Source organism: Manacus candei, unplaced genomic scaffold, assembly GCF_025592945.1.
Source record: "Manacus candei isolate 608988 ecotype Guabito, Panama unplaced genomic scaffold, ASM2559294v1 h1tg000056l, whole genome shotgun sequence".
Classification (NCBI taxonomy): domain Eukaryota; kingdom Metazoa; phylum Chordata; class Aves; order Passeriformes; family Pipridae; genus Manacus; species Manacus candei.
The window spans coordinates 11,860,988-12,005,166 of record NW_026138104.1 but is presented as its reverse complement, the minus strand read 5'-3'; the positions used below and the strand labels follow the sequence as shown (position 1 = coordinate 12,005,166).

The window sequence follows — 144,179 nt, the reverse complement described above, 5'->3', positions numbered from 1 at the left end:
ATACACATGTGGACTTCTTACTGTAGAGTCTCACTTTTCTAAAATGCATAATACGTTTCACGTGTATTTACAGCCTCATTGAGTTGTATAGCAATATTATGGATGCATTTCCTACAGGGGGTGGTTTCACAGGTGTTTAAAAAGAATGCTCCTGAGTGCAACATTTTATACAGTAATCTCTAATTTAGCAGACAGATGTGAAAAAACACATGTAGCCAGGAAATTCCCTAATAACAATACAGGGGGATGGAAAAGAGTACACATATTACAACTAAGGCCAGTATTCATTTGTGCTCAAAATTAAAAACTATACTCAAGAAAATAAATGTACATCATTAATTAAATAAATTTTATGAGAGTTCAGCCCTTCCTCGTCTGTAAAAAATTAGCCTAAAGTAATATTATCATTACCAAGTTTTAGAATCGTCTGATGTAAAAAGTAATTTTAACTTGACCTTTTATTTTCTATTTATTGCTAGGAGCATGTGCTGTGCTGTTCACTAATGATGTCCCTGGACTGCCCCACTCAGAATTACCTCTGCTAACAGAAGTTTGCTGCTGCTGCTTCTGCAAAGAGTGGCATCTAGGATGGAACAAATCCTCCTGGGTCTCAAGTCCCCAGCTGTCCACTGGTTCCCCTTATGTGACTTGCAGTGGGCTGAGAAAAGATTAAACAGCAAAATAACCCACAGTGTTGGGAACAATGACCAGAAGTTCAAATTTCTTCTTTCCCATGGCCTGAGTGACTAACCAAGGTTAGTAGTCATTGCACACAAAGTCAATGCAATGCAAGGATGTAGGGTCGCTGGAAATTTCTCAAAACCCTAGGATATAATTGCTTATGTTACATATAAATCACAAATGAGGAAGCTCCAAATTGCCTGGAGATACGGAAAAGTGGTAAGTGTCAAGCCATTCCTGACAGATTCAGATATGTCAGTGCTAGAGAAAATGTTTCAGCTTCCCAGATTTTCTCAGATAAAACTACAGTCAAAACAGAAATGAAAACGCCTAGTTACCAAGATGACAGTAGAGTTATTTAGTCCCTAAAATTGTCTTCCTTTGAATTAAAAATGCTTTCTGAGAAAGAAAAAGTCCTAATATTTTTTCAGAATTTTTAATTTAAAAAAAAACAGCATTCAAAAATTATGATATTCTTTTATTATGGTTTTTCACTTGTTAATTTTTGTGTTTCATTAATTATGTGATACATAGCAGATTCTTAGTCTTTCACTATAATATACCATCTCTTAGAAACACACACTTTAATAGGCTACATACTCCTTCTGGCTTATACAACATGTCTAGTCAGCTCCTAAAGCAGATGAATGCAGGTTTGTGTACGACAGGTTTGAGGTAAAAAAAAGGGTGTTTGTGAAGGCCATCTTTAGCCTCAGGGGTCAACTTATGCAATATCTTCTGCTTTGAAATACCCTCTGCTGGAGCCTCTCTTCCTATCAAGCAGGGACAACTTCAGACCAAAAAAAGGGTTAGATTAGCCACACTGAACACCCCACTTCTAAACATGCGAGATTTTTTTACTAAGAGATTAAAGTGCAGGCACACTGTAAATTTGTCACACGCTCACAGACTGATATCTTCTTGCTGCCTCCAAACCCTTCTGCATCCTGTGCATTTCTCACTAAGATCCATGCAAGTATCTACAAAACCCATGCGTATCAATAAGTTCAGCCTGAATTCAAACCACAGCAAAACACAGCTTTCTCAAAGCCTACAGGAGCAGCAAACACTATAAATCTAAGGTTAATGACAGAAAATGCAATGCACAGTGCACAGATCCAATGAATGTTCTAAGAAATCATTCCCAGGTGTACCAGGTGGACAGACTCAGACCAGCTTCTTGTGATAGTGATAGAAGTGTTCCAGCATTCACACTGTGCTTACATATGCAAGCAATCCGTGGTGAGAGTTACATTTTCTGAACCATGAATATAAAATAGAGAAGCTTTCAGTGGAAAATATGTATGCTTTCATCAGTATTTTTCATTTAAATGTTCTTGCATGCTATTCAGCGCCATCATTTAGAACATAAATTCATGCTTTTCTTGGATCTTAGTTCATGAATGCTGCTCAGAAAGGGCTATGGATTCCACAAGAAGCATCAATCCAGAAATTGCTCCACATGAGGTAAACTCTGACCTTATGTCTGCCTCCTAGAGAAATTAAGCGAGTTTTATAACTATGAGAATCTCAAAATTATGGGTGATAAAGTCTGAAAGAAAGATGAATATTTAGGTTAGCAGATAACTCTCCAGAGTTATCCATCCATCCATACATACATCCACGCCCACTAGAAAGCAGCTTCAGATCAAATGAAGAGCAATAGATCTTACAAACACAAAAAAGCAAAGGGAATGAACTCAGTCTAAGCACCATTCAAAGCAATACACAAAATGAATCCTGGAAAGATGACAAGAATATCTATATGGACATAAACTATAACACACTCTGCCAGAAGTCTGACAGCTAAGGGTAGGAAGAAAAATATATGCAAGAGTTTAGACCACGTTTATGAAGTTCTAAAATATGAAAGATGTGAACTCTTTTGCTATATCACAGTTCCCTTATTTAAAATCCTGTAAGTCAGTATTAGCTGCAGTAAAATGGCTAAAAATTGTCTTATCTCATTCAACATCTGTTGGATTTTCGCATGATAAAGAGTATCTTCAGTCCATATATTATTTTAATATCTAGGTAAGCCACATTCTTAATTTTCTTTAGCATGTCACTAAAATCTAGAAGAGGGAAAATATAATTTTTAGACCTTTTTGAAAGCTCATGTGACTAGAAGTGTATCATGCTGACTTCTAATTTCTCTGAAGAGGATTAAGAAAACAGAAGATTTCCCAAAAATGCCCAGAGATACAAGACATGATCTGGCAGCCTTACTCAGAGGCCACCCATGGAGTGAAGGACTACTTAACACAAGTACAGTTCGTAGGTTCTGGATTTATGAAGCTAATGGAAAATTAGATCATTTTATTTGCATTTTGTAAAATGCAAAAGCAGTAAATAGTAGAAGGAAAGATGTAAAGAAACTGTCTGTTTGTTTGTTTCCCATTATTAGGTAGCACTGGGAGATGTTAATAATCTGTATTTTATTTTTTAAGAGTGTGTAGTACTAGGCTATGCAAGATATGACTTCTGGCTAAAGTTGGTAAACTTCCGAATTTCTACTATGTTCATTCTTGAAATCCAATTTTCAAGAGGATACCAAGTCCTTGGTGAAAACAGTCTTTTCTTATATACTTACCAATGGGTTAGAAGTAGACTGGGATCATATGGGAATAATCAATCACAGTTTACATTTAGGCCATTCAGCACATTTAGTACACACTTACACAAACAATGTATAAAAAGATATATACTATTAAAAACATTGTTTTGACACAACTCAAGAAAATACAGAGTCAAAGTATTCTAGGTCATTTGGACACATCTTTCTTCCATTAATTTTAATGGAAGAAATGCCTTGCAGTGATACAATTTCACAGAAGCCAGATGAACAGTATTGATTTACTTTTCCTAAGAGCAAGGGTGTAGATCTCCCAAAAAAGAATCAGTTTGTGAATCAAGATGATACTATGTCAGAAAAATTTAAAAGTACTCTTGTTTCTCAAAGACATATTGGTTAAAACCCAGAATTAAATACAGAATTATAGAATAAAAAATTTCAAAAAAACCTCGAAAGGCCACCTGCTGAAAATAGAGTCCACTGTAAGTAAATGTCTTCTAGAGGATTGAGTTATATTGGACAGCATACTAGTCCTATTTAACTACAGACAATTCTTAAAAAATTTAACAGGCCCAGGGCATTGATGATGTATTAGAAAATTCACCTGTTCAGAAAGGATTATTGTGAGCATGATGGGTTCAGCATCAGTGAAAGGATGCAAGAATAGTTGATGGTCACCTCCATGCCCCACTTGTCAGTCTTACATATGTGCTGTTTTGTGGACTGTGAAAATGTAAGGACATCCTATCCTGATATGTTGCAGATTTCTAAAATGTCTAATTTGTGGAACTGCTGTTTTATTGTTTCTTTTAGTATATTTTGTTCTTCCAGCAACAGTGGAGGGATAATCTTTCTGGAATATTGAGTCTGATTATACTGTGTAAGGCTGATATTTTTACCAAATAAAATGTAAATATAGAACTGTGTGAAGGCTAATCTGGAGACAAGAAGTATCATTTAATTGGCTTGTGCTGATAGCCTGGTATTTTTTATATTTAAATAAAACATCACAGCCCAATTGTGACTTCATGTCTTTAGTTAAGTGGAAAATAGCACATGCTTTAACAAACAGATTTTTTTTTTTTTACTTACAGATCTATGCAAGTAAGAATTTGCAGACAACACAGTAAGATATTCTGCCTGCTAATAATGAGTTGAAAAGCTTTGTAATCTGTAAAATAAGAAGGACAAAGAGCTAAAAAATAATACAAAACAAAACGAAAAACTGCAGGGTACCTCAGAAAGAGCTGCTCAATTTACAGTTGCAATCCTTTTATTTTCTTTTTCCCTCCTACACCAGAACTGTATGTTCTGGTGGTGTGCAATGATTGCCTTCTGTAGCGGCTAGAGCAATGTAACTCTCTTTCAGAGGACCTTTGTTTTCTTCTGCATTGTAAAGAAGACCCCTTTGCAGAAAAGGGCATTGAAAGGTGATGAATTTGGCATGGAAAAGGCATCACAGAGCAAAGCTGCAATATTGGGATACTGCTAGAACACTCATTAATGTCATCTCATTATAACTGCTTAAGATGCTCCATAGGCACCCAGCCTTGCAACCATTTCCTGGACTATTTGCTTTTAACACCTTGCTCCTTTCTGTGTGTACCTCCAGCACTCCCACTTTTTATCTCATCAACCATGAACTCATCACCTTTGCCTTCAACAGCCCACTCCTGCTAGCTCACAAGGGCTAGCAAAACATTGGCCACATCTTAAACTCACAAACATTTTCATGTTTAAAGTCCCTGACAGTGTCTGGGTAGCCAGTGCCCTGAGATCACAGCCACATATGCAGCTCCACATTGTCTTGTAGTTTCTTTGTGCTTCCTCTGGCTGCAATAGGCCTACCAGTTGTGTCTATCTCATACTTAAAAGTTGTGAGTTGTGTAATGAAGGATTTTCTTCCTTCTAAACCTTTTCAGAGTGTTCAGCTGGGTCAATGATCACTGCTCGTGCACTGCTAACATACATCCAAGGGGTAATAGTCAAATATTTGCTCTCAAAAAGATAACAAAAGTAATACTTTTTCCTACCCAGACAGAAGAATAATGGAAAGTTCTTAAGACAGTAAGACTTACTTTGAATATTTGCTAAAAGAGTTTAAAAACTGATAGGGCTGTAATTTATTTGCTAGCATTCCTCTGAATAAAAAATTACTGCATGTTATCAACATTTTGATTAAGCCAGTCAATTGCTGATTTGTTGGGTTGTCTAGCTTTTAATGGATTTATGTATGGAAATGCTTAAAAAATGCAAGAATATTTGCAGAAATACTGTCTATAAAGCCTTCAGTAAAACATGTCATCTATGAGAATGTGTAGTATACTCAGTGATTTATTGCTTTCCATTTAAATGACACTTGCTGAATTCTGAAGGACTTTCTCCTGACATATAGCATTTCTTTTTTGGTCCTTAAATACATGCACATTCACACACAAAACCACATTGAACAAGACAGATGTATTAACATTTGTTAGCAGGTCAAACCAAAACATTATCAAGGACACAGTGTTCTCTTTGACCTGCTAACACTTAAGCAAGCTGCAACAGCCCTGCATAATTCAGATTGTAATATGTTTTACTTAACCTTTGTTAACTAGCACATGAAGGAACAGCTTTTCTTTTTAGGGAGGACAAAACATGGTGTTTCAAAAGGGCTTATGTGAGTTGAGAGTACAGCTCTGTACACAGTTAAATCCTACATTTGACTGCTGAAAACATTCTTTCCCCTTTCCACCCAAATCCACATGGAAACAATAGAATAGGGGAAAAAATGGCTGAATTGAAAATACTTTGAATTTTTTTCCATACCAAAAGAGAAAGACATCTTCTCCCGTTTGCACATGATGTTCCCTTGTGGACAAAATAAAACATCTAAAGGCACATGTCAGGAAAGACCAAGGAAACAAAGGACTAGGTTCATAAATATGTTGCAAGATAAGCTTCACTAACCTAGTCATTGGAGCACATCCTGTTGTCTTCAAACTACAGTTGTTGCCTCTGCTTCTGGGATTTGAGGTCAGAGTGTTGTACACTACTCCAGGCTACTTCTCAAAGTATTTGGAGACACAGATATCAAAGATAACTGATACTACAACCTAGACTTAGCTCAAAGCACTCCAGCCTTATAGGCAAATTTTGATTTTCCAGTGTCAGTAAAATGTAGTATGCCAGGGAAGACATCAGAGAAGCAGTGAGATTTCTGGTAGAAGCCTCTGAACTGAAACACTGGGATTTTAGGAGGTAGATGGGAATGAGTGTCTAGGAGGAAATCCTAAAGTTTACAGGGGATCAGGAGCCATGGCCTTCCTGTCTTTCCACTTCTCATTGCTTCTCTATCATTTTCTTTCTACATGCGGTCAAACCATTAAACAGATAATCAAAAATCATTCCAGTGTGACTCAGAATTGTGAAATAGCCTGAGAAGCCACCATCTTCTGTTTGTTTTCTTTTCTTTTCCAGCAGTAATTTCCAGGAGGGCTACAGCACAATCTCACTTTGTGATGCAATCTGTCACTGGTTTGAAGGCAGGCGAAGTGAGGAAGGAGGAGGAGGTAAGAGTTGTAAAAAATTAAGAGATTTCTCAAGACCCTCCCCTGGAGGTCCTAGAAGATGTTAACATAAGGTAAGTGGCTAGGGTCAGTTCTGGAGGCGGATTAGAAAAAAAAAATAAATTTAGACTAATAAAAGCTGAGAGAGCTTCTGTAACTCATCATGTTCCTGTTTTTAAAAGTACCAATATGAAAGAGCCACTAAAATAAAGACCTTCAGTTTTCTGATTTAAATAAATAAATTAAAAAACACATCAGTACTAAAGGGATACCTGTTACATTGCCCAAAGCAGAATTTTTTTCTAAAATGAGTAAAGCCATTGGGGAATAAACCTTATTGTTCTATGTGTGAAAATTCAGGTTCACACTGGTCTTCAAACACTTTCCAACACAACTATTGTTTCCTTCCTCAGAGCATTCAGAACAATGGTGAGTGCCTGCAAGATGAAGGTTTCAATATCTGAAATACAGTCTCTGCTCACAGAGTAAACAGTTTTCTTAGCATCTACTATCTTTCCTTCCCAACTCCACAGGCTTACTGAGGAAATAATTGAAACAAAACTAAGCTAAACAAGGTAGACTTACAGAAGAAGACAGACCATCTAGAAATACAACTGTGGAGTAGTCTTTACAAGTAAAGGCTGCAATCACTCACAAATCTCTGATATTCATCACAGCCAGAATTTCCTCCCTTGGCTTTCAGCCCCTCTTCAATATACATGATGACTTGTCAAATAACAACAAATTACTTAATTTCTTGGTTAGAGCTCCTGTATCTGAATGTTCAAATGCCCTAAGTATCAGCTCAACCTCCACAGTACATTTGAATGGGAGCACAGTGGAAGTGGGAGAGTACTTTTCAAGTGCATAAAGTAGCATTTCTGCTTTTAAGATGTGCACTATGAAACACTGCTTTAATTCCTCAGCAAATCTACCCCAGGATAGACAGGCTGAGCTCAAGCACTCCAAGAATACTTTTAACAGTCCAATCCAAGTGCTTTAGTCCTGGCTTTCCTTGTTTCTCCTCTCTGTATGGGGAAGGAGCCAAAGTAGTGGGGGGCACATTTCCTATGCAGCTTTACCTGTCATGGGTTTGGCACCAACAGCTACAAAAACCCCACTCTGAACCTAAGGCTTTCCAGTATGGGTTGAAATTGCACACATCAATAACGTTTTCCCGTGAGAAGATATATAATGTTTTCCTTTGGGGCAGGAGATCTCTATTATTGTATTAAAGTTAGCCTGTTGCACAATTTTGATTACACTGTGTCTGTTTTAATCAACTGCTTCACTCTGTGATATTGCTTAAGGAAAAAAAAAAAGAAGGAATATAATTTTCTCCTCAAATCTGTCATCAAGAGCACCAGATACCCTCTTAATAAACTTTTGTTCAAAACACAAGTTTTGCCAATCTCAAAGGCTGTCATCTCTGAGGTACATCAAACTAATTAGTAATTTAGCAGGAGTAGAGGGAAAAAAGTTCACTTCAGGCACTTTAGTAGACAGAGACAAAGAACAAAGTTCCTTTATCTGTATTAATACTTAAAAAAATAAAATTAATGACCTGCAGTTAAAACAGTACCTGGAATGATTTTATGGAGTTAGTGCTTAATTTGAAAACATTCACAGACTAAAAGTATTTAATTAAACTAATTAGACACCAAATTGCTTCTCTTTGAATGGAAGGAAAACAATATTAATAAATAAGTAATCTTAATGTATGTACTATAGTAAAGACAGTATTAGACTCACCAGGATCCCAGACAGAGGCTCAAGCACAGCAGTATCTGCCTCCCACCACTGAAATGGTGATTCCCACTGGTATGTATCATGGCCAAATCTGTCTCCATCCCCACCCCAACTGCAGGCAGCCACAGCATTTACCCCAAAGTCTATTTCACTTTTCTGTTTCATTTGTTGCTGTCTTACTGATGGGAGTTCTGCTTATTTTCCCAGGGAAATTGGATGATCTTACTACAAGAATATTTGGTTTTCCAATGCACAACACAGATCCATGCCATTTCCAAAGCCAGGGTGGACAATCCCTTGTGTGGCCAAACAGAATCAATTATTTCAGGTATATTCAAGAGAAAAGAACAAAATCCTGTTTTTATATATATACCCATCTCCCAAATCAGCCCATGGCTAACAGCCCTGATTTGTGACAATTTGTGCCAAGTCAAAGCTGTATCAAACTAAGTACCTGTACCACAGCCCAGCAATCTACTGGTCCACCTCACTTGAATTCCTTGCCTCCCATAGCTTGGTTGCACTGGAAGAAGGGTATTTTCTGTAATAATATTTGTGTACAATTTTTTTAAATTGTTTTATATATACAACGATAAATTAAATATGTAAAATCAGTATCCAGCTAGTCACTATTGCCTATGATGTATTATAGCTACACGCATAAAGTCACAGAAATAAACATAGGAAGGCTTTTATATGTGATTAAAAAGAAGGGAAAAGTATTGCAAGAGTGATTAAATATATTTGATTGTCCTTTATTTTTTGTGTTTAGCCTTTCAAACTAGCAGTTTGCATGATGAGAACTTTCAAAACTTCTGCAAAATCCAAGGGAATTAGGAAATTATTCAGTGAACAGGTATAATTTGTCTGGGTTTTGGGTCTTTCTCAGTCTTTTGGTTGAACATCACTTCCTTGAATCACAACACAAGGTATTTTTTAATAAAATGAAGTATTGGTGTTTGGTGACAATGAAAAAATAGTATTATGGGTGCACCTTTGCATGGCTCAATCTTTCCTTCTTTTAACTATCAAAACCAAATATAAAACCATTGCACGGTTCCCCCAGTCATACACTACAGTTCACTATTTCACACACCATACAGTTTGTTATTTTTAGGGTGTTTTGTTCTCTTTGGGGTCGTAACCCTGCTATTATCTCTTGTAGGACCAAAAATGTCAATGGTAAATTGTATATGAATTCAATGAAAAGATCTCATTGGTTTTTAAAATTTATATGAGATTAATCTTACTTTTATATAAAGTAGATGACTGTGTACAGGTGTCCTTACCTGACAGATGACTGGTAGAATATTAGTAGTCAGAATGGTATTTTTACTCCTGAGAATGTTTTTTTACCACATAGAAACAGCATAAGGCATTCTAGTCCTAATTGTTTGAAGCGTAAATAGACAAAGCAAAATACAAAATGAACAGAAGAAAAATGCTGTTTTCAGTGTCAAACCTTCCCATGTATGCTGGAGCTGGGCACTCATCTGGCTCACAGAGCCCTGCAACACCTGTAATCCAGCTATAAGGGGTAATACCTGCATAAGGAGGAAGTACCTAGAGAGTTTTTGCAGAAGTATCTAAATTTCTAAATATGTTTTGTAAAACCTTAATATTAATTGACTTGCCTAAAAAGACACAGACACTTCTCAGAAGAAGAGGAGGTCCTCTGAGTCCCAGAAAAGTGGTTTAATTGCCTCAGCATTGTTCCTTATCAAGAGCTATAAGACTATAGAATAATTACATGATAACAGTGCTTAAAAGCTCATCATTTGGACCATGCAAAGTGAACTGATGAGCTGTAAACTGATGTTTGGAAAGGTGACCTGAATGGAAAGCAAATATTTTTTTCAGTCACTTATTCTCTGAGATGGAAAATTTGAATTCTAAACTACAGAAACCACTGGTAGTTATTATTTTTAAAATACCTTTAAAAAAGATGAATAAATGAGTTTTCTGCTGTCTGAGGATACTAGTACTAAAATGGGATGGCATAATTTAAAAACACTCAAGAAATAAGTAAAGTCACATCTTATTTCAGTTTCTTAATTTTACTTGTAAATTTTCACTAACTTGCCATAAGTAAACTGCTTACAGCATACTGTAATCATTTGCCAGTCACAGTCAGACAAGTGAGATTTCTGGGTAGGCCATTTGCTTTGGATTTGAATACAAATGACAGAATTATTTGGATATACCACAATTAAGTCTGTCCAGTTATGATGGCCATTTAATGAGCTTCAGAAAGGCAGAAAGGAGTTGGCTCTACCTGTCTAAGCAGGGTTTTAATATGCCATAAACCTAACATAATAAATAATTTAAGTGCTGAAATATAACAAAGCTAAGACTTTCCCACTGACTCCGTAATGTGGATTGTCACACATGGAGACAGCCATTAGAAATCCAACCAATAACAAAGTGAAAATGAGTAGATCACAATATTTGACTGCTAAATATTACAAATGTGCTGTCTCTCTTCATAGCAACACGTTATGGTTTGAGATAGTTGTAACCCGCACTTGACAGACATTTTTGTGGCTGTGCCTATGGGTCTGCTCTCCTGTGTCATGTTGCTAGAAGGCACAGCCCCGAGAAAGAGTGAGTGAATGAATGAAGGAAGACAGGGAGCATCTCACAGAGTTGTATCAGAAATCATACGCTGCCCTATTTTAAACAGAAAACCCAAATGATTTCTATCAGATGCTAAATTAACCCAGCGGGGATTTCTCACTGTTCCAAGCGGAAAACTGCTTTATTCGTAAATATAATTGGATATTTGAGAGATCGCCATGTTTCATATCATGAGTTGTAAATGTTGGCTGGTCCATAAAGGACTATCATGGTGTCTGCACGCCTTTACCAAGGCAATTATGCAGTTGATTAAGTTCAGCAATGCCCTGAAACCTAGCTTTAGGACAGATTCAAGGTCCTAAACCAACAGAAGTTGGCCTTTTCAGTGTCAAGCAGGAACCAAGTTGGCAGCACTGCCCTAGGAGCCTCCTCTGTCACTTATGACATGGAAATGATATTGAAATGGAAATACACAGAGGTGAGGGGGATAAGAGGACCAACCACCTTTAAGCAGGAAATGTGAAAATTACCCTTAGTTATGGTCCTCCAGGAATAAAGGGACGATATGATTTTTACATCTGTTAAATTTTCTAAGTACGTTTTTCTTTATGGTGACAAAAATACATAATTCAAAGACAAAACATTTTTCTACCACCATAAAAAGTTCACAAGTTATGAGGTAATTGCATTAGCACGCTGAGAAAAGAGAAGAGAATGCAAGAAATCCTGATTGGCGTTTCTCTGTTTAAAAGGAATTATTTTCCAATACCTGAGCATGCCCAGAGGAGCTAGTCTCTGAGCAGCTGTGAAACAGAACCTTTTTACTTCAGGGTTAGTGCAGGGAGCTCATTAGCACAGCCTCAACCCTCAGCTAAACAGCCTTGTTTGCATATTGAAGCAATAGAATGTGAAGGTGTTAAAAAGGAAGAATTGCAGCCGCTACTCCTGACTGACATGTCTATCTGGGCTCTTGTGTTTACAAGAGAATAACGAAGCTGCCCCAAAGCCCCTACTGGGCCTGATTATTATGCAGAGGCTTCTTAGATTATGTATAATTGATATCCATTTTCCCTCCAGCTAACCAATGGCAGCTCTCAGGAGTAATGCTCACTCTCCTGCATCTTACCAAGCAAGCAAACACTGGAAATTGCTATCTTTTGCTAAGCTTAATAATTTTTAAAGACCAAAAATTGACATTTACATTTTTCAGAAGCACAGATGACTGCATTGTTGGTGGAGGTTTCCTGCTAATAATAATCAAACAGTGGAGATACTGTATTTAAGGGTGTTGATGATCTGGGGCTATGTTTGTGTATCTTTTCTATATATTTATACACATACACATTCAATGGACTGTCTATATAATGTGTGTGTATGTCCCAGTTTTCTCATACACTAACAATATGGCAACAAAAAGCAAGGACAGGTTCTGAAAGATTATTTTCTGCCATTTTTAGTGAAAGATTTGCAAGGTGAGTTATGCAGGCAAGGACATTTCTTCAATTACATTTACCTGTCCCCTTTCTGTACTTACAATAGTTATCTTCATCCTTACAATTTAGGCCAAATGTCCGACTCCTAAATCTGACACAGGCATAAAATTGAGTAGCGCAGTGTTCACTTTTTGTTTCTCAGATAGTTCTCTGCTCTTCTAAGAGAAAATCCCATTGAAGTTTTTCCTCAAAACTACATTTAGCCTTTCAATTACAAAGCAGTTATGAGACAGGAGAGGTTTTTTTATTTCATTGGTCAATTTTTTGTTGTTTTTAGGGGCTTTTTTTGGTCTGTTTCAGAGCTTTTGAAAGGATGTTTGTGTGGGAGGAATGGGCACAATAATTTTTAAAGTTTTGCCAGCAAAGAGTTGATCTTGAAAATTAAATGCTAATAGCTTGCGATAAACATGCAAAGTCTGTATAACCCTCTCAATGTGCTGTACTTCAATCCTGACCTTCAGCCTTTTTGCTTTTTTTTCCTGGATATCTCTTCAGCACAAACTGTCAGTTGCATGGAGAATTTTTTATCCATACAAATAGTTTCCAGAATAAGGATGTGTCCAGTCCAATCATTTTCATGTCACCTTTCTCTCTAGAGGTGAAGACCAAGCTCACTAATCCTTTCTGCTACCTAGCCTTGGCAGAATTTTAATTTTAATCTGCTCTCTTAGGAAATGCATGAGAAAATGCAAGGAATATTAATACATGGGCTGAACTGGGTTGAATGTGAAAAGGTGAACGTTCTTCCACTCACTTATATACCTATTCAAAAGCATAGCCATTATGAGTGCACTAAACCCTCTCTCTGCACAGAGCAAGGCAAACCAGCAGAAAGGAGGATCATGAATTGATAGAACCTCTTATAATCACTTCTATAACTACCGAAAATCTACATACTTCTTCCATCCACCGAATAGCCTGAGTAAAACTAGATAAGAATAAGGAAGGAGAATACAACCTGATTTCTGTTCCAGTAACTTTTCAGAAACCAGGGAGTAGTCATGGAAAGCTGAACAGTTTGCAGCTGCCTTTACTTTAGCATACCCACCTTTATGTTATGGAAACATAAATAGACAGAAACCAGCCACAGCAAAAAAATTTCTGCCTAAAGAAAGGCAGAAATAGTCCCAACAGGCAGCCATACACATAATGATCTCCTGACCTGTATTTAACAAAAACTACACACTAGTTCTAAGAACAAGTGAAGTCAAATAATCGTTTCAGAGTTGCACCTTTGGCCAGTGGACCACAGGACTGCAGTCTGCACGACCACACAAAGATTTCAGGCCACATAATTACATTCCAAGCAGTATTAGTCCTGCTTTGACCATGTAGTCAGTTAAGTGATATATAGGTCTTCTTTTTTATAATATAAGCATCTGGTTTTTTACGTAAGCCTCTGCAAAGTGGCTCACTGCAGTTCTACAGAGAGCTTACTGGTCACATATGTCTGTCTCTCCACCTCCTTTCAGGTGCTAACTTTCATTAAAAGAAGTTTTAATTAAATATTAATTTATTACTTATTTATTACATAGTGCTTTTCCATGTCAAGAACTGCTGAGCTTGCCATACAGATACTATTTGATCTCTGGGAGGAAAGGATGTGTCCATGGATGGGAGGGGGCATGATCTATATTGAGGTGCAGGTCACGTTATGAAAGACTTAGGTCACATCCAGCATTTATGATGAATCTCAGGAGTGGCTCTATTAAAAGGCATTGTTTTGTTGTTCACACATTCAGTATTATTTTGAGATGCTCCTTGAAAGTATTTGTGGTATTTGGCCATCACCTGCCCTTGAAAATGAAACTATCAGGAAGAGTTTCACCTCTGTTTTTGCCTTCCCTCTCAAAAACCAAATCACAAGCCTTCTTTGATTTCCACCAGTGTCCAGTAGAGACCATTATACTTAGTTTTTCTTCAGAAATATAGAACCATCTCACTGCTTTGAGTTTGGGAGTCATCTTCAGCAGGTATCTCTCAGGAAACATGTCCGGCCCAGTTTGCCAGGTACTTGTAGAAGCTATCAACAGAGATAGGGGCTAACTTTAATAACACAAAATCTGGACTCATGGGAGTGTGATTCTTTTCCTTCTTTCTTCTGTTATATAAGTCTAAAATAAGGACATAAAAGCCATCCTTCTGAAGAGCAGATCCTGTTTCTCAGTATACTTTCCCTGAGGAGTCACCTAATGAATACTGAATGTTTTTCTTTTATAATATAAAATACTTTCCAAAGCCCATTTACCATCGTCACAGGAATAAAAATTGTGCTGACTATCTGAAAAAGATCATAATCAGTAAATATGCCATGTGATGGGCAGACTAGAGCTTTGGTCCAGTTCACTATATGATCCATCTACAGCAATTAAGAAATATTCAAGGTTTTGTCCAGGAAAGCATTTAAGTATTAAGTTATATATACAGACATACTGAGTTTAAAAGGTTGACTGAGAATCTCATAAGAGGTTTTTCTTTTTCTTTCCTTTCGTTTTTAGATTACACCAGATTTTCCTCACCCTGTGTTGGTAATTCTTTTTCCAGATCCAGGGGAAATCAAGGCACACGGCCATACATGAAAATCTATATTTTAAATCAGCTCTGCAACACATTTTTTATATTTATTATCTCTTTATCATTTTTCTTGGTAGTAACAGGGGTCTTTTGAGTCACGGCTTCTGTGCCACACTGATGGCACAAAGGAAGCCACAGCATGAAAAAGACTGCAGGACATGATTATAGCAAAGAATAATTGAAGTCCCAGGAACCTATAGTCCAGAATAAATTTTAGCCTGCCATTCAGTGTGTTCTGCATTCATTACTATTCAGTGGAAGTGCCATACACACAAACAATAAAAAGTTTACTCTTGGCACTAGAAATTCTCACCTGCAAGAAGGCAAAGCAGTCTAAAGTGGAGACAAAATAACTGTTGGAATGAATATTTAATGACTTCTTCAAGAGGTTAGCACAGGGAGAGAGGAGAACAAAGTTTACCATTCAGAGACTACTCTTGTATAAGGCCAGGGAAATTTGTTTTACAACTCCATTGAAATATAACATAATCTTCCTCTTTATTAGGTAGACCCTTGTTTTAATTTGTTGCTGCTCTCTAACACTGAGAAACACCTGAAACTTTCAGTATCCTAAAGAAATAGACTATATTTTTATATAAATACAGAAATAGTTCTAGTCTCTTTAGTAGCCACATTGTATCCTACTATAACAGAGGAACTTAACACAACGCATTTGCAAAAGTCAGTGCCCAGGAGCTACCTCAGCTCTTCATTTCCTCTATACCTTGCTGGGCTATAGCTAATAGCTAATATGTTGATCTGAATATCACTGATCTTAGTGCCTTGCAAAATGTTCTTTTGAATATAGGTTCCTAAAAATTGACATAATTTTTTGTACAGGTATCACAAAGACAGTATCACAAGGAAAAGAAATGGAGAGACATTAAAAGTACCACTAAAAGACAATCATCTCTCCCAGCACAAGCTAAAATTTCAAGTCCGAAGAATCTGATTATGTCCATAAAAACATAGGTCCAAAAGCTGCTAAAGAACAGTCCCTTATTTGTTTTTAAGCCTGTTAGTCTTTCTATCTTTTGTGTCTATCACTGAATTTCTCTTCATTTCCTGCCAGACAAGCTATATAGATAGAATGCCACAGAGACAAGAGAAAACTTCCCCAACCAGGTGCAACTCACTTGGGCTGCTTTGTTCCTCAGGAGTTCATTTTCAGGCAGCATCTCATTGTTTCAACGAATTAATCACCAAAACCCTGGTCTGGTAATGAAGTGCTGTGGATTTGCAAAAGCTCAAAAAGCATTATATTTATTACCTGAAAGAAAAATGAAGTGAGCGCTCAGTATGGGAAAATGAGCACAATGATGCTGTCAGAGGCCAGTCTTCCTCTGGAGCTGTTACTAGTAAAGCTAGCTAAGTCTCAAACTCTGTGGTTCATTTTTGACCTGCACCAAGTAGTCATCTCTATACTTGTACTTGAAATCTAGAACTCCATGGATCTTGGGTTGTTGTTTTCCACAGGTTTGGTGAAACAAACTATTCTCAAAGACTGGCATCAGTGTGATTTTTGTTAGTACTCATACAGGCTTAGATTCAAATACAGGCTACTCATTAGTCTATTTTCATCCTCCCTCTTTCCAAGCCTGTCATAACTATTACCATGTTCTGAAGGAACAATTGTGATGTTTATGTTATTATTCAAGTGGGTAAATTCATTACATTCTACTTTATCTCATAACATTTCTGCATTTTACCACCGTAAAATAAGACAGACAGGATTTTCAGGAGATAGGATGGGCAGATGTCTTTAGCTTTAAGCTATAACAAGAGAATGGAGAAAGCACTATAAATGTATAAATATGGCATTTCCTGAGTCCCACTGAAACACCCTGCAGAAACATTCAGCATATGTCTCCTCTGACACTTGAGGCTCAATCCAAGACTGCTATAACAGTCTCTTACTGCTACACTGAGACCTCCTCTGCTCAAGCTCCACAACTCTCTCGAGAGGAAGAGTCAGCAACTCTTCAGCAAAGCATTGTTGTTGGTCCAAGCTCTTACTCGTGGAGATGGATCAAGCATAAGAAATCATCCACCACCAAACAGACAGCTGAGTTTTTGCAGAATGGATACCTCGAGACTGAGACATGGCTTGGCTGCTTGAACAGTAGGTGCTGCCACAGGAGCTCAGTCATGACAATGTTGCTCTGAATATACTAAAGTTACTCTATTTCTTTCAACTGTGATTACTGCAGTTGAAGTAGAATCAGTGCCAAATAGGTTGTAATTCTGACACACAGCACTTGGGAGCTCAACAGCAAAAATGCATCCCCTGACCTTTTATTGGAAATTCATCTCCTATCACTAAGAAAGAGGAGAAAATAGTGTATGGTGAGGTTTCCTATTAAAGCATCACCAAGCCTGTCAAGTGCTGAACACGTATTGTGCTTAAACACATGCCAAGACAATCTTTGTCTCTCAGCATTTCCTAAATCAACACAGTTTCCTATAGGAAATTTCCTAAAGGAAATACATTTTACTTTCTTTCAGCACAGTAGAATTGCCTAGTTTGTTCATGGCCCTTTTCAGGACCATAATATGAGCCATTAAGCAAAACATATCCATTCAAGATTCCCTATTTAAAAATAATTTATAACAATATCAGAACCATATCTCTGTATGATTACAGAATATCATTTAATAAAATTTAGAGAGTGAGTAAGGAATATGTTTCATTTGGTTTACCTCACATTACAAATACCTGTAAATACACATACAAAGAAAGCATAAAACATAATTATTTTTTTTATGAACCATACTGTGGGGATTTATCTCATCCATTTAACAACACAGCCTCTGAAATTAAGTTAGTTCAAAAGAAAGTACACATGATCCTGTTGTAGGTGCTTAAGACAAGTGTAATGAAGCTAAAAGTTGGCTCAGTCTAGATGTCCAACATTAAGGTGCATGAAATTAGAGAAGATGAAGACTCACGGTAGTGCTGTGTGGCAGACCAAAGCAGCAAAGGATTTGGGCCAATGTTGAAGGACTTGGACCAGGTGTATGAACCATTTTTGTTACAAACTGCAGAAGAGATATAATTCTGCCTGTACTTCTTGGAGAATTAGGTTTTCTATCTACACTGAAAGCGGAGTGCAAGGGCAATTTGTAGGCATGCGGGGCAGCAGCAGATTTTCAGTAATAGATTGATTCCGTTCCCCAAACATGAGAACTTTTCTTAAACAAAAGTACTTCTGCACCTCACACCTTCATCCAAGCCTTACCATACTGACCTTCTCAGTATCTCTCATTTTGGTGATTAGGATTTATTCATGTGTATTACATCAGAAATGTATAAATTTTTGATAATAAGAAGGCTTAGCTGGACTTTCTCTAAGACTTTTAGATGCTGACATTGAAAGAAATAGCCATAATAATTAAAGAGGTAGGACAGTCACTTAAAACAAAACAACACAGTTGCCCACTTTTTACACTGACTCTCAGAAAATCTTATGTATTTTTAAAATAGAAGTTTCACCAGAAGAGCAATTGGAGTGGGAGGGGTGGTGGTGTGTTGGGGCCTAGGAAGCTCAAACAGTCTTCCAGAAATGAGGAATGTTGGCATGGGCAGTGATCTAGTTGTGAAACACTCACGCCACTCACTCAGTCACTCAGAACTAACAAGCAGTCTAAATAAAGAAATTAGCATAGAAAGTAAGGTCTCCCCTGAATTCAAGGTAACAAAACACCTTTATGTAGGCAACTAGCATTCCTTTTAACCATCAGTCATCAGTTCATTCATAGTTGCCATAGCAGAAAGCAACTGAAGTATTTCAAAGAGTGTCATTTCAGAATTGCTGCCAGAAATTAGAGATGAAGGCTTATCAGCACAGAAAACACAAATCTGGCATAGACCTCCTGTAAACCAACAGTAGCAAGGAAAGTGAGAGGCTGAAGTTCAAATGTTTTTTTTACGCCAATTCCACCCTGCTTTGATATTGTAGTTTCTAAGTTTGAATCACTGGAACACAGTAGCTAGTCTCTTGTCTTAGCCAATGTTTGTCTGGCATCTAGCAAAATGCAGCTTTGCCTGTGGTTATAGGAGTTATGATACAAATGAGTAAATATTAAATATAACCATTCATTAAGGGGATAATCTTTTCCTAAAGGTCTCTTATGAAATAATTCATTCTTTCAATAAACTTTTCTTTATCTGCTGGCTAAGGACTTCATTAAAAATACAAAACCTATGAGGAAGACTGAATAGTAATACTAATAAACAAATACTTCTGTGAATATCTTACTTATTAAAAAGAACAATTAACAACCAGCTCCAAAAGGAAGCTTCAGTCTACAAATAACGTGTTTGCAACACAAAAAATTAGAAACATCTTTTCCACATTAAAAGTCAGTTAGAGGAGATATGCTACCAGAGTTAGGACAGAAGCATGGCAAGCTGTGTAGGGGAAAATTATGTTCTGCCATGAGATTAATTTTTGTAATTAGAAGAAAAACAGATGAGTTTTCCTGCACACAAATTTCCCTTCAGAATGCAGTATTATTCTTTGTGGTTACATATCATATTGCATTATCACCTTTTGTTCTTCTCTGTTACTTCTGCAGAGCTTAAATATTTATCCAATTCACCATTCCAGTTCCATGGAATGACTGCCATCTACCATGTAAAAAATTCACTTTATAAAATATGCTTTGTTTCTAACAGCAAAACGTTTTTTTATACCTCTATTACAGTAGACATATCATGTCTTTTTCTTACTGCTGCCACTTAATGAACCCTTCCCAAAATTGTGCCATGCACTCTAAACCAACAGTGGGAAGCATTCTTGCATTAATAGCTTTGTTACCTAAATAATGGAAACAAGCACAGAATGTAAAAGAGGGCATGTTACAGATGGAGAACTGAGACACAGACCGATTTAGTCAAAAGTATTTTCCAAAGGCATACAATAAATCAGTGGTAGAAGGTTGGATTCCTTGTTCCCTATTCAGTCTCAAACTTTCCTTTCTTTTATTATTTCCTCTTCCACATGATATTACTTACCCACACACATGAGCAAGATAACTATCACAACTATTATGCTGTGCTATTATATAGCACTAAGGATGAATAAAAATGCAGGCTATGAAGTATATCAGTTTTATACTGTGCTTTTGAATGTCACAGATCTCCACCCATAACAGTTCTGCATCACTGTTTCCATAGTAACAAGATAACATGAGACACTTTGGTGTATGTTACTGTCTCTGAAAGAGTCCAACCTCAAGATGAGAATACCATATTGGACTTTGTAAATGAATTCTGATTTGTACCTTTCATGCAAAATATATCCCTGAATGATGTACCAACTTGAATAGTGAAGTTATTTAATTTGATGATGATACAAAGACATAGATTGAAAAGAAAACAGCTTTTAATGTGTGACAATGAGCTGAAAATGGTTTTCTTTTTAGATAACAGGAGCTACAAGGCAACAGATTCTCATGCCAAATTAAATAATGTTTATATTAAATTTACAGGAAGAAATTAAGTGATGGTAGTGATATATAAGGCCCAGTAAAAGACTGTAGAGAATTTTTTAATAGAGTAGTCCCCCAAATTACAGCTGACAGTTGAAGAAAAGGTGTTATATGAGCTCACTCATGGTACAGGTAAAATGGTAGCAAGTCAGGTGTCTGCACATCCCAGCAGTTGAGATCTGGGAGATGAGAGAAGTAAAAGAGCCCAACAAGAGGACATTAAATTACAGTGGAGCTGAAAAATATCAGCAGGTACTATGGACAAGGAGCTATTTTGTCTGATGTGGTCCAAAACTACTAGGAATATGTACATGGAGACTGTAGGATAGAAGAGAGAGGGAATGGTACTGCAAAGATAGGTAAGAAAAAAATTACATACAAGTTGTAGACAAATCATGCACATCCACCTCCAGTAACCATTTCTACCACTCCTAAAAATTTGACCTGATTGTGTGCAATACCAACCAAACTCTTCCCACTGCTGAGCTGCAGGGCCCACCACATAAGCTCACTTCCTTGTCTTATTTTTGGAATGTTCTTCAGGATATAAGTTGTTTCATAGAACAGTTTGAAGTGCAAAGCACATATAATGGGTTGTAAAACTTGGGGAATTTTCTGACTGGTTCCCTATGTGGCAGGAATGTGACTGAAATACTGTAGTCTTATAATTCAATTACTTTTTTCATATATTTTGGCTGTTTATATTTTTTGTCTACCTTTTGATGTCTAAGAGTTAAATTAATTCAAAACGTCTATGGAGTTGGAAGAGCCTCCCTCTGACTTGCAGAGATGTGCATGGCTGGGCTTGTATTCTCCTACCATATGTATCCCTTTTAATGGTTCAGACTTCAAGGGACTGACAACATCTCTTCATTTGATCAATAGCCTGAACCGTTGCTACGTGCTCTAGCATGTACAGTGGAAGGGGCCTGGCAGTGGTACCTTTCTCAGAAAAAGCATTAAGACAAAGTCGCTTCTTTCCCCAGCACTCCCATACCAGCTCTTTGTGTGGAATGTCACTAAATCCAGATGGCAGCTCCACACTGCCACGCTGGAGCAGCAGCAGCTCCACACTTATGAGGTCAACAGCCACCGGGGAGCACAAAGGGGGGCTTTCATCAGTCAGTCCATAACCAGGAGAGAATAAATTAAATTGCTTCCCCTAAAACACTGCCCAACACTCACTGCAAGGAAAGTCTTCAGGTAAATGGTCTTTTCTTCTCTCGAAACTTTGCTTCACATCATTTGTGAGAGGAACCTGGGGAAACTTTTGTAAAATCATGAGAGTTGGGGATAGACTTGTGTGAAAGTATGAAAGTGTAGCTCTATGGTCTAACGTGCAATAGTTTCCACATAAAATAATCTATTCTTCTATTCCTGTTCTGTTCAGGCTGGTGGGGACTCAAGTGGCTCTAATGAGACAAGGATGAGCGAAAGGCAGAAAGGTAGACTGTGAACTGAGTTTCAGCAATAATATTTCTCAGGGGCTGGTTATGCTCCTGAGTTTTAAAGACCACTCACTTATGAAGGACTATAACTGAAGCTGAGTATAAACATGTATCTGTATCTGAACAAAAGTGAGATTTTTCACCAAGACATGCAGTGATCTCACTCCTCTCCCAGTGAACTAGTCCTCTGACCTGCCCCATGAAAGCTTTTCTTTCTCCCTCACTGCCAGCTCTGAGCATCCTTTTCATCCAGAGGTCTCTTCCATATCAGATCACCTGCTCTGTAGCTGACTTTTGCTCTAGCACTGCTCAGTTTTCTAGGGAGTTCAGAAATGACCTTATGTTTTACAGAGCTCATTCAATCTTTCAAACACAGTAAGAAATTTTGGAACCTATTGTATATAGTACCTGTCCATAACACGGCACACCACTAAACCTCATGCCCTACCTGCAGATTTACAGCTGAAATGTATTTAACCTTCAATGCATGCAAGAGCAAGAAATAACTAGAACTTTGCCTCAAAACAGGGACAGAAGAAATGTGGATATCTGATGATAGAACAAAACTTTCAGTAGAAAAGTGACATAAGAAGTCTTTACAATAATGCTGATAAATAGATTGTTATAGGTGCTGGGAATTGCTATGGCACTCTTCACCCTTTTGCCTTGCAAAAGAACTTGCTAGAAGATAGCAATAGAATTCCAGACTCTAACCTTAAGCTTGATTTAATCCCGTAACAACAAACTATAATGATATTCTTTAAATGGAGAGTACTCAGATGTGCTGGGTGAGATAAGTAAAGCAAAAGCTTTGGAGACTATTTCACTCCTTCACAGGGAGAGTTTGAAGGGGATGCCTTTGTAGTTTGTTTTGTTTTAGTAAGGGTTTTTTTGACAGTCCTGATTTGCAAGCCAGCAAGTTTCACTGACTTCCTGCATTACATTGACCCTACCTCACTTGGTCCTCAGACAATTATTCTTCTGTTCATCACTTCTAAATGCTAGTTTTGGATCTCCTCCTTGTTGCACATCAGACCTTGCACTACTGCCCCAACTCCATGCTTCCTTATTACCTGTGTTTCACCACTTTCTTTTAGGGGACAGTCTAATTTTTATTTTCTTCCCAAATGTTTCAGCAGCAGGCAGGATAACATAAAGTAGGTTTCCTTTTTTTACTATTACAGTACACAAGATGTGCACAGCAAACTGGAACAAACCAACTGACTGTATCAGAGTCCCTGGTGTGGAACAAAATAATATATTTCTTTCATCATGATTCCCACTTGTGACCTCACATTGTTTATGAACTCTGGATGCAATGTTTCTACTGTTAGATGTCTGCGACGCAGTGGGGTGGGAAGGATACCAAAAGGTTTTCTTAATAATCAGCTAGAAGGAAACAGGCATATTAGGGTGAGATTCATTCAACAAATTTGAAGTGCTTGTTTTAGGCTGAGATGTGTAAAATTTTACTTTTAAGGTATTGAGTCTTTGGGGGTTTAGGGAGAGTGATTGGAACCACTACATTAACTTGATTTCTCCAAAGCAATCCAGCTTTGGAGATCAAAAGCAGAAAATATATGGCAGACATTTACTTCTAGAAGTCTTAAAAAATTGAGGGGTTAGTTCCTCCTCTTGATTATGGCAGGGTTATATTAATTGCCTAAATAGTTTAAGGCACAGTCCTCTGGAAGGAATGATGAAAAATACCATCAGTAAGTGAAGAATTCACTAGGGAACACATTAAGAGAATGAGAGAAATATTTTAGGACATATTTTAAACCCTGCCAGTTATGGAAAACAAAATGCTCATAACAGGGACTCTATAAGATACCTTAAGCTCCAGTGTTGTAGTACTCAGAAGTTATTGTTTACTCCCAAAATTCTCAACTTAAAATATTACATGTTGTAAATTTGTATGAATAAAAATGTACAATTGTACATCCAACAGTGACACTCTTTCAAGAACAGAAAAGCAAGACATTCTTTCCTATTTTTCCTGGCATACATAGGCTTCAGAACTGAGATTTCTAACATAGTATAGGAGCACAAAAATAGGGGAGTTTTATCCAACAAATTGCAGAATCTAGCAACAGGGAAAGACAAGAAATTTTTTGCCTTTTTTGCTTTGTTGCTAAGTTTTTCCTCTACATATTGGAAATGAACAGAGCAAAAGGAAAGGTAGGCTTGAATTCAGAAGAAATGAAGCTTTGATCTTAAAGAAGTTAAAAATCAGAGTGTAGAGAGTACACATATCACTAGGTCAGGGGAAGTGATGTCACACTCGTAATGAGCAACAACAATGCTTCTGAAAAAAACAACTTCAAAAAATGCCTCCTAGATATTACATCAAGGGGTATGTTTGCATGTTAACTGCCTCCAAGCCATCTTTTATATTAAACTACTTTACGTGCAAGACTTCCAGATCATTTACAGGGCAAGTGTTTAGGAAAGTAGGGGCTTTCCAAGCGCCTGAAAAGATTGTCTGACTGATTGTCTGTCTACAGGTTTCTCTTAAAGCTATTTTAAGTATATGATCCCATCCCAGCTATTTAACTCAGGAACCTGCCAATCACACACTGCCTAATTGAACCCTCGAATACTGTAGGATTGCAAGCCACAAAGCATATGAACAAAAATGTGAAGAAAGAGTTTTCTGCTGTGATTTCATTCTTCAAACCCAATTTGAAGAGGTCAAATTTCAGATTGCACAACCCCATTGAGACTCAGGGACTAAACTGGGACAATTGAAAAAAAAAAAAGCTTTTTTTTTTTTTCTACTTTTGAAAAGCAAGAGGAGGTCTTTAATACTAGTTAGTTGCTGGGGCTGATAGCAAGGTTTGAGGGTGGGAAAAGGACAATGCAAACTGAAAAAGGGAGACATAAGTCAGTTTTTGTACTGCTGAGCTAGTAAATGGGTGACTGACTGACTGTATGACATCCCCTTCAGAGTCACTTGCAATCCTGCTTTCTCGTCTGAATTTTTTTTTTCTTCAAAGAGAAAATATGGGAAAGCAAACAGAATAAGGAGCTAAATAAGGGCAAATACGTCTGGAATACATTTAACAAAGGGCTAGAAATAAACTGTGTATTTCACAATGGTTGGACTGTGGTTCTGAGCCAAAGTCCCCAGAGGTTAACTGAAAACCCCCTTGATTTCAACATGCTCTACGTCAGAACCTAAATCTCAGTGTTTTACAGAAGTAAGAGTGGCAATATCTATCTTGGCATGTATTAAACAAATTTAAACTACTATTTAATCAGCATATACTTGGATTTACATTGTCGCCATCTTTATTGATTGACTTCATAAACATGTGTGACCTCAGCTGGTGTAAAACCTTAGGACTCCACCAACTCCAGTAGAGCAGTGACAGTTTATGTCAGCAGAGAGATCTGAACTGTAAAGGAGAATGGACTTTACACAGCACATGGTCATCATGTTCTGAAATGGTATGAAGTATGACTGAGCAGGTTCGTAATATGAGCTGAAGAGCAGTTACTCTAAGGAAGAGAAAGCATCTGACTACATATGCTTATGCAGCAGGTGATTTGCAATCATGATCACCCCCAAATGTTGTCAGAGGTGTGCCTGGCAGCCTTTTTGATATTTAAGGGCTAAGTGAGTGTTAATTGTACTCACCTTATTTGCAGAACTTCCTCTATCTTGAGAGCATTAGTGACTGTCAGGCTGCACACTTTACATAGCTGTCTACTGGATGCTTTACTTTTAGTGACTTTTTGGGGGGTTTTGTTTGGTTTTTTTTTAACCTGAGGCGTTTCAGTCATGTAACTTCAGCAATCAATTTTGGCCCAAAGCAGCATAGGCCTCAGTCACAGAGAAGAAAGTATTTGCATGCAAGCTCACTATTAAAGCACCAGGGAGAAGAGTGAGTCCACAAAAGCTTAAGAAATCAAAATCAGAATTGAATCATCACAGAGTCAGCTAAATTATTGGCCCTGTAATTAGCCTTTTTGGAGGTCTCTTAATTGTTAATCCCTTTGCTCATTATAATTGCCTTACTGAATCCAAATAAATCAAATTTTTTTAAGAAATAATCATGTAATTCTAATGGCTACATAAAATAAAAAATACGGAAACTACTTTGTTTGAGGCCTAATTTAGATTAGGCTCTGTTGAAAAAAATTTGTCTTGGGAACAGTATTTTTTGCAGAATTTTTTTGCGAGAGCACTGAATTGGAAGGCTGGGAGAGGTTAATATTTCATTTACACAGTGTATGCAAAGCAGTTACATTTAAAAATTCACTAGATTGGGAGTATTCACTGCATATGGAGAGTGAGTCAGTGCCAAACAAGAACTGCATCCATGCCAGGAAAGAGAGCCAGGGGTTAGACATCTGTAAAGTGTTGGACAGGATGAAGACAAACATAAAACACTTTGGTTCTTTACACATCTAGGTGATTTTCTAGCCATTCATGTAGATCTAGTTTTCCAGACCAAAATCACTGTATGTAAAGATACACATTTTCATATTTTGCAATGCACAGAAACTTTATTTCATCCCATAAAGACTGACTTTAACCTGAACATATAACACTGAAATACCCAAGGTCTTATCTGACCCAGTCTGGGATTAAAAAAAAAAATGTCATCCAGGTGTCTGGGACTTCCAACACTAACAGGAATTACCTCATTATCCTACAGTACTAGCCTCATCAGATAAAGAAGAGTATGGGGGGGAAAGATGTGGAAACACGAGAAGGAGAACAGATGAAAGGAACTCGGGAGAAGAAAAAACATGTTGAGCCTTAATTGAGCTTGGAGAGGATGCAGGAGGAGTAAAACATAGTTGGCTGACTTATGATTTATTCTCTCTAGTGATCTGTGTTTGCAGTGGATTGAAACATGCTCTTGTTCCTAATATATATTTTATTCCTTGTTTATCAAGTGTGAAGTCAAGGATGAACAAGTTTAAGTTTGGGCAAAGCATGATGCTTCTTTATCAAGAAAGTAAATCTTATCAAGAATTACTTTGTAAAGCCCAGTGAGCATATTAACATTTTCCAAGTTGTTACACATCATTCTGTCTTTAGCCTCAGTTAGTTTAGTGTGTTATAATAAACATTTAAATGTATTAAACTTTATATAACCTCTTATATGCACAATATGCAATCTTGATGCCCAGTGCTTCACCAAGAAATCATCACTGAGCACAAGAAAAGAATTTGAGGTTAAATTTGGACAGAGAAAGAGAAAAAGAAGAGCAGAACCAAATATACAAATCAATGAAAATACAATCCTCTTTCTCCATTCACCTACAAAAGGAAGGAGAGATGACCAAGTTTGGAGAGGTAGCAGGAGAGAACCAACATAATAAACAGAGATCACTGGTAACATGTCTCCAAGGATTCATAAATATAACTGTTGAACCAGACTTTGTGCTTTGATTCCTATTTGTGGAATATTTTGTTAGCTTTAAGAGAATTTCTACAGATTCCATGTTTACATACATGTTTAAAATTCCATATTCATAGAATCATAGAATCAGCCCGGTTGGAAGGGATCTCTGAGATCATCAAGTCCAACCCTTGATCCAACACTGCCGTGGTTACTAGACCATGGCACTGAGTATCACATCCAGTCTCATCTTAAAAACCTCCAGGGACGGAGAATCCACCACTTCCCCGGGCAGTCCATTCTAATGCCTGATTACCCTCTCTGTAAAGAATTTCTTCCTAATATCTAATCTAAACCTCCCCTGGCACAGCTTAAGACCATGCCCTCTTGTGTTACTGATAGCTGCCTGGGAGAAGAGACCAACCCCCACCTGGCTACAACCTCCTTTCAGGGAGTTGTAGAGAGTGATGAGGTCTCCCCTGAGCCTCCTCTTCTCCAGGCTGAACAACCCCAGCTCCCTCAACCTCTCCTCACAGGACTTGTGCTCAAGTCCCTTCACCACCCTTGTTGTTCTTCTCTCGACCTGCTCCAGCACCTCAATATCCTTCCTGAACTGAGGGGCCCAGAACTGGACACAGCACTCCAGGTGTGGCCTCATCAGCACTGAGTACAGGGGAAGAATCACTTCCCTGGTCCTGCTGGCCACACTGTTCCTGATCCAGGCCAGGATGCCACTGGCCTTCTTGGCCACCTGGGCACGCTGCTGGCTCCCGTTCAGCTTCGTGTCAGTCCAAACTCCCAGGTCCCTTTCTGCCTGGCTGCTCTCCAGCCACTCTGTGCCCAGCCTGTAGCACTGCAGGAAGTTGTTGTGGCCAAAGTACACAACTCAGCACTGGGCCTTGTTGAACCTCATCCCACTGGAATCAGCTCAACTCTCCAGCCTGTCCAGGTCTCTCTGCAGAGCCCTCCTGCCTTCCAGCTGATCAACACTCCCCCCAACTTAGTGTCATCTGCAAATTTGCTAATGGTGGACTCAATCCCCTCATCTAAATTCATATGTACAGATACATATAATCTTTTCTACAAACTACTTTGTGGAGTTTTGAGGCTCAAGCAGGCTCCAGAACTATATATAAGTATTTAGAATACCATCACAATTAGCCCTGATAATAATGAAAGGAGTGTTTGAAACTAGCCCAATACACCAAAGTGTCCAGTTGCCCTTGGAAAGCAAGAGTGTAATAAAATGTCATCTTTGAAATACAGCTCTCTATCTCCTACATACAGCTGAAAAATTGCCACTTCAGCAATGAAACATGACAGCTGCTCAGAAGCATCCTGTGTCTCTACATGCTTTTCTCTTCACTTGGTTAGGATGCCCTCAGTAACTGTGCCCTTATGGAACTTTTAGTTATAGGTATTTTAGTTTGGGAGAATTGCATGACACATAGCTATCAAAGGATCCATTACTATAACACATATTTTTTCCCATGATCGCCAAATTCATAATTCTGTAGACAAAAAAAAAATCTGTTTCCTCTGGATGTATGTCTCAAAGTCCACATAGGTATTTAATGTCATTAACATGTTAGTGTCATTAACATTCCAGTTTTTTTAGTCCTTCTTCATGATTAAATTAGAAGGGAAAGAAAACCAAAAACAATTTATGGAATCAATAAGTAACCTATAGTGAACTTCAGGTAGTTGCAATATTTTCTTCTACTGTTTTAGTATTACTTTACAGTGAACCAAAAGTATATTAAAAGAGGAACCATCAGCATCCTTTTTATTTCTCATCCCAGATTATCAGCCCTCATGTCTTATTTTACTTTTTTAAATTGCAAGCACTTCTTGAGTTCTTATCCTTTGCTTTAGATATAGCAGCATCTGTACAACACCAGCTACCTTTGTCTGAAGGAAATGTGTGAAGTGTTCTAGGATACTGGTCTGGCCTGATCATGCATTCCTCAATGTTCCAATACCCAGGAAAGACACATAAAAAGATGTATAATCCATTTAATTATGGAAGTAGCACAAATTACTGAAGGACAATATAAAAGGATGGCACAAACCCATAGGAGAAATATTTCTATGGGCTCAGGAGCATACCTGCGACAGAATTTGAAAGGGAAATAATACATCACCAGAAAAGACTTTTAAGTGCTTTATTAACAAGAGAAAAAATTAAGATAATAGTTAACAACAAAATACAGTTAATTACTAGCAAGTGGGTTAAAGCATTGATTCTAAGACAGGATTTGGGGAGTGAACTTATATCTATTATTAGACTAATTAAGTAGTAAAAAAAAAAAGTCTTCAGGAACACAAACCCTGCTCCAGAGACAGATGTTTTTCTATTTTCCAGCTATATCAATTGGATTAATAAAAGAGAGTGTCTTTTTCCCACAGCATTTCCTTGCTTATACTCTTAGGCTATCATAGTTACAGCATTATCACTATGTCTGGAAAGTGTTCCGTGATCTTTTTGCTTTAGCCTTTGCTTAAAGATCAGTTTTAATGTCATAGTCAATCTCATTAAAATCATAAATAGAAGAGTGAAAATCGGGACAAAAAAGTGAAAGAATTATGTAGAATTCACATAGATAATATTGAAGTTTTCAAGTTGGCTAGGTTAAGTGTAATTCAGTGCTGAGAAAACAGAAAACAATATATAGCCACTAGCAATTATCTTTAGCAATTTCAGGAGTACAGATTCCAGAAGACTAGAAAGAGTAAATATTTACTTACTTTTAAAATGTCAAAAAGAAGAAGAGAACCTCACTTCAATTACCAGAAAAATATCAGAACAAATAATGAAAAGGTCTATTTTTAAGAATCTTGAATATAACCAGTATGCAAGAGACAAGATGAATTTCAATAAATAAATCATGTCAGAGCAAATTTATTTCTCTCTACAGTACATAAGATGCTTTAAGGACAGAGGAGAATAAATACTGTCATGCATTTGGATTCTGGTTTTTGACATCTCACAGGACATTCACATAGACAAGTAGATTTAAGATAGTTATTTGGGAAATCCCATTCACAGAATTAGTCATCAATAGTTATCAATGATTCATTTTCAAATGAGCAAGACACATCAGGTCAGGTTCTGTAAGAAGCTGTATGACATATTCATTAATGAACCGGTAGATGATTAAGATGCTCTTCGCATTTTAAAATACACTAAGCTAAAAAGACTTCAAATCCTTTGGAGTGCAGAATGTACACTTTAAATGATCTTGGTGAACAGCAGAAATCTGAATCCAGCTAAGCAATTAAATTAATTCACAGATACATGCACAAGTGAAATTACTTGAACAAATATAAAATGGAGAATGACTAACCAGACAAACAGTGTAGAAAAGAATGTGACAATTAGAATAGATCACAAACAAGCAATAAAATCATACAGTTGCATAAAAAGCAATCATGCTGGCTTAGAGGAAATTAGTACATTTTATGTTAAGCACACAAAATATTCCTTCCATTCTACTCAGAGCTGGTAATTCTTTACCTGGATCCCTGTGATCACTGCAGGTTATCACATGTCAGTATGAAACAATACATCGACCAGCTGGAGAAAGTCCCAAAAACAGAAATAAGAGTGAACTTAAGGGGGAAAAAAAAAGTTATCCTGCATAAGACTTTGCAAGAACTGAGCTTGCTTAATCCAGGAGGGGGAAGACTAGGAGAAGATTTGATAACAGTTCTCAAATTTTCAGGATTCTTCGTGACAGCAGATAATGAATTGTTTTCCACAATCTCTGAAAAATAGAAAACATTGCAATAAGGAAGAACTGGGTTAGAGGTGGCAGAAATAATTCAGTGTGAAAGGCCAACTAAGCAACGAGTAATAGACCTACAGAGATTTTTCCTGAGTGTTAGAAACTTTAAGGAGGAGCAAGCCAAACAGTGAGGACTGGTTTTCTGTATCGATCTTGTTTTGAAGCACACATTTGATTTAGTATATCTCATAAATATTGCACAAAAAGTATAATAATCAAACAGTATACAACTTTCTACACTTGCTCTATTGCATAGACTCTGGTGATAAATATATATCTCTATTAAGAGTGTTGTAATGTAAGATGAATACGAAAAATGAAAGCAAATTGAATGCCATAAACAAGGATTCAAAATTCTTTTAACTAGGCATCATTCTAGTGACTACTGCAGAGGAATGGAAAGGGAAAATACCCACACTTTTCACAGATTTTTTAGTCGACCACTACTTTCTGTCCAAATATTTCACTGATCCAAAGAAAATAGAGTTTAATTATTAATTACACACACAAAAAATGAATGCCTTTGTGAGCAGTCCATATTGCATTGGCTTCTAAGGTTACTGCATGCTCAACAATTTTCTGTTTTTTCATACTAAAATGTAAATAAAATAAAATCAATTTCTGCACCCTATAGCTCTGACATGGCTGTTATTTCAGAAATATCAATTTTTATCACTTTCTTTACCACTTTGAACTTTTCGGTAGATCATTAGTTACGTAATACTGTTGATGATATTTATATCATAAAAGCATGATTATCAACTAACCTATAGGTTGGATACATGTGTCAGCATACCACATGAAGGCAAATCCTTTAAGCAGTCTGGATGACACTCCTCTAAGTTACTCAGAGAGCTGAAATAATGAAAATTATATCTTGTCCCATTAAGAGGGAAGGTAGTCCCCATCCTCCCTGACATAACTATATCTAAATAGTGTCTACTTTGCTGTAGCCTCCAATTCTTTGTCGCTTCTTACCTTAATATTTCTGAGAGGAATAACATAGGAGTGTTTAATTAAGCCTGTGATGTCTTTATTTTCCAGGTCTTTATAGTGTCTTAATAGCAAACGTGCACTCTTAAACAGACCTCTCTATCTGGGTGGAAAAGTTATGCCAAGACCAAGAGAAATTCTGCACACCAAGGTAGGAAGGACCAAGTCCAAGAACAGTGAGAAGGCAAATGCTGAGCTTACCCTCGCTACTTAAAACTACGTCTGAAAGTCCTTCTCTTTCATAAAACACACTTCCTATTCTTAAAATAATGAGTAATAACAAAGAATAGCTGCTGTTAAAAGCAGCTAATGTTTCACCTGTCCCTGTTAATGTGCACTCATAAAACTCAAAAGTCATTCACACAACTTTACTCACAATGGGAAATATAGACTATAAAAAGTGTTCACAAGATCACACCTGTGAGTATGGATACTTGCACTTCGAAAAAAATCTATGTATCTAATAAATAATATTTTCTAATGAAAGTGAGCTACTAGGGACTCCTCATAAAATGTAGCACTATAAAAAAGACTATTTTGGAAAGTTAATCTACTTCATCAGCAGGATTCTCAGAAATCAATGTCATCAAAAATAATATTTGAGAGAGGTTTTAAAGTTATTTTTAAAAACAAGTATACATACTTTCTGATAGAAAAGAGAAAGCTTGTGGTGAGCTGTACAAAACCACAACTTATTGCTGCTCTGATCATTATTTCCTTTTCCCATTTACTGGACCACATACCAAAGCAGCTATGACAAGGTCCAGGAATAACTGTGTTGGAGCTTTAGAGCTGCCTCTAGGTCTGTCACATTGCTAGACTGCCCCTGTGTTGTTTGTCTTCCTCGTCCTCCAGAATTCCATTTCTTTCCTTTCAACATTTTTTCCTATAATTTGTCTGGTTTTTATCCATTCATGGGCAACTTTCCACTCAAACCCTGTATACATCCTGGACACACAAGGTGTATATAGCAGACCTTCAGGCTGCGAGTACAGATTTTGCTCAGGTGGGCAGATGAATTTAAGAAGCACATGCCTACTGGCATTGAAAATGCATACCTGAGACACATCCTGCACACAGTCTGAAGGCTTCACAAACACATACCTTAGACAAGTACCCCTTTTCTATTACAAACACAATGTCCTTTTTTTTCCTGACTAGATCCTGGTTCAATCTGGAAAACTCAAACTTGATCCCATATTTCATGTGCTCTGTTCAAGTCAGGAAATCTTAGTGTGCTGTCTGGAAACACCTTAAGGACAGAGTTGGATTTGGTTTGAATTTCGTATTCTGCCACTGAGATGAAAACGGAAGTCTCACTTTTTAGGTGGTACTTGTGTCTACACCACTCAGACAGAAAGCTTCTGAGAGCGTCCAGAATATCCTGCATGCCTGCACACCAAATATGTTTGAGTCACTCCCAGCATATATCACTGTACCTCCTACAGCTATCCACAGAGAAAATCCTGGGGCACTGGTTTTGTGGTGTGCAATAAGCCATCCATCACTCATCCTCCTATTTTACACACTATGTCGATGATATGAGCCTACTGTGCAACCCTACATAAGACACAGGGTCTGGGAAGCAGGGGCAGAAACAATGGTCACAGCCAGATGCAGGCGTCACAGTGTCAGGCCTCCCCACTATTTCCCAAGTGTTGACTTTGTCTGAACTTGTAAATAGAGGCTGTGCCTGTGCATGGAGTAAGGATAAGATGGCATAGAGGTGCTCATTGATGCAAGGGCCCCTTACTAGGCAAGCTGTGGAGATGCCACCACCACCAGCTCTGCCACCGAGGGTCTGCAAGCCGGAGGGTTGGTGCAGCCCTGTGTACAAGAGTCCCCAGAACAGCAGTGAAGCTGCCCTTGCACCTACAGGGCACAGCTCAGAGACACAGTCATGGGTGTAGCCTCCTCTCACAGCAGGTTCTCAGTGCCCCTCAGCAGGTGGACAGTCAGGACAGTTAGCCTTGATGACCCCTTCAACAGTGCCACAGGGCACTGGGCTCTGAGGTCCAGCTATCACACCAACTATCTCAATCACAATGTTTGTAAACCACTATTACAATATCCTGTACAAATAAGGGTTTGTCAACAAGAATAACTGCAAAGGTGCAGTCAGTGCTTGCATGGTATGCTGCAAGGACTGTATGCTGCAAGGGTGCCAGGCCTCTTTCTCCTGCTGTCCCTGCATAGTGCCCTGTCAAAATAGTCATTGCTGCCCCATGGGAGTATAGGTAGCATGTACCACAGGGGAGAAAGAAACCCAGATAAGCAGGGTGCAGGAAGGAGAAGGTCTAACCTGTCTTCCCACCTTCTTGGCCTCGGTTTTGATCCATGCATCAAAAAGTGATGTGACTGGTGATCCACAGAGATAAGGAATGAGCCTGCATTCTCCTTTATTTGGACACTGGACACATATCCAGCAGATGAAAGGGGAGGTATTACATCTTTACCAAGCTTCATCCAAGTAGCTTCACACCATCCATTGCCAACTTGAATTTCACGAACACAGACTTTCTCCAGTGATAAAGAAACATTTACACCATAAGTCCTTTAAGGTCCAATTTTTGCACTAAAAACAAACTTGTGTTTTTTAGGAATGACAGAAAATGCTATGCACATATTGATAGATTGAAAAATAACAAATTGTCTTTTCAAAAATATTAAAAATGCACATTACGAACCATTATGAAAATACACTAATATTGCACGGTACAGATCACATTCTTATCTCCAGAACATCCTGACCTGAATCTGTCCTTATTCAGCTTTTTCAGGAAGATGGAATAATCCCTTGGGACTTCACCAAGCACAAAGAGGCAAAGTGATGTGTCCACAGTAAGTAAAGCAGTGATTCAGAAACATCCTTCCTCAACCTATTACTTATCAAGCAATATTTCCTCACCTTATTAACAGGCTAAGAGATCATGAGAATCAATGAGATTAATTGTGCTTATAGATAAAATGTATATTGCAGGTTGTGTTTTGTTACATCTGGGGTTGAGGAGAAATCATACATTGCATCAAATGACTGTCAGTTCTGCTGCAAGCACATTTCTCACTGCTCAGCTATAAATAGTGCTCACAACAGATGTGAAAAGTATCACGCTCCATTCTGAGGTGGGAAATCGCTGAAGAAAACTGTTCTGGTAAACAAGCCCTTCCTGGATGGCTGTCTGAATAACTGGCAGTGAGCACAACTCCTGGATCGCTCTGCTGACAAAAACTCCCTCACTCCTCCCTGCTACTAAAGCAAGGCTGTGTGTCAGGGAAGGCTGAGGCCACTAATACAGAAACTGAGGAGTATTGGTGTCAGCCTTAGAAAATGCCCTTTTTTTGCCTGGCAAAACTGCTCTTTATAGCAAATCATCTCCTGGATATGGTCCGGGTGTTTAGTGCAGCTCACATCTCAGCTGTTGATACCACCATCTTATTGCCAGCCCTCACCACAGGCTCAACAGTGGCTCAGCCCCCATGGCAGACACACCAGATGTATTTTCCTGAGTTAGAGATTCCCAGGGACAACTTCACAGCATGTACGCAGCCTCTTTCAGTGCTGCTAAGAAAGACTTTTCTTGTGTCTCACTGGAGTCTTCTCTGCTACAGCTTAAGAACATTTTGCTCTCCTGTCCATCAAAAATATGGAAAACAAACTATCCTCATTTGCACCCTTCTTGGTTTGCTTTTGAACACCCTAGACAAGGTCACTATACCTGCTAACAATATTTTACATAGTTCAAAACTGTTAGGTGTTCATATATCATCCTGTTCCAGAAAGTACATGGGACGCAGCAGGGCTGCTGCATGTAATCATTTGATGGAAAATATGTTTAAGGTATTACACACCTCTGCTCTCTTCTGCGCTGTCATATAGGATCTCCAGTACCTTGATGGCACAGCATTTTCCAGGTCTATTTTCCTGCTTCACCAATCACATGCCCCACATCCCATGCAGCACCCCTGCCAGGGAGCCTGGGAATTCATTAAGCCGTATTTACATGAGCATAAAATAGGCTAGCTGCTCTGCTATTACTAAACATACCACTAAACTGATACTGTTCCCCTTGGCAGTTTGCACAAGTCATCCTTCAGAGGTACCCACTCCTTTCCACTGACCCTATGAGGAACACAGGCTCCTAAATTTTAGTGCGCCAAACTGTATCTGTCTGATATCTAAAGCAGACAGTGAGTCAATCTTGCATCAGCACCAACACAGGTGGTTATCTCAGCATAGCACTTTTGGTGTATGCAATATTTGAGTAAAATCATGCAACAGACCTCCCACAAGCATTCAGGTTGGTAAAACTTAATAGCTCAAATACTTCCAAAAGAAGCAGCCCAGTCCTGACTGAAATGAATTTTTTTCCAAATGTAAGTGAAAGTATGGAAAATATTTTGCAGTCTTCAGTCTGAAAATGAGGATAAGCATCTAAAGCAGAAGTCTTCATTCTGAATCACTGGTCATTATATATACCCTTTAGGTAGTTAATATTGAGCTTCACAGTATGGATAACATGTTGGAAACTTCTTTGTAGCTATCCAAAGAGATAGCTAGAGATATCCTAGTTACCACTGACATTTAGAATATGTTAATTGTTTTCCTTCTCCTTTACTTTTGACAGCTACGGCTTAAGAAAGGACTTTGATATAGCCCATGACATGCCTGAGGGTGTTTTTAAAAAGCACTTTGGGGGAAGAGGAAGAGAATGAATACAAGAAAATAAAGCCTGATCTAAATTAGTAATTTACATGTTCCCAGGTGTTTCCTTCTTGAGATCTCACATAGAGCAACTGCATCAGATCACCTGTAGTTTAAGGTTTTCAGTTTGTCACTAAATCTCTCCTCCTTTTCCATAAGCTTATCTCATGTCTTCCAGATTACTCTTGTTTTCACTTCACATCGTCTGCACAAACAAATGAGGCACTCCCTCCCCCGCAAACACAAACCCATGTGCACTCATGCTCCTCTCTTTGGTCTGCATAAGGTAGCTTGGCACCAAAAAGATATGTGATTAAGTTTTAACAAGTGTCAAAGCCAAGTGGCTCACAGACACTTACCTGGAGATCAGAATGAGGTTTAGGTGCTTTCTGAAATTCAAATTAGCAAGTGTCATTCTTCCTGCCTTCTACCACACTTCAGGGAATGTTTGATCTGCAGAGAGAGAATGAGACACAGAAAATGAGCAAGAGAGAAACCTCCAGGATCCAGGGGCTCAGACTTCCTACTCCCCCACACTGCCACTGTCTCTGGGAGCATGTGAATAATCACAGTTACTCTTGTTTACATGGCCCTACTGCAGGGCACTAATGTAATGTACTGTAGAACCAAATTCCTCATAAATATTTAGGTCAAGGATTTCAGCATAGAACAACAGTACAATTAACAATTCAAAATGCTGCCACTTGAAGTTATTTTTGATATCATCAGCTGGAAGTGAGCAGACATGCCTTTGTTAAGTTATGATGTAGTCTATCATTTCTAATACAGTATCAGTGCAAAAAAAAATCAGTTCCTAAGAGCATTGATCAGAAAATTCATAATCTTTTTTTGTTTGCTAAAGCACGCATTTTATAAAGACTCTCATGATCTCTTGTTACTGCCATGTTGCCCAGAAATAAAAGGGAAGGAAGGAGATCTAACATCTCATGACCTACATGGGTTCTTTATTTTTAAAAATGCTAAATTTAGGTAGTTTCTGTATCAGAAAAAAAATTAAATAAATCGGCATACACAAAATGTATTTTGTACATCAACTTAAATATAAATTTTACACTTCACATAGTGGTCCAAATTAATATATCAGTGTTTACCTACATCTACTCCTCATACCTCTTTACTATACTATTATACAAGTGCTTGAAAAAATATGACAACACCTACAAACATAAAAAGAGTTGCAATAGCAAATCACAGTGTATGAGCAATAGTGATCTCCTTTCTTTTTTAACTGAAAACTATTAAGTCCAGTGAACTGTAAGACCTGCATCCTTTGTTTACCCAAGTATCCCATTAAGCTGCAGCTGACATATTGAAAAGGAAAAGAAAGATAAAATGAAAAAGAAACCAAGTATGAAGAAAATAAGAACTGTCCAAGAAGCAGAGTTTTCCTCCTGCTTATGCTCAGTCATCAGCCTTCTATCTTGGCAGCTTCTGTGTTTGCCTGCTCAAATCTGAACAGTTCATCATCCAAACTTACACAGAGCCAGGGCCTGTTTTAACCACACTGCATACACTGACATTTTCTCCAGTTATACACATTTTAAATACTGAGTCCCTTCTGCCACAGGACAGAAATAAAATGACATCTAGTTATACTGAATCTTCTAGTTCTATATTGGCCTGTTGAACTTGGGATTAATCTTTTTCTGGATATTGATGTGATTTTGGGTATTGATATAAGCAGGATAAAAAATACATGGCACCAGGTGGGAAAATGCATGATCAAGGCACCATGAAATCTTTATCTTTTCTGTGTGTTTTTCCTGTTGTTCCAGGAAACTTTGATTTCAATCCATCATCAAATTAGACAAGAAGCTGCTACACTAAGTCCTCACAATGGAGGCAGTGGTGTGGTTATGCAGCAGGCACATGGCAGACAGCAGAGGAACCCATTCACAGTGACTCTTCCTGGTTGAAAGCTGGACTAAACACAGCCCTGTCAGACCATGCTCTTGACTGCGTCTAATTCTCAAGTGACCTCTTTTCCTACTCACAGAGAAGTGCAAGGCAAGGACAAAGGAGAAGTAATACCTTTGAAACCATATATGCCTTTCATTGTTAATAAGAACTCTTATACATATATAAAAGAGGTACAGTTGCTAAGTCTTATTAACAAAGAATCAGAAAACCACACCCCCCTGTGACTTGCTAATTATGTACCCATCCCTGTAAGCGTTCAAGGCCGGGTTGGATGGGGTTCTGAGCAACCTGGTCTAGTGAAAGGTGTCCCCCTACCCAAGGCCGGGGAGTTGGAACTGGATGATCTTTAAGGTCTGTTTCAATCCAAGCCATTCTATGATTCTATGGGCACAGGATGTGCTGTGTACCTTAAAATTTTTGCGATGGTCCTCTAACTTGTCTTTGAGTGCTGCTAATGTGGCTATTTTTTGAAGGCAGCAGTAAGATCTGAGTGTTTTCTGAAAATGCGAGAGGATTTAAAAGGATGAAGGGTCCGGATCTGAAGACATTCTTTTTATTTTATTTTTATTTTAGTTCTTTGACATACTCGACAATCTATTCTTTTAGACTGATGCAATCCGTTCAGAAAAGGTATCATAGCAGCAAGCTTGAACTGCAGTGCAAAAAAGCAACAAAGAAATTGCTGTGTTCACCTTGTCCTAAAGACTTTTTCCAAATATATATATATATATATATATATATACATACACACATACATAAATGCCTTTATTTATAGCTCTTTTGAACTATAGAAATGAAGAAAGAGAAAAGCATTGAATAATTCATCGAATTTTCTTCCTTTATCACTCAGGTCCAATTTTCCCACACGAACATATAAAACCAAGCTGAATTCTAACAAATTATTAATATTAAAGATGCAACTGTAGCATTTTATCCCAAAGAAAAGAAGTCTTGCTAGTCAGCATTGCTAGAGTTTCTGTGACCACTTGGAGACAGGCATCTAGATCTGAAGCAGCCATCCTTGTCTCTGTGCATAGTCAATGTAGATGACAGAGCCCAGGGACTGAGAGGTCTCATCCCAAGCAGAGAGGTAAAACAAACCACCTGAATACATTACAAAAGTATCTATTTCTCACACTAAAAATAAGGGGAGCCTGGATAACTACTTCAGGCATGTACCCCACAGATGTTTCAAGTCATGAGAGATTAAACATTCACTGTGTCCAGCCTCTGACAAACCAACCTACTCAATTTGAATTATGACTACGGAAACTGTGCCAGACAAATACATATCAATATTCAAAAATATTCTAAATATACTGCTACCTTAGGGTCACTGCAGGTAACTCCAGTTAAAATGTGCTCTCCAGGAATATTCAGCAAGATCCATTGCAAAGTTTATACGTCAATAAAACACTCTCCTGTAATAATAGAGCTTTGACTTGACTGTAGTGAAATTGAGCATTATGCAGAGAATACCCTTGCTATACTGTTTACTAATTTAGCTTTCAAGACTGTGTTTAGAGGGATGTTGAGAATTAACTAGCATGTTCTCTATTTGTGGATTATGTGGGTAATTCCCCAACCTGAAATACGAGTACATATATCTAAAAATAAAGCTCCATACGCAGTTTCCCAGTAGACAATTGCTTACTCATTTAAAATGTATGTTTACTTAAAATTTCGTTCTCTGGGATGGCTTTATGAAATATACATTTTATTTTAGCAGGGATTCCCAAAGGAGTCAGCTACCAGGCAGCCTTTTTCTAGCTCCTTCAGTACAAACTGTGTAAAGCAGGACATTAAATCTGCAATAACAGGCAACACTCAGAAATTGGAGTTTCAGCTGTGTTTATGCTGACAGTGCCTGAGGAGCACCTGGATCTGAACAATTCTGTTAGTACATTGGATAATTCATTCCCAGTAATTTGTTACCTGACATTAATTTCCTACAAAACCATGATATCTGAATGCACTCCACATAAAATCACTTTTCAGGAAAGTCAGAGGCTAAGAGGAAATAACTGAGTGAAATTTCCCTAGTTATGAATGTTTTCAGTATTTTTGCATCCCAAACCCCTGTAAGACCCTCCCACGGTAATTTTAGCTGCTTTTGTATTAGGCAACGAAGATATTAATTCTTCCAACTGGAAATCTACCTTAAATTCTGTCCCACATTTTGAAAGCATGAAGAGAGACTAAAAAAACAGACTTAAGAAGGTTAAAAAGTATGCAGTCACTCTATTGTATAAATTTTCTAACTACCAGCGAATTCATGCAAAAGACTTAATACTATACATCACATCCAACATGGTCACACAGATCATCTCCATTAGATAGAGTCTAATAGTACCTATATACCAACAAAAGGACTTGTTTATGAAGAAACATTTACTGCAGTTTTGAGTAAATATAATGCTCTATTGTATATTACAAATCCTTCAAAATCAATGTCACAAACAGTCAAAACAATAAAAGTACGTTACAAGGTTTTGGTTGAAATAAAGGACAGGGAAATAGTAGTATACTGTTTGGCAGGAGTCCTGAAGACATTTATATCAGGAGTCATTTAAAACTAAATCAAAAGGGATTCAGGTACCATTGGCTACAAGTAATACCAGCCAGGAGAACTAATCTCGATGAAATGACACTAAAAAAATCATTTTTTAATGCACTGTTTTCCATCAAAGCCTTTCACAGAATAAATGTCTTGAAAGAGTTTGACTGAACTGACAGACATATCTGAACGTCTCACTCAGCAAATATAAATCAAGATGAAACTATAGATGGTTTTATAGAGGAAAATAGAGGTAAACTCCAGAGACAGCTACGGTTTCTAGTAAGGAAACAAATATATTTAGTTACAAAAACAAACAGTTGTAAAATACAGGAGAGAAACTCTCCTCAGAGCTTTTATCCAGCAACTGATAGCAGAGGTGAGGAGTACTTGCTACAGGGAAAGTGGGTTACTCACAATATTATTAAATGTAGGATTGGGTTCTGCTCAGTCTTTCAGACCTGCCATATTTGCTGCATATCCACCTATATCAAAATGCATTGAAACTGCAGGATAAGAAAACCACATATTTTTAGGCTTTTCTAAGTTGAGCAGGGCTCATAACAAGTGAAATACGGAAATAAAAAGAAATTTTAGGGGGGTAGGTTAGAAATAGAATAGGAAAACAGATAAGAAAGAAAATGTTAAGCAAATTTATTTTTTTTAATCACAAACTCTAGCTCTTTGTAGCCTAAGTAAGGTATTTACAGAAACCCTACAGCTGAGGACAATTTGACATGTAAAGAGGAAATGAGCTGTTAGTTTTGAAAGAGAACATCAAAACCAAGAGGCAGTATAGTCCGTCATGAGAAAGTTACACAAGAATCATTTTACAGATTTGAAATGTTGAACACTACAACTCTTTTCCAAAGCAGATAGATAGACTTCTCTGTTTCCAGCCTCACCACATGTCATATTCCATTTCCTGCAGAGATAGAGTAATATCAGGTATACAACTTTAGGCTAAGAAAGGATACAATCCCTCAAGCTTCACCAGCAGGTGAGCAGACATTGTACCAGCCTTCCCCAAGGCAACAGCTATCAGCAGTCACATCTTTCCCCAGGAGAGCACACAGAAAAATCCATCTGTTTCCCAATCAGGGTATTCATCATGTCAGTAAAATGATACAGAAATTTTGTTAGCAAACTTGTTACCCTCTTGACTGAAAAAGGCTTTGCAAGACTGAACAGTTGTTTCATAAATATAGACAGTTATTGCTTACAATTGTAGCATCAGTGCCTAGGTCACTTAAATGAAAACATTTCTTTCCCCTTAGCTGCAACCAGCTCACTGTTGATTTCTCTACTGGGGCTGCAGATTGGCAGTACTGAGGTGACATGGTTATCTGAAAAAAAATAGACCCTGGCTCCTTGTCCTGGTTCCAGCTGGGATAGAGTTAATTTCCTTCCTAGCAGCTGGTACAGTGCTGTGGTTTTGGATTTAGAATGAGAAAAATGCTGATAACACAGCAGTGGTTTAGCTGTTGCTCACAGTGCTTACTCTGTCAAGAACTTTTCAATTTCCCATGCCCTGCCAGTGAGGAGATGAAGTAGAAGCCAAGAGGCAGTGTGGCCAGGACAGCAGATCTGAACTGGCTAAAGGTATATTCCATACCATAGAATGTCATGCTCAGTATATAAATGGGGAGGAGTTGGTTGAGAGGGGCTGATTGCTGCTCATGGACAGCCTGAGCATCAGTGGATGGTGAGGAATTATATTGTGTGCATCACTGGTCTCTCTTGAGTTTTATTTCTCTTTCTATTTTTGTTGTCTTGCTTTTCATTTTTATTGTTGTTGTCGTTACTATTATATCTTATTTAAATTATTAAACTGCTCTTAACCCACATGTTTTATCATTTTTCTGATTCTCCTCCCCATCCCAGAGGAGGCAATGGGGTGAAAATTGATCAGCTGTGTAGTACTTTATTGCCAGCTGGGGTTAAACCACGACACTTCTTTTTCCCTTTTTCCCTTCCTTGGCATTTATTTCCACCTCCACACCAGGCTGCACAAGTGCTAACACCGCTTGTTTTCCCAAAGTATCAACTCTGTCATCCAATTTACCAAGCCACCTCAGCAGGTCAGGGGTGCAGAGTTAATGTGGTCAGCAGGAGGGAAGGGGAGGCAGCCAGGACAGGGTTACTCCAGCATCTGTGAGGGCTCAGATGCCCCACACACGACAGCTGATCCCCATAACACCTCAGGTCGGTTTGATGACACTGTCCCATAAGAGGCCTAAATAATTAGAGACCTGAGATTTACAGTTACATATGCTAATTGCTTTGTAAAAAATCAGGTAACAAAAGCTGCTACAGCAATTCATTTATAAGTTTATTAGATGTATGACTAAAATTTCAATGAAAGGGTAGACCATGGGAAAACTCTTAAAAGAACTATGCTTTACTAAATAAATACGTCCACATCTAGTGTAACGATGTATCTACTGTTTATCAGAACTGCTATGGTCTATCATGTTGTCTCTTATAGTAAAAGAAATAATGATAATCATCTACCATAATAGAATTCCTGCTTATTTTAATAGATGTATAAACACTTTAGTTCAATTCGTCCATTAAATCACTAAAAAAAAAAAGCTTCTGTTAAGTTTCAACCCTATTAAGCTTTGCTGGATTGCTGTACTCTTCATTACTGTTGTCTCTCAAAATACCACCTTCACTTCAGCTGTAAATAGCCCAGGAAAATAGTTCAAACCTTAAAGGGAAACTTCCAAAGAAAAGATATTTTTTCCCTCATAACTGAGACCTTTCCCAAGGGAACAGTCCACTTTTGGATGTGTTAGTGCTTCATGTTTGTAGGAATGGAAAAAAAGTATATAGAAATAATGGGTTGGCTGAGTTTATTATGAAAGGATTGCTCCTATTAGGAGATTCAGGGCAAATAAGAGTCACGATAAAACAAAGTTATGGCAGAAAGCTTGGAGAATTTGTACTAGTTTCAATATCTTTGCTTCCATCTTCTAAATTGCCAATTGTCAAATGTCATTACTGCTCAGGCTGTTAGCTGCTCATTTGATTACAGCATAGCCCCCTCTCTGGAGTATGGCTCTCTCCATGTGTAAAATCATAAAATGTACTTGTGCAGGTGCAAAACTTGGGAAAGCATGAAGATGATAATTAAAGATATTTTGTTGTCTTTTTAATACATAGATACGTCTACAACAAAACACAGAAATACTAAGCTGTTTACATCTATTTGTCCTCAAAGGATTTGCAACTGCATGTACTTCAATAGTTGCCAAGAGTTCTTGCACAGTTTTAATACTTATTTATGATGAAGCATACCAAAGGAACCACAAGTCATTTAAGAAAATGAAATAGGGAAACTTTTGAGGTTTTAGTAGAAAAACAGACTGGAGTGCAAGTAGTCTAATGTAAATGAATAGATGGCTTCAATGAAAATGAAAGAGAAGAAAACTCCCTCCTGGGGTTCATTATGCCTCTTGAGCTGTTGGTAGTAAAGTTAATTTTTAAATGCTTTGAGGTGATTAAGAACTCAGGCATCACTCTAAATGTAAATAAGTCCTGTTTCATTTCCTTGCAGTTAACTGATTGCAGCAGTCACCAGCTACTTAGCTTGCTGATGTATTTGAGATCTGTAGTCTAGTTCATAATTAACCCTCTTCATATGAAGTGAAAATGTTACCAAGCCTGGTGCTAAACATATATAACCAGGATGTGACATACTCACGAGAGAAAGACAACATTTATATTTGTAAATCATGAGGGCAGTATTTGAAGCAAAAGTATCACAGAATAGAAATCTACATAGAAATGAAAATTTTGTTTCCATTCACACTGGATGCAGCTTTAAAACAAAACCAAAATATATGCAGTTTAGACACTTCAGCATAAATAGATGAACTATTTATAGTAAAATTTGGAAAACCATTAAAGTTGGACCTCTTTCTCCCCATCAGGTCGAGTCAACAGAAAATTTCAACATTCTGTATATGAATATCACATACAAATTAAAAATCTCAGATGATAATTCATTCTGTTTACACATATATACAAGCAATTAGGAATTAATACCAATAATCTGTTCAAGGCAGTGACTGGGACCTCCAAAATATGTATTGTCATTCCAAATCTCTCTCAAGATTGTTTCAGGGCTAGGCAAATGTTTCAAAAGTGACTAATGTTGTGCACCAGTTTGTAATTACCTAACCCAGGACATGCTAAACCATAAGCAGTTAAAATAGATCTACTGGATACTGAAATACTGAGGTAACAACACTCACCTCTGAAAATTCTAGCCTTAAAGTTGCCTAAACTTGCAAGAGGAAACCTACATCTCTCTCCCTCTCTCTTAGCAGACTAAGGTTAAATTCTTTCACAGTTCTGAAATATTTTAGTAAAGGCTCTTCACATCTTTCCTACTTCAACCTTGATTGTTCTTGTGATATAAGCTAAAAAAAGCAGTCCAATAAGTGCTGAATTCAGGACTTTTGCACTCCCAGACTTACAAACTAAATGATAGGACAGTTAAACTTTTATTTTCTCATACATGTCATTGTGTCAGGGATTCCCCATATCACATCAGGTAAATGGAGATTGAGATTTGGTCCAAAGATCAGCTTTTTCAGTCACCCATATGCTCAAGGATAACATCCTCCCTGTGAAGAATCCCAAAAGTACCTTGGTACTGCCCCAGTCTTTGTTGTGGTGGGAAAAGGTGCAGTTTCTCAAGACATTAGGTTTAAGCCATTCAGAGATTTGTGAGTCTACACTTGTATTTCCAGCTCCTTCAAGGAACCAACAGGCAGCTACTGCTACAGAGAAAATCTGTGGGTCCTGCACACCTATAACCGGTCCTAACTAAGAGGGATCTTCATATTGCAGCTATTTCAAGCTGATTTAAGGTGATATTCCATATATACTTCACTACCATGGTAGTATAGTCAGATTGGATATTATGAAAAAGTTCTTCACTAAGTGATTGAGCTCTGGAACAAATTTCCCAGAAAAGTGGTCATGGCCCTATGGCCCCCACAACACTCTTAGACATATGGCCTAACTTTTTAGTTTGCCCTGTGTGGAGTCAGGACTTGAACATGACAATCCTCATGGGTTCCTTCCAAGTTATGATATTCTATGATTCTCTATGGAGTAAAGATACAGGCTTTATTAGTACAATACAGGTATCCAAGTACTCCAAAGTCCAGGAACCTTCAGTACAAGTCCTAGCCCCAAACTCTTGTAGTAAAACATTTTTCTCACCTGCTGTCAGGTTTCTTTATGATCCACAAAGGTATCTGACACTTGTCCAAGCATACTATAAATACTGAAATATTTCAAGGCAAACAGAGACCTACAGAGATGTCCATTTTCACATCTACCTGCAAAGTCAGTCATTTCACATGGTTAGTCAAACCAAATTTAAACATTCTTTTTTTTTAACTCAATTCCTTTTATTTACTTGAATACCAGAAGAATTGTTGGAGGAAAATGTACACAAAATAGACATGATATTTTCACAGTCCCCTTCTAAACCAAAAAGCCAGAAATATCTCACAGCTGTTAGGTACACCTCTGCCTTGCACAGAATGAGAGACTGTGCATGGCCGTGGCAGATCAGAAGGAACAAAGAAGGAAAGTAAGATTCATCAGCAAATAAACTAATGAGAAACTGATCATTTCCAAATGAATAACAAAATGTTAAAGTCATTTTAAATAAACTCCACAAAAATGCAGTTGTTCTTTTCCCAGCACTGATATTTAATCCCAAGTAGCTAAAGTGGAAGAAAGAAATGTCCTAAACTGATCAGGATAAAGACTTCCTAAAACTGTTGGTAGTGTGAGCTTAACTCAGCACTGCCCCAGCTAGAACCCTATTTCTGCTCCAAGATTGTCACAAATTTATTAGTAAATTTGATGAAGTAAAATTTACTCCAACCATTTTGGAAAGAAGGTCTTTTCTGTGAATTTTACTCCAAATTTCCATTTTCCCACTGATAAGTTTTAACACTATTTTCAAATTAAATATACTATTACAATCTTACCTGACAAACACCTTGAATACAACTTAACAGCTGGATTTCTAATGTTTTTTCTTCAAGAAATGACAGCACAATACAGTCATATCTGGCTAATAAGTAATCTTAGCTTTTACGAAAGTTACCAGAAGAGTTTCTTTTCTCCCCTGCTCTTCTTCAACTTCTAAATCAAATTACAGCAAATATTACTCATGTCTCACTTTCTATACTTCACACTTGTAGTTGGAAGAAGATAGGGAGGTGAGAGAGGTTGATCTAGTCATTTATTAATGTCAGGGAGCTTCAGGCTAGAGCTATTCAGTGGGGGAGAAACGTTGTTGCTCTCAGTAAATTGAGGCAGGTCACGTCAGTCTTGCAAACAAAAATTCTCCAGTTGTTCACATTTGCTAAATAAAGGTTCTCTGGCCAGCTGCCTGCTGACAGCCACAGAACAACAGCAGCAAGAAACATTGCACATCTCTCAGGCACCCGCAGGGAAAGCAATGGTGCCCCATATGAAGCTTCACAGAATTTCCAAGCAGTAAACAAGAAGACACAGAGAAATTACTAGAAGGCACATTTGAAACAGGTACTTGATTGTTTGTAAGGAGGAGCTGGCTGCAACATCTCCAGCAGGCAATGTCTTTTCCTTTTCATTTTTTTCCATATTCTAAATATGGGTGACTTCAAAATTTATTTTTTAAATTATGCCAAGTTTGGAAGTTAGGCTTGAATATTCCTGCACATGGATATGTGCATCCAGTGATTACGAAGATGTGAGTTAATCTGTGATTATAACTGGAAATTAATCTTTTGAAAATAACTCTCAAAGCAAGGTAATAGCTGCCATACAGTACACTTCAATATTCATTTTTGCAAGCAGAGCAGCTATCTACTTCTAAGTTTGAACTTTAACCATCACTTCAGAATTCTACATCAATGTCCTTATTTGAATCACAGACACATTATTAAAAGGAGGACAGTCTATCGAAGGCCAGAGCCACAGCAAGCCCACAAAAACACCAATTAATAAATGTGGATTTAGAAAGGTACTTTCTGTTATATTCTGCTTACCAAGGATCTGATTCAAACTTTCAGCAACTGTAGCACCCCATAAGAAGGTATGCAGGCAAAGAGGAGGTAATTTTGTTCCTTTTGTGCTGAATCTTTCACTGTGCTTCACTTTTTTGTGCTAAATGAGGACAGATTCTTTGCATGGATGTTTCCCACCCCTCAACTCTCGTCCTGACACCATGGGACACCCATTCCCACAGAGGACAGGTCACCTTCACTGGCCTCCTCCATAGGATCATAGAATCATAGAATGGTTTGGGTTGGAAGGGACCTTAAAGGTCATCTAGTTCCAACCCCCTGCAGGGACACCTTTCACTAGACCAGGTTCCCTCCCTCTGGGGCTGCTCAGTCACAGGCAGAAAGGAAGCTAAAAGTCTTCTCAGCTCACTGACTGGCCATGGAAAAGTATCAGAAATCCTGGTAGGCACTAAATGCAAAGAGTCATCCCAAAAAACATGTTTATTTTAAGCCTTCATATTTTTTAAGTAATCTTGTTGTCTTTCGAAGAGGTGAAAAAGATATCTAACCAGTTTCGAATGTTTGCAAATGGCAACCAGTATGAAGTGTATAAAACCACAGTAAGTGCTTGGTGGTAGTTGAGAGGTTCTTTCCCAATACTTTGGTATGGATTACAGTTTTCTTCATTGTACCACTGCATTAGTGCAACCTTTCCCATGCCTTACCTGTCTGGGATAACAAGAAGTGCTTTTTCAGAGGAGTATTGCAGACACTAATATTGAATTGTTTACAGCATCACAAACCACAAGTGTAACATCCCATTAGCAGAGCAGGAGCATACAGCCTTGATTCAGTGTCCAAATTTATTTTCTCCAAGTGAGACTCTGGAGGATACTCAGCCTCAGCAGCCCTCAAGTGCAGAGGATTAGTGGATGCTCAGCACCTCTTAAAGTATGAGCAAGACTGAGCAGGTCCAGCCCACGCTGACTGCCCGGGTAAAGATTTTCTCATCTTATCCTCAAAGCTGTTCAAACCCTGATCCTAACAGAGGTCTTAGAGGGCTTTTTAATTTTCATACTTCTCAAACTCAATTTAATTTAGTCATCCCTCTCAAATCAAGCCAAAGACTTAGAGGGATTTGAGGAGAAATACAATCTTTTTTCATTAAAAGCAGGGTCTTATCACAGATCTTTGTGATTTGTATTGTCGTGGCAATAGGGGAGATCGTGTAACTGGGAGTGTTTATTTTCTATGAGTAATTAAGGTTGAGAGATATGATTGTAATTCTACGTGCTTACTTGCAAAACTATGTACTCACTTATACCTGGGCTGGGCTTGGTCCCTCTGGCACCAGTTGCCAAAGTTATTTGTGTGTGCATATATCAAGGGCTTTGAGAGGTCAAAGAAAGACCATTCAAACGAGACTTAAAAAACCTTGTCAGTGTAAACAAACTTCTTATCAATTTGAGAAAAATTCTGATTTTTACAACACTCTGCTCTTTTCCCATCAAATCCACAAAAATATAGCACAGAAAGTTTGTCATTGCATTTGAAGTGATCTCCTCTTTAATTTAGAAAGAGGAGATCAAAAAAAGAGATGCCTTCTTTTAACTTTAGGGAATTTTTTCTCATGTTAAATAATTATTCACCCAAATTCATATCTTCTTTTATACTTGATCATGTTGGTCCCCCAGATCCAAACGCCCAAACAATTCAAAATTGGACTGGAATCAATTCTTACTATTCGAGGTTATGGGCATACTTGTTTCCACAGGTTAAGGTAATGCTCCACTTCTAGCCACTGACAAAATACTACACCCGGTTTTAATATCTCCCGAGTAAAAAACAAACTAACAAACAAAACACCACCACCAGCCAAAAAAAACCCACCACCAATCAACTTACAGGACAGAGAGAAGGTTGCCTGGACAAGGCTGTGACTTGTCAGGTAAGGACAGCCACAACTGCTGATTACAAAAATGCAGTTTTCTGTTTTGACCAGGGACAAGCCCCTCCAGTAAAACATGATGCCAATTAGCATTTATTATAGATGAAAAAGGCTGGTTCCTAACCTTCTGTGATACTAGAAAGAACCGAGGACACTCCAGTTAATTGTATGATATACAGGTACTCAGTTAATCATAAAGCACAAACAGCCTCCTCAGATAATCACCCAAGAACTGCTAATTATGAAAAGAATAGATTATACTGAAAAATAACCCATATTTTAAAACTTTTCTCCTGGGCAAGGAGATTTCTTCTCTTTTCTTACACTGATGTTTATTACATTCAGTCTTTGTTCAAGGGATTTTCTTCCACCAGCTTGCTGTTCTCGGCTACATCTAATCTTTCACACCTGTTCAGACTTATTAAACTTAAAAATCCTGCATATTCATACCTCAATTAATTTCACTGCTTGTAACCAAAATCATTTAACTAGGGAAAATTTATACTTCTTAAAATATGATACAAACAGGCCCATATCTTTCCCAGTCAGTGGCCAGTTCCTGCTTATCCAAGTTCTCCCACTCTCAATAACTTCTAACCAAAGACCAGAGAGATGAAACTGATACCAATGAAATTTCTGGTGACAAGAAACATGGCAATCTGAAGCATTTTTAGCCCTAGTGCATTCCTTCGGACAGAGGACCTATACTAGTGAATTAAGATGAATTAGTACTGAATTATATAGACAACATATACATAGACATATGTATATAGACAACAGGTCAGCAAAGGCATATAGTGCTTTTGGAAAAGTCCATAAAAGAGTGTGGCGAAATAAAAACCTGAAGAAACGCACAAAGATCAGTGTTTACAGAGCCATAGTGCTGTCTACTCTCCTATATGGATCCGAATCATGGGTCATCTACCGCCACCACCTGCGACTCCCAGAATGCTTCCATCAACACTGTCTCCATACAATTCTAAACATCCACTGGTCAGATTATGTGACCAATACATCTGTTCTAGAACAAGCAGCAGTCACAAGTATAGAGGCCATGTTGCTGAGAACACAGCTGCGATGGGCAGGGCACGTCTCCAGGATGAAGGACCACCACCTCCCTAAGATCTTGCTTTATGGTGAACTTGGCACTGGCTGCCGCATGAGAGGAGCCCTGAAGAAAAGATACAAGGACTCTGTGAAACAACATCTCAGCCTTGGTCATATTGATCAACACAACTGGTCTACTCCAGCCTCCAATCGGGAGGTCTGGAGACACACCATCTATAACGTTGCTGCTTCCTTTGAGAACGCCCACAGGATCACTCTCGAGGAGAAAAGACAACACAGAAAGAATCATGCCTTGCCGATACCATCTAAGGAGTCTTTCTGCTGCGCCTTTTGCAACCGGACTTGTCTATCTCATATTGGCCTTTTTAGCCACCAACGCGCTTGTAGCAAATGTGGGTAGAGCCCTTCCCAAATCTTCGTTCCCAAAGCCTAGCCATGATGATGGAGTACTGAATTATATACTACTGCTGAATTAATGTCATGAGTTCATCAGAGTCATTTAACATCATCTTCAATATAAGAAGAGTACTTAATCCTGATCAGCTGCAACTGTCCTCAAGCTCAAATACCAGTATTGTCTTATGGCACCAGAAGTGCCCACAGAATCTAAAAAACTTACACTATATCTTGCAATGTTTAACGAGAAATGCTACATCTACATCAGCATTGTTTGCCAGATTCTACAATGGCATCTCACAAAATATTGAATATAGCTAAAAAAATGAAATGCTATGTTCAAGATATCTTATGGCTGAAGATTAATTAAAACCTCTGGATAAAGATGATGGCCAAAACTGCTACTCCCCTTGCACTTTGGGACTTCCACCACAAGGGTACATTTTTAAGGCTACACAAGACTACAAGACAAAACTCTCACAAGCCTACCTCCTAACAACCTTGTTTTTCACACAGTTATCAATATATGTGTACATGTGTAGGGATGCTCATATACTCAAAAAAAAATTTTAAAATACTTTATTGCATCTTAACCACTTTTAGAAAAAAATTAGTCCAGATGTAGCAGGTGTTCCTTATGTTGGTTAAAGTGGCTGTGGAAGCCAGCATGCTGTGTGGTATAAAAAAAACACAGGATGCAAAGACTAAATGGAAATGAGATTATCAGGGTCTGTCTCTAGAGACAAAGTGATTATTCCGTCCAAATGATTATTCAAAAAGAGCAGTCTCTGACAGGGGGGGAAAAAGATAGAATGAGGGTCATAGGGGGAAAGTGTGCATTGTTCAAATATTGATAAACAAGCTGCACAGAAGGGGGTAGAGCCTGAGGTTCCAGTCATAGCAGTGGAATTGCCTATTTACCGGATGATGGGAATTACCGAGGTGAAAATCTACTGGGAATGGACAGGGCATAAGAATGCAGAAAGACAAACTGACCCATGTGGAAATCTTAGGAACCCCCTGACAGGGATGGAGCAGTAACCGCCATCTCCAGAATAACAGGCAGTAGGAATGGAACAGCACTGATCAGCCAGAATCCCTTTTCATCAATCAAATTAAGGTTTAATATTGCAGTGGGAGGCAGAGGGGCAGGAAGGGATGTGGGTAAAATAAAAGGAGATTACATAAGAATTGCTCTTTACTTCTTAAAATTACAAAGTTGGGGTTCTGTTCCTATTAGTGTCCTATGTTTTCCAGCACGCTGTTACCTGCAACTGCTGGTGTGTAATTATGTGTTTCACAAAATGGTGCAGTTACAGGAAGCCATGACTAAATGCTCCTACTAAATAAGCCTCTTGTGTATTAGTCACTATTTTCATGCAGGAAAAATGGAGTTTGGCTCTTCCCTCATGTTTACACCCATTTTCAATTGGTCTCATCTCACTGCCTCTATATGTGATCTGCCATTGCAAGTGGAAGAAGACTCTGATCTGCTGTTTCAATTAACTTTTCAAGATACATATTTTCCTCCAAATATTAACGATATGCAGAACTTAAAAAATTACAAAGTGATGTTTATACTGGTGTATTTCAAAAGAATGAATGATTTAACTAATATAAGCATAAGAATAAACTTCCACTGTGTAGCAAAGGAATGCAGGAGTATGAGGGAATTTTCACATACATATTTTAATGTACATAGCAATACAGGTGTGCATTCTTATGACCACAGAGAAGAAAGAGAAAAAAAAAAAAGTTATATAAAATACTTTTCCTCCCTTCGCAGCCCAATCCAAATCCAATAAAGAGAATAAGAGGGGATGGGTGGAGACCCTTATTCAAATACTTTAGGATTCATACTTTTTTTTTTTAATATGGTTGACTCTTACTGTAGAGTTGCCATAAAACTTGTCAGTTGCATATATACTAGCTATAAAAAGTTCCCCTTAATAGTGACTTCATTAATTTTATTTGGAGGAATTTTGCTGACCTCACCTTTAGATGAGATGGAACAGGTAGAAGGGAATGGTGCGTACAGAAGACAGGCAGTTGTGTTATTTTGTGTTTGCACAGCACAGTGGAGTTATTACTGCTTTGCAAAATGGCAGCAACCTACAGGTAAAATGATAGCAGATCTGCATCATCAGATTGCATATTTCCATTGGAGGAGACAGTGGAAGTACTACTTAGCAATTATCTTTCACATATTAAAGATATAGAATGGTAAGGCTGACTTGGAAAAAAACTTAATTCCACGGGACTTTTTATGACAGTAGGGCAAACTCAACTGTCATTATGACACTGCAGTACTAGGATATTTCTAGAAACTTATGTTAATCAGTTGTGTCAGTAAAGGAGGAAAGCTATGTAAAGAACTATTAACTAAATCACCTGATATATTCACAACTGATACTCTTCCCAAATGAAGCTTCGAGCTGACCATCACCTCTTACAGATAGTCATGACATAACTCTGGGTGCCCTCTCTTTTCATAGGGATACAATTGTTTTCAGTGCTCCTCCTCTCCTAGCATTACTGGGATTTCACTTTATGCCATTTAGAATAAATGGAGCTCATTAATGTAATATTTTGTGCTGTGACTTCAGATTAAAGATGCACCCAGAAAAACACTATAGCTTAAACAGAAAGATAAGTAGAACTAGGAAAATAACACTCCCTCCTGACTGCTCTCTATTCCTCTCTAAGGTAGTGATTCTGAGAAAAAAGTTATCTGTTTGAATAAATGAATAGAGGGACAGTTGGCCTTCTGTGCATATAAGTTGGCTAGCTGAGCAAGAAATGTTTCAAAGACCTTGAGTGCAAGTCTTTGTTTATTGAGAATAAGCAATCAATCAGCCAGAGCATACAACAAGACCTTGTTCAAACAATGGATAATAATGAGTGCCTCAGTCACACAGCTTAGACTGGGCAAGTAAGCCTGACATTACCAGCAAAAAAGGCAAAGTCAACAGCATAAAAGTCACAGAATGTGACAGTTCAGGGAGGTCTCAAGCACAGGAATGTTAACACACGTTCAAATGGATAGAGGGCTTTCTTGAGATTTTTCTTAAACAAAACATTTATTATTTAAAGCTATCAAAACTTGCCTTGAAAACCAGATTAAATAAATTCCTCACATGTGAAATCTCTATGACTAAAGACCAACTTCTGTTAAATTAATTTTCATGAGATTTATAGTATCAAGATTATTTTTTCTTCCTGTATGTATTTGTATATGTTTTACAGATTTCATTTACAGCAATAGCCCCTGTTTATAAGCCTCACATGAAAGCAGGCCAAATGTGAACAGCAGCACAGAAAAGAAACAGTCCACATCATTAAGAAAAAATTAATGGAAAATCTAGTGCAAAACAAGAACTAATTATTCTGTGAAAAACATGCATCTCTTTCTGTTTCTCTTTCCAGCAATTTCTCAACTACATCCTTCTGTATTACAAATGAAATTATAAGTACTCTCAAATTTTGCAGCCAGTAGATCCTGACAGTCTTCTGATTACCTGGTGATGGATGAACTTGCATTATTTACACAGGAATGGGGTGGCAGGGGGAGAGAGGGAGAGGGGTGTCTGGAGAGAGACGAGAGACCAGATATGTAGAATGATTTCACATTCTTGGGTTAATGAACAGTAACAAGATGAGAAGTTCATTTGCAGCCTGCAAAATATACTTCAAAACAGAGCTTGGGTCAACAAAAAATTTATGGGTCTGCTTTACTTGCTGCTAACTGAAAATCCTATCACATGCAGTCTTCATTCTACCACATTTTCCGTGAAGAGAGTGAAAATCTTCAGATTAGCCAAGCTATTTGTGTGAGAGAGCTTACAAGACCATGAGATCATGTCAGCTGTGGTATAAAACATCGATTGATAACACAGGCTGTTTCTGTGAACCATTTCTGCACTGCATCCCAACAGCCCTTTCCTCAAACCTTTAGCTGCTCATGTAAGTTGATTTTCCTTGAGCCCTTGCAGAACTTTTCCCGTTCAAAATTTTTCTGTTATGTGGCTGCTTAAACTCATGCATTTATCTTATTTTTATATATATTAAAAAAAAAAAAGACTCAACGAAGAACAGCCAATGGAAATTTTTTCAAGATAATCTAGTATATCTTTTGGTTTTGATAAACTGAGCATTCCTGCAGCTACACAAACAGAGGGCATTACATCTCCATAAATAAGTATCAGTCTTATCTCATTTGTTTCTACATGCGCAGGAGAGACAAATGCTGGAAATGGAAGTCTGAGGTATATTTCACAGTGGACAGAACCAGGATGCACTTCCTTCTCCTGTACTGCATTTGGACAACAGCCCTCCAAGTCCTCAGCCTCTGTTGTAGCTATGAAACATTCATTTTCCACAGGTAGAAAGGAACTAAATTACACACTGATCACTGTACTCAACTGCTCCTTCTGCCAACAGGGAAAACACTGTGCTGAATTTTAAATGAAGTGAATTTGGTAGATATTCAGAGTGTGAACTGTATGACGCCTTGTGCACCCCAGGGGCTGCAGAAAGGCAACAGGTTTTCAGTTGCTTGAGATTTCAGTGGGTGAATGGCAAAACCAATAAAAAAATATGTGTATCATTAGGCTTAAATGGGAATGGGAATGTCCCTCATGGCAGTGCAAACTGGGGACAGACTGCCTGGCTCGTAGCTCTGCAAGAGGGGCCTGGGCAGGGGGTCAGGGTAATAGCGAACAGTGCTGCCTTAGCAGAAGAGCATAGCCAGAAAGACAAGGGGAAAACTGCTTCTACTCAGCACTTATGAGGCTGCATCTGTGTCCAGTTTGGGGCTTACCACTACATGAGATATATTTTCAACCTGGAAAGATTCCAGAAAAAGGCCATTTAGCTGGGGGCTGGAGGAGATTAAATCCAAGGAGAGGCTGATGGAACATGTTTGTTCAGCCTGGAGAAGGGTATGGGGGAATCTGATTGCAGCAGCCTTCTGCTACAGAAAAGGGAGTTTACACAAGGGTGGAACCAAAGTCTTCTCTGGAATGCTCAGCAAAAGGTAATAGTCACAACAAATTGCAGCAACACAATCTAATTTGACATAACAGGGAAAAAATCAGACTGAGAGTGATTAAGGACTGAAAGAGGTTGTCCAGGGAAATGGTGAATTATCTATCTTGGGAGATTTTTGAAATGTGACTGGACAAGGTCCTGAGTAACCTGATTTAAAGTTGCAGTTATTCCTTCTTTGGGTTAGATTATAGGACCTCTGGAGGCTTACTCCAACCTGTGTCTTTGGCCCAAACTCATCCTTACGGGCACGGCCATCTCAAAAGTTTGGAGATGGTCTGTGGTACCTCTGTCATGTCAAATCAAAGCACAAGAGATTGTTGCTTTCAGGAGACCAGGTGCAGCAGCAGCACTTTTGGAGGATCAGTTGGACTAGTGCCCTTTTATATATCCACTCTGCTGCAGCAGTTGAAGAGCATCGAAGATTATTGGAGTTTGTGTAGAGCACAGAAGAGTCTGTTATGCACAGGGGAGAATAGAGTCAGCACAGCAGTTTGGCCAGGAGACCTGCATTCTTTTATCCTGCCCTGTTGTCACCAGCTTCACTTGATAAACTCACTGGATCTCTCTAGGAAGCCCCAATGAGACAGTTTTCTCATTTACTCAGAGACCAGTCCACTGAGGTCCAAATCCTTTGGACAGCTTAATAAGATAAATATTTATTAATCTGAGTTACTATAATGGCAAAAGTGTTTACTGTCTGGGAGAATTGCTTCCCTCTGGTCTCCTCCCTGAAATTTTCTACAGCTGGAAGTTGCTCTTTCCTTCACATTGCCTGACTGCCCTCTGAACTCCCCCTCACCTCTCTCCATCCTTCCTGTGCAACTGGCATCAGACTCCAATCTCAGTTCCACTTTCCACTCTGCTACTACTTCACCCACTCTCTTCTCAGCACAGCCAGCCTGGGAGAACACTCACCTGCCATTTTTATGGATTTCGCATGTCTCTCTCATTCCTGTAATTCCTGCTACCACTTTGTGCATTGTTTTGCTCTGTGTGTTTGGATGGTGTGTCAGTCCAGGTGTTTGAATGCTCATGGGAGTGGGTGTAGTGAATAAAATTTATAGATTGCAGTAGTGGAAACTTCATAACAGCACCAAATATCTAGGGTTAGGTGAGTGTAAACTGTGCAGGAATTCACAGGACCGGGCAAGAATCCATGGGGGAGCAAAAGTAGGGAGATATATTTGTATTTCCAAACAAGTCATCCTTCCTTTGACTCTGATCCCTTGCAGTCCCTCCCCTGATTCACAGCAGCACCAAACTGCCGTGGTGAACCTTGTCTTGCAGCAGAATGAAGAAAACTCTCCCTGTCTGCAGCAGGACACACACAGAAACAGAAGGGATTTCTCATCATCCCCAAATTTTATGCTCCTCTCACACACTATCAAACATTACTGTTTTTTTAGGATTATATATTTTAAAGAAAAAGAAATAAACTATAGCTGATTACCCAACACCAGATTTTTGAATTGTCTTTTTACTAACCAGAATTTAAATCAAGCAGTTCTGTAAGAGCCCAGATTAATGCCTGGTGTTTTAGACTACCACAGCTGTGACTGGTATTGGGTATTTTGGTAGGCATGGGTTGCAGACAAAGCTTTCTGCTTCATGGAGATATTCAGAAATTTTCTCTTTTGATCTTGCCATAATACCTACACACACAGAGGATAAATACCTAAGCCTCATCTTAGGAAATCTGGTTAAACAAATGAAAGCAAAGAGATGGAGCAGAGAGGTATATTTACCAGTCAAACAGATTTTTTTTTTTGGTTGGGTTTTTTTCCTTTTTAATGAACACATTTAGATGCTTCTGGGTAGCAGGACATTTTCAACACCCATACATTTATTCATTTTTTTCTACCAATGTCCAGCATATGTAGGTAGCTACCAAAGCTCAGGCATTTCCTCTTGCAATCCCAGGTTTCCAGGGAATATAGCAATATATAAATGCATAAATTTAAACTGCTTTATAAATCCCATTAATGTAATCAGTTGTAGTTTGCACCTATCAGTCTGTCAGTTGTTACAATTAGAGCAACTTTTGAACAATAAACCTCTAAAAACATCCATCTTGTAGGTTTGAAATAAATAAAATAGTATGTTAACAAACTCCAGGAAAAAAAAAATCATGCTCCTAGCTCCTACACATGTTGACAGTTGCATTTTTAGGTTATATATAATAGACAGCAATCTTTGTTTGGAAGCCAACACACACTTTCCCAGTGAACTGCAGGATACATATAAATAATCAGGGCTGGAAAAAGGTCATCTCACGGCTAGAACTGGGGTTAGCAACAGCACCTTTCAAACCAACTGTTCAGAAAGCCTTAAGCAAAGCAAATCAAGCTAAGTGTAACATAACTGACTGTGCTGAAAGCTGAAAAAACTTAATCATAGGGATGAGCCAACCTTGAACCTTAATGCTCAACAAATTTTATTAAGAATTGACAAGTAACGAGAGAAGTTACACAGCTAAGCTGTAGCTCAAGGGAATAAGTGTGCAAAAACAAGACAAGGTGCATTTAATAAGGCCCAAGGACCACCAGCTGAGCTCGTGACAATCTATCAGTAACAGTTTGGTCCCAAGGTCTCCTTATTACTGCAGCAGGGTACATATGAATGGTATATATTGACTTGCAATAAGAGATTCCAGGAAATGTTCCCTTTTAACTTTTGCAAAATAAAATTTAGTTAGCAGCAAAAACCAACATAATATATTTTCAAACTGTGTCTGTTTCCCATCAGAAAAACAAAATAGATTTCATCAAGACCTACTTGTCCAAAGGTTCAATTTTCGTAACTGAAAATTGAGTTCTTTTTCATTTCAATGCCCTTGGGTACTGTCTTGTGGTCGTGTCATGATCTCATTTGCTTTGTTAGGCCAGAATCCCCAGACAAATTTACCTGTACTTCCACTTTATGCCTAGGGACTCCTATACTGCAAGCAAGAGAGCCTCTGCCTGAAAGTGGGAATTGTCTCCTAGAAGACACAAGTATTTTCATAAAGAATAATGTGCTCAGAGCAGCCCACAAGTTGTGCCCAGAGTATATAGATATAGCATGCTAAGAGTTGCTGCTTGGCAGGAGGAAAGGTGGCAGAGGAGAAAGCAGGATATTCAGAGGTGTTATACACTTTGCCACTGAATTGCTGTATGCTTTAAACACAGCTTCACAACCCTAATTAGGAAGCTAAACCTCGTGATTTCCTGATAGATTCTTAAATATCTTAGAAAAACCCTCAGGGAGAACTGTAAAAGGCAGGAACTCCACAACTGGACTGTAACTAAACACAATGAGTTTTGAATCTCACTCCAATCTGTCCACAAAGTCTGCTTTCTGTCTGAAATTTCTTCTGTATATCCAATTGGAAGGAAACATATTGGCTTGTTTTCTTTTTTTTTCTTTTCTCCCAAAAGTTTCCTGTAAGCCAGATAACACATCTTGCTCTGAGTTATGAAGGCATTTTAAATTAATACTGCATACTTAATCTTGTCTTAACATGCCTTTTGATTGGTTTGTTTGTTTGGGGTTTTCTTTTCGTTTGGTCTGGGAGCTACATTTGATGGGATGCAGCAGTTGTGCAATCCTACTGATTAACTGATGTTTGCTGTTAAAAGAATGCCATGAAACTTAGTTAACTGAAGTTTGTAAAAACTTTTACAGAATCTTAAAGGAAGCCTTAAAGGTAAGAAATAGTTATTAGAAAACAATGGAAGGACATCTGATGAAATGATATATAACAAAACTACAAAACAGAGGGTCTATGCAAATCATATCTAGATGAACACCCACTTGTAGCTCCTTTAGCAGAATAGAGGTGTTGAGTACCATGTGCTGGAGCCTGGTCTCATTTACCTGAACTGCAGTGATGCAGTGATGAGTTACTCCTGATTTACACAAACAAGAACAGAATCAAGCCAGGCAAGAGCCCGAGGGGTACGCTTAGAATGAAAAGGAAGGAGCTCCACATTAGGCAAACCCACCAGACCAGGAGATTCCTAGTTTGAACTACTTTTTATATGACAATTGCCAGTCCTCTGGTAAAACTGCCACCCATGTACGAAATCTTACAATCATGAAGAAGAACATTTCTCTTCCACTAAGGTACATAAAGTCAGTGTTTGGGAAGGGACAATGTCTTGTCATGGTCAGAAAAAATGATCTGGTAAAAACAATTCCTCCTTCCTCACTTATTTCCTGTATACCCTAACCAAATCTGTTTATTTTACTGACAGAGGGCATTTTTATTAGTTACCTGTAAGCTGGATGTTCTTTTGAGATAAATCTGAAGCACAATGTGAACTTTCTCTTACATCCCCAGCAACTATCCTGGTGAAGTTTCACTTGCAGCCCACACAGCAGTTGCAGGAGTTGTGATGGAATTACAGCACAGCTGGGTGTGAAGAGCATGATTGCACTTAAAGGTGCAGTTGCAGCTCTTGAATAAAAATTCAATATGCACATGTCTGATGGAAAGGTCATTCAGAAACAGAAGTATTCTGGCAACACTTTCTAGGGTAACTTCAACATATATTCAATGTCATGCAGGATAGTAGCTATTGAGAAGCTGTGAGGAGCAGCAAGTCCAAATGGGAAAGGTTTGCAAATAGGCTTACAGCCCACACAGGTTCAGCTAGTTCCTGAACTGTTGTTTGACACTGATCTCATCTCAGCATTTAATCTTCAATTTTCAAGTGAGTATTCACTTAGTTCTTATCACATGTAGCAACTACCTGGTTCTCATTACAACATTGCATAGAAAGAACAAGTCCCCATAAAATAAACCTCACCTTACACTCCAATACTCCATTTTGGGCTGACTACATTGCACACTACTAACATATCCACAATGACTTGACCCAACAGAGTACCAGAAATCTGGGGGAAAGCCAACTATTAAAGACAGATCTGCAAAGATCTGTCTAAGTATCCATATTTAAGGGCCATTATTCTTTTTCAAAGACCAACAAAAAAATTGAGGCTATGTCAGATGCCTGACAACTGTTATATAAGACAATCTAATACTGCCCTTGGTGATACATTTGTTCCCTTGATAGCTGTATGTGGCAGAGAAAAGTATTTACTAATTCTGTCTATTGCACATGAAACTAATTTGGGTTCCTCTGCCAGAAAAGTAACCAGCTTGAACAAGGGCGAACCAGAAGCAGGGAGTCACTACTTGCCATAATTTTATTTTCTCTAAGATAAATGGAAATAGTTTTTCTTTTATTTCTCTTTTTTTTTTTTAATTTTCTAATGCATTAAATTAAGTTGTGGTGTATTAGACACTCACCTAAAACCCCCTGAAAGAGAGATGGATTAATCAACACACAAGCAGTCTCATAGCTAAGCAGGATGTCTAAAAATAGGATCTCCAGATTATTTCCCTTGGGTTTCAATGTAAGGCTTCCAATTCTTTCAGCTTTTGAGTATTCTTGTTTCTTTTTTCCTAAAACTTCCCCAGTTTGTTCACTGTACTGTGAACACAACTGAATATAATGTTCTTGAAATGAAATTGCAAATGCCAGCTATAGGATATATTCTTCTTGCTTACATGAAGACCATGTTAGTCCTGTTTGCCAAGGAATTATCCTGGGAGTTAATATCCAGCTTATCCATCAGCCAGAATCTCACTTAGTTGTAGTCAGAGTGACTGTTTCTGGGACAATCTCTCCTCTAGTACCTTTGGTTTCTATTCTTTCTTCCAAGATAAAGTTGTCTGTTTCCAATTATTTGAGATCTCTCTGTATCATTTCTGTTCCTTACTTGGAATTTCCCCAGTACTTGAGCTATCTGCAAACTTTATCTGTGATAATTGAATTTTTTTTCTTTCAGAATATATGAAAAAAAATGAACAGAATGGAGCAGGAATTAATCCCTGCAGGGGCCCAATATAAGCATCTTTGTGTGCTAAGGCTTTCTCACTTACATTTATAATTTGAAACATAGTATTCAAGCACAATAATTTTGTACCTTTTACCTTTCTTCATCAAAATGTCATTGGTTATTAAGCAACACTCATTTCATAAATCTATCAATCAAAATTTTAATCCTATTGAAAACAAAAACTATTTTGAGAGGATTTCCAGGCTGCCAATCCATGTTGGCTACATTAATTGCATTATTTCCCCTGTTTATTTCTTAACTGATGCACTTTAACAAATTCATCTGTTATTGAATTCAGGCATTAAGTAACCTAGATTTCTACACACTGAGAAATGGTACCTAAATGTAATTTTAAAACATTTTAAGTGCTTTGAAACTTTCCTGGTAGCCTAAAACATATCACTGTTTATTACTGGAAAACCTCATCAGCCTCATCTTTTTAAAATCTCAGCTTTATATAATGAGTTCATAAAAAAAACGATTCAGTACTTACTTTCCCTCAACATCTTCCAAATTACTAATGAAAAGTACTTCTAATTGTGAGATTGCTTTTTCATCAATAAGGAGAAATATAATTTTTATCTCCTGTGCCACTTTTCTGTCATTGGTAACTGTACCATCTCACCTAGTAACAGACTAATAGAATTCTTCAGGATTCTTTTTGTTATATAAGTGAAAAACTTTCTTACAGTTCTAAATGTGCCAGCCACTGATTTTTCCTTTTCTGATTTTTGCCTTCGTCTTCCATTTTCTATAATTAAATATATATTCTGTATGCATTTATATCCACTTCTTTAGTAAGTATAGCTACTTTCATGTTTTTCTCTATACCATGTAAGGGGGTTTTTTAAGATAAAATCTTTCTAAACTGTATTGGGGGCTCTCATAAAATTTTCTTAAATCCCTCAGTTCCCTTCTTCAATAGCCAACTAGTGGCCATTTTTACACATGACAAATATGCATAGGTGCTTGTCACAGTGTATATGTTTCTACTTATTTAACATGCACATCTAAATACAGTAGTAAAATTCTATTCTTTTCTCAAACAATAAATGCATCTATCTCAATCACATCAACTTTTAAAAACACATTGATGAGATGTCATCATTCCCTTTTTAATTTTTAAATATTAACATAATATTTATTTATGGTGATTACAATAAGTCTTTGGCTTGGAGATGATAGTTTCATAGGGTTTTTTAATATCCAAATATTTTACTTTTATATTATGGTATTTTCAACACATCGCTCACACTAAAGTCTTCCAGAATACACAATGTACTTTCCTTTATTAAAAATACTCTTTAGGGACTGTACTTTTGTCCTTTTGTGGCTATCACAGTAGGAGAGAACTAAATTCTATGCCATGTTTTTCTGTTTTAAGACCTTGATTAGCAAACACCTAAGAGCGCTAGCTTTAAATTGTCTGTCATGTGAAGACTCCTTTTCCTTTGACATACAACACTAATCCTTGGGGAATTTTGCTTCACTGGTCCTTCCTTGGTTTTAATAAATAAATTTTAACTCTCTCATGCTTATTTCCATCTTGTGTGTCCAATGAGATGGAAACATCTGAAGCCTGTTGGTTCTTCTCACCACAGAAGGTGAGACAACATTGCCCAAATGCCTCTCCTGCTTGTTCAGTGTATTTCTGCTCATCACCCTCTATTTCCTACTATGTACAATGGTACCCCCTTCTCCTGCCTGGGGTGATTAATAGATAACTACTTTCTTCCTGAGTTTCACTTTCTTTGGTTGCTCAGCAGCCAGATCCCTTCTTCATAGTGCTGGAGAACTGCTGCCAGTCATAGTAAGCTCATCAAGAAATGTTAACCTTCGCTGATATGCCACATTACCTTACTTAGCCTTTCATTTACTTTTCCTGCTCTTTATCTGCTAGACCCATACTGCTGTATTTGAACTGAAGGTGGCAGCCAAAAAGGGACAGATTCGTATCTTTCTCCCTTCTAATTTGCCACAGTCTTCATACTTTCCATCTTTTGCTCTTTGTGGAGTTCTCTTTTCATGAAGACAATTTTTATCAGCCCAATTCAAAGAAGGCCAGACACCTTCCTTACATATCTTGCTTACTATTCACAACAATCTTTCCTTGTATCTAAGATGTCATATAGCTTGGCTCTGATTACACTTGCATAGCTGTAAATATATTTTCCTAAATGGAGTTGTTCCTGACATGAGCGGTAGGCCCTGTAATTTTGTAGCATAGCAACTCACTTTAGCTAAAATAGGGGTTTATTATGATTTTGTAACAGGAAGATGCTTTCATTCTGACCTAGATAAGAATCTCTTTCTCCTCCCTCCTTAAGACAACTATGAAAATGAGACTGTAAATCTCCTATGGAGAAGCTACTTGGACAAATCAATAATTTATGTTATGATTTTGAGAGACTTTCACCTTGAGGAAGTGCCAGCCCTATCGTTATTCTGTAGATCTTGTTTGAAAATGTTTTCCATTACTAATCGAGAGAACCTTTTTTTTTTTCTTATTATTTATACAAGGCTCCTTTGATTTTCAGTGTGTGACACTTCAGAATGAAAATGGTGTCTGCATTAATTAAAAAAGCAGATGAGAACTCTTACTTTCCTTCCCCCTCACTTAAAATCCAAGTAAAATGCTGGCAGGCAACACTCAGCACGTAGTGCTCTACTTCCAGCCATGAACCCCTTTTATAGATTTCTGTCATTTTAGCTGCTTCTGGCTAAAATCACTGGTTACAACAGTGACTTGGAAAGAAAAATGAGCAGTTAAGAGCAAAACGGGGGGTAGGTACACATGGCAATTAAATAAGCCTTCTGCAAATCTCAGGCAGAGAGCATGTCAGTCATACAGTTCCTAAAGGAGACCCTGGCAGTGCCAGGTTCATGCTGAGGCCTTTGGGGGAAAAAAAACATACAAGTTTATGCCCATGCACCTTTCATTTGACCTCCACAGCTTACTCAAGTGCAGACTGCCCTGTCAACAGCTCACTTCCCCAGACCCTCCCCATTGTTTCAAGAAAACTTCATTATGACTTGTAGCAGCATGTTCTAAAGCTGGCTTGGTTTATCCACAGGATCTCTTAGAGATTGGATAATTAATGGTCACCCTATTCTTACCCACTGCACCGTAAGTCAAAACCACTCACACAAAGTGAGGTAGCATGGCTGGGTCTGCCCACACAAAGGACAGACACAAGAGCTCCTGGAATGGCACAACAAACAGCACGGCCAGGGCCAGTCTCTTCACATAAGTTTCACATTTCCACCTCGACCACTGCAGGCAGCTGTGACATTTCTGAACCATATCTAGAGGCAGCAGATGACCTTCAGGCCTTCTGGAAGTTGCAGGACTTGTGTCTGTCTGCTGTATGCCAAGTAAATTAATTCCCTTTACTTCTTTATAGCAAACCAAACCTGAGATGTGACAAAGGGCTAAGAAATCTGGCAGAATAGGAATTACGGGAAAAAAAGAAATTTAAAAAAATCTTTGGTCTAGGATTTTCAGTGTTAGCACCAACTTCTACCTCCAATGGGTTTAAACTTTGTTTAAAATGAAGCACCACCCTGCAAAATTTTTACAGATTTCTGGAACGAAATTACTTCCTTTGTGCAAACATTCGACTATCACTCCAAACACTCTTTCTCACAACTCACTGCTATCACTGTGAAAAAAAAAATTCTGAGCTATATTATGCTGGAAATATTCATCTATTTTGGTTCACAATATGTAAAAAAATAAGCCCATATAGTATTGAAAGTAAAAAAAAGAAAAGAAAAAAAAAAACAACTCACCAAAAAAAACCCAAAAATTAAACTTTCCCAAACTTTTCAAGTTTTGATAGTCTTTCTATTGTAGTCTTACATTACTAACATAACATCAAGCAGGGCACAAATCTAAAACAAACTCCAGAAACATAACTTTGCATCAAAATAGAATGCACGGTTTTATTCAAATATTTTCTTTTTCACACACAATTAAAAACAATGTAGGCAATGAATGAATTGATAGGATGGCAACGAAGTTCATGGTCCCTGTACAATTTAAGATTATTCAACCCTTAACCTCAAGGTGAAAAATAATAACTGTTGGGTTTTAAATAACATCAAAATTTGATCGAAACTCCCAGTACACATCAAGAATTACGCTGGGAAAGGAAACACTACAACCTCTAGATATACAGATGTACAGATGCCTAGATTCAGATGTACAGACTGGGAACTATAAAGCTCCAAGTCCCTCCTAACTCCTAGTCTCACTTATTTCCTCCCCATTTTTATATTAGAGTTTTTCTTTTTTCCTTACCTCTTTACCTTTTTCCTTACCTGTCCCTACAAAACAGCTCAAATATCCACAGCATTCATGGCAGCAACTCTGTGACTAAGACAAACTGATGAATATGTAACATGATCTTAAAAAATGCATGTGAAATATGCAAAGGCATCAACTTAATGAATACTTTCATTTTGTCCTTTTTGTTTGCATCGAAGGGTCAGTTTATCAAACAATGAGCATCAGAATAAATTACTTGTATTCTGAAACCCAGATAATTCATCTGGCTAAACAAGGAGAATTATTTGAAATTAAGCAAAGGACTGGAATTTGTCTACCATAGGGTGACACAGGATGCACTTTTTAAATATCAGGGCATCCAGGACATTTTCGTATGTCATCTGAGATCTTAAAAATGTGACATAAGAAGTAAGCTTCCATCTTAGCAGTCAGCAACCAGAAACTATCTAAGAATTTTCACTGCCTTTAGAAGACTGTTGTAACAATTATTCATGTTGATTTCTGGAACTGAAATGTGAACACTTTGCAAAATGTAAAACAAAAAAAATGTTATTTCACCTACTTGCCCTTTAAGGGTGACAGAGATGGGCTTTTATTTCTGCAGTGGTGCATGATGAGGTGTCCATACAGAAAACTAGGGGTACAGTAGAAATACTCACTCAGAAACCTCACAGACTGGTGTCTTTGGGTATTGCCTATGAAGTGTAACTTTAAAAAGACAGAAAAACGTGAAGGAATTACATATAATTCCAGTCAGTCTGGTAAGATGAGCAACAGCATGTAAGTTGGGTCGTTATCTCAAAACTTTGGCATTTATAAACACTAGGTTTCAGAAACAATACTCAGTGTAAAATCTGACATAACTTACATCTGTATGAAAGTGTTTAAATAATTTTGAACTGACACATTCCTAATAATTCCCAGCCATGTTTGTTTGGAAACAATTAAACAAAACTCGTTTAAAAAATAATCTGTTGATGCATTTTCTTCATCTCTTCCAACTAATAATTCAACTCCAGAAGTTTCACCACAGTTTTTATAATGTATGCTTTTTTTTTCACCTGGGTCATTTCTTACCCATGTGAAAGTTATATCTCACTTTTTGCCTTCAACAGTTTGAAAACTTTAGAGAAATCATTAATATTAAGAAGAATGCCAAAGACGATAGTTTTCTCATCTTGTCTTTGTTTCTCTTTTCCTCTGGGCCACATAAGGATGTTCAAGTCAGCAGAGACAGTGTTGCTCTTTAAAAAACTTGCTGATTTAATATTTAGTAGGTGATGGATTCCACCTCAACAATCAGACTCAGGAATAAAAATAGTCTGAATCCCACTCAGTGCCATCCACAAATCCATAGATAGAAACCCAAAGAATTGTACAGCACAACATTTCCTGCTCAGTAAGCTAGAGACAAGCTGCTGTGATTCCCTATATATACACATATATTCTGAGCTGATGCCTGTCAAACCAGCCTCTGGTTAAGTGGCAAGCATAATATAGCTTCCTTTCCCTAGAGGTAACTGTCCTCATTACTGAAGCGAATGAACCCCTAGGTGTATAATAGAATCTTCTTTAAAATATTCATCATATGACAGCTGATATTTCAGCCATATTTGGCTGGAATGCTACATTTTGGGAAATTTAGGACTCCATAATCAATTAACCTAGCATTTTGCTTGCCATCTAATTTTTTTTTTTATCATAAATCATTAAACATTTATGTTAGCATGTAAGTTGTTATTCTCCTATTCAGGACTGAGCAAGACAAGCAGACCAGGGTTTCTCTTACAGCAATATCCATTAAAACACCTGGACTAGCAAGGCTGAAACTTAACACTTTCCCTCAGCCAAAAAACACCAACTTCTCCAAGATGAGTCACATCATCCAGCGTGGTTCTGTTTCCTTCACACTTCAGAATCAACACTTCAGGCTGTGAAAAGCTCCCTCTGCCAGCAGCTCTCAGGAAGATGGTGGGCAGGCGGGGGGAATAACACCAGGGCCAGAATACTCCACCAGAAATCAGAACAAAGAATCTGTGTAGGGAGAGAAAGAGACAAATACAGCAGCAGGCTATTCAGCCCAAACATTTCCATTCTCAGACACCAAAAAATAGTTTTCTTTTTGCCTCTCTATTCTTACTTCTTTCTTAAAGCAAATACGGTATTTTTCCCTGCCTACTCTTCCTATTTTTTGACTACCTCTTCTTAATTACAGCCACAAACTTCTGTAGGTTCTATTCCACCTGCCCTTCCACTGTATCACCTCCCAGCACGAGTACCTGCTGCCTCTTCAATTTAACCTTCCACAACCCTTCCCTGCCCTGTTCCATGCACAGCATGTAAGGCAGGTCCACAAGTGAGCCCCACCAGTGCAGAGGGAGAACGTCAGCGACATGCAAGGCTGCACAGGAAGTTTACACTGCACTTGCCCAAACTTTGCAAGCCTTCCTGACACCAACACAGCATTCCAGCACACCAGCATCATTTCTGAGTGATTTCTCATGTGATTAGGGCTGTCCCTCCATTTCCACAGGATACTCAGACGCTGGTGGCAAAAAATCATTCTTACTCTCATCAGGGCTTGTTTGTCATCAGAACCCCTCTTTAATTTTAGTCATTTGCTTAGTTTTAGACTACTGATCTCATTATGCTAGTCTAATTAAAATTATTTGCTGACAAATATTGTCAGTAAAGTAACAGTTGGTTAAATTAACACTGGCTTAGCCTTAGCTTTTTTATCAGCTTAACTATGCAGCACTGATTGATGAGCATTTTAAAGCAGGAATTCCTTTCTTCAGGTCAAAGGCAGAGAAGGAAAAGCTGGAGATTTGAATGTGATACATCAACAAGTCTTACCAAAGAAAGTCAGACATAACTGTGCACAAGACAAACCAAACTCACCTCTCCACAACTTCCCTGCAAGCTCGGTCATAATAACAAAGATGCATTTGGCCCAACCTGTTAAAACAGCATGAGTGGAGCTTAATATCTTGGTCTAAAATTACTGTTATAAGCAGTATATCTTGTTGTCTGATACTTATTTACTTTTTTGGCATAAATTGAGTATTTCCAGACCACAATTATTCCCACAGACAAAACTTAATTGCAATATTCATCACCGTATATGTCTAAATGATAGGGATGCTGGAGTGTTTTACAGTGAAAACACATCCAATTTTAATGAAGTTCAAAAGAAGAAATGTTTATTTATGGATTAAAGTACACAAAGATCTGCTGCTCACACTTTCTGAAATACTGACAGCTTTTTTTTTTTTTTAAGAGAGAAAGAGAGAGAAGGAGTGCAAGGGAAGGAAAGACTTCACATCTTGTACATAGTTGTGGTGAGTGGATCAATGTTCCCAGCAGACACGCAGAGAGCTACTGGGTCTTTTGACACAAGTTGAGATTAGATGATATACAGCTGAAGTCTGAAGACAAAGTTGCCTCTAAGAGGTTGCCTCTGGTGAAAGGGTGGAGGTGTTGTGCTGATAGCCTATTACAGCTGCAGGGGGATGTCTTGACATGTCTTGAGAAAGACTGCATACTTCTCTGTTTGGGGCTCAGCTTTGCTACTGTTCAAATTAAGTGACATCTTTTTAACACTCCTAAAGTTCTGAAGAAAAAAATGAACAGCATCCTGTAAAAATTTATTTTCTATTTAATAGGTACTTAGGAGAAAAAAAAAGCATAACTAAATACCTAAAATTAGCCCTTCTACTGAAGACTTAAATTGAAAACAACTTTAAGAGAAGATGTGAAGGCTTCAGAGTGACATGTAAATATGATTTTCTATAACTTTCATAGAACTATGAAAAAAAATTAAATACAGAGAAAAATTCCATTCTTGGATAAAATTTCCAGAACTCTTTTCCCTACTTGAATTTGCAACCACTGCCTATTGAATGAGAGTTGCTGCTGGTGGTCTTCAGAATGATCCACTAGCTGACAGTCCACAGAAATATTACTAGGGGGAATACCAACCTCCCTGAAATACAGATTCAGCCTGCTTGGAGTCAGATGTTGGGAAAGAAACTAGAAAACTGTGGCTGTGCATAGCCTTGACAGTACTTCACTAAAACAACAAGAACCCAGGTTTGCACAGGCTCTAGAAAGTTAACTGGTGCAAGAAACCTTGATTGTTTTAAAATTAAAAAAAAAAAAAGATTTTCATGGATTCTCTCTTCAGGCCTTCAGACTGGCTGTTCAGGCAATTCAGTTTTGGGATCAGTGTAAATGGGAAAAGGAAAATATGACAGACAGGTAATCCTTACTGCTCTGAAAACCACTGCTAACACTGACATGCTGTCAAACCATCCAAAGACAAGAAAAGATACAATCTGTTCCCATTATTACAGTCTAAATCTTTATGGATTCAACAACAGGAAAACAGTAAGTCCAGAGTTCAGCCTCAGCTTACATTTCAGGGACAGAGAAAGAAAAAAAAATACAAATAACTTGTGCTAAGCCAGCTAACAGCATGCTGCTCCAATACTCTGCCTCAGGCCATGCAGCCTCAGCTGCACCATCTGCCCTGGAAAGACTCCAGGGAGGAAGGAGCAGCTGAGAGTGCAACAAGTCAAGAATCCAGTATAACCATGACTGTTCTGTGCTATGAGTTCACCTGAAACCTCACCTCCCTGGATCCTGTTCTCGGACACCTACTTTCTTAAATTGTTATTTTTCATGCGTCCTCCTCTATTCAGCTGCCTTAATTACTTGTTTCTCTATAAATGCTGGCTTCTTATGCCTTTCCACTGTGTAACCTTCTCCCTGAATTCACAAGAGACAGCATCCTGGGTAACAGACACAGCAAAATGCCATTTACAATGGAAGTATTAGGTACCAGGAATAAAACACAGGATGAGATTGCTTTTAAGAGCAGTAAAATCCCTTCCAAAATCTTGTGACATCAATTATCAGAAATAGAAATAAAATGTATTTCCTATTTTCAGCAGCAAAATTCCCATTGATTTTAACACTGCAGGATATGTCCCTGTGCACTGAAACAAATCATCTGTATATGAATGCAGTCAGGAAGAAGTGGCCTCCAGCAAAGCAATTTTTTATCTTTTGGTTCTGAGGAGTAACAGTAAAAAGGTCTGTCCCTTCAGTCTGTATCTGTGAAGTCACCCACAAAGAGATGTAACATTCTGGATCACACTCTTTTGTTTCCCCTTTCTTTGACATCTTACCATGCTTCCCATTTTGTTTATAAATTTCTCTTTTATTCTTGACATGCAAAAGTTAGTGACTTCATATGAGGCCATAATGCAATGGCTTGTCCTTTCTAAAGGTAGACAGTGTTAGCGAAGGAATAAAATCCAATAGTCTCCTAGAGGAAAGAAAAAGAAGGCAGTATGAATCATCTACAGACTTGATGTGAAAACTCCATTTTGGCTAGCAGATCAGAGATCAGACTGGGGATATTTAAGTCCAAGTCTACAAATTCAGCTGGAGAATGTGACTATTGTGCTGGCAGTGCAACAAGACACACTCCCTTTTGCAACTCTCATTCACAAGAGAAAAAGGACAAGGAAGAATGACTCGTGAGCTGCCCTGCCTCAACCTGGGCAGAGGAGCTGCAGCTGTCCCCTTGTTACACACTGTACTCCCTAAAACCCCTTCTACTGACTTCAGAGTCAGCAATTCCCACGGGGCATCTCCATATCAGACTAGAAGACGCTCCTGGCAGTGCAGAGACTCTTCTCCAAAAATCCCTCCACGCTCCTGCAGGTGTACACAGGTCTGTGTGACAGGGAAGGAACCCTCATACTGAGGGATGACTGTATGTCTGAAATATTTTGCTATTGTCTTCATTACACCAATATCAAATCTTAAATTGCCTTTAGCAGGAGCAGGGTAGGAACCTTGCATGGCATCACATGAGTTGCTGAATGGAAAATGCACATTACCTGGAAACTGCCTTCAAAACTCATTTTAAAGAGAGACTTTGGAAAAGTCTGACATTTTCATCTTTGCAGATGGATTAAAAAAGATAACTGCAAATAATTTAGAAAACTGCTTATGTTTTTTACATGCATTTACATTATTTTCTGCTTTTCAACACCGAAATCCTGATTTTTTCCACTGGCCTTACTGTTCTGCAGGCAAGCACTCTCTGCTGCTAACTCTTCATATTCCTGAGGTAAAGGCAAGACCTGTTCTTACTTGTTGAAAATTAGCATAGAGCAAAATTTAATTATCAGAAAAGTACACATTACATAGGCAACTGTAAAGAGTTCAGTGCTTAGGATTTTGGAGGAGGTTATTTCTATACTTCACTTACATGAAATGTTTTCTGAAATATTCACATGTATATTTGAATCCATTCTTGGGACCTGGATGTCCAGCAGATGGATTACAAAATCTGACTTGCAGCTCTTTTATTATCAGTGCTTTCTGCTGCCAAATCCATGTCCTCTGACATCTCTGATACAATCCCATCATCACTTCAAGGAATATGAAGTGATACCCAGCAGATTAACACAGGGTAGAGATGTTCAGACCTGTTCAAACACTACAGGAGAGGGAGCCAAATGTCCTAGGCCAGAGAAGAATGTAAGGACACATGAATTAGAAGGAATGAGCAAAATGTCCTCTTCACTCACTGCAGTGGGTCCATGTGTGTGTGGGCACATTGCTTCCCTTCATTCACAATCAGTTCACAGACTGAAGCCACCCTTACCTCCTTTCTGCTCCTGGAGAGGGACATGCAGCTACACATGACCTCAATGAACATCAAACATGCTGTGAGGTACAGAAGGGTATCTGTAGGGAAAAAAAAAAAAAGAGGAAGAAAAAAGCAGCATAAATGTACTGTCTCAGGACAGAACAGTTCAGAAGAGCAGTTAGAGGATGCAGATCCAGCCGTTTGCTGTCAGTTCTTACCCAGTGCAGTAAGACTTAACTTACTGCACTGGTCAGTAAGAACCAGGCAGGGAGACTTAATTTTATTCCTTAAAGGCAGAAGACTAGGAGACATTAGGAAAGACCACCAGTATGATTCTGTCCTTATCATAAATGGAGGGGCTTACCAGGCCACTGTTTTCCATAAACACATTTAGAAGTTTGGCACATTTTGCCAGCTGTGTGACCTATTTATATTCCATTGTATTTTTCACAAGGGCAAATGTGCAAAAAACAAACTTCTGCCAATCCGAAAAAAGGCAGTAAGACAGAGCTGTCCTGTGATACTACATGTACTCCTCAGAAAATCCTAGTAGGATGTTCAGAGGCTATAAGGAGGAGACCCATGCTCACAGCATGCTTGCATTCCTCTCCTGGGATCATACCAGAACACTGCAGACTGTGTCTATGATAAGACAGCTTTCCATGCACGGAAAAAACAATGCCAAGGAATCTTTTAAGATAACAGTCTCACCAACTGCAGTCAAGAGCTTGATGAAGACATCTTTCACAAATCAAGTGAAGACCTCTGGAAACAATCCAAAAGAGGATGTTGGGGAGCAAAATACTGCACTAATAAAAAATTGGGTTCCTATGTCCAAATTTTTTATTGCATTTTTGGTTATTTCCATCTGTAACAGCCAAGAAATATGAAGGTACCCTGCATAGAAAGTTATGATAGTTGCTTTACAGAGTGTATCTGAAACTCCCATTTCCCACACTTACATCCTTACCATTGAGATTCACAGTCCCAAATCCTTCCATTAAATTGCTGACCCAAATAATGCATTGCAGTGAGTACAAGCAGTGCAACAAAGTCTGTGCAAGTTTAGATGCAACTAAAAAAGTACATGTATTAGTATGTATCAGATGCTTTTTAACTTATCTAGTCATCTTAAATATACAGTATTAGTCAACTATCTATATTTAAAAAGCAATACTACCCACGATACAAATGGTAGCATCCAGATTATGACAGGCACTGAAATTTGTGATCCAGGTTTCCAGGTTCTTGCAGGTGCAGATCAATACAGTCAGCTAGACACAGCAATGTGGAATATGTCCTTGCCCATGGCAAGGGGGTTGGAACTAGATGGTCTTTTAGGTCCCTTCCAGTTCAGATCATTCTATGATTCTATCAGTAAACTTTCCCTTTCTCAGATGACCTTTTACATCTGTCTATTCCTTTAGGATCTCCTGCTTTTAAGGACCAATTTTATTCTACTTTAGGGACAAACTATTCTTTTCCCTAATGGGAATAATGTGTAGCAACTATTAGTCACCTTTTTAAGAGATGCCCATTCAAAGGCATTTTCCAGAGACTCACATTGATCGCATGAAAAAATATGTTCTGTAGGAAGCTCTGACATATTGCAAATGCACTGAATGCTTGACATTTTTATGATTATGCTAATATTGTGACATTTGATGTGCTTGTTTTTGAATAAACATAGTGCAATTAAGTTCTCTGAAAGAAAACCAAAAAGAAACAGATCAATCACTGAGAAGGCAGGAAGAATGAAAACTGCTTCTACCAGCTTTGGAAACAAATGCCTGCTAGTCAATGGCAAACACATTTGAACTAGATATTTCATGAGATTTGTCAGTTTTACTCTGAAAGAGCACTGATAGGGTGACTTTCAAGTCTTAGTACAAGCAGTGGCTTCACTTTTACCTGTTCCCTCTACCTTTGAAGTATATTAGCATTTGTCATAAAATGACTCCTTCCATCACTGAAAGAATTACAACTCTTAGACTACTATTACTTCCTCTTAGACTGTTTCAAACTGGACAACCCAGTTAGGTCATGGAACCTTGTTTTTAACTTCAGCCCCTTTTAAAGCATGTTGCATGCTTCAATTATATTCCAAATTAAAGTAGGAGAGAGATAAGGTTTATAAATGTCAATACAAATTATTTCATAATTCCTCTCCCTCAACTACAGACCAGATTAACAGGAAGAAACAGAGAACTGAAAGAGGCACGACTGGAAGAGTGTGGTGTTTGATGGCAGGAAGGTTGCATGGATCAGAGCTGTGGAGTCGAGAAGGAAGAGCAGCAGACACTGGAGGAGAACCAAAGGGGGAACCAACGGTATATTTTTGGTACAAAGCCAGAGAAGGTATACAAAATGGCTACAGCTTGATTACAGCAATGTTAGGAAGCAAGATCTATCTCCTCTGCCTATCTATCTCCTTGGAAGCCGTAGCTCTCTGAAAATACTGAAGTAACTTAGTAGCAACTTTGGAGGCAAATTAAAAGAACATTCATAACCTCAGGAACTGTAGACATTTAATCTCTTGTTAAAGACAAATACTGGTCAGATTGAGTTTAATAAATCTAGCTTGATGGATACTCATTATTGATGAAATCAAGAATCAGCTTAATTTCAAGAAATCCAATTCCTTACACAATACATAATCAAGGCAACAGTAGCAAACTTAGGAAAAGTTACCAAAAAAAGGGGGTGTTGATCAAAAAAATTGAACTCATGGTCAATTATTGGCAAATCCCAAGTTAAACTCTGCAAATAGAGTTATAAAGAGGGACAAGCTGGAAAACTGTAGAAGTTTCAGCTCTTTTCCCTGAGACAGTGCAAGGTAACAGATTTAAGTTAAAGAATTGGTCTGAAATTAAAGGGAAGAAATAAAAAAGGATATTCAACGTCAAAAGGAATGAACTGGCAAAACACAAACCCTAATAAAATAATCCTTTCAGTACACTCAGAGACTCCTACAGCTTTTCTGTTCCTAATAAGATGTGTACACCTAAACTTTATTAATGTTCTCCGTATTTGTCTTTTTTCAGACACATGCACTCTAGGATTAATAATGTAGAGACACTTGACCTACAAAAAGATCTCCTCATATAATTGGCATGGCAACAGATGCAACATATCTTTAATAGAAGTGACAATTAGTGGTACTGCTTCTGCCACCCCTTCAGTATGACATTAACCTTTACTGAATTACTTTCCTACAGCATAATAGTAAACCCAAAGCTTCCCAGATGAAACATCCTTCTCTTGGGATGTTTTAACTTGGAGACACCTCAATATCCCATAGATTTCATTCCTTGGTCTTAGTCTCTTAACAGACACTTTCTCCTTTCGCTGGCTGCAAAGTGTTTGAGCAAGTTGATTCATTAGCCAGTGGTGCTCAGAAGGGAAACAAATCTGGAGGGACACAGTGTTTCTTTCTACTCAACTAAGTGCTTCAAGCAGGTCTACCTCAACATATAAGCCCAACTAGCAGCACGCTGCTTGCCTGCAGGTATGCAGTTAAGACAGAAATATATCCCAAAAGCTTTTAGCTTTTTAAGGCAATTAGATTTTCAGTACCAACCAGTGCCTCAGCTATGTGACCAGCTAAGACTGAACCAGACCAAACACACTACAGCCTATTTAATCCAGCTGGGAACAGTGAATATTTTGTGGGGGTTTTATTTTACCATATTTTAATCCCACAGAGAGTATATGTCTATATCTGAGCTAGTTAATTTAAGCTTTTTTTTTTAAGCTAAAAAAGAAATACAAGTATTTAAAAATGACTCATCTGACCTATTTTTGCTGATCTACAATGAGATTGATCACACCTTAAATTTTGTCAAGTCAAATGACTCAGTCTCTTTCTGACTTGAAAAACAGAGCATAATTATTAGCTCAGAAATTTTGAACATACAATGCAACCTTCTACTGGCAACAGAGACAAAACACTGCAGGTTACTAGACTCAGTAGGTCCAAATTCTTCTTCCCCTAGCACTGCACTTACACTACTTACCCTACACTGAAGCTACTTCACTTTGTTTTTCAGCACTAAAGAGAACCTTTGGCTTTCTCCATCTTAGCTTCCTTTTATTAGTTTTGTAATGCAGAAAAGTAAAAAGATATTTTGTTTAAATATTTTCTTCAACCCTTATGAATCCAAATCAGAAGTGGAAGTTTGTCTAAGGCATTCACAGCTGAATATCTGGATGTTCTATGTTCTAACAGATACAGAAAAATCCAAATCTGAATCTTGGTTTGAATTCATTTTCCTAACCAAGCTCCACTAGTAGAAATAAACAGGATCTAATGTAGTAGAATATCAGACTTTAGACCCACCCTGAATGATGTAGGTTTTCTAAACCCTGTATTTTTTATACCCTAAGGTTTTTTAAAACCCATACTCACTATAATCAAATCTCATTACCATGTCCACAGCTTTAAATTAAGGTTTACTCAGAATTAAAACAGCTTCTGCCAATTAAATTATTTTAAAGTACAAGTTGAACTAAATAAGGAAAGCATTAAAAAATCAAAAAATAAGCTCACAGATATATATATCTAGATAGATATAGATACATAAACACATTTTTCTTTATCAAAGGGCATTGTGAAAACTAAGCAATAAAGTAGCCATGATTATTATAGCAAACTCAAAGAACTAAAATATAAAATAAGACCAATACTTTCCAAATTCTCCAAGCTTTTGGCTACCTCTACTTTTGCATTGCCAGATGCGAAAATCCAATTCCCTCATTTCAAAGTGCTGAATTCACTACCATGAAAACCAATGACAGCTGGGATTACCCAGCATCTCTGAATATCAGATCCAGAGCCCCACACCTTCTTCCAAATTTAGAAACTCCTTTTGGCAATATTTGCCAAAGTAGTTTCCTATTTTGCTATACAACTCCTTAAACTACACAAGTCAGTTCTTAGGCCAGAGAGATCAAACCTCAGTTCCACCAAACACTGAGGGAGTCCTGACACTAATCACAATGAGGTAAAAATTAGCCTCTGCAGAAATAAGTGGAGGGGGTGTATATGAAGTTATTCATTGCATTTCTTATAAGGACTGAGCCTTATCTTTGAGTCATTCTATAATAAATACCATATCATTGCTCAATTGTATGGAAATGGTGATTAGTGGTTCTGCAAATGTTTTGTTTGGGATTTGCATTTTCTCATCAAAGGATACTTCTCTGCCTTCATATGCTGTCAGCCTCTTTCTGATGAGACAGCTCAGCACAGAGATGCCTCAAATGTATCAGGAAGAGAAGAAAACATATTAAACCACAAAAACGTGCAAGCTAAACACAGAGACTCTGAGTTCAACCACAAGGGCTTGGAAATGAAGGGAGCTGTGGTAAAATATTTTGGGTTGACTAAATACCATGCCCCGAAATTTAAGCTACTTGCAGTTCTTAAAAAAGAAATTCCAGAGACTAAGGCAGAATGAATACCAGCAGGGAATTTTAGTTTCCACTCCCAATTTCTGGCTTCAAAACCTTTTTATTTTATTTTACAACTGAAATTTTAGGGGTTCTGTATAATTTAAGCAGGTGTCAAATACATGTGCTCTAGACTATCAGCCATGAGGAAGTGGTTGGTAATGGGGAAGGGATAATAGTGTGAAGCCACCATCCATGTCAGAGCTCCTAAGACAGCCCTGGTTTTTAATAGGTCTGTCCTACCATATCAGTATGGTCAAGGACCTCCAAACTCATTTGCCTCGTGAGGATCATTTTCAGCAGAATTTGCTGTACCCAAAACCAAAAGACAATTCTTTAGATTGTATTGATTTTGTTAAGAGGGATTTCCCACACATTTATTACTGGCTATCACCATAATACTATGATAAGAAATATCCATGTCTTTTATCCTTATAGAAATACAATAAACTCCTGCTGTCCCTTCAGCACACCTAAAACTGTAAATCTGCAATAACTCATCACATCCCTTGTATAAGCCTTTACTCAAACTACTTTAAATATGTTTTGCATAGCCAGTATGATCATAACAACAGTTTGAATTTAATGGACCTTAACTGCCATTAATTCCAAATGGATACTACTGAGAGTGAAATAGCTCTTACAGTTGAGGAAGCAGGTGTTCATATAGGACAGAAAGAGGACTGAGCCACAGACTCTGGTTATGGGATACTTCTGATGGGAAAAAGTTTGTTTAGAGCCCATTGCTTACCTAGGTATGCAGTAAAGTAACATAAACAGTATCCATTTGAAAAACGTTAGTTTGCCTTTGTAGAAGCCAAGGCTTCAGTTTTGTGATTTATGACGTATTAAAAACTTTGGAGAACCTAACAATTAAACAAGATTATTTATTGGTTTTTTTCTATAAAAGAATTGCTCTTGACTGATGTCTCTAGACAATGACATCCTACATAAAATATATAACATAAGTAATCATTGTGTTTCTTACAACATTCTTTAAAGACGGAGGACAAGTTAACAGAATGCTAAATTTTCTAATACTAGATCTAAGTCTGAAAACACCAGAAAGAGCATCATCTGGAACTAACTGAGATGTAAATTTACTGTTTTAGGATACCTGCCTATTAGGTGTGAGGTGAGCCCATTAACTCATTCCACTACACAAATCTGAAGTAATATCATCCTTAGCCAGACTAAAATTAGAAGCCCTGCAACCACATATTGCACATTCTTCTATTCTTCTGCTTAAGGTTTCTATTTCCAGTCAAGACATTGATTGTGTTTTATTTCACACAATCAATGAATGGCTGATCAAACAATACACTGTACTGATATAGCTTACATTCAATCTGTCACTGGATTCACTGCCCATGAAAGTCTGGAAAACAAATACAGCACACGTTCAGAACGACAGAATGGTCAAGGTTGGAAGGCACCCCTTGAGGTCATCCAATCCAACACCACTGCTCAAGCAGGATCACCTACAGACAGTTACCCAGCCCATGACTAGATAGCTTTTGAATATCTTCAAGAATAGACTCCTTCTGATCTCTGAGAACCCTGTGGCAGTGCTCAGTCACCCACACAGTGAAAAAGTGTTTCCTCATGTTCAGAGGGAAACTCCCATGCTTCAGATGGTGTCTATTGCTTCTTGTCTTGTTAGTGCACACCACTGAAGAGGCTGATTCCATTCTTCTTTGCACCTTCCCCTCATATATTTACTTATGTGGATAAGATTCTCTCCGAACCTTCTCTTTCCCAAGCTAAACAGTTCCAGCTCCATCAGCCTTTCCTCACAGGAGAGATGGTCAAGTCCCTTAATCATCTTTATGGACTTCACTGGACTCTCTCTAGTATGTCCATGTGTCTCTTGTGCTGGGGAGGCCAGAACTGGACACAGCACTTAAGGAATGGCCTTATCAGAGCTTAAGAAATGGGAGGGATCTTGACCTGCTGGAAACATTTCTCCTAATACAGCCCAGGATAAATTTAGCCCTTGCTGCAAGGGCACACTGTTGGCTCATGATCAACTTGGCATCCATCAGGACACTGGGTTGTTTTTTGCAAAGCTTCTTTACAACCAGTTAGCCCCCAGCATACAAACAGTGCATGGGGTTTTTCCTCTGCAAGAGCAGGGCCTGTCACTTCTCCTTGTTGAACTCTATACGGTTCTTACCATCCATTTCTTCAGCCTGTCCAGGTCCCTCTGGATGGCAGCACCACCCTTTAAGGTATCAGAAGATAATCTGGTGCCTGAAGTGTAAAACTTGGGACAGATTCCAGCATCTAGAATGACAAAGCCTCAGGACTGATATTCTGGTGAATTACCAGATCTTTCCTTCTTGGGGGAAGCAAGGGATTCCCAGGTTCACCAGGTACGCTGGCACAGTTCTGTGCTCACTCCAACAGCATAAGGGATACCTGCATCTTACAGATAACCTTTTAATTAGGCAAATTACATTCCTCTTTAAAATGCCATGCAGTGAAGCAAAAAAAGACTGTGTCTCACACAGACATGTTGACAGCAATTTCTGTTCTATAAAAACAAGCCTCATAAAGACAGATTCTTTCTCAATGGTACCAACAGTTTTTTAAGAGAAAACAACAACAAAAAAAATTGACTGAGGGGGAAAGAAAAGGTAGATTTATATGAAAAGCGAGGAGTTTTTTCTTGTGGAAAAAGACTAGTGTCACAAGGTTCAAATATTTTAAAATATTAAATTTATTGCCTGATTGAAATTCACTATAAAATGTTATTCAAGGGAACTGATTAAAACCCTTGCCAAGTAGTATTATAAAAAAAACCTTTTATTTTTGCTAGCAAAAACCCCATAGCTTAATACTACTATGAGGCTTACTCCAACTCTTTTTTACAGCTTTTCATTAAATTCCATTAACTTATGATCAAATCCTGAGTTATATTTAAATTTCTTGAATTCAGGAATGATTCCAACAGCACCAGATTAATGAGAGAATCAGGCCCTAAGAGTTGCTTTTATAAATAGTCACACCTTTACATAGTTACTTTTTCCTCATTTTTTAAACATTACTACATTTAAGTGGGAAGGCTCTTGCAGGCTGCATATTCCTCACTCAGCATCTGTGGAATGAGGCTGTAAAGCATGTATCTAATGAGGCTGTGATCAAAATCAAGTTTTCAAGTTTGCCTCACTATCACAGGCAAAGAGCTTTTGGACTACAGTGGTGTGAATGACTACAATACATCAATTTGCAAACAGGGCTCCAGAAATAGAAAGATAACCAAATACTCTAAGGGAAGTCAAACTTCGCAGTGCCCCAAAGAGAAGCTTTTATGATCTCTAGAGGAGACACTGTATTAAGGCAAATTGAATTAGTCCCAAATTTATTTAACAAGGTTGGATTGATATGATTCTTTTACAGTTTACTTCACAGCTGTTAATCATTAACCACATTTCAGATAATCATCGGATATTCATTTTACATGCAATAAGATTTTTATTGAAGTTAACATAATAGTACATCTAAAGAACTCTCTTGAAAATGTTCCCTTAGGAAAAAAAATTATCTGCAAAGTAAGGCCATGAATTGTGTGCCTCATGGGTTAGCCAACTTTGTAAATACATATGAAATGAACATACATAACACTATTCTAATGCCATACGTAGCCCCTACTTTAATATGCATAGTAAATACTTTGCCTGGGTTTTTTTTATGAATATCACTGATTTACCCATCCTGGAGAGGTCAAGAGAGGAATGAGAGAGATTGTAGACTACTGTTTTACAGCTATCTTGTTCTTTCCTGTTTTGAGAAAGAATTTTTTCTGGCTGGACTTTTTTTCTGCTCCCATAAGGTCCTCCTTTGACTTAAAGGAAACTCCTCCCAGAAAAATTACTTTGGCCCTAATCCTGAAAGCTGATCTGTGTCAATGGACATACACAACATCACACTGAACCCAGTGGAGCTCAATTTGAATGTGAAGGTTTTGTTGATTCAGTATGAAGAGAAAAGTAAAAGTCAGAGGTTTCCAGGTAAGGTCTGTATTTATATCTGCAGTGGTTAACCGGCTTGTGTTTAGTTTCAAGTTACACCAGCCTATTTTCCAAATGAAATGTAACAGAAATCCAATGAGAACAATAAAAATGTTTCATATACTAAAAGTTAATTTTCTGTACTAAAATTATGTTCATTTCAGTGACTTTCTGACAGTTTTTTTTTCTAAAAAGATTTCAAAATGAGCTTATGGAAATAGATTGTTTTGTAAGCCCTTTCTCTCTAAATCAGCCAATTCTGTTACACAAAAAGAAATACTCCCAGTTAGTTGTTTGCCTAAAAATTTATGCTCTTCTGGTAAATAACTTCATTGATCAGAACTGCAGTGAAGGTGAATTGCATGTACCTGCCCTGAGGTACCTTCACAAAATTCTACCCAAGTTTTAAAGTCTCCTTAAGCAGAAAACTAATGAACCTACAGCCACAAAACTCGGGTTTTTCAAAGACTTTAACAAGCCGCTTGTAATTTTTTCTGACTTACTGAATGAAAAGGAGTCAGGAGGAAAATTCCGATAAAACTGCGTGTAAGCCAAAGGTTTGTTTATGTTTGTATGGATTAGCATTCACACATTTCCTGTTACTAGACTTCCCATTAGTGATGTTTAACTTTAACCACATATCCTGGGTTAAGGAATAGCTCCTGAAGTCAATTTCCTGATTAGGCTACGAAAGGTCAAAGGTTAATTTTGCAGCCACATGGTTAAGCTACCAACAGCTACTGCATAGCCTTGTTTTAACATATAAAGTTACTGCAAATATTAGCTGAAGGAGGTGGCACACTCTGGTGATTACACAAAAGTGTTGGGAAAAAATAATCCCAGGAGTTTATTCACTCTAAGTGAAATTTACTCTCTCCAGGTGCGCACATAGAATACACATCAGTGGAGACATTTCTCAAATATGGTGAGGCCAATCTGGCAACCTCAAATGTGTACATCCTTTTGAACATGGCTGTGTGACCACTGCCAGTGTCAAGAAACTTCCCGCTGTATATCATCTTAAAGTCTTTCTTCATACACTTGCTACAGACCTTGAAGAAGAAACCAGGCTTAATATAAAGTAATACAAGACTACACAAACATAAACTTATCATATTCTCAAAAGCACAGTGATTTCTGCTTCTTTAGGGGGGAAAAAATCAGCAGATGGATGATGAATTTGCAAACAGCACTGCAGCAGATACTCTTTGTTATACCAAATCAGCAGGAATTAATTCATCATTATTTCTTCCATTTAAATACTAAAGTGAACAATCCTCCCCCCAAATACTTAAGATGAAAAATGAAATATCTGAAAGAGTTTGTGGAGCTTCTATCTGGAGACGTACTTTTGTCCAACAGTAAAATCAATGTTTTTTTAATAGTGAATAAGCAATAACGGTTTATTGACACATATCAATAGCAATGAAGAATTCTAGAGTTAGAGATAGTAATCCAGACTTGTTCACACTGCACAACATTGTCCTTCCCTGGTGAGTTCTCATCTACAAATTATTTCATTCTGATTCAGTTTTGGTAACTCCCTAGCATAGAATATGTCAAATATTCAATAGTCATATGAATTAAATCCCATGTATTAACATTCTAGTCTTCTTTCAGATCTGTGAAACAGGTGATGGGGAGATTTGACATTGGATTTAGTAAAGATAGTCTTGGTACTTAGTTAGCTCATTACAACTACTGTAGATTAAATAGAGGGCTCACAAGTAACTAAGTAACCTGGGTTACAAATCATGGTTTTACAAAGGAAACTTGGTTTGACTCTTACCCAGGGCCTAAAATTACTAATACAGCCACCGCTCTTTGGGTGGCTGTCTGACGTTATCATTTATATTTGCATCGCCGTGGCAGCATTTTACACTTGTTTTGCACAGGGAAGGCCTCTAGATAAGATGTAAGATAGTGGAGACAGTCATCAGTCTTTACTCAGGATTTCTCAGCTGCATGTGAACAATAAAAAAATCCACTTTTTTTGTAAAAACTAATGCATTTGAATATGTTTGGAAATAGAGAACATCTGTTTCTTACACTTAAATCTGGTTAAATTCCAGTCATGAGGAACTGGTTCAATTTTCACATTTAGGCTGTTTGCAAGACATAATTTTTGTGAATCATTCATAGTCATTCAGCCTTCACTGCTTATAAACAAAACAAATATAAGTGGATGCACATGAGCTGTTCTTCATTCACTCGTGGACTTAACATTTGGAATTCACTTTTCCAGCCATGTGACTGGTTCTACCAGTCAGACAGTACAACTTTTCTTCTCTGACTAGATTTCTTAAACTTTGTAAATAGCATAGCACTCGAAAAACATGTTCCACCATCCAATAAAAACAATGAAGATTACCTGAGAAATAACAACTTTGAACAGAAAGGACAGTCTAATGACTTTTGTTATATTTAAAGAAATTTAATTCATTCTTTTTCAGCTGAGGGATATTTCTGCCTGGCTAAAGGTATCCATTTCAGATTTTAAAATACTCTGTTTCTTTCCTAAATGCAATGGAGCAGGGGAGAGGGATTTCTCTTGTCACATTTACACCAACTCATCACTACAAAAGCAGTTTTCCTGCCTGCCCAGGAGCTGCCATGTTACTGACCTGTGCCTCCTTTTTCTCCACATTTCCCCTGATTTAGTTTAGCTTGATGGCTCTTTCTGGTCAGTAGCTTTGACACTTTACCAGCTGATTTTGCTTATCTAAAACATGAAGTTCTAGGACTGTTTACATTTTAAATTGTAAATACTTTGGTAGAACATATGATGACATTTCAGCAGCACAAGTTCCTGTGATGTAAATCCTCCTGTCCCAATAATTGATTACAAAAACTGCAGGTACAAATTCCCTGTATTCTCTGGTTGGAATATAGCAAGGTCTATGGCCAAGGAATCTCACTTGCTACAGTGCCTTTTCCCTCTTCTTTCTTCTTATTATTGGGAATGTCTGCTCTATGGCACCTTGAAAAATCACTGCATTTTTCAATCTTTTGTTTCCCTACTAATTTTAATACCTGCATAAACACATCCAGGAGGTACAGAATTACTGGGTAAATGACTCTGATAAAAACACAATTTTTGGCAGCCCAACTCAGTAATGTTCTGTGCCATGTGTCTAACAGGTATCCCACAAAAAGGATGTATTCTAATAGTTCCAAACCTGCAATCCAGCTTATATTCTGACCATAAAGTTTCTGGTTTCTGTCACTGCTCTTTTTTTGGTGGGGGAGAGTTGAATTACTAACACAAGTTCATTCATGTAGAAATATTTCACACCTCTCAACTCTATTTCTTTGAAATCCCAGACAAATGGCCACTGCTCATGAATGGTGGGACTCTCCATTAGGCAGTGAGCTAGATGCCTGTTTCTCTCCTGTGAGAAGAAATACTGCACACTTTCAACATTGATAGAAAAATTGCCAGTGCCCTCGCTTTAAATGACAGTAGAGAAACTAAAGTATATAATCAGATCCTGGGAGACTTGGGTAATATGTTCCCCTGAGATAAAAGGTGTTCATCTCCTATTTTCAAAGAAAGTGCCCTAACCACTAAATTAAAGCTTGATCAAAGTGCTCTAGTATGGCACTGCGCTGCATCACAGAGCAATACGTGAACATCCACCAAATGCACCTAGAACCTGAATTTGATTTTAGTTTCCTATTGGAAATGAAGGGAGAAATCTGGCCTGTGGTTAGACATCACTATTCAAGATTTCCTAAAATATACAGTAACTATATTCCTCATTAATTGCTGTCTACTTCTGTCAAGATAATACGACAGCAACTCCAATGAAGTTACAGCACTTACAGTAGTACAGCTGATAGCAAAACTTGGCTCGATATCCTCAAACATAAATGGATATTTTATCTGCTTAGTGCATGCTGTCTCTTTTATTGAAACCAAAACAGTGAGACAAAAGTCATCCTGAAGAGACCAAAAGAAACTTAAATATGTATTTTTTTCTAAGCATATGAATATTTTATGATCTATGGTTTCCATAGTGCTTATTTACTTTGTTTGTTCAACATTTTGAGTTGTCAAAATAGGCATTAGAAAGAGCAAAAACAGAAAAATGGAAAATAAGTCAGTAAGAAATGGATTTCTTACATTTTTCCTTGGGACACATGCAGACATAGACACTATCAACACATTGCAAATAATATACTAATTGTTCATTTGGCCCAAACTTAAACCAAGAATTCAACACTCTCAGAAAGTATTCAATATGTATTTTTAAAATTATTCCAGTCACACTAAAATATAGAAAAGTCTCAGTAAAAATAATCATAGAAGGAGAAGAGAAATCAGGTATATTTTGATAAGAAAATATTGTGTACTCAGTACAATATCTTTATCAGATTAGCAAGTTTCTTACTAATATCTACAAGGAGATATTTTCAAGTCACTTATTTGTGTGAACAGTTTCAGAAAATGTTAAATGTTATGAAGTGTTTCTTTAAAATCTGCATTATTAGTGTCATTTATCATTCATCTTCATTTGCACTTAGCATTTTGGTATTGGTCTTAAATGTATCAAAATTTGCTTCTACCTTTCAGGTGATGACAGGGTAGGACATTGCTAAGACGGGCTTGCTTGGGAGATGCACAATATTTTTGGCTGCGTATTTTCCAAACTCTATGTTGTCTTCCAGTGAAAAGCAAACAGAAATATTTAAATTACATAATTGCCTCCCTACACTCTACCTAAACTCTTCTTTCAGTCACACTCTCTTCTTTCAGTGAACCTTAACAAGGCAAACTGAAAGCTTCCTTTGTTATCCTGGTCTATGGCACCTGAATGGTGCCAAACAAAACTGAGTTAATTCAGAGCTCTTAGCAAAAGGATTTCTTTCTCTGACTCCAATACCAAATAGAGAAAAAAACAAGCCTTTTGCTTTTCTCTCAGTGTTAACTAAGAGCAGAGAAAACAAAAATATCATCTCCTTCATGTTATGATTTACATACACTCGCCTTCCTCCTTTTCTTATTTCTTCTGAGTCTCCATTTGATTTCTCATGGTTATTATTCATCTACATAAAGGCATTACCACTTATGGTATGAAGTGGTTTTACATGGAATCCTTGTAATGCAGCAACTCATAACCATAATCTAGGCTAAATGTGTTACCTAAATTGCTGTGGTTTCAAAATTTACAAAAAAAATGTATTTCCTAGAGCAATCTAACTTCTCCTTTTACTAAAACAACAAAGTAAACCCATTAGAAAGACTATGAGTTTGAGCAATTAATTACACACTTAATAATATTTTATAGTTTTCTAAATACTTTAAAGTCCTTTCCAAACATTATGATTCGGATCCTGCCACCACTCCTCATAGAGACTAGAAAAATAATTGGAACTACTCCAAAAGCAAATTACATTTAGGTTCTGGGAAAATTTGGGTTCTGATTCAATTTTTTTTTCAAATAATTTAGTGACATCATTTTGACCATATGCATTTGGAAATGGAAACACCACATTAAGCAATTTCATGTAACAAAATGAAAGAAAGATAAGATTTCTCTCGAAAAAAAAGCTTTGACTCTTAAGTATCTTACATAGCTGAAGTGTTCCAAAGGCACAGAAGGTGGCCAGCCACAAAATCATTATGGAAAGCCTCAGAACTGGATCCTACCTCACATTTATTTCTGTAAATCCTTCCCTTGTTATGCTACTGCACCTAAGAATGAATAAGTAACTATTGTTTAGAGTTTCACATTTATTACATAACTAATGCCCTAATCACATTGAGAAGTTACAGAAATTAAAAGAGTATGATCATAATTTCCAATCTTACACATTTTCAAGTGTACCACTGACATGACAAAGAATTCAGCAACTACTCAAATCACATGGTTTGCAAAGGCATTCTTTGTCAAAAAAAAATAATTAAAATTTAGGGTTAAAGCTAGAAAAAAAAAAGACAATGATAAATACTGGTTCTGTTATAGCTATTCTGTTGGAATTTTTAAAATATTAGGTAAATCTTCGTGATTTAAAGATGTTGATTCAGAGAGTATTAGCTATTTACCAAATACTTAATAAAGTCAGGTACAAATTAAAAAGCTCAATATGTATTCTCAGTTCTGCATAGAAATCCTCTGTTTGGCAGTTGGAACCACATCAAATCAAATTTTTACTAGGTTTGAAAAAAAACTGCATATATTCATGGTTTCCACCGGCTAGTCAAGAGCTTGAAATATTGGTCTTGACTATCCAGTCAAGACCAATTCTTTCCACAGGAAAGTAATTCTCAGAGGAAATTATTTGTCACACTGCTTCCAATCTAAAGATCTAAACACAGTCTTTCCTCTAGCCTTTGGCACAACCCATAATAATTGGACCATAGGAGAGAGCAACAAAAAAGTGGATCCACAAGATGCATGCCAAATATCACTACCAGCTCAATCATTCGCTTTCTCACCTTTCCTCCCCATCAGGAATAATCAGTAGCTGAAGTATTAAATGACATGTCACAGTCATTCACTGATGGAGGAGCAAGACAGAATGACATATTCTGCTGATCATTTATAGCTATTGGTTGTTATAGGGTATTAACTTGCAATACACAGTCTCGTTTGAATTTCAGATGAGCAGATGGCCAGATGGATTAGCCTGTAAAATTAATATTCCAAACCCATATACAGCAGGACTTTGTATGGGTACTGACTGCTTCAAAACCCATGAAGTCGGTTTAGTGGATTTTATTTTTCAGGCCTTGCTTATTATTTGCTCCACAAATACTGAAACCTGCCACAGCAAAAGGCAATTCTGGAATGCTTCAGTATTTTGGTGGCATGGCTTCCTTGAATACTTCTTTCACAGTGCCAGGAGCACTCATTTCCAGCGCACATCTGGTGAAAAGACCAAAATTTGTTTACCTTACCTCAAAATATTTGCATATGCCTACAAGGAGGTGTACAGTACATGGGAGCTGGAGATATTAGGTGCCTAATTATGGCAACAAGCAACACTGAAATTATTGCCAAAAAAACCTCTCTGTGCTTTTCAGGTCTCACCTGGAGGACTGTATGTGTACACACCTGGCAGATGTCGCTCCCAGTTCCCGAACTGACCAGAACACTAGCAAAGACCTGCTGAAACAGGAAGGAGCAACTCACTTGCTGGTGTTCATAGGGACAGAGGGTACAGTTAGCGACTGCAGCCCAGGAGAAGGCGACAAGTTCCAGCTATTAAAAACTGTGAATTTCTCAAGTCCCCTGGATCTTTCTGAAAAGCTCACCTCAATTGCAATTAGTCTGCCTTGGCCTCTGACCCACTGCAGATGAACATAATACAAGTCTTGAGGGAAACTGCTGTATTTTAGAGCCACCAACTTGATTACTATTGATTATCTACTTGCCTCAATGGTAATTTCCCTTTGTCAGTAGCACTTCTGCCTGACTGCTCCTTCTGGGACTTAGGTTTTCTGTTATTTTTCTCTTTTTTCCCCAGATTGGCTCCAAGAAATATATTTTGATTATGTTTTCGGTTAAGCAAGGAAGGTAATAGAAGGGAAGGGCTCAGCTCTAATCACAATAGGAACTTATTAAAGAAATCCCTCATTGTTCCAGGGGAACCAAGAAGGTAACTTTTCAAAATTAGATTGTCCATGAGGTAAGTTTTCCTTTTCTGCTTTGATGGGGAAAAGCATAACAATTTAAAATAAATAATATATGAGGCATTAGAATACTCCCATATAGTTCTAATCTAGATAGTTAACGTGAGGACTGAAAGGATTCCTACAGTTAAATTACTGTGTGGTTGCAAAACTCGAAGACTAAGTTTAGAGCTGACTCTCCAATACGATGATCCAGCTGAGTGGTTCAGTAACAATGATGTCGGGCCTCCAAGCGGCAGATGAGGCTTTTGTTTTATTTGTTTCACAGTAAATATCTGGGCTGTTGCTTAGCAGCCATACACAGAGACAGAGGCGTTTCCAGACAAAATAAACTACACTACAGCAGGTAAACCTTTCACAGCAATTACCAAATGGAAATGAGATCTGAACTGATCACTGCAAAGCAACCCAACACCTTTGTTTCCTGCAGATGTTTTAAGCACACAAACAGCAATTTGGGATTTCTTGATGCCCCTGTGATAAGGCATCATATATTAAAAAAAAATTAGTATACTGATTTTGAAAAATTATATGCTGAAAATCCTAGAAACAGAGACCAAAGTTTTCAAACTTCTGTCAGCTGTTAAATCCATATTTAAATAACACATTAAACAACTAGATTTTCTCTCAGAGACAAGGAGCATTTACAACCGTTGCTGAATTCCAGGGAATTTTCATATATCCTAGGAGCATTGCACTCATCCAGAACTGAAATACAAATAACAGAGCACCAGACTGAAAAGCTTTTTTGGATGTTTTAACAACTTGGTATTAATTCTGATAAGTCTTATTTCTACCTCTGCTGTCACAAAAGCCCCGATACCCTGAGTTCTCAGGCCAAAACTCGTGCATGTCACCTACCCCTGAGTGTTTCATTTCCACACAAAGTCTTCAGCTTTCACAGGACTCACCTCCTATACCAAAAAAAAAAAAAAGGAAATGCCAAAGCTGCTCTTGCATATCGCAGCTGTACAGCTCTAAGGCAGGTATTTCACTGAGAAAGCAGCACTTGGCCTCAGTGAGCAAACAGAAAGGGCCAAATTCTGCTCTCTCTCGTTACCCTGGGGCATTCCACAAGGAGGAATCTGCATGTGAATAACCTAGAGAAGAAATGTGTTTCCAGACACTTGAGCTTAAAGACTGAAAAAATGCTGTTGTGAATTCTGTCATCTTATATTTTCATTGACGGGGTTTTGGGGGAAGAGTTGTGTTGTAAGGTGCTTTTTTTTACTCTCAGGGTTGATCCACAGGGCATTGTCATTATGTTGCTGTCTCACCTTTCAGTTGATAGACAGACTTCCTGCTGGAGAAACATTATTATTTAACCGGATCCACTCATCCTGCCACTGATTTGTTTTACTTTTGTTCCTGGCAAAGAACAGCAACTCTAGGTAATGTTTCTTTTCTCATTTGAGCAAGTCCTTCAGACTACTTTAGTAAATTAACCCTATGTAGTTCACTTAGTAAACACAGGATCTCCAGAAAGGATTTAAAAAACTAAATTACTTTAGCATTTCCAGACAATCTTTGTTTTTCTTTCGTTTTGTCTGACACAAGCTTAAGAAAATACTCAGGAAGCAAACGTGAATGTTTAATTCCTCAACAAATGTTGTAAGCACAGCATGAGAGAATCAAAGCAAAAAGGAGGGGTTTTAATAAACAATAAAGACATGCCAACTCTGCTTCTGGACTAGAAGTATTATCAATGAATCCGCAATAGTCTGTTTTTTATTACATTAATCTTTTCCAGTTTGAGTTTCCCTTTAGCACTTGTAACCCCTCTGGAAATCCACGTCTTCAATTTGACCACAATCAAATTCTCATTCATTAAGTTTAGGCTGTATGTACATATATTTGTGTATAAATATTTATGATACATCCTGTACTGTACACCTCTGCTCAAAGAGAAGTAATAGACTTCCTAAAAACATTACTAAATAAATTTTTTTCATCTCAGTAACATTAGAATAGACAATTATAATAGTCTCTTACATTCATTTACAAATCTATTAAGAAAACATATTCAGCATAGCTGTGTTCAATGGAATATTCTCTCTCCCATCTTGTTAAAGTTTAGAAACTTCCATCAGATGGTAAAAAGGCTTTAAAATATTACATTGTATACGCCATTCATAAAACTTTCCTTGAGGATCCAATCCCAACTTATGTAGTAGATAAGGAAAATATTCCAGTTAACCTAAAAAAGATTTAGTCTGAACTGTAGAGCGACAGCTACTCACCACTAACTTCATACATATTTTCTTCTTTCTAACTAGAAAATTAGGATCATAATTTGCACAATGGTCTCTACAGGTTAAACAAAGGATTTCTCTTACTACTCACCTTCTTGTTTTCCCACTCTCCAAATGGTCCAAGAATCACCAAGACAACAGGACACCTTCCAAAGTCTTCACTAATGCAGACAGAAAAGAAAAAAAAAGAAAAAAAATCCCAAGGATTTGTGCCCAAATGCAGAGCATTGCAATAAGTAGCTATTAGACGTGTGGGCACAAAGGAAGAATCTGTATGTTCACAGGTTCAGGGACTTGCTTTATACGGGAAAAATGAGATGCCTCTGATCCTCAAAAGTTAGGCAGGCATATTTTCAGGCTCCTCAGTTAGGATTTAAACACATAAAGGGGGCAAGGGAGGATCACAAACGTACATCTAACCTACTTGCAGTCTGAAAATATACAAAGCGGCTTTAAACACCCAGTGCAAGTGAGAAGAACAGTTTTGCTCCAGAGCACAGAATTCTGCAAGCTAATTTGGGAGAGGACAACATTAACCTGCGCAGAGCTTTAAACTGAATTAACCCTTGCACAGAAATTAGCTCAGTTAAAGTCAGTTTAGGTACCTCAACAGTCATTCTCCTATAGTCCATCCACCCTGGAGAATACCCTAAAAGCAGAGGTAGCAGCAGAATACCCAGCAGAGGTAGCAGCAAGCACTCTGCATGGAACAGTTGCAAAATGGAGAGAAGATTTCTCAAGCAGGGTTAATATGTTAATGTCCAGCAGCATTAACAAAACCCATCAACTGCACAGAAAGCAAAGAGAAGTGCAAGCAGATGGAAGCAAAGACTGCAGAGGAACTGCCTGTAAGACCATCCTGCTCTGGAGGAGCCACACAGTGTGGGGCACACAGCTAGGTCTGACTAGGAAAAAAGGTCTTTCGTAGGAATTTTTGGGACCAATGAGGTAGTGTCACTGCTGCATCACCTTCTTCAAAGTGAAGATCCTTAATATATTGACCAAAGGTGCAAACAAAAACATTAAAAAATAATTCCTCTGAAGTCCCTTGTCATGTTAGCTGCCTGGGCTCCTCTTCTGCCCTGTATATACTGTCACAGATCTCAGGGGTTCAGCAAATTCCTTCCCCTTCCATACTACTGCAAACTGCTGAGCTGAGTTTGTTTGCAGTGACCAATCCAGAACTGAACATCAGCACTTTGGCAAGCCCGAGCCAAAAATGCAGAGTACTAAAACCAGCACAAGCTCCCAGCCAAAACTGGTGTATGGATAAAACTGCTTAGGAACTCCAACTTCATCATTAAATGTTATGTATATCCAAACAAATTCCAATAGTGTGACCTAGCATCTGTAAGTTCTCTCTGCACACAGCAGTGCATCCATATAGGTGTTTTTTCCCTCGTAAATAGTCTGCCTTGGTGGATTTAAAGCTGTGAATACTTGAAGTTAATAGCATTTGACTTCAATCCATAGGCAGTACAGGATCAATTTTCTAATTACATATATAAAAATCTGTTTCCCCACACCAGAAAAAAAAAAAGAATACAATCATGATAATGTACTGTCATTTATTTATAACAAAGTCAGAACACCTGAACAAGAGAGGTTTGCAGCAAGATTTTTTGTTAAGTATGAACCCCATTCCCTTCACTTTCAGTCTTCCTGCTGTAGTTACCAATTATTACACTTAAAGCCAAAGCTGCTCTGAAGGAGAACAAGAGCTGGAACTGCCAGAAGTGAGGCTGAGATATTCAGTTAATAATTTAGCAGCAGCTACTTATCAGGATATACAAGTTCACATTCCTCCTTTTCCCCACAGAAACATCTTCTTCATGAAGGAATTTCTCTGGGAGGTCACTGCTAGAGAAGAGAGTGAATAGCACTGTCTGCAAGAAAATGCCTATTTCAGGCTCCAAGAATTATTCTGGATAACTTGCACAGACTTCTTTAAATGAATGGTAATAACACTTCTTTAAGAATATTAAATCTTCTATGTAGAGCTCTTCTACCACATTGCAGCATTTAATCTGGTTTGAAAACTAGATTTTGCCCTCACGTAGGTCTAGTAAGAGAGCCATATAAAACATGCAAATTAAAAGAAAAAGGTATAATTATGCTCTTTGGTATCTAGATTTTAAGTTTAGATAGCAGAAGAATGAGAGTGAATGAAGTATATCCAAAACCTAATGCCAAATTTTGGGTTGCTGAAAAGAGTCTATTCTTATTTTGTTATAAAAGGTGCAATATTATTGTCTCTTAAATATTACTCATTTTTTTTCGGACTTCACAGCTGCCATTGCAGGTATGTAGTAACATTACTTCCATTTCTCCATAAAAGAGTCATCCAAATCAAACAATATTTCTACAGAGCATCACCAAATATGATATACTCATCAACTACGATATATAAATGGAAATTTTGAACTTCAGACTGTAAAAATATGCTGGAAAGTGTTAAAGGTGGTACAAATAAAAATCATCTGGAAAAAAAAACTTCTCTGCTTTGACTAATCTCCTTAGCCAAGCAAGACAAGTTTATCAAAGTAAGTTTTAGTGATCAACTCTCCAGATTAAAAATACATCTTTGTGTTAAACTTAAATGGTTGTATGTTCTTCTGTATAATTCTTTGCTATGTACAGGAGATAAATTTGAGGAAGTTTTATTTCACTGAGATCCAAATTCATCTCACTAACTGCAGGAATTTCTCTGGGGTGCCTAATTAGGAGCCACATCAACAAAGGTTGCCTATATAAGTCAATGCTGAGAGACAGCTTTAAAGGATAATTCAGTGTTGCTACTCTAAAATTGCCTCTTCTCATGCACTATAGAACAGGGCTCCTAATCTCAGCTGGGTATTACAATTAGTTGAAATTAATTCTGGCCCCATCCCTAGGGTTCCTTCAGTAAAAAAGTTTTCCTTTTTTCTTTCATTCTGAAAGAAAAAAAATTATTCACAAACCTAAGAAACACGTAGGACAGATGCTCCTGTCTTTCACTTGGCCCTGCAGGCTTCTGAAAATCTATGGAAAATACCATTCTCACTGGTGTTATGGCTTCACAAAGTCATAACCACTGCCACTGCCTTAGACTGCATTCAATGTTCCCAGTAGACATTTCTAGCTAGCTAGCTTGAACTTCAAATTCACCCCATTTCTAAGCTATTCCAGTCCCCAGAAAGGATCTTCAACAGTCTAAGGCAGAATAAAATGAACAATGACATGGCTCCCTACTGCAAACCTGCACTGTTTTTGAACACAGATGGAAAAAGTAAAACAGAGCCCAGAGTAACTCTCTGGATGCATGACCCAGGAATTGGTGCACCCTGGAGTCCTGAGGATACACAGCTCTCACAAATGTATTCTGCTCTGTAAGTAACCTGCTTGTGAATTTGATACAGAAAGAATAGACAGTCATGAAACGAAAACAAAACAAAAAAAATCAAATCCATGTATTTATATAACTTCTCAGGATAGACTTGACTTTACCACAATCAAAGGACACAAGCTCCATTCACTCAGCCAAGTTCAGTATTCTTTCAATAAACCAGGTTAAAAAAAATCCAGGTTAGTGACATGCCAGTAAAGTAAGGGTCATTTAGGAATGCTAAGTGAGAATATTCAGCTGTCTAGTGTTTGGAAGGGGGCAGGGGAGAGACAAACTATATTTCCCCACATTTACTTCCTTTAGAGATTTTTTTTTTCCAAAAAAGATGCCTTGCTAAGGAAAAAACCCAATGATTTTTCATCCTTTCATAGTGCTCTATATGCTATATGAAAAACTAAAGGGAAGAATTAAAGAGGTGGTTTGGTTTGGTTTGATTTGGTTTGGTTTTACAGTCAAAATTCATGTCTATGTACTCTGGAAAAGTTGCAGTGACTGAAGAATTTATGAAATTGTGATGTGAGAAAAAAAGAAACAGGAAAGAGTAAACCCTACAGAAATAGAGATTCCATTGTCTACTGTCCTTCAGCCAAGATTTTCAAGAATGACTAATGATTCTGGCTGTTACAACGCCTGAATTGCCTTTGTGGATATTCATTTCCAGAAAGTGCTGAGTATCTTTCCTCTGCAAATCAAGCCTCTTGAAACTCTGTGTAGCTGGGTAACCAAGAAGGAGGCATGGAAAACTTCCTTTAAATTTAGAACATTTTTTTTAAACACCCACTTAACTACAATGCTCAAAAAGACACTTGGAAAAAATGTCATTGTGAAGTGATTGGATTATCTGCTATATAATTACAGTGTTGCAATACATACCCCTGAGATATTCAAGCAGCTTGAGAGGAAAACTAGGGATGATAATGTATTATCCGAGACATGAAGAGTTTAAAAATAGGCAGAAATAATGCCTCCAGCCATTTTTTATTTGCTACACCAAGATGATACTTTTAAAGTACTTCGTACATTTACTAGAGATTGTGTTTACCACCTTAGTGATCAGCCATAATCTAAATTATCTCAAAAAAGTGGGTTTTGCAGAGATTTTTGGCCTTTTTTGCAAGTGTAGGCACTCTCCTGCAGTTATAGATATAATCATACATGAAGTCTGAGGAAACTGATAGATCTGATTTGCATTTAAGAGTTCATGTAACCACTTAAAAATTCAGCTATCCTAATATCTGAACATTTAGTGCAATCCACTGGAAAATACACCACAGCATATAGAATTATTATAGGCTGCAAGATACCATTATTTCCAAGTTCACCAGGAATTTACAAATTCCCAGCAAAATATAAGATGCAAGCAGCTGCACATAAGATTAAATCCCCTACCTCCAGCAGTTTTACAAAACTTTTGCATGATATATGTTCATTACACAAAGCTAAGTGCCCACCAATCAAACTGCTATGAATGCCCCAAAGTGGTTATCTCTTTAAGAAGATAAAGTGTGTTGTTTATATAACTTATTAAAAATTGCACCCTTGCATTCCTTTTTCAGATAAAAAGTGTGAGGGCACTGCTTTATCACTTTAAGCATGTGTTTCTTTGAACATATTTGTGCTTTAAAGTAAACACCAATGCTAGTTTTTACGACTACTAAAATCAAAACACATCTTTTCAAACTAATCTGTACAATGGTTGGGAAGAGCCTTTGATTCAGTACCGTAATTATAAACAGGCACTTAAGTCAGAAGTCCTAAAAGAGCATCAGTCATTTAAAATCAAATTAACAGTTTGATTAATCAAACACCAGACTGTCAAGTCAGATAACATACCTGATGGCTTTGTTCAGTTACCAAAGAGGGTTTCCCCTTTAAGCACCACAGATTTCATCAGCAAAACAAATTTTACTCAAGCAGAAAATTTTGGTTTCCTTCAAATGTGCTCTACAGTATTACTAGTAAAATTCTCATGACAAGCCAAATTCTGCTTCACTTTCATGTGGTCACATGGCAGGAATTGGGAGACTTTACAGATAGATTTCCTGTCTCTTTGAGGCCCACTTTTCAGGTAAAAAAGTGCAGTGTGAGCCAGGAGGATGTGCACTAATAGAATCAGATCATGTGAATGTGGTATACCAATGTGGTAGAAAACCAGTTAATTTACTTATTTCTGAAAGTTAGTGATTATTTACTAGAATGTATATGAGAAGCCAGTGCATAGCATAGGATACATTGCATGGATTTTCACACCTGAATTCTCTTTCCCTCCCTTAGAGTATTTTCTGATCCCACCATATGACACAGAATCTGAAGATCAGTCTTCTCTACAAAAATTTGGAAAGACCCTTCACATTAGAGACAATATAATTGCTGCCATTGTGTTAAAATATCAAAATGGAAAAGATCATGCTATGCTATTACAGCCCCAGAGTAACCAAATGAACAGACTGGAATATGTCATGCTAGAACAGACACACATCTGCAGAACCATTATGGAAAACACCAGCTCTGTGTTCCACAAAGCAGCGTATTCCTCTGTGCTACTGGGATCAATCAAACTTGAGAAATCGTGACTGAAGAATTGTCCTCTGAAGTGAAGTAACATTGATCCTCTGTAAGTATGGCATTGTATCTGGCAGGAGGTGTCTCCAGATGTGCTGTATTTGATTTATGAAGAAAAATTATGTTAGTCAATACAGAAAGAAGGCATGCACTTCGATTGACCAGAAAGGTCTCAAACAAAGAGAAAGGAAAAGCCATCTTTTGTCTGCAGCATACAAATGCTCCTGGTGTTGGATAATGCTCCAGAATCAGTTTTCAATCCCTCGGGTGTCACAAATAGTCTAAAAACAACTATGAAGGTAAAGCGAGCGAGTTTCTCTCTATATCAGTTCACCCACTATTATTAGACACTGAAAGATTGCACCTATGACAAGCACTCTGAATTGTGAAGCAGCATCAACAAGCAGATGTGTGCTTGTGGGGATAGGCCTGTTTTCAAAAGAATGGCTGCAAATGCATGTCCTTCACAGTGTCTGATCCCGAGCCCATTTCCAGCATGGTAAGGAAGGATAAAATGGAAGTATGCCAAGTATAGCAACATAAAACCTCTAAATTCGTAGCAGACAATTAAAATTAAGGGAAACAGGAACAAATTCCAGATTAAACAGCAGCAAAGGAAAAACTTGAAGAAACAAACCCCATCACCTCATACACCAAGGATCTTTCTGTCATGATTCAGTATGCTGCCTGCATAATATCTATGGATGTGTAACCAAAGAAAAATCAAAAATGCCTCTTGTAAATGGTGTTTTGAAAAAACTGATAATTTCTTGGCTTCATTCCACAACTGTTTTTGATACTCCCCTGTCTATGATTACAATTCAAACTTTAAATGCCTCTACGCTTCCAGCCTAAAATACATATTATTTGTTAGTTGTATTCTAAATGACAACTCTTTCAAGGTGTCTGCATATGGGGCCATTTTGGGGGCTGAAGAGTCTAATTCAGCTTCGTGCATTTTAATGTTTGGTGCTGCCCATTGATAAGCTCTACTGAATGTGAGAGACCTAAATATGAGCAGAAAGTAATTGGCCAGTGGGATATTCTTTCCACAATACAAGAAAAACTCCTAAAACTGTGCTTAAAAAAAAAAAAAGGCAAGGAGAAAACCTTAACCCACTGCTTAAGTGTGTTATGAGTGAAACAATGATCATGGGTTGTAGGAAATCTAAAGGCTTATGGTAAAAGCATTTCTCTTGCTTACATTGGCATAAAGACAAGAGGTTTCAAAGAAAACTTCTATGGGTTTTGCCAATTCATTACAGTATTTCTGCTAAAAAGAATTTCCAGCACAGGTCAAAATCCAGTGATATATGAACCACAATGTCTTCTGAGGTTTGGATCAAGTATGCCATGAAAATTATGGCTGCTTATCTAATCTCTGAAGCTTCCTTTCTTCCTTTTCCCTCCACAGTCTTGATCTCTCCCTCCACAGCCTCATCACTCATTACTACTCACACCAATCCTTCTCACTGTTTTTAAAATATCATGTGTAAATCCCACCAAAGCCTTTTTTTTCCTCTTCTAACCACAAATATTGGTCTGATAGCTGCTTCAGATACCAAATCTCAGGATCTCAGGAAAAGAGAAGTGCAACAGCAAGACTCGAATCCTGTATCTGGCGGACTGAGTTCTTTTTTCATATCCACAGATGTTTCCCCAGGATTGAATGAACTAGAATTCACCACCTCCATCCCACAGTCCCACTGCAAAGATATGCCCTAGAGCTTGTAGATACTGCATGCAAAACTTTGTCTATGCATTTGCACAGCTATATAGGTAATTTGGACTTTAAACTTTTTATTCAAACCCATTACAGCTGGAATCGGTACAGTTTGCTGTTTGTGTTCCTTAGGGTGAAGAAGTGAATTCTTTTTAAAGCAAATGCTTGATCTCTAAGCTAGATGGACCATCAGACACTGATGACTAATGACAGCTATGTATTGTTTCACCTTTAATCCTCATTGATGTTAATGGAGACACAGTCTTCAGACTGGGACACCTAACTGCAAGTAACCGGTTCCCTTCATGCTTGAATTATCTACTGATACTGATGCAAGAACATTTTAAACCAGAGAAAATTTGATCAGGTACTATTCTCTGGAAAAAAACAATTTTAACAAAATCCAAAGCTTCCATCAATTTTGATGAAATCTTACATGTGTCAGTTTCTAGTAAACAACTGCTGTTGTATTTTTTTAATTTCCATTTTATTTCTATTTCATCACTTCATTTATTTTACACCTTTGCCATAAAATACTGATACATAGCATGCTTCAATACTAACAGAGTTTCCATACCATGAAAAACATCAAGTTTTACTCCAAGTTAGAACAAAAAGACATTTTATCCTGAACAACAGAAAAATGCCATTCTTAATCAGCAATACAACACCTAATTTAGGAACCTAATTTTCATGGACTTAGATGAATATGAAAGTGCTCAAGATAGATATGAGTTTCACTTTCAGAAAAACTCAGAAACAGAAAATAATGATCAATGCTCCAGACTGAATTTTTAAATATTTGGATTCCTTATTTTTCTTATATAGTTTTATTAAAAACCAAACAAACACAAAGAAAGGAAGAAAATTCTTCCCAACAGTATAATCCCATCTACCAGCAGTGAGGAATCATTCTCTTTCACATCCTAATGGACATTTCACTCTGTCAATGACACCCTATCACCTTGGCAATCATACAGAAAATTTCAATATACAGGTAAAATAGGAATGAACTAACCCCTTTAACCTTAGCATTTTGGCCACATGAAGAGTCAGTCCAATGTATTTTGTTTTCTTATTCCAGAATGCCTTTCCATGCCGATACAATCTGCTGGAATAACATCAGACTGCATTGTGAAATAATAGTTTTGTTAATAAACTAACACATTTTGCTCTATAACAGAATCCCTCCATAGAAAACCATTCTGAAATAAGTGTAATAAAACACCTTATTTTCCTATACATTGGTCAGTCAATTTACCCAAATTCCAGAGAGAAGGTCACTTTTAACTGGTGTCCAGGCAAATTGTTGCCACACCAACACCTCCACAATCACTAACAACAGTAATACCTGACTCCATTTTTAGCCTCATATTTTGTCCAAAGTCTAAATTCATGTTAAAAAACCTATACCAAATCAAATCAAACAAAAAAGATAAATATTTATGACATTTCATAACTTTTCTAAATCACAGTGGCTTAAAGTATAAGAATCTGAAATGAACATCAGAAGGGAAAAGTTCAGAAAACTGAGTAAATTCATGTCCCTCATTTGCTGTAGACAAAGATTACACTCTTACAACATTCAGATAAAACTAATTCAGATTGAATTAGTTCAACCTCTTGCTCTCAAGTATCTGATCAATAGAACAGAGCTTTAAAATTATCAAAAAGAGACTTCTCCAGAAGGCCATCTCAGTTGAAATCTACTCTAAAACTTCATTTGTTTTAATCTGGCATATATAATATAGATATGTCATCTGGTATACTAATGTATATATTCCTCAGTATTCACAAGAATTTGTACGAGTCTGGACCATTTCCTTCATAAATCTTAGGGGTGTAATAAAGAGAAGCCTTTCACAGTATGTCACTGTGATTCTAATTCCATTAACAACTTTATTTTACCAGAAACTGTGGCCCTCCAGATATGGGTTCTTGAGACTGCAGGATTTTCTTTTCCCCTTTGGATTAGCTTTAAATACAGGCTCATACAACTGCACAGAATAATAGCACTCAAAGGAAAAAAAAGAGAAAAAAAAAACAAAACCAAAACCAACTGTTATAGAAGGAGTTGTAATCAGCAAAATTCCAGAAGAGAAAATGGGATCGATCTAATAGCTTTTTCATATTGGTACTTGCTGTATCTTTAGAACAAACATTTATGGAAATTAAATCAAGACTTTCTCAGACTTCCTGCTTCCTTTGCAACATTCTCCCCTTTTTCTGTGAACTACAGAATACATTTAGTTCCCTTTTCCCTTGCCACCTTCAGATCATGCTATCCAAAGAGCATTTGAAGGAGAACTGTACCTGATTCAGTCAGTCCATCAGACCAAAGGATCTGCACAGGATAAATAGCTCTTCCCACACCAGACAAACCATTCCATACTGTTCATTATATTTTTAATTATAGCTGGTATTTCTCAGAACTAATCAAAAGGACAGCTCAGTCATTGCTCAAGAAGTCACACCCTTGCAACATTGTTTTAAACATCTGAAAGGTCAATACCAATAAAAATATGTGCTCACAGTGAAGAGTTCCTTTATCTGACATCATCTGCCCAATGCATCTCAATTCTGTCCAAACACTATACAGTCTAAAACTAAACTCACTGCAATGTGAACACCCATTGGGGTCACATCTGGATTCACTTGGTTCCTCCCAGGCCGGTTTCCCTGACCATGGGCCTGAGGAAGGTAACTTGACAGTGTCAAATTCAGGCCTCTCTTCTTGTACACTCACCAAGAGACAATAATACAGGGCCAAGCCTGCTTTCCTGACAGCAGAGATTCAGAAAAGAGGGTGTATCATTTAAAAAAAAAGAATAAAAAATTTATTCCATTGCTATCAGAATTCTAACTTACACTTTACAGTCTTACATAAACGTCTATGATGTGGAAAGAGAAGGTGCATCTAATGTAGACTGTACATCCTCTCAGAAAAACTAGCTTCTACCACCTCAGCTGAAAGCATTGGAGACGTGAGCAATACAACAACATATAAAGACCCCAAATAAACTTGGGACTCCTTGTGTTAAGTGCTTCAACCACAAATGCCACAGGATATTGCTACAAAGAATGTACTATTAAAAACAAAAGCAAAACAAAACAAAACAAACAAACAAACAAAACCCAAAAACAAAACAAACATACTAGGAGAATGAGAAAATATGTTTATTTCCAGATTCTTACTGCAAAACTGAGCCACACACATAGCAGACTACACTGGAAGGGTATAGAGAGTTAAGTATAACACTCATCAAGGTATCTCATGTTGCTGAATCAGAAGGTCACAACTTCTTTTTTACTTCAAATCCTTTTAGAATATGTGAACATTTCCTTCTTCTGAGTAGGACTGTATATCCAGTGGATTTTCATATTTTTGGACAGCACAACATACCTTGAAATGACTCCAAACCTGAATAACAGTGTTTTAAAATTAACTCCAGTCACAGTTTCATTCATCCTCAGTGGTGATAGAGTCCTGGAAGGGGCTGAAGGTCAAAAATACCCCTATCACAAGAGTGGCCATGCTGGGTCAGACCAAAGGTCCACCTAGTTGGATATCCTGGCTCTGACAGCAGTCAGTAGCAGATGCCTAAGGAAAAGTATACAAGCAAGGCAAGCATGCTGTGATCCTTTCCCTACTTACACTTCCAGCATCCTGTGGTTTCAGTGCTTCCTAAGCCAGAGGTTCTGACAGCAGTTTTATATGCTGAATTACAGGATTCAAATCCCCAGCCCTTTATTTTGTGTAGCAAGGGTAGAAAGAAATGTTTTGCAGTTAATTAATGCATGTGTTAAGCAAGATCTGGTTTTTTAGCCTCAACACAATTTAAGTGTTCCTGCTGCAAAATTACATTTGTTTAGGCACATTTCCATGTCACACATCTAGACATGAATTCCATCAATCTTATTTCATTTGCTGTTTGAAGCTGCGAAGAATCCAGTTTGCCCATAAAGATGCCAAAAGCCTAGAAACTTATTACACACTGCTCACAGTGTGGATTCAGATACATTATCAGCATAAAAAGAAAAAGGCAAATTAGGCCACAGTAGGAGAACGCATTTTTAATATTACAGTCTGCAGCTTGCATCTCTAATTTAATGCTGCTGTTTCTCAAAGTTATGCTGCATCATTCTAGGTTGCTGAATTGAAGAGATGACAGTGAACTAAATTTTTACAAGCAACTGGGTAATGCAGATAGTCAGTGCACTTGATGACTTTCAGAGAAACCTTCAGGGCCAAAGTGAATGAGACATTTTCAAAGAATTCTTTAGGCCTTCATATTGATAGAAATGCAGTATGAATATGTTCAGTATACCAAATCTGGGGAAAAGGGAGATTCTAGTGCATTCTTCCAAAAGAACAGAAAGGAAAAACCCTCAGCACCTGTAAGCAAAATGCATATATCCTCTGTAAATGCTCAGCTGGTTACATACACACGCCACACACAAACATCACGTAAATTATCATCTCAAGAAATCATTACTTACTGAGAGGATTATCTGCACCATTATGGCTTCTCTCTGGAGCTGATAGTTATCTTCTACATCATATCTACTGTTTACTCCAGCTACGGCAGAAATATTGAAAGTAGATATCAAAGAATAGCAAAGAAATACAGACAGCAAAGAAAAGTAAGTTGCAGAACTTCTAGTTTCCTGATGCATCTTACCAAAATTATGGTCAGTTGGAGCAAGTACATTTTGCTGAATTTGGTTTAATTTAAAGATGGTGACTCTCCCAACTAAGAATTAGAAAACTGATATCGAAGTACCCTGGGGACCATGAAACTTTACATTATGTTGTTTTTATGAAGTTATAGATTCTTCTGTTTAGGAATTAAAAAATCAGACAGCTCATATATATGAAAATTTTGACCTTAGTCAGATGGAAGCAGGAAGGGAAAGACCAGCACCTGTTGCCTTCATCCTAAGTAGAAGTCTTTAATATTAGACAGGTTCAATTTCAACAGTTCCAGTACCCTGAGATTTTATAATACCATTCAGATGAGGTGGACTTATCAGTTTACCCACTAAAATTACTTCCGAAAGATAATGAGTACCCACCTTGAAAGTTTACTTTACTAATATTCAGAGGATGCACACACATGCACCACAAAACCAGTCACCAATGAACACTATGTCTGCTAGCTACCAAATGGCACGCAGAGTAGAAAATTATTCAGAATTGTAATTAATCTCGTGATTATTCAGCCAGCATTTCATTTAAGATGCTTACAGCAGGTTATTTTACATTGTCCAAAATAAGCAGCCTGCTACCATTAGATACTTCCTCCATGCAAACTAAAGAATTCACAGTACAAGAGCATTTCAAAAGAACTAAATAATAGTCAATTTTCATGTCAGCATATTGTTGTCAAAAATTGCGAAAAACCAGCTGTTCTTCAGGATGGGTATTCAACATGTTTAGGCCTCTTCAGCATTTCTTGCCTTGCTCTGGGGAACGAGCAGTTTGAGACCTTTTGGTCTCTATTATAATCCAAAGTATTGTGTTACTTGAGCAAACAAATTAAACACATCAATTAACTGGAAAGAAGGTGTCTGTGATTCTTGATATCCTGAAGTGGAATTAAGTTAGCACTGGAACTCATATAGCAAACATATTATTACTGTTGGATGTTTATTCAGCAACACTGCAGGGCCTCAGGCCCTTTAAATTAAATTCACATGGCCAGTTTTTAAATAGACAATCAATAGTGCATATGTCTGTAGTGTTTGAGATATGTATGGTTTGCTAGACTGAATCATTGGGTAAGCTTTTAATTACCTTTTTTATCATCATTTTTTCAAGAAAACATATAAGAAGATAAGAAGTGTTTAAAGATATCAGGACCATTTGTCAGCCTCAGGCTGATTAGAACGTAAATTTCACACTGTAACTAATAATTTTAAACTGCTATATTCAAGTCCTTCTAGAACTCTGGCAACAGCACTGTGAATCCTGGGATGTAATTCATCTTGTCCTGCTGATCTGTCATTTGCACTTCTGGGTCATATCTTGTTGCTGTACTGCTGGTCAAGGTGGGTTTAGGGAAAGGTTCTTTTCCAAATTTTTCATTTGATAGGTGGTACACTGTCACTCTGAGCCTCTAATGTAGGGTCTTCAATCATTTTTACCCTGTTGGTTGCTCTTTTAAATTTCTTTTCAAGAAGTTTTCTTGGGGTTTATGTGTTTGCCTTTTTTGAATTTAAATATTACTACAGTAGGGGATTTTTTTTCCTTCCACAGGACATAAACTTTGAATTGGTCCTGATCTCTTCAGCCTGGTAACACCTTGAACTGCACTCTGTGCCATGTTAAAGATTTATCCAGACTTCACTTCTCCTTTTTTCATTTTTGACTATCACTCATAGAGGAAAACTTTCTAGAAAATATCAATGACGGTACTTCTTAGTGGCAAAAATACAAGCCTGAACCGCTTCTGATGCATTAGAGAAATTCCTATGCCACTGAGTTAACCTCTGTGATTGTAAGATTGTCATAAACCACAAATCATAGGTTTCTGATTAATAAAGCTCATAAATATCTTTTATATTATGGGGTAATACTTTTTATGTAAGAAAAAATAAGATTGCTTAAACTGTTTGCTTATAATCATGATTTTACTGCATAACACTAAGATTTCCTCATTTTTTTATATAAAACAACCATAAAGTTATTCCATCTTGCTTATATTTTAAGTACATATTAAGGATAGTCAAGTAAAATGCAGTTTCACATTCCATTTCCAAGAAAGTCCACAATGGGTGGCCATTTTACAAGGTAGCATCTAGAATCTCAAGAAAACTAAACCAAAACAGACTGGCCTAAACCTGAAACTTTCGCTGCCACAGCTTTGTTAAAAGTAGGAAAGAATTATGGTAGACCCATAGAAATTCTGGAGTACCTGAAGTGGTATTGGTCCCCTTACCACCAAAAAAATCCCCTTTTTGCAAATTCAACAGTCAAAATAAGCTCTTGAAAAAATAGTTCTCATTTGCAGCTGTAACTATGGAATTTGTAGTCTTAATTATGGAAATTTGTAAGCATAACAGAACCAGTAAACCTTGCATGATAAATACAGCTTTAGCCACATTGATAAAATAGCAGTTAGCAGTACAGTGTTTCCCAGACACAAATAGAGCAAAGGCTAAAACTGGTTTAGCACCAGATCTGAGGCCCCATGTGCACAAGCACAAGTGTGACATAATCTATCAATCACATTGACTACTACTGTAAATTCATTTGGAGACATACTGGAAAGACTTATTTTAAAAATCAAAGACAGTTTCATTTTCCAAAATGCATGGTGTTTAAATTTAATTAAACATTAAATTTGCATTGTTTGGAACAGACCTACATTTGTTTGTCTAAATCTACAAAATAAACAAACTACAGCAGCCAATATGCTGTTTAGTTCATATTAAATCCTTCACCTTAGGATGTGTAATGGCATGTAGGATTGGATTAAAAATATTGATCATGTGTTTCTGTTAAACTGGTTATCAGTAAAAATTATCAGAGTTGATATTTAAAGGCTAGATTTTCAGGAAAATTCAGCATTCAACATTTAGACACCTAACTCAGCAGACAGACTTTCAAAAGACCTTTATCCCCTTTTTGGCACTGAAATATATTAATTAGATTTCCAAGGACTCAGTCCTACATGGTATCAGGCATTCTGCCTCTGCAGCGGTGAAGCACTTCAGCACATTTAATTTAAGCATGTAAATGGTTCCACAGCAGCCATGGGGCCATTTGCACATTTAAAAACCCTCACACAATCTTATCATATTGCTGGCTTAGGGCCAAAGTTTGCAGCAGCTCACAGGAGTGATCCCAAAAGTAGTGATGAGGCCTGGGCACATTTGAAAGCCTCCCATACATACTGAACCTTGATTAAATTAAAGAAAGTTGGTTTCCCATTTGTCTGAGAGTTTGCAAGCAGTTGTGTCCTTACTCATTTGCTCCTGTTTGGAGAAGGAAAGAATGTGTATGAAGTCCTGTTTTATTGAACAAAATGGGGGGAAAAAAATACCAAAGGTGAATATAATTATCTTGAAATGTAAGTCTGCCCTTCCATGAAGTACTGTATATCTAAACTCTGTGAGCATCTCCACGATCCCTTTTGCCATGTCTGCTTCTCTTTATTCATTTGCCTTTTTGTTCACTGATATCTCATCCATGGACACCTGTAAAACAGCTGAACGCCAAGCATTGCCTCTGCCATTTCATGTCCCATCAGTTTCAGTGCAATTTTGGCTTTTCCACAGTCTTGGACATTGGCTTCTTATTGTTTCTACCACCGCTGCATAAAGGCAGTGGTCACCATTCTTTTCATTTAGATCAAGTGAAAAGTGATTATTGCTGGTGAAGAGCAGCTGGGGTGATGCCACCTTTAATAAACACAAAATAAAATGCTGCACGGAAATTGGCCTAAGGGCTGTCATAGCATCAGTGTGAACCATCAGTCATAACTGGATCTGTGGTCACTCTACAGATTGGAGAAGGCAGCCACTACTGCCAACATGAGTTACCCACTCCAATGCTACATGACCAAACTCCTTCCCTCAGGTCTCCATGGCCATGGAAATTCTGTGACAATGGTACTGCTCCTGTACTGCTCACCCACGTGCATGAGCCACACGAGCCATACCATCTGGCTTTACAGTTCACATTAGCAGCACTGTAACAGCATTTGCAACTGCTTCAGTGGGACATTTCCTGTTGTTTCTAGGAAGCTGACAGCCTCCCAACTGCAGCTCCTCTCTAATATACAGTGAGCACTGGTCAGGGATGCCAAGATGATAGTGTCAGTTCCAGCACTACATCTGATGGCATCTTTCTGCTACCATGTGCAAAATTTCATGCAGCCTTTTATCCCTAGTCTGAGCTTTTACACACATACATACACAGTTGTTAAAATTGCCAGCATTCTTCAGCAAAAGGACATTAACTCCTATGAATTTATCACTTTTAGAGAAAGCTTTTTGGATAAAGGGAATTAAAACTGTTCTTCAAAATGACATACATTCTTATAATGTGTAGTAAACATCACACTAAAAGGCAGGGGGGAAGGAAAAAAAAAGAGCATTCCATGCAGCCAGCAGCTGTCAAGCATCAAAGATTTCATTTCAACATTATGTCAAAACCCATGATGCTTTAAGGTTCGTCAAAACATGAGTACATCTCCAAGGCAGATGTCTTGACTCTTGAGGCTGTTGAATGGTTGGATTATAGAAAACTTACCCCCCTAAAAAAAGAAAAAAAAATCACCCATGCATCTAAAATTTTTGAGCAAGAAAAAGCACCCATACAAATGCACCAATAACAGTTACCCTTACTTTTGGCTACATTTCTATTTTGTCATCTTCCAGCTCTCCTTAACTGCCAAGGCCCTTCTGATTCCATTTGCTCTCCAGCTCTAAGCAATTGTTATTGCTTTCTAGTGGCATTTTTTCTTACTTGTCTTCATGTAGGTATCATAGATTTTTGTATATGTTAAAATACACATGAATAGACCCTGCAAGAACATATCAGGCTAAGGATAAAAAAGAATTCATATAGCTAACAAAAAAAAAGTGTTTAAATTTGGTTCAAGCTAACATGTTACCCAGCATACTGCTTCACAGTATCTGTTACATACCTATGCTCTAAAACTAAACAGTGACAAAAATAATGTTCTCCAGAACTCATAGAGATTTGGTCCTGTGCAGGGCCAGGAGCTGGACTTCAATGATCCTTCTGCATGCCCTCCAACTCGGAATATTCTATGATCTACGATCTCAAATATGTGAATTCTTCGAGTGGCATTAACTTGGCCTCAACACCCCTTAAAATGGCTAAAAAAGACAGTAGCAGAAGTGTTAAAGATATAAAAGATGTATTAATTGCATAAAGATGTATAAAACCAGATCAGACTGGATTTACGAACCAAATTACAATAAAACATCTTATTAACCTCAAAATTCTAAGGGAAATATCCATTGACATGAACTGTAGCAGCAACAGACATCTAGACTCTCAGAATGCCTTTGACAATTTTTCACATGATGGATTAGTACATATGGTATTAAATATAAGTTGCCCTAAGGAAAATTTTGAGACTGGATAAAGAAAATTATAAGACTAAAAAATTGGTTTATAGACAGAAAGAAGAAGAGGAGAATTTAAAGTATCCATTCACCATAACATGACAAGAATTGTTTTGCATGGGATTTCTATCAGATAGCTATTCTTCATATTTTGATTAACAAGGTACAGATAAGAATTAAAAGTTAAATCTGTATATTGTAATCAGCATCAGAGATTAGGAAATGGTTAAAATTAGAAGAAATATTTCTATTTTTATTAAAATAGAAGCTCAAGGAGATATGGGAATTTTAAGTTCCATGTGTAGAACGATGCACACAGAAATGGTAAATCCTTAATTAAATACAGGTCAAATAAGAGGAAAACAGTGTAAAGGAGAATGTGATCTAATTAGGTATGGTCACAGTTTTTATATTGGTCTAACACAAGCAGAAATTTAAATGTATTTTGCTTTTCTCTGAAAGCTTCTTTTGTAAGAAAGAAATCCTCATGGAAATCCACAGTAGTTTCACCACTAATTTCAATGGGTCAGGATTTCACCTGAGGTGTCTGATATTATTGGCTCTACCTAAACAAAGAAAATGTCACATGGGTAAGTGGTGAGGTTAGCTGCAACAGGGAAGTTTTCCACCTGAGAGAAAACTGGAACAAGTGAAGAGGGGGTGGGTAAATTTACCCTGATGAATTTACCTGACTAACTTAAGGATTTACTTTCTATAAATTAACCACAGTCAGATGCATCAGATGCAAATGGGCCCGTCTGAAAATACTTAACAAATGGTTCCTATAAATGTACATTACACTCTAGGAAAGTTCAATCTCCTGCCATGCTTCTGTCTCACACCCACCTCTTCCCTTTGTGTGCAGAAACAAATGGCTATCACCTTCTGGATTGGTTCCAGAAGGTCAATAGATAATTTAGATGAGTCTCACAGTTTTTGTAATGAAGATGCTCTCTTCTTGAGCCTCAAAGATGAAAATACACAGAAAGTCATTGAATTATAACTATGACTAGGTTTTTTAATTGCACTGGTGCTACCACTGAAAGCCATACCCCAATTTACTGGGGAGGTGAGGAGCTTGGAGAGGGGTTGTCTTTGAAGGCTATCACTTTGAAGTATATCCTCTCAAAGGAAAAAAAAGGATTTCATACAAAAAGACAACAAATTTCCACAGAAGATACTTCCCCAGAAGGTAGTAGTTCACTGCTACCTTACACCATGCTATCCTCAGATGACTGTCACTCATTCTTCACACCAAATTAGACCATCATGTTTGAATCAGGTTTCCAGCTTACAAATTCTGTCAGATTTCAGTATGGAATGGAAAGACATTGCTACCTCAACTTCCAACACAGTCACAGTAGGAACAGAAGTTTCATGAGGTCACTCAGTCACCACAACTCACTATTCAGCAAATCTGTGGAAAACTGCAATCAACTTCAGGGTACTGCCTTTATCTTTTGCTTCTTTACTCTCATAAATCACCTTTCTTGATTTCCTTTTGTCTTCCTGTGTCTTAGGTTCTTTGCTCTGCATTTCCTTATCTATAAGAACACGTACTTTCATTCTCCTTACACGCACCCACTTGCCCCATTTGGGATGCCACATACCAGCTAAAAGTTTAGGTGGAACTGAAAGTTCATGGAATTTTGTAGTCCACACTAGGAGGAAATTGAAAGCAGGGCAGAAGTCACTGTTTCAGTGATATTCAAACTACACCGTAATATTTTTCCAGGAAACCTGGAAAATTTTGTTGTGTCCTAGAGGTTACAAAAGTACATCAATCAGAACACAACTTTGAACACCACCTTCTGTGCAGATAGAGGTCTTGGTGACCCTGGTCCTGATTCATCCTGCAGAACACCAGCATTTAACTGAGATGCTGAAATAAGTAGCCTTTCATCTCAGGAGCTTTCTGCTATCACAAAGAGACACAGATATACATTAGACATGCTGATTGGTTTCCCGTGTAATCCTGGTCCACAGGTGTCTAACTGCAGAGAGTGGAGTAAAGAGAATATCCTTAGCAGTGATACCTCAATCTAGTGGTAGAATTAGTTGTGACCAATCCTGGTTATAGCATTTTTGCTAAAACACCTACTAGCAAGCAATGTGACTTCAGGAAACTCTTAATTTCAACATTATTTACTCCCTTAGAGCCTGTTTATTCTTCAACTGGGATTAAAAAAGCGTATGAAATGTGTCTATTGTGAACAACTAGGCATAACCAAGAGTGTAGGGAGATATAATTGTAAAAACTATCTAGGCACATACAATTATTCAGAAAGAATTCTGTAATGGTTGTTTTTGACAAGCTCAATGTATAGTCAAGACCTCAGTCAAGATGGTTTGCCAGGTCAGGGTGACGTAAAGATGGACATGGTTTGTAACAGAGGAATCCTATATTGCAGACTATCAGTCTTGGCCAGTTGACTTGCTCTCTGGAGGTGTTCATCTATCATTAGGAGTTACTTACACTCTCATCTGGCATGCTTTGGCAAAATATATGACATAAGTCATGGTCATATCACTGTCACAATAGTCTAGAGTAATTTGGAACAGAAAAAAATTATAAATTAGTATCTTTAATTATTGAGACAAATTCGAAGTTAATTTATCCTTCATGGGATATTATACCTTCAACAGAAAAAGCAGTTCCTCCACATGTAATTCAACCTATATTTGACAGCCCACTCCAAAACTCATTTGGACTCAAAGAGAAAGAATGTGTGGTCATGGGAGGACGTTCCTTGACACTTCCACAATCTACACAGGACCTCTGAAAAAAGACAAAACTGGAAGTAGTTACAGAGGATCTATTAATAGATTTTGAACAAAGAAAGTCAGACAAAAATTGATTGAAAAACATTTGGAAGGGTAAGGATAAGATAGCATTGTGAACAGAGGAATAACTAAATTCCAGGAAGGAGCTGCAAAATTAAGCATTATTAGTTTATGTGAGTACAAAAATGGATAACATTTTTCAGTATGTTTGAGGAATATCCATCACTTCAGCATCCACAAAAAACATTTTGCCTTTTAGGACTCACTGGGGATTTTGGATTGGTCATGTTTCCTCTGCAGTACTAGCCTTAAACTTCTCTGGTGCTCTTTCATTCTTCACTACAAGGTCTATAGTCATCTATAACACAGCTGTCTCCTTCGAGAATACACGCAGGATCACTCTCGAGGAGAAAAGGCAACGCAGAAAGAACCGTGTCTTGCAGAATATGCCATCTAAGGAGTCTTTCTGCTGTGCCTTTTGCAATCAGATATGTCTGTCTCGTATTGGCCTCATAAGCCACCAGTGTGCCTGTAACAAATGTGGATAGAGCCTTCCCAAATCTTCATTAGCGAAGCCCAGCCATGGTACAAGGTCTGTCTGTGACATTCATTCTGCTTTGAGCACGGGTTTGAATGCCTAAAGTCCCTTCTAACCTAAATTATTCCATGATTCTAGAATGTTTTCAAGACTCACAATTCCACAAATGTATTAGGTTTGGAAGTTTATCTTACTGCCCCAGGAATTAAAAGCTCCTTGGCTCATGTTCTATACCAGGTTAATACAATGCACTGCACTACTGAAGCCAGTGTTCTCAATAAGGGACACTGGCCCTCATACATCCACTGCCCAAAAGCAACAACCAGGCCCGTAAGAATCATAACCATGGATGTGACAATAAAAACCCCTTGGTACACATGGAGTCCTATATAGGATGAAATTTCCTATCTGAAGGATCTATCCTGGGGACAGGTTTTGTAAACATTTTGTTTCTCAGTAAATGCCTTATGAGATGCTGCACTATTCTGTTTTGAGCAAAAAGGCTTCCAGATCACCTACTCTTCTCATGGAAAAATGGTTTTGAAGAGTTGTTGCATGAAAACAGCCACGCTCATTATGAAAGGTTAATCATAATCAAGCTCTGTACAGGTGTATAATGTTGATGCTCTTTTTCATTTTTAATCTCAGACACTATGCAAAATAGATTTATGCTAACAGAAATGAACCTCTTTTGCAAGAAAAAATAAAAGTAAAAATATTAAGAATATTTTCAAAAATATGTACATTTTATTTTTAATGCTAATCCCACTACATAACAGCTCTTTCAGTGTGTTCCTAGAATCATCCAGGTTAGGGAAAATTGCAATCCGTAGGATTTCAAAGACTACCTAAATCCTACAGCATAATTTCACTAATCCTACAACACCCCTGACAGATAAGCATCTTGTTGAGTCTTGCATATTCCACTGATACTGGTTACAAAACAGCCCTTGGCAGCTTTTGCTATTGCATAATTGCTCCTATGAGGACTGAGTTGACTTTGAAATTTGGCAAATATTTTATCCTTTTTTGGAGATTTGAGGAGTTCCAAAAATAAAATCTAAATTTGGGATCCATTTTTCCTATAACTGAAACTGATTCTTAACAGTCATGTAAAACCTAGGCTCCTTAGGTTGGTGCTTAATATTTTGAACACATGGAAGATTTTTGCTGTGAAGTCTATGTGTTCTGCCACTGTATCTTTATTTCTGAAAGCAGGCTAGTCTTTCCTCTTTTCTGTTCGAGTTCTCCCTTCATAGATTCTCCATATAAAAAGCAGATTCAGTGGCTGAACCTGCAACCTGTCAAAGAACTCAAAATTAGACAGGACAAACTTCGTTATTTCTAAAATAAGGTTATCCATTATTGTTGTTTTCTTGTTAAGCAGTAGGAATAATTGTGACAGTAAGCCACAGGTATCCTTTTGAATCCTCACAGACATAAGCATTTTTTGGTTGTTGTTGTTGTGGTGGGTTGACCCTGGTGGGTGTGGTGAGTGTTGTGGTGGGTTGACCCTGGCTGGATGTCAGGTGCCCATCAAAGCTGCTCTATCTCTGCCCTGGTCAGCTCCACAGGGGAAAGAAAGTATAACAAAAAGCTCATGGGTTGAGACAAGAAGAGGGAATATCACTCACCAATTGCCATTATGGGCAAAACAGTCTCAGCTTAGGGAAAAAATTATATTATTACCAATCAAATCAGGGAAGGATAACAAGAAATAAATCAAATCTTAAAATACCTTCCCCCACCACCACCACCCCTCCCTTCTTCTCAAGCTCATCTTTATGGGGCTGTGGTCAGTTCAGCATGTGTTCTCTGCCTTTCCTACCTCCCTGAGGGGAGGAGCCTTCACAATCTTCTCCTGCTCCAGTGTGGAGTCACTCCCACAGGAGACAGTCCTCCGTGAACAAGTCCTGCCAGGAGCCTGCTCCTAGAAGCTTCTCACAGAAGCCACCCCTAAACCTTGCCACCTTGTCACCAAATACATTTTCATATCTTTAGATTCCAGCATGCAGTAACAGCATCTACAACATTTTATTAGCCCAGTGCACACGATTCCATTTTCTACTAACAAAGCAATAAACACTCCTCAGACAAGAAAGGGACAGTGCCATCCACAGCAACTTTCATAACACTTGTACTCACTCAGATTAAATGACAGGGTACAATTGGTGAAGGATTTGAATTAATAACACTCTCAGGGGGCAGAAGAAGCTGCTGCCCCTAAGAACTTGTCTTCTTATGATGAAATATATTCCAGTTCTACGCATAATTTTAATAGGAGTTGTTTACTAGACTGCTGGAAACATTTGATTAGTGTTAAGAATGTTTTAATTACAAAGCTCATAGAAACTCTTTTTACCCCTCTGGAGTAGTAAAAATGCCCAACAAAGGCTTGGCTGCTATTTGTAATTTGCAGACTGTGAGTGAATAAATATTTCAAAGTGTTTTGTTGGTGAACTTTAGTGAGCATCATTATGACGGAGCAATGGGTAAAGATCCAAACAAAAAAGTCAGTTGCTCTGAGCCAGTACTTTTTTCTGCCCTTGAATACAGGGGAAAAAGCCACTACACATAGGAAAGAAAAAAATAAAATGTTTTACCTTCACGGTACACAACAGCCTTTGCTGATATTTAGATCTTTCTTCTGTGCCTCCTAATAAGCTGTCAATGTTTGCTCTAACACTTAGATCAGCTCTGCAAATATATGGTGAATTAGCAAGAAGAATTCAAGGACATTTATCACAATAAAGATCATATATACCCCCTCAAACTCTCAAATCTTTTTCAATGCATGACATTTGGAAACACAATTATTCAATGAAAAAATGTTAAAATTATGCCCTGTTCCATTCTAAAGAAAATCAACTGAAATTAAAGATATTATTTTTGTGATTTGGGATTTTTTTCCTCCCTCATTTGACCAAATCCTTGCTCCAGAAGCTTATTTGCTAAACTAAAAAGCAGCAGAGAGTTTACAAGCAGAAAACTATATTAATATTTAACTTGGACTCGAATTCCACGTGTTGGTGGAATCAATGCACAGTGACTAGAAAAGTTGGTACTGACAATATATCTACCTGTAATAATGTCTCCAAAAACTGCTGTAGTGATCAGGTGGTACATAGCAGTTAAAATCCCTGCTTTTCCAAGTTTAAGCCACTACTTCTGGTAGCTGACAAAAATGAAGCATTTCTGAGAAATGCTTTTTACATGTTTTTTATTACTCAGAAACATTTAGGAATTATTCTCCAATAATTTTCCTTTGACAAGGCTGCATTTTGCTTTGCTGCTTGACTACTTGATGCACAGCGATGCTGCTGTTCTATTGGTGAAAAATTTGTACAATAAAATGCCCAAATCAATGTCATTTTTTAAAGAGGGAAACTGAAGCAGAGGGAAAAGTAAAATGCTGGGGCATTTTTTAAAGACTCTTCCAGGTATTTGTCAAATTCCCCAAAGGTACTGGGACCAGCATATTTTTGCAAAATGCATTTTCTAAAAGCCTTCTCAGTCCTTGACTCAGTAGTAAAATGAAAAGGTGGGAGATAAGCATTACCTGAAACCTCACCAGGGTAACCCAGTTCTCTCTTCTATTGTCAGTCACCGTGACCAATTTCCAAGCCATGATACAAAGCTAAGTTTCATCCTGCTTTTTCATGAAAGTCAAATATGTCCCTGCTCTTAATGAAATCAATAAAGCTTTTATATTCGTAGCAAGAAAGAGAACTCTGTCCTACATCACCATGCTTCAACATACCTATCTATAAATAAACAGCTAGCAAGCTAAAGAATTCAATTAAGTTTTCATTTCTCTCAGTCAACTGCAGATCACAGAGGAAGCACCAATGACAGCAAAGACAGATGATGAAAACCTGATCAATTGCTATCACTTCAATTTAGATAAAAAGTCACTCACTTTTCAGCTCTGCTTGGTGCCAAGAAGAGATTAGATTAAAACTAAATCAAGAGGAAAATAAAAAATCTAAACAACAGCCACAGAAACGTTTTCTAGCTCTTGTAAATGTCCTCAGTTAATCCTATACGTTAAGTCAGGCTACCAGCAATGGCTAAAAGCAAATTCCAGAAAGTTATTTCTTTTAAAGTTATCAGTACAGTTGAGCCTTCAGAGAAAATGAGCACAAAAAGTTAAACTACCTGTTTGTTAAAGTTGTCTCCGTCTATACTAGACTTTGGACTACATTAAAGAACTTTCTAGAACATGATTGGAGCAAACATTACAAATTATTGTGTCTGCATTACCCACTATCATGTACTACCATGCTGTGTGTGATTTCAAGAAGTTCTGGTGTTATTCAATTCTTATGAAGTCACTGCAGAAATTTGCTAAGATCTGTCTATCACATGCTGATTTATTTCAGTTTTGGGAAAATATAGATAAAGCACTGAGATGCAGGATCACCAACTGATACTTTGTGTTGCAAAATGATTTTGCAAGTGGCTTCATATAGCAAAAAACAAAGAACATGAATTTATCTCATTGTTACAAACAGAACAGAACACAAGTAAAGGGAGAAGACATCTATTTCACCACCATGAGGCTGTCATCACATATAGGAATCTCTAAAAACAACAGAAGTAAAAAATCTTGATTTTATTTTAAAAGAAAATATATGCCTTATTTAAAAGCTGAGGAATTGCACTTAATTCATCCTACCAAATTCTGTGTATGGCAGCAGTTCAAATATGAATAGCATAGCTCAGCAGGCAGAATTAGCACCAGAGGAAACATTTTAACGAGAACAATATTAATCCTAGATTTTATCTTTCTTCTGTCAACATTTGTCGCTAGTACAAATCATGCAGTCACTCTAACACATTGTCTCGTGATGCCCAGCCCTGTGGCTGCAACACACATCAAGGGTGTCTACCACAGCCTTGGCCTCTCTCTGGAACCAAGTGTACTGCAAACACATGGCCATGCACCCCACAGGGAGACCCCCATAGAAATATATACATCTCATCACATATACATCAGAGAGTATATCCCTCTTACACAGCTGGGCTTACCAATCCCACCTTGGGATTTATCACACACCCCACACACTGACAGAGTTGCCCTAAGGAGTGCAGCAAGGAGGGGGTTGCAGGCACTTGGGACAGGTTATGTGTTGACACCCAGAGGCCCTTGGAGAGTACAGGGAGCACAGAGTGGATCACAGACTGTGCCAGCTATTCTGCTGGGCTGTACCAGGATTCTGTGGCCATCTCCATGTGATATGAATAATCCTTTGTCTTAAATTCTCATTTCTAGCTGTCAACAATCACCATAGTGCAAGATAAACAGTAACCAAAAAGGACCAAAAGTTTTAAAGTATCACAAAATATCGCTCTTCTTTGAGAAGAAGGTACCATGATGTGCCCAAATTACCCCATAAGGCCCCATGTCAGCTCAAAGCTGACAACACTAACGAAACTCTGAATCTGAAAAACTTGTATGCTTTTCTGCCTCTTGTGCTAAAATAAAACTGGTTTTCCTTCAAACTTTCTACAGAGCCACCATCTTGGTCAGCTATTTTTTTTTTTGAGAGCAGCTAAAAAGAGGCAGAGAGCAGCAAGAAACAAGCACCACACAACCAGTGAAAGTGCTGGCTGTGCACTAGGATATTTAGAGGGAAGAAAAATGACATGGAAAATTCACACTAGATAAAGCAAACAAAACAGTGGCATCCCAAAGATCCATCAGGCAGAAAGATATTACAAGGTTGAATGACAGACACCTTCACATTCCATGGAAGCCATACACTTTGCAAAAAACTCAGAAGTCCTACAGCTGACCTGAATATTGAGTCAGCCCACTTAGAATCCCTCTTCCCTACTCTATGCTGCCTGAGCCAGCTTTCACCAACCATTTGTCTCCCCAGTTCCATATAAACTTAATTAATTAATTAATACTAACATTGTTGACAAGTCTTCTCCCATGCGGACAATAAAGTCCAAATCTTAGTTCAGGACTGAGAAATTTCACACGAAAAGTAAAAGGCTTGATTGCACAATATCAGGGCTTACATCCCTCTCCACACAATCATTTCTACACAGAAGTTGTCTTGTCATGTTGATCATTGCACCAGCAAACAAGCAAACACAAGGAAACTGTAGAGGAAGTCCAACAAATTTTTGCAAGATATTGCTGGGAAGACATGACAGATATAAACACTTTTAAGTGTTTTTAGCAGGGAATATCTTCACACTCCCACAGTTTCACTTAACACAGCCAACATCATCTCAACACTTTCCAAAGCTGTGTGCCACTTGATGTACAACAGAAATCAGCTGTCTGACATGCAACACACTAGTGAAAAGGGATTGAAGTCAACCAGCTACATGCATGGACAAGTCTTAAATTTCACAACTGTACAGACACTTGCAAAAGCACTGTTTGGCTGTGAGGTTTTTGTTGTTGATGTTTTCCATAGTCTTGTACCCATTGTTAGTCAACTACAAGAACACGGAAATGGTACAATGAGTAGCATTTCTCCAATAAGGCAGGAAGAGGGGAAGTGTAGGTCCAGATGCATCAATTCCAAAAATTGCTGGCATTATGTTCCAAGATTTAACCACACTGCATAGTGCCATCACTACTAGAAAAACGTGAGGAAATTATGAAAATAGAAAAATCAAACCATACATCAATATAAATACTCATTTGGAAATAAAATAATAAATTGTTATTTTGGAAAAATACAGTAACCCTACCCTCAAAGAAAAACAGACATCTATCAGTTATATTTTCATTGTTTCCATTCCAGAGGAAGATCAGAGAATTATTACTGTAGCAAAAAATAGAAGGACCAATATTTTCCCTAAACAAAATTTAGTATTTTAGCTAACCCTATACCTGCAGCATCCCATCTTCAAACTACATTTTCCCCCTTTCCTCTTCCCTCCCCTCCCCAAACACATCGGAGGGATGAAACCTACCTGCAGACTTCACCATAACCAAGAGTTTCCATATTTATGAAGACCCAGAAGCTAATGTAATCTTATTGCTGAGATGACAGTTGTGCCTAAGCAGAGGAAACATGAGGCAAAAAAAGAGAGAAAAAGGATGAAACAAAACACCCGAAGTAGAAAGCCTAGCTCAATAATAGCTTTTTAGATCTTCTGGAAAGAACAAATGAAGACAGAATATAGGCTGACTAAGCCTCGTCTAAACTAAGGCTGCTCAGAGGATATGTTTTAGCAGACCTGTGACATCTTCACTTTTTACAGCAGTGAAGCAAAGGGCACATACATCACAGTGTGATTTTGCATTATGAGGAACATCTATCACATAAAACCAGTTTTGCTTGGTTGTGTGATTATATGTGGAATTCTGGGATTTGTTCCTCTTTGCTGTGAATTTACTGCTATATTATTTTTCAGAAACATTTCTTTTCCTAGATGCCCAGAGTCCACATTTGATTCATTAGTGTGGGGTTTCTGGTTTACCCACTAAGTTGATTTGAACAATTCATTTGTTAATATAGTGAAACACATGTTCACGATTACAAATTGTTTAACAAGTCTCAACAAACAAGTCCCTTGGTGGTCTTGAAGTTTCTCAAAAGCAGATGGATGAGGTACAATTTTATAGATTCTCTTTCCTATTTCTGCAAAGCTGCTAAGGTCGGAAATAGGCTTTAGTGCAAACAAGGGGCATTGTCAGACAATAAAGAGACAATTGCCTGTGTTAGCACAACAATTAATTTATTTGCAGAGAACCACTCAGCCTATTTGTTACCAGAAATGTGCTAATTATTCCTGCTAATTACATGCAAAACCTTCATTATCACCTATATGAGGAAGAGGACCCCTCAGGTTTCAGTGACAAATTAATTACTGTGTTTTCCTTCTGAATGTACTTCTTGACAGTCCCTGCTATCTAAAAAATAAATTGGCTAGCAGGAAGCTTGTCTCTCAGAGACATTCTGCAAACTAAAAGCAAACATACAAATATCACATCAAGTCACTACTGCTATTTTTTCAGTCAGGTATATTCTGAAGCTCTCAGAATTTCTATATTAATTTACAAGCTCTTAATCCTAATAAAATGTATCATGCACTGCTAAATTCCACTATGTAGCTGCTTTCAGAGCCCTTTACACATCTATAAAACAATGGATAAGATAGCAGGGATTAGGTTTTAAAAATACAGCAAATAATTCCAGTGATAAACTACACAGTCAGTAAAACGTTTATATCATTTCAGGGAATAAATATTATTTAAAATTCATAACTGAAGTGAAAAAGACAGCAAAGGGGCTCTGAATTACTCAGTCTTGCATTATCACCATTCTAATTCAACATACAGAACACTTGCCACCAAGTCTTTGGAATGCATATCAGGGTAAGTTTTATGCAGAAGGGTGAGGAAGAAGAGGCAGGCAGGACCAAAGTCTTGATTTGGAAGGTAGGAAACACGGCTGGTGAAGGAGTTGCAGCACAACAAATCTGGCATAGGAATGCATGGAGAGGCTGCAGTGAATGCTCAACACACAAGAAGATACATTGACTATTCCAAAAGAATTATTTAAATCTCTTAAATTTTGCTTAAAACCTGTTAGGTAAGTTTCAGCCATACCTGTATGACACCTTGCTGATTGCCTGCCTCTACTTTCAGTAACAGTTGCTCTAAAGTGCCATACCCACTGTTCATCCTGGTTATAGTTACTCCAAGCATCCTCAGTTTCTGTGTTTGGCATAGCAGAATATCAATACCTTAACAATGCAGAGTATCAGCAGCATCCATTAATAGCACATGAGCATCACCACACAATTCCTGAATGTGGACTTACAACCACAACTTTAGGAGCAGTTGCTACACAACATTGTACAAAACAACAGCTAATCCATGTCTAGATACAAATGGGGCAGTCTTGGCAATGTGGTAGGGATGGGATAGAGTAGCTCAGATAGGGCTACTAAAAGGCTAGAAATAGTTTTCTAATGAACCAGGTGATGATTAGCACATATACAAAGTCATATTTCAACAGCCACCTCACCTCACAAAAATAAAGCAAGAGTAGAGGAGTGGATTCAGACTCTGGATGTCTGTAAGACCCAGCCCTGCCTCTCCAGACCATCAGCACAGAAAGTGCCCCAGAGCACTGAACCTAGCCTTAGAGACTAACTCACCCATGACTCACTGGACCTATGCCCTTCCTTCACCATAATCAGGGTATCACTTGTCATACAGCCCATTCTATTACTTGAAATGTAAGATACTTATCTTCATATTTTACTTGTATGTGTAGCCCATTTCTCAAGAGATTTCTGTTTTATGTTTCAAGAGACTTAGCTAAGTACCTCCCATTCCTACTTGTTTCTAAGTAACTGTGTTGGTGCTTTCTGCAATGTTCTCCCTCAGAGGGAGGAAGCCCCCATAAATAACTATATGGCAATTTATTATTCTCCAAGTCTACCTTTATCCTCTCCTTTCACTTGAAGCCTTCAAAAACTTCAGTAACATATTGCTAATAATATCCTCAGCTTCCATACAGTGTACTACTGAATACAGTTTCCAACTGTGTATCTTGGTTTGTCTCTTGTGTCAGAGGGTAAGTTCTGCAGAACAAGACACACCTCTTTGGTGTATTCTTGTAGTTGGTATGTCTGAAACACTACTCGACGATAATTGTTAATAACAGAAATAGTATGTAGTAATAGTGGTATGAAGAGGAGGGAGCATAGTGCCAGTTTTCCAAACCAGAAATGCAGGAGATGATTCAATATTTGGAGGTCAATACTACCTTTGTCATAATTTAAACAAACAAAAAAAGACAAACCAGCAAAGAAAACATGTCAACTGGCATATAACCACAGCTTTGTGTACTTATAATTTTTATTTTAATTTTAATCTATAATCCTGACTGAGGTTCCAGCATGTTTACACTGCCTTTATTCGTGTCCTCCAGCTCAATATCTACCATCATTCAAATAAACCCAAAAGATAACAAGGATGAAAAGGAGGAGTTCTGTATTCCATCTCAGTGCAGTAGGTTTGGTTTTTTTATTATTTTTCAGTCAGAGACATTCACGTAGAAGATAGAATGTGTATGATTTTATTTCCCAAAAATAGTAACTTATAAAATTATGCCTAAAGCTCAGCCCATACCACCAGCACAAAGCCTATATTGTTGATAGGTATTAGTTTAGTCCATGTGGATAATAAGACAAACTTTTTACATAGGAAAAATTGTCACTTCCAAATTCCAGTTTATTACCAGTTTTTTTGTTCCAAAAGGCAGGAAGGGTATCCCTGGCATAAGCAGTATATCCCGTTCCTGAAATTTAGAACACACTTTTTTTAAGCAGTGTATCACCCTGTGTGACTGAAAACCTGAAAAGAGATTAGGGTTGCTAGGCCTCTAACAAGTGCCTTCCAAACTACTGTACCCAAAAGTAGCTCAGATCCAGAAAATGTAAAACTAACCTACTATTAATCCATTGAAAACTCGACTCAACAAGCAAGAGTTTAGGAGAAGAATGCAAAACCAGTGCATAACTTACTCATGATAGAAAGACCTTTCATAATTTATTACAGCAGGTCGTTCACCAGATTCTTTTATCTGTTTGTCGATAACAAGAACAGCAACAATTGACTGACTTTGAGAGATGACTGGCAATAGGGATGCCATGTGGCAACAAAGGAGGATTCAAAATCTGAGCAGCAATTGATGGAGAAGGGAGAATAATCTGAAAACCAGAGGTGCATAAAGAGAGGTGCATGGCATCAGAAATTATTCAGAACTAGAACTGAAGGGGACAATGGAAAAGGATGATTCTAGACTATTTTTGCTATGGCACAGAGGAGGAACAATAGATGGCTTTCACAGTGAAACATTTGAGCAATAAAATAACGAGTTTGCCTAGAAGGGAAACCCTTTCAACATGGGCCGTAATATCTTCTAATTTGCCTGGCCTGAATTATGAGAACATATTTTTGGCCTGGCCTATACCACAAAATATGAGTAGGATTAAGAGCATTCAAAGTAGCTGACAAGATGCTGAAGCAGAAGAGAACCTTCCCACAGAGACTAGAAAGTTGGGGTCAGCACTGGATTAGCTGACATACAGACTGCATCTTGTGTTCCAGAGGCTTAATCACTTCACTTAAACCTATCAGCATGAAAGGTAGCAATAGAAAAATTATAGCTTGATTTGGCAACTATGTGACAAGGAATGACTTAGTAACATTTCTTGCTTCTTTCCCATGTGTGAAGTTTTCAGAGATCATCTTCTTCCTACTTATTTGTTTCCAACTAGATAAGAATTTCTGTAGTCAGAATTGTTACAGTTATAACAGTTTAGTAGTAAGGACAAGTTTTTCAAATGTAGGAGCCTAGAGACTTAAACATCTACAGATAGAAAGGATATGGATCCAATCCTCCTGAAACCAACACTGGCCTATCAAGTTCTACAAGAGACGAAGCAAATACTGACATGGAAAAGAACTGATCTAACTCAGAATTACAGTACTACTAGAAGTTGGGGGGTTTTTTTATTAAATACCATGTGCGCTAAAATACCAAGAAATTTTAAACTGCTTTATATTTGATGAGGAGAGGGAAGTAGTTGTTGGGTATGGGTTTTTTTAAAATCTACACTTTCCTTCAGGTTTTCACATGCTCTTGTATAAACATTTCCTGGCTCAATATTGTGTTTGCTCACATCACAGTTCTTCCACAGACGCATTTACTTCCTGCTGCAAAGAAGGGGGAGGGAGGGCAGTGTGCAGTGTAGCACCATTTATCCTTTTCAGACAAGGTTTGATTTAGAAAAGAACCAGCCACAACTTGCTGGGTACCAGAAGCCAAATAAGTTATTTTGCTGTTTGATTATCCACATCATTCAAAACCTGTGTCAGTGGCAATTGGCTTGTTTCCTGTCATGCTGGGACCTGGGTTGCACAACAAGTTTGTCTTGCAGAGAAATGCGAGGTGTCTGGAGTTGAAGGCTCCTGGAACTGTTAGTTTTTAAAAATTTTGTCTTGGACTGAGCACCTTAACTCCTCCCTGTTCTCTAGCACAGCAGCTAAAATGAAGCCATCCTCCTGGAGCCTGTATAGCCAGAAGCTCCCTAGGGACCCCCACACCCTTCCCCTCACATTAATGGGCAGCTAACCAATAGAGTAAAAGAAATAAATTAGCAAAAATCTTATTCTAGGAATAAAACAATCCTTATGTCAAGGAAGAAGACAATCCCAAAGAGGAATTTAAACAGAAGGATGTATGAGCTTTACAATTCACTGTACGAAAGAAAGCCTGTGCAAGGTACTGCATAAAAGAAAATGAGAAAATGGTTTTAAACAAAATAGAAAGTCTCCAAGGCTTGCACCACTAATGGAACTGAGAGGAGGGATGAAAAATGCTAGCGTTATCTCTGACTCAGGAAGTCCCAAAACCATGATTCAGTAGAAGGTAGGAGCATACACCAAGAAGGGATCATTACGTGCTTGACATTTTCTTATACGCTCCCCCAGGCTGCTGTCAGAAACAGGATACCCGACTAGACAGATGTTTAGTCTGATCCTGCATGACTGTTCTTAGTTTGTGATAGTAAGACCATAAATGTGGATAGGAAGAAAGTTATGTGCAACTCAGGGATCACATGAAACTCCAAGTTGATGCAGGCACAGCAGCCAACAGTGAGGACTGGACCCCAACTGAGGCGTGTCGGCTTTGAGCAAATTCTGACCTCTACGGACTTCACTCCAGGGAGAAGTTCATACTGCCTAAAATCCTTCTCATACATTTCAGGACTTGTCTTTAGGACATATGGTACCTTTGGAGTCAAACCACTTCCCCTACCCTCCTCTGGTTCTTCAGTTACATATTTCATTCTTTAAAAAAAAAAAGTTTCTTTGCTCTCTTGTCTCTGAATTAATACCTGTTATCATGCTAATGCCAATGTGGACATTTTCTGCACCGCATTTTCTAGTTCTTTGTAAGAAAACAAATCTCTCCAATGCCACCAGTCCTTCTCATATGCAAGTCATAACCTATTCAAAAAGTACAGTGTCCCTTATCCTGCCACCAAGTATTTGGGAGCTAAAACAGACACGCAGAGAGATTTTGCAATATAATAACAATGTCACGGGGTCAACCATAATTTCTAAGTTGTACATAGAATGGCCCAAATCATCACAGTTCAAACATAGCTGGAACAATTCCTGGTCAGGAAGGGTTTTACTTCTGACTTTAGCATAGACTACAGTCTATACTAGAAATTTTCTTTCACAAGAAATTTTCTTTCAGCACAGCCTTCAGAAAGACTACCTTTTCTTCCTCCTAGAATTTTAATTCATACTCTTTCAGGCAGGTTTGCTAAAGAGACTGTATATAGAAAATGTTACACAACAGTTGCAGCAAGTAGCCTACACAGCAGCTCATTTGCTGTAACAAATTGCACAGAGCATGCCACACACCAATACTCCATATTCTCTTCTGGGTCACTGAATTGATTCTGGTTCAAATTCCTGACAAACCATTTCATATGTAAAGCCGCTAAAGGACCAGAACTATTTGCTTGTGCTAGCTCAGACTAGCCTCTACTCTAGGAGACTGGGTAGCCTGCAAGGCAACACACAACACGGATGCAAGCCCACTCAGACATTTCTTGGATGACTAGCCACTATGATGTTATGTAAAAGGGAGCTGCTCCATCTTTTTTCCCAGCAGTAGCTGCTGTCACCACATTTTATTAGGAAATGATGCTGCCCAAGGATATTGTGTGTTCAGGGAACATTTACCAGATCAGCTGTCCCAGGTAACTCTGACCCCATAACGTCTGCTTCCTGGATCCTAGTCAAGCTTAAGGAGCAGGGCAAAGACCTCTGCTAAAACAGGGCTGTTTTTGACCTCAGCTGCCAGGCACCGTGGAATGGTAAAGTTGCTCATGGAGCTCAGGTGTCGCCAGGGCTAGACTGCAGTTAAGGAGGCACTCTTAGAGCCACAGTTTTGGACTTAAATAGCTTACTCTTCCAAATCTCATTCTAGGTAAAAAAAGGCGTGACTTCAGTGATACATTTCTCTCAAGAGTACTGTACAGTCTACAAATGTATTCCTCAACTGACTGAGAAAATTACTTACTGGTTGTGTGCACCATAGCCTGATCCCTAAGATGAGTGTTCAGGATATATAGATAATACATGAAAGAGTAATAATCAAATGATTTTCACTATGGAGGTAATCACCTCACTTAATTTCAGTCATCTTATAAAAAGCAGTGTCTCTTTCATAATGGGAGGGTGATTTGGTGACAGTACCAGCTTAAGCAGCAGCTTCTACAAGGTCAGACCTGCCACTTAAAGAATAAAAGTACTCAGGAACAAAGTTCAAAACAGGTGGGACAACTGGTCAGAAAGCAATATTTTCTCTCTGTTCTAACAACAGATGAAGAAGCATAGACAACTAGATTAAATTGGAGAGCAAGATACACGTGTTTGTGTTATAGTAATGTCATCTTGCACCAGAAAAAACAGGACACATGTAAAAGGATTTCTTTAAAGCTAATGCCCTTTAAACTACATTGGCATATATTTTTAGTTAGGAGCTATAAACTTTTTCTGCTCTAGGATTATTGCAGACTGGAGACTTGTACAACAGGCCAGGTACACCAGATAAGAGTCACACTATACTAAGAAAAAGAGAAGTTCTCAAAACAGCAATGCAATTGTTTAATTTACCTTACCTTATACTGTCCACCAGAGTAACATTAGTTCTTATTGCTAAGTAAAAATATACAAGTGCCTATGTAAAGAGAGATACAGAGATGAATATTCTGTTAATTTACAAGGTTAAAGATCTTTCATCAATCTTTACATATTAAGGAGTATTTATCATTTCTATCATAATGCCCATTCCAGTCATAACATTGTGCTCTTATGGAAGACCACAATTACTCTGCTACCTCCCAAATAATATTTCAGTGACTTTATTTAAGACCCCTTCCACATCAATAGTTCCCTATGACTGAACCTGTGTTTCAACAGGAAAAACTTTACTGGAGGAGGAAAAAGAAGGTAATTCCCATTAAATCTGTGATGCTTAACAGTGATACTGAGCAGCAACTTTTTTATGCTGTCTGACACCAGATGAGAAATCACTTTCTAATTAAATGGAGAAGTAGCATATATATGAGCACTCAGAGCCATTTTCTGAGAGTGTAAGTATACCATCGTTTTGCAGGGTAAGTCTGTTTTGCTTCTTTAAAAGAAGACACTAAAAAAAATATGACCTTGGAAAGATTTCCTATGTATGGCACAGAGAAACTGTTATTCCCAAGACACCACAGCTCCTAAGTGTTTCAAAAACAGGCACAGAAGAATGAAAAAACAGACAGGTGACAATAATGGCATGAGCAAAATACCTTATGCCTCACTCAAGTATTTTATATTCAAGGCACAAGTTACAACTCATAAATTTCATTAAATCTACCTAATTTATACCAGAATCCACTGCCTCTTTGTATTTCAAGGGAATAGAAATGCACGAGAGATTGTGGACAAAACTGATATTTCTTGTGGGAATAAAATCCAAACAGAAAAAGAGAGAGACTGAGGCTTAATCTTCCTTATTATTTGATAAAAAAGTATTTTCTGAGTAAAGGTACAAGTTATTTGTGGTTTTGATCACTCCAGTATGCTGTTCCATACCTAAGAGTAAAAAATGTTTCAAATATTTAACAAATCAGGGCTAATTATACAGAATAATTGAATCCTTAATATAAAGCCTGAGAGACTTTATTCTTCTAACGTTACTTGCTGCTGATGTGAATACCACGAGAAAAGATAAAGCTACAGACCTGTTAATACAAAGAAGACAGTTAAAAATTACTTTCAGTTTTGAGAAAAACACTAGACTCTGAATATAAGCTAATTATTAAAGTTCAATTCCCTTTTTTCCCCCCCAAAAAAGTTATTTTAATTACTGCTTTTTTATGCCAAGTGTCTGCTTTATTTAAGAGAAGAAATTACTTTCTATTTGAAGCAATGCCTACTAGAAATAAGAGTTACTCAAGGGCAGTGTTTTATTGATAAAGCTTTTTCTTTATAATCATCATATGTCATAACATTTCACAGGATTCATGAGGTTCACATTTTTTCAAAGGCAGAAACAACTGAAAGTTCTGATCTGGGCCTAACAAAAAAACCCGAAGCACTGTCTAAAGTTGGAATCATTTTTGCATTTTAAACCCTAGGTACAGCAAAAGTCAGGACTTCATAAAAGTAGGAGAGGTTATTTGTTACCGTAAGAGCTACCATTTTTAAACTGTTATGAGTATTTGCATACATTTGCATGCACTGAAAGCACAGCCATTCAGAACAAACAGCACAGCCATTCAGAACAAACAAGGTTCATTATGAAGACAAACATGCTGAGTATGACTGAGTGACAATCTACACAATAGCTGATTTAAACTTTACATTCACCGACCATTTTTCTGAGGAGGAGGAACAGCTAAGGATGCCTTATATCTCTTTGGCCATTTTTTATTTTTGATAAACCCTGGGGCTGCCTCTGTTAAGGTGAGAGAATACACTGAGGAGTCCGTTCAGCCTGTCGAAACCTCCGATATGGTCTTTGACTTCTAGCAGGCAAGCTAGAATCTCTCTCAACTAGTGGAATAGGTAGGAAAACTGGTTTAGCAAAAAGACATACACAGTTCTCTTAAACAGTTCAACTTTAAGGCATGTCTGCATGCATTCCTACTGCCTGTGACAATAGTAACACTTCCTTTCAGCCTAATAGGTCCTGAGCCCCATCCTTTGTCTGCTGATTAACTGCTCTATTCATTGACCAGACCACTAATTGCATGCTCCTTATAGTTACCCTACATTACTGTAAGAATTAATGAGACACAATTACAGCTCCCAGAAATCTCAGGCCTAGCCAACTGCAAAGCACTCCAGCTGAATAAGAACTCCCCAAGAATAAAGAGAAAAATTCAGCCCATTGTTCACAGGAAGCAGAATGTTTTTTGTTAAAAAATTGTATTTATTTGAAGCTGTTTCATAATTAGGCCCTGGAGAAAAAAAAAAAAAAGGAAGAATAGAGAAAGAACTTGGGAACTAGCATTCACTGAGAAATCACAGCGGATGCAAATAGACATGCACACAGTTCAGATATGAAGAGAAAAAACATAAGGATGGAGTGCATGAAAAATTAGTGCTGTGAATGCTACAAATATCTATAACCAATCAGCTGCTTAAACAGAGCATGTCCCACTGTATGGGAATTGCCACTAATGCAACCTTTTATTTGATAGCTTCAGTCTTGAGCAATTTAAAATAAGCATATGGCATGCTTTGCAATCATGTCTCTACTATGAGATGGAAGAAGAGGAATTTAATTTCCCACTCCCAGAATTTAATATGCATTAGAAGTCAGTGTCATTAGCCATGAAAGTCAAAATGAAGGACAGAAAATGAGTTTTTTGAAAATCAGCCATATTGAAAACTGCACTCACATTTAATCTGTGTAATCAACAGCCACAGCTATTCAGTCTTAGTGACTACAATCACTACCTATTAGCCTGTAAGTAGTTCAAAAGCTATTATTCTCACTTGAACAATTTTCCAATACACAAGAGACAGCATTAAGTTAATGAAGTTAATATGCAAAGTCAATATTCTGTGTTATGAAGTCATCCTATTCCACTGGTTCCTCTTCAACATATTTTCACCATATAAATTCCATTTAAATTACATGTACAGTTTGACAAAGCCACTGATACTCAAAATAGAGCTTGAAATGCAGCACTGTACTTTCTAGTCCTAGTAATCATTTTCCAGGGCACAATTTATAGCAGCCACTGAGACCCCAAACTACGCATGTCAGACTGGCACTGCTACATTCCAGAATCAACATCTTTGGACAGAGACAACATTTTTTGTGCGACTCTACAGGGATTCTCAATAATTGCACCTAACTGCGGTAATAGTTTAAATTCATGGAAAATGGATGTTCTTCTGATACTATCGCTCACTGATATCACAGCAGAACGCTTTCCTGCATGAAGCAGTTACCACCATGTGGTGCTGAATCCCAAGCAGGAAACAAGGCACGAATATGGATCAGAGACCTTTGTGTTCAGTGTATAATAAGTCCAATATCCCTGTCATAGAACAGCAATCATTAACTCGGGGATCTTTTGTTAAATGGCCCCTGTGGCTGGACTGGTAACAGCAGGGATCAAATTTGCAATCCTCGAGACTAGATTCATCTGTCAGGGAGGCTGCAAGCCTACAAATTCATGCATTTCCAAAGTAAGTCTCTAGGACTTGAAGTGAAAATACCAATTTCAATCAACCTTAGCTGATTAATCAACCTCAGTGCATGACCACAGAGCTTACATACACAGCTTTGGCTCTGGCAGTATTATTTGAAATGGGCTTTCCACATGTCTTGAAAAAACCTTTGAGGAAAAAGGAAACCTTTGTCTCAAATAAAACATCAGCTAGCTTCTTCATGCTGTTCCTGTTTCAAGCCCAAAAATAGAACAAGTCTGAATTCCTGCAGAGTATGATGTGAAATTATTTCTGCTAGTGCAAATGATGCATTCAGGTATCTGGTCCAGCCATCATTTCATATGTTATGAAATAACTTGAACTAATACAAAATATGTGTATGCTCAAGGCTAGATGTAATTTCTAGTTGGGCGTCTCTCTCTCCCATAAAAGAAAAGGGAGTCCTTCCTGCAGACAAACACTAAGACCCCACTTTTTAGCTCATCAATTCCAAGTAGGGTAGAATTTCTAGATGAAAGATAATTAGAGGCATACAGGAATTGCTTCGTAAGAGGCAAGGGAAGGTTTCAAGTCATAACTTGAGTTCACTCCCACCATTTCTACTCTCCTGTTCCACTACCGATTTCTTCAGAACTACTTCTGCTTTATTGTGCTGCATGTAGCACCAGCAAAGGACAATCCTGATCCACCAAGTGTTTCCATGTGTTTATTCTTCCTGGAACTGATTCACCCAAGGAAGGGTGTAGTACTCCGCATCCTTTAGTTTGTGTGTTGCACATCACAAGCTTCACTGCTAGGAAGTTTCCTTCCCTCCTTTTCATTGCTATATCTACATCCAGCCTCCCTTCTTCTTGCAAGTAGTTCAGTTAGTTAAACAATGGTCCTCTCTGTACTGTTTCCTAAGTGTGGCCCCAAAACTATCTTCAAGACTAGAAGTACCAACAGGACAGGTGCTAAACATGAAAATTCATGCTTTTTCAGGCATTATTCATGCAACTTGCAGCTGTAAGACAATTCTGTAGACAGAAGATGAATAGGAGACAGTGACACATACTATTCTTAGAGTTGCTCTGGAGGTCATTCTTTGGAGTGACATAAGCATAAGCTATGATATATCATCTCTATGAGCAGTGATATGAGTTGCATATGAGTCCCTACAGGATGAGGCTTAAAGCTGATTTACACTAGAAAGGTTAATATAGAAATTACACTAACAAGACTCCTCTTCCCAAGCAACTTCCACCTATCCCTCAAGAGAAGTAAAATGTACAGGTAAAAGAACTTCTTATGCAGCTTCTGCACTAGGGTTTTTGCTGGCATAGCTATGTCAGCAAAAAATTCATATCCCTCCCTGACAGGCTTCCTTGATAACACTTTCAAGTGCAAACCAGGTGTCAGTATTTCTGTTATGACAGAAAAAGAGTTCTACACTAGTCATGAGCTGAATACTTGGCCTTTTGTGACCTGGAAAAGTCCTTGCTTCCAAGGAGGTCAAATCCCATGATCATGTTTTCTACCAGCATAATCTCTCATGAGCATTGATTAATACAGTACTTATATGGTACTGTATTAACACATGTAGAGTAGCAGAAAATATATCAGTCAACATGCCACAAAAAATCCAGTGAATGTGAGGCACTAACAGTTCTACACAAAAAATTGCCGTGATTTTTAAATTAGACTAAAAATAACTTTAAATCTAATAATGTCTAGACATTTCAGCTGGTTTTACTTGGCACTCAGAAAGATTTAGATGATTCTAAGAAGAGATTATCTATAGGTTGAGTTCCCAGAGGCATCCAATCAGGAAACAAGATGACCAACAAACATCTTTCATTTTAATCAGCATTGTTAGGTAGAAAGTTAAAAACACCAGTTGAGAGCAGGTAGATAGCTTTTAAATAAAGCTAGGCTTTTAAATAATTAAATACATAGATCTAGCACATGGCATTAGGCAACTACCCCACAGCTGAAGACTAGAAGAAGCCATGCTGTCACAGGCAGCACTGCAGAGTGTCCCTCAAGGATCACCAACATTGTATCTGTTCCTAACCTAATTTACCATATTCTCATCTTCTCCAGTTCAGTTGCTCCCTGACCCTATGAGATCGTTTATGGAATGTGTTTAGGCCTTGCACTGATGGGGGAATAAAAGGCCCTTTCAAAGCACCCCTCACTGAGGTGGAGTGCAAGGACCATGGTCTACCTGTGGTGTTCCTCAGTACAAACTAAGACGTTTGGTGATAAAAATCAGCATGAATAAAACAAAGTGTCTCTAACTACTTACACATGCAACACTCATGGCCACAGATTAGCCAAGCAGCGTGAATCTCTGAGCCACAAGAAACAGTCAATCACATTAATTTCTTTAATTAGTTAATTAATTAATGTTCCTTTATTAAATATATAGAAAGAAAACATTCTTCACAAGCAAAAAGCAATCCGTGATATCTAAGCACTTAAATCACTACTCAAACTGTATCCTACTCCCAAAACTAAGTTAAAAGTCTAGCATGGGAAGAAAGCATTACATTGATTTATTCCCTGATTTACTATTGCTAGCTTCAGAAGAGCAAACAGCAGAGTAATTTCTGTGACAAAAGGATTAGACTGACATAAGGTTTTGCATTATTTAACTACCTGTGGCACATACCCCTCACCCTACACTTCTTGTCAGTCAAAAGAAGTAGAATTTGGCTAATATGCAACTTGCATATTGGGCTTACATTGGTCAAAAAACAGGTTGAATGGACAAAATAGTAGATTTTGAGCCCTGATGATTCCTTTTATAGCATCTTTACAAGGTAGCTAGCTCTGTTAATACCAACAGCCTTATGTTTCATACATTCCATTGTAAGAGGGAAGCTAGTTACTGGAAATTAGGTTTGCTGGTGCCTTTATTACGTGCAGAAAGTCTAAGAGGGGAGAGAGCTGAAAAGAAACAGATAAATAAATACAGGATAAGACTAGGAAGAAACATCTCCTAAAATAGAAGCATAATTAAGCATCTAAATTGCCAATTAACAGTAAATAGCCAAGAAGAAACATGTATGGAAGAATGCAGAGATGTGTGGGGAATTAAGAGGCTACATCGCAACTAAGTTTTATATGCGGGGAATTCCAAGGTATTTAGGTTCCTAAATCCTACTTAGGAACATAAAGTCCCACTCAGTTCTACAGGAAATTAGCCACCTTCCCATCTTTTAGGATTCAGGTTCAAGGATTGCTACCATGACACATCAGTGTACATGCCTCTCATGCGCCTGTCTCACTGTATTAGGCAACCAGAAGAACATTGCGAAGAAACTCTTGATGCACCAGTGACTCAGAACAAAACTCTCACTCTACCATAAATACATTTAATGCCTCACACATAGGACTGTTTAATGAGACTCAGTAAAAGCTTTAGAAGAGCAGTTGCACAGTGGAAACGCAGAGTATGTGGGAAGGGAAGCTGTAGGCAATTGCTTATTCTGAACTTACCTACAGGTTCAGAGATTTCTTCTGTAAAGCTGCCAGCCTTTCTTCACACACAATTATCATGTACCATTTGTATTACTGTAGAACCTACTAGCTCAGGTTATAGATCAGTCCTACACAGATGCAAAGAAAAAAAGAATATGATTTCACATCTGATGAAAGTCATGCAACCCAAATATTAGCCATAAAAATTTTTTTAAAATTTTTTTGGTTTAGAATAAAGATAGTTACTATCAGCCATAGTAGAATTATCATGAAAACATTCTTCATATTACATTTGAACAGGCTTAGAAAGGAGAAATATGCACTGAACCACAAGGAGAAATACAGATTATTACAGTATTATGTACAGTCTAGATAGGCAGGAGAAACACCTTCTTTGCATGTAGTGAGGGGTCTTTTAGACAGCTAGATAAAATGTATTCCATGTAAACGACTTACAAAAACTGAACACATGGGAACCACTCCAGTAACTACAGTCTTGGAAAGCTTTCTATTATAAACATGAGAATATGTTTGGATATCATTTATAACACACATTCTCCAGCAATAATTTACCCTTCCACTCAAAAACCTTGTATAAGCGTATTTCACTGTTACTATGGACAAAAATCAAAACAACTTTAGAGAGAGCAACAAAGGAAATTTGCATCTTTCAGGCAACCTGACACTGATATCTTCCTAGGATAAAATATATTTTAATAAAGATATTGTCAGCAATACATGTGTTCATGCTTCTTTTTTCCCTTCACACTCAGATTTTATTTCATTTATGTCATTATCTACCTTGCAAGTTTAAGAAATGCATCATTTATTCATGACTTCTCTTTCAGAACCCCTCAGTTACACAGATGACCGGGTTAAAGAAAAATCAAATGGTTTGTCTGAGAACAGTTAGTGTCAAAATAAACTGTGTGTGTTGTACTTCTGGTACCTGAAGTCATAATAAAAAGAGTCAACCCAAAAAACAGTGCTTGTTTTACCTTTTTTTCAGAATAAACTCTCATAATTAAATTTTTCACTTTTCCAAGTAGCTGACTGTGTATTCCTGCACAGCAGGAGGTTTTCTCCACAGACATATTGACTTGGACAATAAACAAAGCAAAAATCCCTGACTGGAGTTTACAGCTAAATTTAACCATGCATATTGTTAATAAAATTTGCATATATGTCTTTCAACATTAAGAAAAAATAAAAGTTGAAATTCAATGAATTTGGGCACTGTGCTGCTTTGCAAGAAAAAAAATGAGATTTAAGCTGTAATTTCCATATTTATTGAGGCTGTATGTCAAAGGAAATCTGTGCAAAAAAATTCTGGTGCTGCCTTGATGAGATTTGAAAGATGACAGCGTATTAATAGTAAAGGAGCTTCTCCTTAGCAAAGATGGCTTAAATAGTACCTATAAAACACTGATGAAGGGCCACCCAATTCTAGAAACCATTTCTAGCATCTCTTATCTTTCTATCTTTAAACAACAAAATAAGTAAAAGCAGCTAACATGTTTTGAAGAAATATCACCCACCGTTTCCCCTCATTGTCAACTTTCCCCATGAAACATTAACAGATCAGTTCAGCCTTGGCTTCTTACAATTAAAGGTGGTAGAAACTTTCATTCATTGATTTTTTGTCATAACACTGCATCAGCACTAAACCTCCAAAGACAAGAGCCATCAGTAGCAAACATTCACCTTCTATTTCTCATTTTTGTGTCTCTTTTCACAGCATCCTGGACACTTGGATGTCTTAGGAATGTGATTTAAAGGAATTAGGGTTTATAGTTCCTTTAAAACTAAGTTACTTTACCTGGGTCTGCCTATCCACAAAAAGTAGACAATGGGATGCAGTCCTGCAAGCATAAAATCTTTTAGATGAGCACATACACTCGCACACTAAAGAGAGAATGTCATACTCCTTTGAGGTACTTCTCCAGCATAAAAGTCGGATATATTCCAGGGATTATGCTGCTGTTTGGGTGGTATGGGGTTTTATTGTTGTTATTATTATTATTATTGTTATTGTTTTAGGGGTTTTTTAACTGAAGCAGGGAATTTTTATCAGTGAAGCACTCATTAAATTATGAAAATGTTCACCCTACCACAGTGCACTTTATGGCTTTCAGTACTTGCACTTGCTCTGGGCAGGATTTCAAGAGTGCCTGTAACTTATGGTTAAATCTTTAGAGTTTGGCTACTCCTCAACTGGAGGACAGGGAAGGAATAAATGCCATCTGGGAAAAGTGAAGAACTGGGTCATCACTTTAAGACATTACCTACAGTTGACTGTGCAGATAAGTGGCCCAGTCATTCCTTTCTCAAGTTTCAGGTGAAACAAACACAACCATTAACACTGAAACTACGAGATTTGTAACACCCCAGTGAGACGAACAGATCAGCTCACACCTCTCAAAGCACTTCTAGCACACACAGTAGGCCTGGGCGGGAGATCTCTGAATCATGCTCCCGAATTCTTCCTGCAAATATAGCTGCAACTTTTTTCTTTTCTAATAAACAAGCCATGCTGTGAGAGAAGTGCACTACAACTAGCACTTCTAGCATTCAGGCTGTGGCTATAAACAAATAAGGTCTCACTGAAATTCTGTAAAACAGAATGGTACCCTACTGAGTACCCTCGTGTGAGATTCAGCTGTCGAAACGTTACATCAGATTTTTTTTTGAGAATGTTTCATTCAGTTATTGTGCAACAGAGGTAGCTGAGGAAGGGGAGGAGTAATTTTATTCTGCAAAAGTGCAAAGAAAACTAGGTAAATAACTGCAGTGACACAGAGGAAGTTACCAATGTCTTATCTGCATTCTGGTCCAATCATAGGAAACCAAAAATACACAAGAATATAAGACTTTCAGTAGGGTAACCACAAGAAGCTGAAAGCTCACTCGGATGTGTTCATGACATTGAAGTCAGTGGAAGTCAAGGACCATAATTCTCCAAATACAGATTACTGAGCAGGAAACCAAGCCAGCACTTAAACATTCCAGAATCAGGCACTGAAATTAATGAGTTAAAGATTAATTCACTCACAGACTGTGTGTACATGGTCACCTCATGGGGCCATCACCAGGAAGACAAGAGATCTTCTTAGAAGAACTGGCTCTACCAGAGGCTAATTAACAGATATGCTGACTGTAAATAAAAGCAGGAGGTGGTAAACAGAAAAGAATAGGAAGTTTGATGGGGCTCCCAACGGATGCTGTGTGTCAATAAACGTCAGCTGAAACTTAGATGCTGCTTTTGTGCTCTCTTAAGGAAATCATTATAATCACATTATTCTGTAACACAGCCTAGCCTCATCTCCATGAATTGTACTAGAGAAGGTATTTTTGATCAACTCAACATTTGTTAATTACAAAACCAAGCATATTGAAGCTGTTTTGTTTTACATACAGAATGAAGTACTTATTTAAAAGTGAAAATTATTATATCCAGATTTCCTACCCATAAAACTAACAACTATTTCTTATATCCCAAACCAAACTAGTGACTCTTGTAAAAATACAGTTTATTTCAAAAATGCCAGTGAGACAGCACAAGCAGCTGTACAAAACAGACAAGAGACTGATATACACAGTTACAATTAGGTTTTTTAAACACAGAAACACTTTTCCAGTTTATCCTCATCATTTCCTAAACCTGTAGCAGATATATGCCTTAACTCTGGGTTTTGGCACGAGATTCTTTATGTGTATTTTATCATAGCATTTTCCTTCACTGACTCACAAATTTTCTGCCAATAAAGGACTACTTGGAAGGAAAACAGTTTTGATAGCACCAAATACTGAAAAGATGATGATTCATTGTCCATTTGCTGTCCTACACCCCCAAAAGTTAACTCCCACTGCAAGCTGGATTTTGTTTGTTGTTTCCTAATCCCCTCTCCCATTTAAAGACTTGATTTGACAAACCTTTTCTCAAGCAAGCAGACACTTTAAAGTAAGCAGGATCACTGACAGGAGGATAGACTATTTTGCATGAAAAAGTTTTGCAGGATGTAATCTTCTCTTTCCCTTGAAGTTAAAGTAATTACTATCTACTACCAAATGAAAGAAATTTAATAGTGGCAGCACAATTACTTGTGAACATATGTTTATTTTGCACCCAATTACTCCCCTCAATTCTTCCAGTTTCAAGAGTGGACAGATTTAGCAACTCTATTTGCTTCTCATTTCTTCAAATTATCATAAAAATTCTGATTAAGGAATACAAATGATGTGAGAGAGTTGCACTGTTCTGCTATTCTTGATATACTTTAGAGACAGGATTACAATATCTCCTTTCACTTCACAAAATTTCTAAACTAATTTTAAAAGAATTTATATATTTTTACTGCATTTTTAGGAAAACATGATTTTTTTTTTTTGCTGATTTTTCAAACTCATGAATTCTAATGTACTAAAATTTCTTCCTTGAACAATGATTATTTGAAATAAGACTAATTGAATGTGTAGCACTACACTTGCAAAAGTACTTAGATTCCACACACGAGCAGCTGTAAAGCGGTACCATAGGAGTTCACTCTTATGCTTCAATATTGTGCTTTCCTTTCTTCATTGTATTTCCTGCCACATTTTGGGTTCTAGTATGATGAATCTCTTTCTCAACAATACTCAAACTACTTCTTCCTTTCAAATATTGTCAGGCTATTATATTTTTATGCAAATAGTGATTTTAAATAATTCTGAGATAATGAAAGGAAGCTTTTATTAAAAGAAGAAATTTCTAGTACTGGCAATGTACTATAATAAAATTCTGCTGACAGAAATCTGAATAAAAGGTGTCTATCATGTCAGGAAAAGAAATAAAAGAGACACCATATAGTTTGGTCGATATTACTCTCAAGTAAACTTAAGCATACAGGAGTATAACTAAATACATATACTTTCAGGAAATCATAAAAAATCTGAAGAGTTTATTAAAAATATAGAAAAAAGATAGCTTCTGTCTTACAAAACTAAGCATATGCTCATTTACAGGCTTCAACATTAATGTCCGTGAAGATTAAAAAAGTATAGCATTGCTTAGCAGTCATGAAGCAAACTACGTTAAACTGTCATGAAAACTAAGCTAAAAATATCTGGAAAGATATTTCTGTAAGCGTTAACATGTAAAAGAAGCAATAAAGAATAATAATCAACTTTTGCTTAAGAAACACCACATGTTGCCAGTTCGTGATAGATTCTGGCTAAAAGCTGCATTCTAACACTGAGCTAATGACAGAACATAACACGTACTGAAACTAATGTAGGTCACATTAACCATTTTCCTTCCTGATTTTTTTTTATTTGCTTTGTTTTGTCTTCTTGTCATAAAACAAGGTCCAGTGAACTCTGCAGGAGTGTCAACTTATGTTCTACCCACCAACCAAAAGGTTCACAGTTGTATTTAATACATAGTTGTAGCAAATTCTTTCTGCTACAAGAAGCATCAAAACAGAAATGGAAGTGACAAAAGAAAAATAAAAAATCAACAAAAAGCTTGGGACTCCAGAATCACAATCTATTCAGGCAAAATTCTCTATCCCTATGCGCAGATCTTTCGTGATTGGCTTACACTTTTGCTGGAGAAAAGAATTTCATGTCTGATAAATTATGCTGAAATCCAGATTGCCAAAGCCCACACTGACTCATTCATTGATGTACTTATCCTTACCCAAGGATGGCTATGGCAATTCAGATCAAAGGTCCATTTAGCTCAGTATCCTGCTTCCAAAAGCAGCCACAAGTCAGAATCAAGAGAACAGAGCACGAGGAAAGAAATCAAATACAGAATTTTCCCCGAATAACTCCGTAGCCCTTCAACTATATTCCCATCAGGAATTCCTGAGACTGATGTGATTTATCTATTTATCTTGCCCAATGGGTCTTCTTTTTCAAACACTTAGCCAATTATCCCTTAAACTTACATCATTCATATCACTTCTACATCTAAAACATGCCAAAGCAAGGATACCCTGGGCAAAGAAACTAGGAACTGTATTGCAGCAATGTTGTTTTTTGCACAGTCAGTGTTCAGTGGATATGGTACTCATATTTGCTTATTAAAACCCAGTCAAAATAAAATAAAAAAAAAAGGCAAGATTGATGCACCCCTTAAAAGAGAGTTTTCATATACCCCAGCAAGTTGAGTCCAGTGGGAATTAGCATTCTGAGCACAGTAAAATGCTGCAATTTCAAGAATTATAACAAGGTTGAATATAGCTTGAAAAGCAGGCAGATGTCATGAGTGAAAAAACAGACACCCTAACAAAAGCAGCAAAAACACTCTGGAAGCCTCTCTCAGTCCAACAACCGAATTTTGATCCAAGGAGGTTAAATATAGGGCTGCCTGAAAATTTTCCACTGCATCTATTTTTGATGGGAAACGAGACTTTCAGCTAAACATTTTTTGGTTGGATTGTTTGGGGGGTTTTGGAATGTCTAAATATGTGCTTCTGCAAAGTATACTTTTCTTACCAAAAAGCCAAACTTACCAACCAAAATATTTTTATTTAAAACATAAAATATTATTAAGAAATGCTACTGTAACATTTCATTGTATCTCCAGCTTACCTGCTTTATGTGGCAGATCTCTATCAATGAGACTTAGCATTTAAACAAGAATTCTGATGATAGATCACTTTGAGAGATTCCCTACTTCCAGCACTCCCTTCAAAGAGGAAAGATCATGGCATAGTGTCAAAGGTGGTAGGCAGCCTCGGCCTTGCAGAACAGGGCCAGCAGGCATTCAGGTTGTAATATCAGAGGAGGACTACAGTAACATTTTTCAAATCAAGAAGTTTTAGTTTTCAGATAAAACCTCCCAGTCCTCTAAATTCTGTCAAAGCATGTAGTGTTTCCTGGAAAATTAAGACAAAAAAAAAAAAGAGAGAGAAAAAAGAAAAAAGCACTGTATTTTTTGTCAAAAATTCATGCAGGAAATTTCATGGGTCAAGCAAGGTCTTTCTTGCTCATTAACCTGCAGATTCAAAGCTAGCATCTGGACCCACACACCTACAAATCAGAAAAACTTTAAGCAGCAGTAAAATGTTTCAACTTTTCCATTCCAGTTCTGTTAGCAGGACTGTTCAAAAGCCAAGGAGCTAAAGCCAAAATAAAACAAACAGGGCTCATTAGATGTGATAACTCAATGTATGAGCTCTAACTTATAAAAAAACCAATCAGCCTACCTTACAAAAGCAAAGGATGAAGGTAAGATTCAGACAATGCCTACACTTACTAGGTAAAAAATCTGTAATATAAAAATGTGTATAGCAAAATTGGCAAAGTGGTAAGAAAATAAGATACTCCATTTATTATTCCCTTTCAGGGCCCTTTAATTCAGTGAATTAAACCAGAAGGAATAAATCTGATAAGACTAATACAAAAAAAAAAGTGAGAGTAACAGCTATCTCAATATGGCTCTTATCACCCCTTTGCTTGGAACTCCAAAATCTACTAGAAGAACTGAAAGCCTTTCATCTAAAACCGGGCCCTGAGCAGACCAAGACAGAGAAACACTCAACTAATACCACCAGAGAAAATGTTACAGCTAAATTTCTAGTATTTCTCTTCCCTTGCGGCTGCTTTCTGACATACAGTTGCATCCCCCCCACCTCAACAGCAAAATAAATGTATAAAGAAAATAAAGACAAGAAATCAATCAAGACTGCATCTTTTGTAACCCTTGTGAACCCACAAAAGTCAACTGCAAAAAATCTCTTACCAGTGGGGTACTCCTTTCTTTCCCCTCACCATACACACAGAGGACTATTCCTGCTGTCATTATGCCAACTAAGAACCAAGAAAATTCAAAGGAACTGGCAAAGGAATATCCTTATTTAAGAACTCAGTGGGTAAAATGAAAGGAAGAACATTTTGCTATTAAAGTGAAATTTCTTTCAACACTTTTCTTTTCAATCACACCATTATTTTACTAAAATAAAGATAGAGAAAGGTTTTTTAAGAGTTTCTGCTGAGACTAGGCACCAGAGAGCTCCCTATACACAGTTCCAAACACCTGTCTAATGCTGATTCCCCTGCACAGAGTTAACATCTTTGACTGTCTGATGTCATAAAGTGAAAAGTGCTAACACAACTTGTCATTCTCAAGGTAAATTTATTCATCAAAATTAGTACAAGCCCGAGCCTGCTGTCCTTACTCATATTTAGAATCACCAATCATGTAT

The 144,179-nt window shown here is 37.7% G+C and overlaps 2 long non-coding RNA genes across 3 annotated transcripts; both read right to left on the bottom strand.

Annotated features, from left to right (window-relative positions):
- Positions 1-29,652: 29,652 nt before the first annotated feature.
- Positions 29,653-37,441, bottom strand: LOC127477729 (uncharacterized). The gene is made up of 2 exons (XR_007907012.1): positions 37,344-37,441; positions 29,653-31,268 (listed from the first exon to the last, which is right to left on the bottom strand). It is a non-coding gene; the product is annotated as an uncharacterized LOC127477729 (long non-coding RNA).
- Positions 37,442-66,782: 29,341 nt separating this feature from the next.
- On the bottom strand, positions 66,783-142,878 carry LOC127477728 (uncharacterized). 2 transcript variants are annotated; one of them, XR_007907010.1, is made up of 7 exons: positions 142,564-142,878; positions 136,006-136,115; positions 93,265-93,334; positions 73,834-73,916; positions 72,341-72,480; positions 70,050-70,106; positions 66,783-69,182 (listed from the first exon to the last, which is right to left on the bottom strand). It is a non-coding gene; the product is annotated as an uncharacterized LOC127477728 (long non-coding RNA). The 2 variants fall into 2 exon arrangements; XR_007907011.1 differs by lacking the exon at positions 93,265-93,334.
- Positions 142,879-144,179: the final 1,301 nt, after the last annotated feature.